Source organism: Malaclemys terrapin, chromosome 16, assembly GCF_027887155.1.
Source record: "Malaclemys terrapin pileata isolate rMalTer1 chromosome 16, rMalTer1.hap1, whole genome shotgun sequence".
NCBI lineage: Eukaryota > Metazoa > Chordata > Testudines > Emydidae > Malaclemys > Malaclemys terrapin.
The window spans coordinates 5,961,859-6,097,762 of NC_071520.1; the positions used below are offsets into that span (position 1 = coordinate 5,961,859).

Sequence of the window (135,904 nt, forward strand, 5' to 3'; positions counted from 1 at the left end):
GAAGCCTACTGTGGCCCTTGGACGTTAAGCAGAGGACCATCAAGCAGGAGTAAGGAGATGGGATAACTTCTGTATATGGCACGAGTGAGACAGTTTTAGGATCATACATCCAGTTCTGGTGTCCACGTTTCAAAAAGAGAGGTTGACAAATTGGAAAGTGTTCAGATAAGAGCCACACAAATGACTTGAAGTCGGGAAAACCTACCTTCCCCAGGGAAACTAAAGCTAAAACTATTTAGTTTCTTCAAGAGAAGGTTGAGATATGATTGGATCGCGGGCTGTAAATACCTATGTGGGGAGAAGGTCTCTGATAGAGATATTTAAGTTAGCAAACCAAGGCAGGCCAAGGTTCAAGGGCTGGAATTTAAAGATAAAACATTCAAACTGGAAATAGGTAGATTTGGAAGGATTTGAGATCGGTAAATGTCAATTTCACTGTATACACACAAATGGGTGAAAAAAACATTTCCATCAATAAGAAGAATTCACAGATAGGCAAAAGGGGGGTGGGGGAGTTCTCTGCTTGAGAACTCATCAGAATCAAAACCCGGTAATTTAGACGTCTGGGTCAGGCTTGTTGCAAATGGGCTAGTGAATGAATATTGACAACAGTTATGATTTGACATAAGGGGTATTTACTTTGTATACTTTGACATGATGCTGACAATTGGTGTTTCAATGGTTTATAAAGCTTTACTTTTTTGAAATTCAAAAGCGCTTCTGTCATGAAACAATTGTCCAATCCCTCCAATAATTCCCCACAACTGTAAAAAGTTAAATTGTTCATAAAAATGCTTCAAAATAAATATCAACATTGTCCAATGACATGTTTAAACAATCAAATTCTGCCAAGCCTAGAACTAAGTCACAAATTTTTAACTGAGAATAATTAGCCATTGCAGCAACCTACCAAGTGATGTAGTGGATTCTTCATCACCTGGAGCCTTTTTACGTCAGAACTGGCCATCTCTTTCTAAAGGGTACTCTGTATCTCAACCACCGGTCATTAGGCTTGATAGTGTTAATTAATGCTCTAATAATTCCATGTAAAAATTGTTCAAAGCACATTAAGGCTGCACAATGAAGAGCTGAAGAGGCAGGAAATGTCAGTTATGTCCATGCAGCCTTAATTCCGCCTTCTGGTGTGTATGCATTGTGATCCCGTCCTTAATTCTATGCTCACAGATGTTGTTCCTGCCGAACCCCGGCCTGTTCAGTGCACAGGATGAACTGGAAACTGAGTGGATGACGCAGCTGAATTACGTTTATTTTTATCCTGAGGCAGGAGCCCTGCCTTGAGCACTGCCCATCTGATGTGCTGAGTGATGTATCCCTGGGCGATGTGGAGCTTGTCCAATATAGTAAATTCTAGAAGTGCAGGCAAGAGGCCTCTTCTTCCTTTGTGACATGAAACTAGGGTAAGGCCAGCATCCCCTATTTTCTGTTCACACTGGCATAGCCCTGTGCCATCCCCACGCGTGGCAGTGCAGGCTTACTCCAGATGACATTCCTCTGGGGCACCAGTGCTCCTGCCTTAAAGCAAAGACTGGACTTTCGTCCGTAATAAATATAACATGGCATGTAGGAAATACAGCACTGCCCCGTGGAGGAGCCCAAGAACTGCCAGAGACCCATGGTCCATCTTGCCCAGGGCCTGTTTCCAACAGTGGCCAGAGCCCTGCAGTGGATAATGGTGGACTAACCCGCCCCAGGGAAGTTACTCACTGTACCCATCGGTGACACTCCCAGGGGTACCCAGGGTTGTGAGGCCCCTGCCCTTCCTGTGAGGACGTCTTGTCTGGCCCTGCTGGGATCAGCTCCCTGAAACCACCAGCCTCCGGTAGCACAAGAACTGCCTCCCAGGCCTCGCTCTCTCTGCACAGCGAGCGCTAGAAAGGCCCCAAGTCCTCCAAATGTTCCCTGTAGTATCCAGCCCCTGCTCCCCTTTAACACTGAGTTACCAGGACTGCTGTTCCCAACACATCAGCTTCTTAGCTAGGCCTCAGAACCCAGCTCTGCTAAACACACACGAGCGAAAACAAGAATATTAGCAAAGAACAGTCTAGAGCTAGTGAGTCAGAACATTGGAAACAGATGGTTACGTACAAAACACAATCAATAACACGCTTTCTGGAGCCTAAACGTACCTACCGGGTTTGACCCTCCTGTCTAAAGAAGCTTTTCTCACCCAAAGTTCTCTCCAATGGTTTCAGCCAGGCCTGGCCAACAGCCCTCTTTCTTGCTGTCCGTTTACCTCCTAGGTGAAGGATGCCAGGGTGTGAGGTGCTGCAGAGATCCCAACCCAGATGGGCAGGGTGCAGGATGGCCAGTGCCTCCATGTTGTTACCCAGCAGCGTTAGCACATAGACCCTATGGACGTACCTACCACAGAAAGTACCACCCCAGATGGCCGAACTGACAGCTTCTCCCATGGCCCCTTATTGGTCCAGGCTCCCTATTTAAGCCCAGGAGGGGTTCCCAGAAGTGTCTGTGCAACAAGACAGACTCCTCCGCCAGCTGTAGCTACAGATCTGCCTGCCAGTTCGCTCTTGGACAACTGACCCCAGCTCTGAGCCTTGGCTCTGACCCCTGGTTCCTGACTCGGGCTGTGCCCTTCAATGCTGTTCTTGGCCTCTGACCGTCACTGCTCTAGCCACTATGCCTGACCACCCAAGCCCCAGTTGTGAAAGTTTGCATGGGCTACACCCCTAACTCCCTCTGTGGAAATGGCCTCAGTGAGGGACTGGAAGCAGCAGGCTCACCGCCCCCCAGCACATCCCAACGGACACCAGGACCACAGGAGCAGGTTGACCATCTCCAGGCAGAAAATCATGCGCGGTGAGCTCAGGTGATGCAATTTTTGGCTGAGAATCAGCCCCTTTGGGAACAAGTGGCCCGCTGGCCCAAAGAAAACACCACAGCCAGGCATGGGTCATGGCCCTGCTTCCCAAACAAGGTCCCAGGTACCTCAGCTTGAGCATTTTGATAGAAGCAGCCAAAAATCCAGAGGGTTCCTCAATCAATGCCAACTATTTTTCCTGCTCCACCCCAGACCTGTTCCACAGAGCAGGCAAAAGTGGAAGTGTTAGACTGGCCTTCCCCTCTTGGAACAAAACACCCCAGTGATGGAGGGTTGGAACACTTCCTTGCAGGCATTCTCAACTCTTCCATGCTATTCAGCCGAAGCCACCCTGCGGAGGATCTGACCGGGCCGGGCTAGCTCGTACACCTCACCTCTCCAATGGCTCACTGCTGACGCAGAATGGAATGGGACAGCTCGGCTTTCTCCGTTTCAAGGCGGGCTCCAGGAAGAGACCAAGGACGAGCAGGTCCAGGCAGAAACACCTACAAGTCTGGATGCCTTCATCAACTTAGCTCTCTGTATTGACAACCAGTTGTGTGAGTGAAGGGAGGAGAAAAAAGGGTGTCGCAGCTGTCCTTTCGATACCCCGGCCCCTCATCTGCACCCCAGACCCCCGAGCCCAGGCGGGTCAGTCTGGCTCACTGGCATCTGACCACCAAGGAGCAGAGCGATGCTGGTGTAATAACCTATGTTTTTATGGCAGTGAGCCCAGCCCCGCTCTGGCTGCCTGCCCTTTGCAAACACTAGCCCAGAGAGACCTGACTGGAACGTGCCCTGGGCCACATAGGTCCCCAGCACACTTTCAAGTATGGATACAGTTATGCATTCTGGGTGAGTGCTGACAGATACCTTCACACTGGGCCCTTGTTGATTCTGATGCTGCTGATAACTTTATAGATACCAGTACAGCTCAAGCTGTGGAAATCCCCGAATGGCTGAAATCTACCCTGGACCTCCTAGAGATGATAGTCTGGTCACTCCTGTCCCCAGGTCTGATGGAGGAAGAGACTGCATCCCTGGAAGTCACCTTCCACGGACACCGAGCGGCACTGGGATTCAGTGCAATCCATTACCTGTATTTCCCGCTGATACGCAGTGTCTCATTTCTGGCTCTCTACAACCCCCAGGTCTTCTGGTGGTAACAAAACATCAGCTTCCCCTACAAATGTTGCCAGCAAGTCTGTCTGCTCACTGCCGGCCATGGGTCTTTGGACCTGGGTAGACCCCTCTAGCATGAGGCAGTGCTCATCTCAAGGGAATCCCGGGCACTGGTGGGGAGTCAGATGGGGCCATACTCAGGACTGACCCTCAACCTACCTGTCAATAACAAGACTAGGGGGGTGTTTTTGAGGAAAATAATGCAGCTACCCTACCCCCGCACTGGGACTACAATTGCCCCATAGATTTGCAGTCTGGAGCACAGGCCCTTTAGGGTTGAAACTACACAATGTCTGAAACAGAGCCAACCACCCTACATAGGTATTCCTTAGCTCTGACCTCTGAGCTGCTAGACCATGTAAGGTCTTCTTGGCTATCTACAAAAGTGGACCTTTTGTTGGGGGGAGGGCGGGTTGTAACTTGGTGCACATCTGGGCAGGGGATGAATGGAAGACCACCTTCCAAAGCCATTATGATCATTTAGAGAATGTAGTGATGCCGTCTGATCTTATGACCGCCCCTGCAACCTTCTAGCACTTTGTTAACCATGTGTTCTGGGACCTCTTGGACCAATATGTAGTCACCTATCGCGGCAATACACTGTCAAACTGCCTGCAGTGACTCAAGAATGTGAGAACCAACCTCAGGGCAGACTATTAGGAACCAGGGCACAAACACCAAATTGGCTGTGAATTTTATATGTGGATTTCACCCACCAGTTATCAAGTGTAAACTCCTCAGGCACTATAACAGCTAAACATGGAGTCACAGACAGTCCTCCATGGGTACTCCGGTCTATCTGGCTACCCAGGTGAGCCTACCTTTGTGACAGACGGTCCCTTACACCAAGAATCACAGAAATATTCAGGTTATTCCCAGTCCTAAAGGATCAGTCACTTAACACAGGTCAATCACACCTTAGATCTCACACCAAAAACAATGCTTGTTGCTAATCCTACAATAAACTATCTGAAGATTTATTAACTAGGGAAAGGAAACAAGAGTTATGTACAAGATTAAAGCAGGCAAACATACACACACAAATGAGTTACAGTCTTAAGTTTCAAAAGGTAAGAGAAGTTTCTATAATAAGCAAGTTCTATATGTCTGTTTGCCAGATGCTGGGAATGGGCAACGGGATGGATCGCTTGATGATTCCCTGTTCTGTTCATTCCCTCTGGGGCACCTGGCATTGGCCAATGTCGGAAGGCAGGACACTGGGCTAGACGGACCTTTGGTCTGACCCAGTCTGGCCGTTCCTATGTTGGTTGACTGAAAACCTGTTTTTCACCTCAGCTGAAACAGACTTTACGACCACAGTTTTCAGTGTATATAGATCACTCCTCGCAAATAGGCTTGGACGCCTTTCACTATGATAGTGTGAAACACCCCTCCCCCCCCCCGGCTTTTATGTGAGCCCTCCCATCACACTCTGGTGAACCAGAATGTACCTACCAGCCCCAGGATATCCCTGTAACCCCTCAGAGCCCCTCGGTGCCCCTTGCCAGGTGGCACTACGAGGTGCCTGGGCCCACCCTCCAGCTAATGTCCGGCTCGTGCCCGGAAGCAGGAGGGCTTAAAGCCCTGATCCATTTGTACGTCGGGAATGTGGATTATCTACAGACACCACTGAGCCTTTGAGTGACTCTTCCTGGCTCAGGAGGGTTGTGTGCAGGCTGACAGAGGACCATCACTTTGCCTCATCCTGCAGCTCAGCAGCATGGCCACCAGGGGGCGGCAGTGCTACATTCCTGTTACAGACCTCGGGCATCCTTCACCCCTGCTAGCGGCGAGCTGGGGCTACGTATCCTGTGGGGGCTGCACTAGCCCCAGAGCTGCCTGCTGGGCCCAGGCCTTCTGTAGTGGGAACCTGCCCTCAGCCCTGCCTTCCTCCCTCAACACAGGCCTGCTGGCAGCACTGGCCCATCGCCCCTGCCCACCCTCTGCCAGGTCTCCTGCCCAAGCTCCTGGACTCTGGCCTGGCCGGGGGGAGTCGGGAGGGTGGTTAAGTGTCTGTGTTTCTGTCCTGGGAGTGGAGATCTGCAGCAGGGTTTGGCGTGTCGCCTGAGGGGAACAGACTGGGTATGAGGGTGAGTCTCAGTTGGGTGAACCCATCCGGACTCACTCAGGCAAGAATCCAAGCCTTCGTCCCAGGGACCATAAATCCCTCTCCTCCTCCTCAACACAGCATCCCCAGTGGCTTCTCCAAACCCCCAGCAATTAGCCAGTGTCTGCCAGGGACGAGCTGGTGGTCTAGCCAGTGGGCCGTACTGAGGACTAGCCAGAGACGCCACTCTCTCTCTGGCTAAGGGCCATTCACACAGCTGCACAGTCCTGCGAGAGGCTGAGGCCCTGTGGGAACCTCCGCTCTGCAGGAATCGGATACCGGACCGACTCCACGCAGCCCCAATGTACTCCGGAGCCTGTGGGGGAGAGATGCACCAGGGCAAACTTAGCCTGAGCCCTCAGTAACCAACGTAGAAATTAACCTGCCTCTTTGTGTAAATATCTACTGAGCAATGAACACAGGGTTGCTGTATTCATGTCCCTGAGCTGGGGTGATTGGTGACTAGCGTGTGGTGGGGAACCTAGCAAATCGCAGCTTCTTTTCAAACTCTTTAAGACAGAAATACTCCCAGGAGGTGCTGGTTCTGCCTCTTGGTGCTGTCTGCGGTAAGCGCGCTCTGTGGATGCAGTGAAAGCCGGTGGCGGATTATAACTGGATGTAAATCTTGCCAGGGTCCTGTTCTCCTGACGGGAAAGTGGAGGCCTGGTGCTAAATCTGAAAACCAGGGAGATCCAGCTTGTTGGGGATTGATCCTGCTTTGAGCAGGGGGTTGGACTAGATGACCTCCTGAGGTCCCTTCCAACCCTGAGATTCTATGGTTCTATGACAATGAAGGGGTCAGGGGAGAATAGGGTGACTGGATGTCCCGATTTTATAGGGACAGTCCCAACATTGGGGCTTTTTCTTATATAGGCTCCTATTACCCCCCACCCCCATCCCGATTTGTCACACTTGCTGTCTGGTCACCCTCAGGGAGAATCACAATGAGAAAAGAAAGGCAAACTCCAGTGGCTGCTTGCCACAGAGCCCAGATCCAGAGGGCAGCGAGACAGGCCATGTCTAGGCTAACGTTCCTGGAGTTGAGACTCCCTGGATCCCATATTCATAGGGGACTAAGGACCCAGTAAACGCTGGGTCACAAATACGGCCAGCCATGGCCCAAGGGAGTTTGCCTTCCAGAGCAGAAAATAAAATGATCCAAAAAATAAAACTTCCCAGCCAGAGAGGAAACGGCCGAGCAGCTGCCTTTTGCTGACAGCAAGACACTGCCTGAGAATCACAGCACTGGTGCTCCCAGCCACTGGCACTGGAAGGGATGGGGACGCAGGCTGGCAAGGAGACAAAAAGCAAGTGTGGAACCAGGAATGAGCGAGGCGCGTGCTTCTGCTGCCCCAAAAGTCAGTGAAAAGCCCCATTGATTTTCATGGCTGCAGGAGCCTCCAGCCCTGCATGCCCGGAGTAATAGAAGGAAGGCCGGGAATGCAAGAAGTCCCCTGAAAAGGACTCTAGAAGTAAGCCCGCTGCATGACAAGAATGCAGTGGGGAGGAAGCAGCCAGTGGGACTTCAAAAGGGGCTGCTCAAAGAATGGGCAATAAGGAAAACTCTGTACTGGAAACAGGACGGCAGAAAGGCAGCCAGATACAGGGCCAGGCTGTCAGGGACAGAAGTTCATTCCCTTTTACTGAGCAGAAGCAAGGGTCAGGGCCCTGCAGGGCAGCTTCCCATTGGAGCAGAAATCAGGGACGCAGCGTCTGGGTATATTCTTAGGACAACTTGTTTATTTAATGCTATAGACACCAGTCCTGGAACAGAGATGGTCACAAATGACTCGCATCTACTTCCTTCTTTCATGAATCTCAGCCCAACATCAGTGCCCAATCCACAGGGAGCTAATCTGCCTCCAAAAGTGACTCTAGCTAGAAGGATTAAGGCAGAGAGCACACTCCCTTGCTGCCTGCCACAGCTCCCCAAACACACAACTAACGTTAACACAGCATTTCTTCAACAACTGACCAGCACTCACACTCTGGGAAAAAGAATGGGTAACATTATATGTAACAGCACCCCCTGGTGACTCCTACATTACAGCCCCCCAAAGAACAGGGAATAAGAAGGGATTTCATGATCTTCAGGGAGGAAGCAACATGGATGTTATAAAAGCAGCTACAAAACTAAACCGCCTTCTAAAATCTAGCTTTGGAATACAGACAAGGTTGGACCACCAGGAAGCCAGTCAAGAATTGGCATGATCAGGCCTAAATTTACTTACCCACAGTCCATTGCTCATGTAAAATCCTGGAGCATTTGGGATGTAGCACAGGCCTGGAATGAAGCAAACACAGCACTGACCCTGAGAGCTCTGTCTGGACACCTTAATGCCTGCTGTGATATAAGGTACAAAAATTAAGGGGAAACCTCTGCAAATGTGCTGAAGCTAATGGAGCCATCATAGAATCATAGAATATCAGGGTTGGAAGGGACCTCAGGAGGTCATCTAGTCCAACCCCCTGCTCAAAGCAGGACCAATTCCCAACTAAATCATCCCAGCCAGGGCTTTGTCAAGCTGGGCCTTAACAATCTCTAAGGAAGGAGATTCCACCACCTCCCTAGGTAACACATTCCAGGGCTTCACCGCCCTCCTAGTGAAATAGTGTTTCCTAATATCCAACCTAGACCTCCCCCACTGCAACTTGAGACCATTGCTCCTTGTTCTGTCATCTGCCACCACTGAGAACAGCCGAGCTCCATCCCCTTTGGAACCCCCCTTCAGGTTTAGAAACAGTTGAAAGCAGCTATCAAATCCCCCCTCATTCTTCTCTTCTGGAGACTAAACAATCCCAGTTCCCTCAGCCTCTCCTCATAAGTCAGCATTAAGCAGCAGCGGGTTTGTCACTGGTACAGAGAAAGTAGATTGGGTGTTTCTATTCACCTTGTCATCTACCTAAGAACAAGGAGGCACTAAATTAAATTGAAAGTCAGCACATTTAAAATGGCCCTGTTTCATGCAGTGCACAATTAACCTGTGGAACTCATTGCCACAAGATATCATTGAGTGAAAAAGTTCAGCAGGATTCAAAAAAGTATTGGGCATTGCTACTGATAAACATTTTTTATAAACAAGAGTTTTGGAAGGGATAGATGCCATCAAGCTTCCGGGCAGGAAACAGCTTCTAACTGACAGGAGTTAGGGAGAAACTTTGCCTGTGGACAGGGTAGCCCATAACTGCAGGCTCTTGCACCTTCCTCTGAAGCAGATGGTGCTGAACAGGAGACTGGGCTAGATGGACATTGGGTCTGATCCGATCTGGGAATCATTTCTCTTGAATGCTGTGGTGCCTTGTTTAGTGGTCACAGATGACTGTCATGTCTTAGAGAGTGATGCTGCTCAGAATGACGGAATCCTGCCTGAGGTTTATCAGGGGGTTTGTTGAAATTGGCAACAAGGGCTTGGGATATCATGGTCCCAAAGATGAACAGCACACAAACAAATCTATTCAGAGATTCAAAGGCCAGAAGGGACCATTGTGATCATCTAGTCTGACCTGCATAACAGGCCAGAGAACCACCCGGAAATAACTCCTCCTCGAACTACAAGGTATCCATTAGAAAAACATCCAATCTTGCTTTTAAAATGGCCAGTCATCCACCACAACCCTGGGTAAACTGTTCCAATGGTTAATCACCTCACTGTTAAAAATGAGTGCCATATTTTCAACCTGAATTTGTCTACTTTTAACTTCCAGCCATTGGATCTTGTTCTACCTTTGTCTGATTGAAGAGCCCATTATCAAATCTTTGTTCCCTTATAGGTACGTACAGAGCGTGACCAATGGTTTGTCAACATGGTGTTTTAGTCCACAGCCGAGGGTTGTACATTTTAATCCATGTGGCCCCTGCTAACATGCACCTCAATGTAGTCCCATTTCAAACAATCCTACATTAATCTGCACTGGGGAGCTTTTCATACACACCAGCAGAGTTCGTACAGGCCAGTAAGTGTGCAGCATTCTAGTGCAAATTAAAATGTACACCCCTCTAAAGCAGTGGTTCTCAACCTCTCAGGGGTCTGGGGCAGCCGCGAGCAGGTTTCAGGGGGTCTGCCAAGCAAGGCTAGCATTAGACTCGCTGGGGCCCAGAGCCATAGGCACCGACTTCCTCTCTACCCGGGGAGTACTCAATACCCCCTCCACCCCAAACCCCACCCCCACTCCACCCCTTCCCCCAAGCCTCCACCCCGCCCCGCCTCTTCCCACTCCCATTCTGCCCTCAGCCCCACCCCTTCCCCAGCCCCATCCCACCTCTTCCCACCCCCACTCCGGCCCCAGCCCCAACCCCAACCCCACCCCTTCCCCAGCTCCATCCCGCCTCTTCCTACCCCCACTCTGGCCCCAACCCCACCCCTTCCCCAGCTCCATCCCGCCTCTTCCCACCCCCACTCTGGCCCCAACCCCACCCCTTCCCCAGCCCCATCCCGCCTCTTCCCAACCCCACCCCTTCCCCAGCTCCATCCCGCCTCTTCCCACCCCCACTCTGGCCCCAACCCCACCCCTTCCCCAGCCCCATCCCATCTCTTCCTACCCCCACTCTGGCCCCACCCCCACAGTGGGGAATAAAGGAATGTCTAATCATTTTGATTTAGATACTTGCACCACCATATACTCAGAGAGAACTTGTTCCAGTTAACAGAAAGCAACGGTATGCCTTGCAGAGACACAGCAGAGAAGATATTGCCTGAGCTGCAAACTTTAGGAGCTGATGATCTCAATGGATTTTTGGATTTGGGCTTTGATGAAGCTAGTGCAAAGAGCAGATGATTTTCCTGGAGCTCAGGCACTCAGTTTTCTGTAAGGCCCCAATTTTCCTCTATGCCCAAGTCAGTGGCTAAAATTAGTTATTAGTAAATCGAGTGAGGCTCCTGCAATTCATAACTGTTGGAGTACAATTGCAAAAAGAACAATGTTCAGCCAAAACGTGATCTGTCTGGAACATCATGTCGAAGGCCCACACATTCACGGGCAGTCGATGGGTTGATCAGCATGCCAGCACCGTTATCCCCAGAGTTTGGATACTGCGGAGGAGGCCAAAGGTCAAAACGCTCCAGGAGATGCAAATATTCTGCATCATGTTTTACAACATAGAATTTACCATCTCACTCGGATTTCTGGAGGCACCTTTGCATGAGGTAGTGTCAGCACTGCACTACAGAGCACCAAGACGGACGTTCGTGCCAGCCACGGCCAACGATCAGACTGAAAAGGTGAAGTGATGCTTCCAAGACTAGCAGCCAAAGGGTGATGAATTCAAGGAACTCTGCAAAAGCCAAACAAATAGGAAGGGATGCTGGCCTAGAACCTTCCATATCCATGTTGTCAAGTGACAGCACCACCAGCAGGGTTTGCTTCTCTGAAGTCTGGGCTGCCACATTACAGACGGTCCCTGCTTCTTCCATTTGTGCTCTACTCACACAGCTAAATAACAAATTTGGAGCTTGTAATAAAACTTTACTTTGCTGCCTATTTATTTCAACAAATACAACTACAGTGCACTTGGGAAATGACTTAGCAACTATATATTTACCCAATGACAAACATCATGAATCAAATCTGGCCCCACTGAAGTCAATGTGAGTTCAGTTCAGCCAGGATGTCCACCCGAGTCTCCAGTGACTACCAAGCTCAGCATGACCCAATATTCTTTTGAAGCATCCAAATGTCATAAGAATACTGACTACTCTGCCTGTGACTGTAGCTACTGGGGGGATGTTCTTTTTCTTCCCTTGCTTGCCCAAAAAACTACTGCACCATCACAGTGAGTATCATAGAATCTCAGGGTCGGAAGGGACCTCAGGAGGTCATCTGGTCCAACCCCCTGCTCAAAGCAGGACCAATCCCCAACTAAATCCCCAAATGGTCCCCTCAAGGATTGAACTCAACCCAGGGTTTAGCAGGCCAATGCTCAAACCACTGGGTCTGGTTGGCCATGTCAGACCAGGGGAAAAGGTGTGTTTTAACATGTGTTAGCTAACACATGTTAAAATTCTAACACAGACAAGGCAAACTATTCTGTTAGCACATTAGCTGGTCAACCCCCCGTTAAACCTAAAATTTGAACAGGTGCTTGAAAACTCACCTTTTTTTCACCTAGGGAAGATGAAATCCATTGCTCTGAAGGCCAGAAGGAATCATGATGATTGTCTAGTCTAACTTGTATAGGTATACCACAGGCCAGAACATTTCACCCAATAATGTCTGCATCAAGCCAATAACCTCTGTCAGAACTATGACAGATCTTTTAGAAAGACTTCCAGTTCGGGTAATGGAGCAATTTCCTTACAGATTGCCAATGGTTAATGACCCTCCCTCTGAAAAACGTGCCCCTTATTTCTAATCTGAATTTCTCTAGCTTCAGCTTCCAACCACTGGATCTCACTGTGCCTTTTTCTGCTAGATTAAATAGCGGTCTGCTATCAGAACTGTATTCCCTACATAGGTACGGGTAGACCGTGACCAAGTCCCCTTCTCTTGGCTAAACTAAGTAGAGCCAGCAGGAGTAGAGAGGTTACTTTACCTCTGTCTTTGGCACTGGTGTGACCACTGCTGGAATCCTGTGCCCAGTTCTGGTGCCCACATTTTAAGAAGGTTATTAATACATTGGAGGGGTTCAGAGAAGAGCCACAAGAATGATTAAATGAGTAGAAAACATGACGTATAGTGAGAGGCTCAGACAGCTCCATCTATTTAGCTTAAGGAAGAGAACCGTTCAGTGATGACTGGATCACGGGCTGTAAGTAGGATGCTGGGGACCAAACATTGAACGGCGGGCTCTGCAATGGACCTGGGACAGTTATAACACGATCCAGTCGTTGGAAGTTGAAGTTAGACGCTGGCTGGAAAGAAGGCATACCTTTTGAAAGGGGAGAATAATTAACCATTGGAACAATTTATCAAGGTTTGGTGACTTCTCCCTTGCTGACGATTTTAAATCAAGACGGGCTGGTTTTTCTAAAAGCTCTGCTCTAGGAATTATTGTGGGCAGTTCTGTGGCCTGCGTTTTAGAGGAGGTCAGACTAGATGATCAGAATAGTCCCTTCCCTGAGCTTCCCGGGCAGGTTTGCCAGCCCGTGAGGCTCTTTTCGGAACCCTTTCCAACTTTTCAACATCTTTTCTGAAGTGTGGACCCCGCTTAGACATCCAAGGAGCGTGTTTGCCCTTTGTCACGTTCAGAGTCCGCTTTCCAGGGCACAGTCCCTCTTTGTATGGCTTGGCTTTGACGTCTGGAAAGCGCTGGCTGGCTCTCCTGCGATTCACCGTCTCTCACAAAGATGCAGCTAATGTGGACAGTCCATTTGCATGTTGTCTTGCCCCCCTCCCTCGATCTGCGGCTGGCAGTGACCTCCGAAATCTGTTCTCCAGCCTCATCTCCTAGACAAAGCGCTTCTTCCCCCGCTTTGAACTTGTCCCTCTCCATTACTCTCGGGTCCCGGCTGCCCTTGCTCTCCCACCCCTACGGGACTGGCAGGCCATCTCCGCTCCGCTCCTCTCCCTCACACCGCTGCTGCGAGAGCCTTCCCCTCCGCAGCAACCGACCGGCAGCCTCCCTGTCTCTCTCCCCAGCACGCTTCGGACACGGGCTGCGAACTGCCTCGCTCCGGCTGCGGCGAGGCTGGGTCATTCTGGAAGTCACCGGGCAAGCCCCGCGCACCAGCGAGGTCGGACCGTGCCCCCCTGACCCCCTCCGCCCGCTCGCTAGGAATCGCGGCCCCCAGGGGCAGCCCCGCTCCTCCCAAGCGACCCTACACTAACCAGCGGTGCCCGGGATGGTGGCGGCCGCTCCCCGCGCTCTGCCCCCGAGCCCCAGGGGGAGAAGGGCTCGGAAGGGGACAGGACCGTGGCGGGACGAGGCGCTGCAGCCCGGCCGGGCGCAGGGCGGGGAGGCCCCGGGGCGGGCAGGAGGCGGCGGCTCCGCGTCCCCCAGAGCCTGGCCCGGGATCAGGGGAACCAATGTGGAATTTCCTGGCTGGCCGGGCGCCCTCCTGCTGCTGCCGAGAGGGGCGCGGAGGAGGCGGCGGCGGGGCAGCTCCGCGCTCGCACTGCAGCTTCCGGCCGGGACCCCGCAGGCAGCCGCCGCCGGGGAGCCAGGGCGGCCGCGCTCGGGCCGGGGAGCGGAGCGCGCCGCAGCCGCCCGAGCGAAGGAGACGCCGATGGAGGCGCCCGGGGGCCCGGCCGCCGCGCTCCGGGGGCTGCCTCGTCCCGGGCGGGCTGGAGCGCTGCTGCTGCTGCTGCTGAGCTGGGGAGCTGCCCAGGAGCTGCGACCCGGCGGGAGGAACGTGTGCGGAGCCACCGGGTAGGAGCCGCCGCGGCCCCGCCGCCCCCTGCCCCGCCGCGGGAACCCGGAGAGAGCTGCCCCCTCCCGCCGGAGAGGGGCCCTGCCTTGCGCCCCCCCCCTCCCGAGAGGGGCAGCTGGGGGCGAGGGTCCCGCTGGCCCTGAGATTCCCCCCCCCCAGAGGGGCAGCTGGGGGCGAGGGTCCCGCTGGCCCTGAGATGCCCCCACCCGAGAGGGGCAGCTGGGGGCGAGGGTCCCATTGGCCCTGAGATTCCCCCCCCCGAGGGGTAGCTGGGGGCGAGGGTCCCGCTGGCCCTGAGATGCCCCCCCACCCCGAGAGGGGCAGCTGGGGGCGAGGGTCCCGCTGGCCCTGGCCTGGCCCCCCGGATTGGGGCTGCTGGGGGCGAGGGTCCCGCAGGCCCTGAGATCCCCACCCGAGAGGGGCAGCTGGTGGCGAGGGTCCCGCTGGCCCTGGCCTGGCCCCCCGGATTGGGGCTGCTGGGGGCGATCCCCAGTGCTGGGCAAAGCACTGTGTGTGTGTGGGGGGGGTACTGGTCGCTGGGGATCGGCGGCCCCTCCGGAGGAGGTTTTGGGTGGCTGGGGTCCCGCCTGTGGATGCGGAGACGGGGCAGGCTCTAGCTAACGGTCCCCGGCCGCCCGACCCGCAGGCACCTGGCCGGGCAGGCTCTGTGTGCCCCTACATCCGTGCACAGCTGCCCTCGGAACCACCTGGGTCCGGCGCGGGGGGGGGGTCACCTGAATCGCCCCCACTGCCACGCTCGGGCTGGCCGAGCCTGTAACTTTAGTCGCACGTTTCTCGGCATCCCTGCATGGAGTGCCAGCTCAGAGCTCCGCATGCCTCTGGCTTCCCCTCCCTCCTTCCAGTGAGCGCCGCTTTCGGGAGGATTAACCCCATCGTGGGCTACGGTTCTCGGGATGCGGCAGCTCCCTCTTCCCCCGGCCAAGCCCGAACCCCGCCAGCAGCCGTGCGCCGCTCGGCCCGGCCCGCGGAGCGCCCCAGGGCTGGCATTTCTGGGGAGACTCAGACACCCTCGAGGTTCCGAGGGAGAACACGCAGCCCAAGTGTAACCTAAAACCCAGTGGAAAGGAGGCGCCATCTGCTTTAGATTTAAACTCTTGCAAACAAACCCTCCTAGACAAGAGGACTTTCCAATTCTGTGGAATTTCTGCACGAGCCCCCCCCTCCACCCCCTTTCCAATGGAAGCATCTGGGTGGGTTTTTTTTGTTTTTTTGTTTTTTTTTTTAGGACAAAGTCCCTTTTGTGCGGTACTGCGGGGTGGTGGGGTCTGACACCACCCTGCTGGGGTGGGGGGCTAGTCGGGGGCTGGGGTGTCTCGTGATGAGCCAAGGCCCATGTTACCCTGTCTGTGGGAAGGAGAGCAATTGTGCGTGTGTAAAAAAAAGGGCACCAGAGCTGGTGAGGAACCCATCCTGCCCTGCCCTCTGCTGCCCGTGAGTGTACAGTATGTGGCAATTGGTGACTCCTGGCGTGGAGGAGACTGTCTCCCCTCTGGGGTCACTGGTCCACTCTTGGGGTTAGATCGCCCATGGGCTGGAGCAGTAGAGAATCAAGGAGACTTTCATTTTGGTTTGAAATGTCCCGACTCTCCTGGTCACTAGACGAGCTGCGGTGGAGCCCACGGGGGCTGGCACGCCGAGGGTTGGTGCTGTTTCCTCTCCAACTGCCTTGCCAGAGCGTCTGACTCCTCTAGCAAGGCCCAGGAACTCCAGGGAGTTGCTAGAGTCCCTGCCTCGCTCTCCAAACAGCTGCTTAGAGGCCACCACTTCCTCCCATTTGATTGTATCCCTGACGCTGCAGATTGTTTTCACAAGCCCAACTGCTCCACAGCCCTGGATTTGAAGCAGGGTCTCATTTTCAGCATGCGGCTGGAGAGGGAGGAGGGAAGGGGGGCAGAAGAACTGCCAACAAACCAGACATTCAAGCAGCAGGTTGGTTTGTGGGGCAGGAGCCGAGATCTGCTCTTTGCGGGAAGGAAAAGCCCCTTTCTTTTCTAGCCCCTGGCCTGTGCTGGGGGTGGGCTGCTGCCTGGGGACAGGGCATATATTCACCTTTTGTATCGCGGCTTGTGAGGTCAAGTGAGTCCACAAGCTACTACAGGAACAACACACACCTTTCATGGGCTCTCAAGGGGCTTGGATAATGGGCTCATTGAGCAAACCTTCCCAGCTCTAGTGCCCTCTCCTCAAATTACAGGCAGCATTTTCTAGTGAGACAGTTTATGAACCAGAACAGGCTTCAGATCCCAGCCATGTGCTCACTTAGGAGTTGGCCTTCTTGCTGCAGGGGGAATAGAGAGTTTCACATTTGCTATTTAGGGGGGAAACCCTCCAGTTTTCTGAAAAAACTACCGAGTATCCCCCCCCCCTCCCCGCCACCTCCCTTCAGCCACCTTCATTCCAAAAATGCAACAAAAGCCAGCAGAGAGACCACATCCAGCCCTTGGTGTTTTCCAGATGCACTCAAAGGGAGGGACTTGCCTGGAGCCTGCTTCCAGGTGCAGCAAGAGAACCAGTGCTTGAGAAGTAGAAACAAAATCCCTTCTCCGGGGCAGGCCAGAACTGAGGGAGCCCTGCCTGGCACCTCCCCACTCTCTGCAGGGAGGCCACGTCTCACCTGGTGCCCTGGCCACCAGAGTAAACTATATTCCGCAGGATGCCTTGAACGTGACCCTTCCCCACCTTAGCGCCTTATTCTGGTTCTGCCTCCTGGTGGGCAGGGGAGGCAGGGTGGATGGGTAGATGTCTCATTTCCTGGTCTCTACAGTGGGGATAACCACTGGAAGCTCTTCTGGGCAAGACCTGTTTATTGCAGAGCCTGTGAAGTGCCCGGTGCCAGGGGCCACAATCTCAGCTGGAGTTTCTAGGTGCTCCCTAATAGCAATAATAAATACAGTAGGTAGGTTGGGTAGGAGTGTGGGGGCGGCGGGGGGGGAGGGCAGCACCCTGGGAAAGGGACAGCTAGTAAATAGTCATTCTCCCCCACCCACCTCTGTAATGAATCCCAATATCCGGTCTGAAAGATAGGAGAGTTGATGGGGGTGTGTTGGCTAGGACAGGGTAGAGGGAAGAAGGTGGCTCCTCTTCTTCCAATCCAACCTTCTAACCCCCCTCCACGTTCTGCCCTGATCGCCCACTAACCCTCTGCCCTGCATACCCCGTACCAGTGCCTTGCCCCCATACCCAGCCATCCCCCACTCTGCTGCTGCCCCCCCCCCCGCACCTAGTCTACCTGAGAGGGACCTGATCTGTACATTTTTAAAATCTACTCATCCTAATGTCAGCGGCACTTAGAAACCCCAAGAAGGAGGCATACATTTCCTGGGAGGTTCCCACCCCTATGCACTGTGGTGGTTACTAGTAGAGTTCCTCCAGGATTGGTCTGGGTACCCATTATTCAGTGTTGTTAGTAATGATATCGGCACAAAAAGTAGGATTGTGACAATGAAATTTGCTAATGATACAAAGCTAGGCATTGTCAATGCAGAGGAGGATGGGCAGATTATACAGGAACATCTGGATGATCTTGAAGTCTGGAGTGACAGAAATGGAATGAAATTCAATAGTACAACGTGCAAGATCATCCACTTAGGGTCTAATACAAATATCTGCTACCGGCTGGGGGCTCATCCTTTGGAAGTGACAGAGGAGGAGGAGACCCGGGTGTATGGGTCGATCACAGGATGACTCTGAGCTGCCAATGTGATGCGGCTGTGAAAAAAGCAAATGCGATCCTAGGTTGTATCAGACAAGCAGGGACGGTGCTACCGTTTAGGCAAACTAGGCGGTTGTCTAGGGCGCCAAGATTTGGGGGCGTCAAAAAGCGGTGCCCCCAATTTTTTTTTACATCATTCCCACGCCCCCTTCCCGAGTGTGCGGTCGCCGATCCACTTCTCCCACCTCCCAGGCTTGCGGCGCCAATCAGCTGTTTGGCGCCACAAGCCTGGGAGGGGAGGAGAATTAGAGCGGGGTTGGCATGCTCGGGGAGGAGGCAGAGCAGAGGTGAGCTGAGGTGGGGAGCTGCCGCACGGTTCCCGGGGTGGGGGAGGAACTGCTGGGGGGGGGGGGGGCGCCTCAGGGCAGAGGGGGGGTGGAGAGTTGCCATAGGGCTGGGGGGGGGCGCAAGGTGGAAGTTTCGCCTAGGGCGCGAAAGTTCCTTGCACCGGCCCTGCAGACAAGGCATTTCAAGCAAAGATATTGAAGTATTAATGCCATTGTACGAGGCGCTGGTAAGACCTCACCTGGAACACTGTACACTTCTGGTCGTCCGTGTTCCATTCCACATTAGGTGTGTGCACCGTGAGCACAGTCCTGGAAATTTTCCCCTCAGTGGTACCCATCAGATTGGCTCTAGCGCCCTCTGGTGCCGCGCACTCATGCGCCGGTATAAGGGGTCTGGCTGACCCCACATCCTCTCATTTCCTTCTTATCGCCCGTGACTGTCGCTGGAACTGTTCTTGTTTTGACTGTACTCAGTGGTCTCTGTTTTACTCCATTTTCTCTGTTTTCGTTCTATCCCAGTTGTTTATTTCTTGCTTGGACTATTGTTAGTTTGTTATACATAGTTAGTTGGTGCTTCTAGTGGTGTTAGCAAAGTTTCATCTGTCCCCAGCACCTCATGAGGCATGCCTCAGTCTTTGGGCTTCAAGCCCTGAGCCTTCTGCATCAAGGCCTATGGGAGACCCACTCTCCAGTTGCCTAAAGTGCTTGGGTGAGACTCGTATCAGGGATCACTGTCAGATCTGCTGTCTGTTCAAGCAGTGTATAAAGAAGTGTATAATGGAGGCCAGGTTGAAGTTGCTCCTGATGGAGGTGGTGCTCTGATCCTCTTCAGAGCCGAGTCGGTCGGACTCAACACCAAGTCCCTCCGTGTCGGTGTGGAGTGCTCCTCCCACTGTGAGAGACTCTCAGCGCTGTTCCCCTTCACTGGTGCTGAGGAAGAAACGGAAGAAGCAGCTGGCCAAGAGGTGGCGTTCCCAGACTCTAAGGAAGGCCAGGCACGGGGAGTGCAGTGGAGTCTGGCCACTCCTCCGCCCTGCTCCGCGGGCAGTACCATTGATTCCGTCCTGTACGTAGGCTCCGTAGAGTCCGATCCCCATCATCAGCGCCAGAGGGACAGTGCAGCACCAATATAATCGCGGTACTGTGCACCCTGGAGGCGTTTAGTGCAGCCCGAGAGTTGCTGGCGCTTTCTGTACCGCTGTTGCCAGCAGCACAAGAGCCGTTGCTGGCAGTGCCGGTGGGCAGAAGGGAGAATGTGCCCCCTGGCCTCAAACCTCGGGCTGGAAGAGGAGGTAGTCAAAGAGTCCTCCCACAGCTTGGTCGATATATTGACCGTGGAGGCCCCGTTTAAGGTGGCTCTACCTCTCAATGAGGCCATCATGGGACCTGTTAAAGCTCTGTGGCAAACCCCATCCTCCCTGCCTCCCACTCAAAGACGGCCAAAAAGAAGTACTTTGTTCCCACCCAGGGGTATGAGTATTTGTATTCCCCTCCAGACCAGGGCTGCAAGGAGCAACGTCCCCCCCAAGACGAAGGACTCAAAGAAACTAGGCCTCTTTGGTAGAAAGTTTTATTCTGCACCGGCTTTACAGTGCCGTATCTCCAACCAGCCGGCGTTGCCAGGAAGGTACGATTTCACGGTCTGGGACTTTGTCAACATTCAAGGACTCGCTTCCCCAAGAGTCCAGGCAGGAGTTCTCCGCTCTGGTGGAGAGGAAATCTGTAGCCAGGGCTTTCTTGCAAGTCACCCTGGACACAGCAGACTCGGAGGCTAGACCCAGGGCCTCTGCAGTGGCCACGTGCAGGTGCTCTTGGCTCCAGTGCTCCGGCTTGCTGATGGAGGTCCAGCCATCCCTTCCCGATCTCCTGTTTGAAGATGCTTCGCTCTTCTCAGAGCAAACGGATGCAAAGCTCCATGGCCCGAAGGACTCTAGAGCCAGCCTCAAGTCCCTGGGTCTCTACGCTCTGGCGCCTTTGAGGAAGCACTTCAGGCCCCAGCACTCTACCCGTTTCTTGGCTCTACTGCCCCATCAGGACCTGCAAAAGAAACGGATCAGGGATTTTAGACGCAGGCAACTGGCCCCGTCTGCCTCAGCGTCCCTACCCACCCCGCCCAGATACTGAGGGGCAGCTAAGCAGAACTTTTGACGGGACGCCCAAGGGCATTATTCCAGTTGCTGTGTCACCGGATCCTGTCTCTCTGCTGTTTTCAGACCACCTGTCCTGCTTCAGCTCGGCATGGTCTCATATCACCACAGACCACTGGGTGCTGAGCACTGTGGAAAGGGGTTATACACTCCAGTGTATTTCCACTCCTCCCCTCCATCCTCTCTCCCCGTCCCTCTTCAGGGACTCGTCTCATGAGCAACTGCTAGCCCAGGAGGTGCCAGCCCTCCTCTGAGTGGGAGCCATGGAGAAGGTTCCTCAGGACTTAAGAGGGAGGGAGTTTTACTACTACTGTTTCCTAATTCCAAAGGCCCAGGGTGCTCTCCGACCTATTTTAGACCTGCAATGCCTCAACAGCTACCTCAAAAAGCTGAAGTTCCAAGTGGCCTCCTTGGCCTCCATCTTTCCCGCCCTGCATCCAGGGGACTGCTGCGCTGCCCTCGATTAGAGAGACGCTTATTTCCACATCTCACTTTTCCAAGGCTGCAGAAGGTTTCTCAGGAAACCAGACTCGCTACCAATTTGCGGTTCTCCTGTTCGGCCTGTTGGCAGCCCCACAGGTTTTTACGAAATGCATGGAGGTAGCGGCGTTCCTGAGAAGATGAGGGGTCCAAGTCTACCCAGACCTTGATGACTGGCTGGTCAAAGGCCAGTCCGAGGCCCAGGTGGAGGCTAATACACCTCTACCCCGATATAACGCGACCCGATATAACACGAATTCGGATATAACGCAGTAAAGCAGTGCTCCGGGGGGGCGGGGCTGCACACTCCAGCGGATCAAAGCAAGTTCGATATAACGTGGTTTCACCTATAACACAGTAAGATTTTTTGGCTCCCGAGGACAGCGTTATATCGAGGTAGAGGTGTATCCACCTCATACAGCCATCCCTTCAAGCACTGGGCCTGCTTATAAATGAACAGAACTCTGCCTTGGCCCTTGTGCAGAGGATAGAGTTTATTGGAGCAGTGCTCGATTCCTCCCAGGCCGGGGCCTTCCTCCCAGAAACCCGCTTCCAGACAATGGCATCATCGACAGAGCAGGTCAAGGCCCACCCGGTCACGATGGCCTGTTTTTGCCTCAGATTGTAGGTCACATGGCCGCGTGCACATACCTAGTGCAGTACACCTCAGACCCCTTCAAGTTTGCCTGGCCTCAGTGTACTCGCCAAGCCGTCACCACTTGGACTTGGTGCTCACAGCACCTGCCCCGGTCCTTGCCTCCCTTGACTGGTGGAGAGACCCTCTGTCGGTCCTCTCAGGCATCCCCTTCTCCAGGCCCCAGCCCTCATTATCCTGCATCTTGGATGTGTCAGAACTAGGATGGGGGGCTCACCTGCGGCCTGTCAGGTGTTCTTACCCCACATGGCAAACAAGTACATGCTAGTGCTCACGGACAACACGGCAGCCATGTTCTACCTCAACAGGCAAGGAGGCGCTCGCTCTTCCTCCCTGTCAGGAAGCTATCTGCTTGTGGAGGTTTTGCTTAAAGCACTTTATCCACCTCAAAGCTTTTCAGCTTCCGGGAGCCCAGAACGAGCTGGCAGATCCCCTCAGCAGATCTTTCTCCAGTCACCACGAGTGGTCTCTCAACCTCAATGTAGTAAGGGTCGTTTCCCAGTGATTGGGGACTCCCCACATAGACTTGTTTGTGACCAAACAGAACAGGAAATGTCACCAATTTTGCTTCTGCGAGGCCACAGCCCAGGCTCACTCACAAATGTTTTCCTGGTCCCTTGGACATGGCATCATTTCTACCCCTTCCCTCCCATTCCTCTCGTGTACAAGGTCCCGCTGAAGAGCAAGCGGGACAGAGCGCAAGTCATTCTCATAGCCCCAGCCTGGCCGCCCCAGCACTGGTTTGCCACACTGCTAGGTCTTTCACTAGCGACTCCGATGCTGCTCCCTCTCCTCCTGGTCCTGATCTCACAGGACCATGGTCAGATACTCCACCCAAACCTCAGTGCCCTCCACCTGACAGCTTGGAAGCTCCAGGATTAAATCCCAAGGAGCCGGCCTGTTTCGAGCAAGTCCGCCAGGTGCTACTACCTAGCAGGAACCCTTCTACCAGAGCTACATACCTCTCCAAGCGGAAGCGTTTTTCCATTTGGTCTTCCCAGCAAGGTCTCTCACCCGCCCGGCTGTCACTGCAGACCGTTCTGGAGTATTTGCTCCATCTGAAATAGCAAGGGCTGGCAATCTCATCAGTTAAAATACACCTGGCCATGTTCCATGGTGGATGGCTGATTGGTTTTTTTGCATTAGATGTCCATTCGTTTTATCAAGGGCCTAGAAAGACTATACCCTCAGATGCAGGAGCCCATTCCCCCATGGGACCTAAATCTGGTCTTCTCAAAACTCACAGGCCCCAATTTGAGCCACTGGCAACATGCCCCTTGTCTTACCTTCCTTGGACGGTGTCCTTTCTGGTGGCTATCACTTTGGCCAGGCGGGTCTCAGAGATCCAGGTCCTTACATCAGAACCCCTGTACGCAGTCTTCTTTAAGGGCAAGGTACAGCTCCGCCCTCACCCCACATTCCTTCCAAGGTGGTTTCGCAGTTTCACAATAATCAGGCTATTTTCCAGCCGGTTTTCTTCCCAAAACCGCACGCGAGGAGGGAGGAGCAATGTCTCCACACACCAGATGTTAGACGCCCCCTGGCTTTCTATATGGAGAGGACAAGACCGTTCCGCAGATCCAAGCAGCTCTTTGTGGTGGTAGCGGACAGGACGAGAAGCCTATTTCATCTCAAGAGGATTCATCCCGGATCACATCGTGCATCCGCATATGCTACAAGCAGGCGTGTGTCCTGCCACTGACTATACTGATGGCCCATTCTATGAGAGCGCAAGCTTCCTCAGCAGCGTTCCTGGTCCAGATCGCAATCCAGGACATCTGCAGAGTGGCGACTTGGTGGTCGGTACATTCGTTTTCTTCCCACTATGCCATCACCCAGCAAGCTAGAGATGACACCGAGTTTGGTCGAGCCGTGTTGCAATCAGCATGTCCATGAACTCCAATCCCAGCTCCTATGACGCTGCTTGGGAGTCACCTAATGTGGAATGGACCTCACATGAGCAAGCACTTGAAGAAGAAAAAACGGTTACTAACCTTTCTGTAACTGTTGTTCTTCAAGATGTGCTGTGCATGTCCATTCCCCGACCCACTGTCCTACCCCTCTGTCGCAGTTGGCTGGCAAGAGGGAACTGAAAGGATGTGGGGTAGGCCAGACCCCTTATACTGGCGCATGAGCACTCAGTATCAGTGCTAGACCTGACCCGATGGGTACCACCGAGGGAAAAATTTCCGGCGTCCATGCTTGCGGCGTGTGCACACCTAACATGGAATGGACATGTGCAACACATCTCGGAGAACAGCAGTGACACAAAGGTTAGTAGCTGTTTTTTCTAACTGAACCAGATGCAGAGAAGAGCTACAGGGCTGGTCAGGGTAATGAAGGAGCTGTCTTTTGAGAGGAGATGGGAAGAGCCTGGCTTGTTTAATCTCACCAAAAGAAGGCTCAGAGGGGGGCCGATTGCTCTCTCTCTAAATATGTCAGGGGGATAAACACCAGGGGGAGGGAAGAGCTATTGAAGCTAAAGGACAGTGTTGGCACAAGAACAAATGGGGATAAACCGGCCAGGGACAAATTCAGGCGGGAAATTAGAAGAAGGTTCTCACCATCAGAGGGGTGAGGATCTGGAACAGCCCCCCATAGGAGTTGTGGGGGCAAACAACTTAATTGGTTTTAAGAGAGAGCTGGACAAATGTAGGAGTGGGATTGTATGATGGGGTTGCTTATGATGGTGGGCGTCAGGGCTTAGCAGCCCTGGGGCTTGCTTCCAGTATATGCCTTACGCACACTACAGCCTTGTCCCGCCGATGGCAGTGCCCTACTACACCGACATCATAACTCCACCTCTGCCAGAGGCCTAACGCTTATGTTGGGCTAGTCTGGGCCACACAGTGTCCATGTAGACACTGCGTTCCTTACATGGGCTGTTGGCTGTCTTTCAGCTCCATGCCGGCTGCTACCCAAAGGCTCCCTGTTCAGGGAACTGAGAAGCCCAGGTACCTCCCCCCCTTCCTCCCTCCCTTTCCCCGTCTGGGAGGCGAGAAGCTGAGAGCCCAGAAGGGCAGTTGGACTCCCAGTGGGGAACTGCACGGAGCTGAGAGCCTCCCCCCCCACACACACACACACTGCCCCTTTTCAGTCGGTGGAAGCTCTCCTGGTGAGGACGTGCACCACCGGCAGAAGGAGGGTAGTGTGGACATGCCCTAACATAGGTCAACTTAGGGCTGTAGTGTAGACCTGCCCCCTAGGCCTCTACATTCCTGTCACTTGTTACTCTTTGGTGTTTAGCAGAGGTCCTGTCCACTTCTGCTCATTGGAGGGCCATAGCATCTTTATCGGCTGTATCGCGGCAGTGGCTGCTGAGTGTATGCTCTGTGAACCGAGTGTTCCTTCCCTATGTCCTGAAGTTGCTTATTGAGATCTTGGATCCTATAATGCCTTGTTGTTTTCTTTTTCTGAAAAGGAGAATAATGTTGTTTGTAAACCCCCTGTGCCTTTTCCTCAGAGTCCGGGTATTAAACCTGGCCTATCCAAATTCCACCTGGACTGGAATAGTCACATTCTGCATCCCTAAATTCCCTCTGCAGTTTTAACTAGACCATTTTCCACAGCCTTCTGAATTCCCTGCCTCCTTTTGTGAAGCGTTGCTGTGCACTATGTGCAAGGCCACATTCCCCCCCAGAGGCGGCTGTGTTTCAGTGGTGGGTGAGCGATCCCTGGATAAAATATATAGTTTGTATATTGCTTTACGTTAATGAGGTAACAGGCACTACAGAAATGTAAAATGTTCCTTCATCTACTCCTTAGGATTAGAACTTCTCCCATAACTGGGGTTTTCTGGAGCATTGTCTCTGAAGTGGGTGATTCTACTGTGGTAGGAACAAACTCTAGTTATGTACTATCATTAGAGTCCAATTTTCATTATAACAAAACGGGATGAATTTTGGGGAAATGCAGCTAATAATTGGGAGCCGGGAGGGTCATGGAAATTAATCCCAAACCTCAAATCCTCCATGAGAAGGAGACAGCTGGAGTGACTGCGTGCAGCAAGTTAAACACTATCGAGGGGGTATTGTTTTCCAAATAGAAGAGGGCATAATGAGGAGAAGTGGGATGGAAGAGTAAATTTAGTCTGACTATCAGGATAATCCTCTGCTCAGACTGGGGCAGCGCCTGCCTGGGGTTGTGATGGGGATCCTGTCAGTTGGAATATTGAAAACTGGACTGATCACAATGCTAGTACGTCCAACAGGGAGCAGTCTTGCACTAGCCAAGTGGGGTGACCTGTATGATTGAGCCCCGACACAGCCTGGTTTGGCAATCCAAGTTATAGACAACTTTTCACCTTCTCTTCTGCACACGCTCCCATGAGACCCCTGCATTCTCCTCACTGCAAGGAGTAACCTCCTGGTTATGGCTACATCTGCTCCCCTATAAGAATGGAGGGTCAAATTGGTCCACACCAGTTAGCCTTACTTCAAGACCAGGAAAACGAGCTCAAACGATAACTAAAAGTAGAATTACAAAACATCTGCATGACCATGATATAACAAGGATTAATCTGAACAGTTTCTGCAAAGGAAAATCCTGCCTCACTAATCTATTAGATTTGCAAAAATGATGTAGTTATTTAGGGCCTTGAGTGACACAGGAACTTAGGCGCAGCATGACAGTGCCTAACTTTTAGGCACCTAGAAAATCACATCACAGGAACACACTACGATTCACGAAGCCTGAGCTCCTGTACAATGAATGGGGGGAGAGAGGTGCCTTAGGGCTAGACTGCACTAGAAGCGCTACACCGATGCAGCACATGTCCAGAAATGGGTGATAAATATGATCAGAGGCTGGGAGAGACTTCTGTATGAAAGGAGAGTGAAAAGCAACTACCCTGCTGCAAGCAGAGACTGTTTGATCCTGAAAAGGAGGAAGAGCCAGAAACCCCATGAAGTCCACTCGATTCTTCACTGTTGCTGTTTATTTTTAGATTCTAGAGTGATGGGTGGCAGGATAGAACCCTAAGGGAGTGACATAAGTGATTGTGACTGCTTAGTTAGAAAGGAGATGAATAAGAGGGCACATATTAGGGATATATGAGATAATGAAAGACCTTGAGATAGTAAATCCAGACAAAGGGACGTCCAATGAAATTGAAAGGCAACAAATTTAACACTGACAACTAAATACTCTCTTACATGGTGCATTATTGACCATTGGAACTCACCCCCGCAAGATACTGCTAAGGCCAAGAGCTGAGCAGGAATCAAAAGCAGATTAACATTAATATTGGTAGTGCAGACATCCATCAAGTTCCCCAATGGCCAGTATTGCCCACTAGGGGTTTATTGCCCTTTCCGCTAAAGCAGCTGGTACCAGGGCCGGTGCAAGGAAGTTTCGTGCCCTAGACGAAACTTCCACCTTGCGCCCCCGCCCCCCGCCCTGAGGCGTCCCCCCGCAGCAGCTCCCGCCTCCCCCCCCCCGGGGAGCCGTGCGGCAGCTCCCCATCCCAGCTCGCCTCTGCTCCGCCTCCACCCTGAGCACGCCGCCCCTGCTCTAATTCTCCTCCCCTCCCAGGCTTGGGGCACCAAACAGCTGATTGGCACCACAAGCCTGGGAGGCGGGAGAAGTGGAGCGGCAACCGCGCGCTCGGGGAGGGGGCGTAGCAGAGATGAGCTGGGGTGGGGATCTGCCGCATGGCTCCCCGGGCCGAGGGGGGTGGGGAGCTGCCGTGGGGGGGGGAGCCTCAGGGTGTGGGGGGGAGCTGTCGCAGGGCTCCCCACCCCAGCTCACCTCTGCTACGCCCCCTCCCCGAGCATGCCGCCCCCGCTGGCAATGACAATAATTGCATGGAGCGGCCGCTGCGCTGGGAGAGGGAGTCTGAGCTGCACGTGTCAGCGCACCGCCGGCAGCCCAGCCCAGGAACACTGTAAAAAAAAAATTGGAGTCACCGCTTTTTGGTGCCCCCAAATCTTGGCGCCCTAGGCAACCGCCTAGTTTGCCTTAATGGTAGCACCGGCCCTGGCTGGTACTGGCGTCTGTCAGAGACAGGCCACTGGGCTAGACGAGACATTGTCTGATCCTGTCTGGCAATGTCCGTGTTCCTGTGTGTCTACCTCTGCCACTGTCCTGGCCATCCCACAAGTAACTCCTCCAGCAGCAATGGCGGCTTGAGTACACGCCTCGGATTCTGCTGCACATGGCGCTTCGACAATTGGAGCAGGAGTGAAGCTGACACAGGTCACATCAGAGTCCTGCTGCTGTGGAGATGCTGGCACCAGGGAGGCGAATCGGATAAGTAAAGTCCATGCAACGTTAATGATGAGCTATCGAGAACTGCTGTTAGGCCGGAGGTGGCTTATTCTTCGCTGCTTGTGCCTTGTATGAGGTATAAACGGCTACAGATCCGGCCCAGAAGGGGCCTTTGAGCTGCATTAAAACAAGCTGTCCAGGTTCTGACGTTTTGGTGTGAGCTGGAGAAATTCCTCCGCTGGCCATGAGGGATGCAGTGTTTCCTGGCGCTCACTCCAGGCCCTGCACTGGTGTGCTGTGTGTGTGAGGAGGCCGGGGGGGCTGCTGGTTTAGTTGCTGCATTTGAAAGAGACAGACTTAGAACTGATTGGACAGTTTCCTCTCAAAATGTTTTTAACTGAAAAAAACAGAAACAGATTTTGTTTGTTTGTTTTGGTAAAAATGTTCAGTTTCTGGTAAAATTTGGGGGGTTTAGAAACTGAAAATATTTTGATGTGTGTTTGTTGAAAAAATGAAAAATTATTCATGGAGAACTTAGAAAAAATGCATTTAAAAGTATTTCCTGTGAGAGAAAATTTCAGACCAGCTCTAGAGAGGCTCCTGGTGCCATTAGAGACTGTGTTTCTTCCCACCTCCAAACTAGGGGGAAGAGGGGAGACAGACACTTCCCAGTTGGCTCTAAATCATCACAGCAATATATTTCTGTTCTGTATTTGGGAGCGTCTCTCTGACACTTAAGGTCTGACCTTCCCCTCAGCTGCACGCAGCTGTGCATGAAAAAAGTGTTGCATCCAACATGGGGGAACTCTATATTAGACTTTGTCTTGATGGATAAAGAGGAACTGATCACAATTAAAAATTAATAGTAACTTAGATATAAGTGATAATGCGTTGACTATATTTTTAATGTGCAAACAGAATAAAGTCCAGATCAATGATGTATATACTTGGTGCTTTAAAAGGGCCAATTTCACAAAGCTGAAAACAATTATAAGCCAGATCAGCTGAGAGGAAGAATTTAATCAGAAAAACATGAATGATATTTGGGAATTGTTTAAGATCACTTTACTAGATGCCCAAGAGCCACAATCGAGGAAGAAGGCCATATTGGTTAAAAAATGGCCTGGCTAGGAGGGGAAGTGAAGGCAGGTGTGTGTGTGTGTAAACAAATGGAAGAATGGAGAAGTTGAGAATAATGAATATAGATCAGAAGTTTTTTGTAACTTTAGATCAGAAGCTAGAATTGTAGAAAATTGATAAGGGAGGCAAATGGACACACAGAGAAATTATGGCCAACAGAGTTAAGGATAATAAGAAGGAATTTTTAAAGTATATTAGGAACAAAAAGAATCCTGAAATGATATTGGTCCATTACTAGATGGAAATGGCAGAATTATCAATAAAAAGCAGAAGTGTCCATTAAATATTTCTGTTCTGTATTTGGGGAAAAAACAGATGATGTCATCCTACCATATAATAACACTCTGTTCCACAAATGTCTCAGGAGTATGTTAAACAGCAACTACTAAAATTCAACTTTTCAGATCAGTAGGTCCAGTTAACTTGCATCCAAGAGTTTTAAAACAGCTGGCTAAGGAGCTTGCTCAACTGTTAACGTTGATTTTCACTAAGTCTGGAAGCACCAGACAAGTTCCAGAAGACGGGAAGAAAGTTCAGTTGTGCCATTTTTTAAAAAGGTCACAGGATGACCCAAGTATTATAGGCCTGTTGGTCTGATGTTGATAAGATAATGGAGGGGCTGTTGCAGGACTCAAATAGTAAAGATTTCAAGGAGGATAATATAATTAATGCCAATCAACATTAGGGTTACCATATCTAATAAATAAAAAAGAGGACCCTCCACGGGCCCTGGCCCCGCCCATTTCCCCACCCCCAGCCCCGCCCCAACTCCGCCCCTTCCCCGCCCTAACTCCACCCCCCTCCCTCCCACTCCCAGCCCCGCGGAAAGGGCTGCCCGAGCACTACCGGCTTCACGGTTTGCCGGGCAGCCCCCAGACCCTGCGTCCCTGGCCGGCGCTTCCCCAGCGCAGCTGGAGCCCGGGAGGGGAAGCGCCCAGCCGGGGGCGCAGGGTCTGGAGGCTGCCCGGCAAACCGTGAAGCCGGTAGTCCTTGGGCTTCGGGCAGCCCCTATGCCTCCGGACCCTGCGCCCCCAGCCGGGCACTTCCCCTCCCGGGCTCCGGCGGCGCAGGGTCCGGAGGCATGGGGGCTGCCCGAAGCCGGTAGCGCTCGGGCAGCCCGGCTCTTAAACAGAGCCGAAGAGTCAGGGGAGGAGCAGAGCCGCCATTTTCCCAGACATGTTCGGCTTTTTGGCAATTCCCCCCGGACGGGGGTTTGAGTGCCGAAAAGCCAGACATGTCCGGGAAAAAGAGGACGTATGGTAACCCTAATCAACATGGGTTTATAGAAAATATATCTTGTCACTATCCTGGTATCTCTTTTTAATGAGATTACAAGTTTGGTTGATAAAGGTAATAGCATTGACTTAATATACTTAGACTTCTGTAAGACATTTGACTTGGTACCACATGACATTTTGATTAAAAAAACTAGAAAGCTATAAAATGAGCACAGCCCACATTAAATTGATTAAAATCAGGCTAATTGACAGGTCTCAAAATGTAATTGTAAATGGGGAATCATCATCGGATGGGTCTGTTTCTAGTGGGGTCCCGCAGCGATCGGTCCTTGGCCCTACGCTATTTAACATTTTTTATTAATAACCTAGAAGAAGACAACATAATTACTGATGAAGTTTGCAAATGACACAAAAATTGGGGTAAAAAATGGAGAGGACAGGTCACTGATACAGAGCGGTCTGGGTCACTGCCTAAGCTAGGTGCAAGCAAACAATATGCATTTGAATATGCCTACATGTAACTGCATACATCTAAGAACTAAGAATGTCGGCTGTACGTACAGGCTGGGGGACTCTATCCTGGGAAGCAGTGACTCTGAAAAAGATCTGGGGCTCTTGGCAGATAATCAGCTGAACACAAGCTCCGAGTGTGACGCTGTGACCAAAAGGGCTAATGTGATCCTGGGCTGCATAAACAAGGAAATCTCCACTATGAGTGAAGAGGTTATTTTGCCACTGTATTTGGTACTGATGCAACCACTGCTGGAATCCCGTGTTCAGTTCTGGTGTCCACAGTTTAAGAAGCAGGTTGAAATATTGGAGAGGGTCTAGAGAAGAGTCATGAGAATGATTAAAGGATTAGAAAACCTGCCTTCTAGTGACAGTCACAAGGAGCTCAATCTGTTTAGCTTAACAAAGAGAAGGTTAAGGAGTGACTTGATCGCCATCTATAAGTACCTACATGGGGAACAAGTATCAGAGGGGTAGCCGTGTTAGTCTGAATCTGTAAAAAGCAACAGAGGGTCCTGTGGCACCTTTGAGACTAACAGAAGTATTGGGAGCATAAGCTTTCGTGGGTAAGAACCTCACTTCTTCAGATGCAAGTGAAGTCTTGCATCTGAAGAAGTGAGGTTCTTACCCACAAAAGCTTATGCTCCCAATACTTCTGTTAGTCTCAAAGGTGCCACAGGACCCTCTGTTGCTTTTTACATGGGGAACAAATATTTAATAATGGGTTCTTCAACCTACCAGAGACAGGTATAACACGAGCCAATATCAGGAAGCTAAAGCTAAACAAATTCAGACTGGAAAGAAAGTGTACATTTTTAACAGTGAGAGTAATCAGCCACTGGAAAAATTCACCAAGGGTCATGGTGGATTCTCCGTCCCTGACAATTTCCAACTGTCTCTCTTTCACACACAAACACGCACAGTGTATGAGAGCTGGGACAAGGCTGCCAAATGTGTGTGACAGGAGATGTCTCGCACATGGTCTGCAGAACAGAACGTTGCCTGAGAGAGCAACAGATGAGCAACTCCCCGTGAGTCTCAGAAGGGGAACCTCCGGCTACTCCAGTCTAGCGCTTAGAAGACCAGCTGGGCTGCTTTGAAATGGCCTGACTGGAGGAAGCTGAGCTGGGACCAATGCAGAAGCTGCTTGTTCAGCTTCTAGATGCCAAGTTTGGATAGGGAGGAAACAGCAGACTGGAGTAGGGAAGTTCTGGGAGACAAGGGGCCAGGCAGAATGACGGGCTGGCTGGCTCAGCTGCTCCCTTGTACGTAGGCTTGAAGCAGTGAGAGGTCAATGTTCCTGGGGCAGTTTCTGTAACAGCAAGTGGAAGCTGCAAGTGACGTTTGGGCCACAGCAGGAGTTGGGTTTAGTCCAGTCTCATCTTGGTAACGAAGGCCTGGGTCACTGTCTGATGGGCTAACAGAAAATGACTGACCCCTCTCACTAGGTATGGACTCAGAGGGTATGTCTACATTGCAGTAAAACACCCACGGCTGGCACAGGTCAGCTGACTTGGGCTTGCAGGGTTTGGCCGGTGGGGCTATCAAAGTGCAGTGAACACATTCGGACTCAGGCTGGATCCCAGACTCTGAGACCCTGCAACGTGGGGAGGGTCTCTGAGCCTGGGCTCCAGCCCGAGCCCCAACCTCTATACTGCAAATGTATAGCTCCACAACCCAGGCCCCGGGAGCCCAAGTCAGCTGCAGGTGTGTTACTGTAGTGTAGACATACTCAGAGTGCCCTCTCCACTGCAGCTGGTCTCTGCCGCGGCTTTAACTTCAGACCTGTGTGACAGACCCTCTCCCCTCCCTGCTGGCTGACTGGAGCTGGTCAAGAAGTAGAAGGATTCTATGGATCTGAGTGAGGTGAAGACATTTGGGCTCCGGGTGTTCCTCAAAGCTCCAGTTTTTCATTATTGTGCGACTTTTTGTAGAAAAACTGTATTTCGTTTTCAAAAGGGGGATGCTGAAAACGAGATGTTTTTGTTTAGAAAGCATGTGACTGAGTTAGCCAATCAAAACAGGCTATGCAGAAAAATGGAAAGACACCTCTCCCCCTCCCCCCGTTTCATTGGGCCAGGCATCGGGCGGCGTTTCTTCTGAAGTTTCCATTGAATATTTTTCAAAATGGAGATTTCTGAAGAAATGAAACCGTCGTGGTAACTCCATTTTCAAATGGGAAATGTGGATGACAAAGATTTCCTGTGAAGACTGCGGCCCCTCTGTTGCTGGTATCCTCTCCAGCTCCTCCCGCGTCTTCCCCCAACCTAGCATCACTTCAGGCATCTGGATTGGTCCTTTGCCAGCTCACACACCGGCAGGCCCCATCTCATGCAGACACATGGTGGTTTGTTCCACTGCACCAGCTGGGGCAGATGAGGCCGAGATATGGGTGTGAGCGGCGGTAGCCTATTGAAAGCCTCATCCCTTGCTTATCCTCCGACCAGCCTCATACAATACATCGACACTGCAAAGAAAAACTCTGTGGAGCAAGTCACAGAGCCCAGGTCAACTGACGCGAGGGAGGGCGTGGAAGCTTCTTTGCTGCAGGTTTCAAAAGGAGGCTGGAGCCACTTGTCTTGGATGGTTTAGACCCAACAAATCCTGCATCTTGGTAGGAGGTCAGACTAGATGACCCTTGCGGTCCCTTCTAACCCTAGGGTTCTATGATGCGGGTTCACGGGGCTTGTGCAGTGGGGCTGAAATTAGCAGCGTGGCCATTCCCGCTTGGGCTCGAGCCTGGGGTCTGAAACCTGGGGAGAGTCTCGGAGCCTGGGCCCCAGCTCAAGCGGAAATGTGTCCACACTGCTCTTTTTAGCCCCAGAAGGGGAGCGCGCATCAGCTGACTCAGGCTTCGAGACTCCTTGCGGCTGCATTTCTTTTGTTTGGTTTGCATTGTAGCCGTCAGCACCCTGCATTGGACAACCCTCGAGGAGGAGGAGATCTGCCCCAAAGTACTCGCCAAGGGGTGGGGGGGAGCGGAGCAGCCCACGAGTGAGTGCCCCAGCCCCTGTGTCGGCCAGGACTTGCAGCCACTGGCTGCAGATATTTGCCTTCCTCTCAAACCGGCCTGCCTGCTGGGGTTTAAAGTGGAGGCCTGGGCCTTCCTGGCTCACTTCAAGCCCTTGGGGTAGGGTGGCTCTCTCAGAGCTGTGGCCCCTCACGCAGGAGAGCGAGCTCTCTCCAGAGGAAGGGGAAGCCTTTGGCAGAGGGACCGAGGCACGTGAGAATTGTAACCAGACCTTTGTGTTTTCCTTTGTGCAGCTTCTCTGGGTCTGTGTGCTGCCCAGGATGGAGGCAACAAGGAGACGAGTGTTTAATAGGTAAGCACCAGCATCCCTTCTTTAGCCACTGCTTCTTCCTCAGAGCCACCTGTCCTCCCATCCCTGAAGGGCGTTCCCAGCCCCCTTGTATCTGAGTGCGGTTCCCCCAGAGCCTGCCTTGCTCAGAGCTCTGTGTCCAGGGGGACCCACCTTTCCTTCCTTGATCAGAGCTAGCCCTGGGGGCGAGGCAGGGACCAGCAGCGAAACAGTGGATGTCTGCAGGACGCCGAGCGCACCCAGGGCAGTGGGCATATCCCAAAACTCCTGTTCACTTGTGTCAGGACTGAGATCCCCACTTTGAACTTTAGGGTACAAATGTAGGGGCCTGCGTGAAAAACTTCTAAGCTTAACTACCAGCTTAGCTCTGGTTCGGCTGCCACCATCAATGGATTCCCTCCCTGGGAAGCCTTGAAAAACCCTCACCAAATCCCTGGTGAAAACAAATCCAAAACCCCTTGGATCTTAAAACAAGGAGCAATTAACCATTCCCCTCCTTCCTCCCACCAACTCCTGGTGAATCAGTTCCAACCCCCCCCCCCCCTGGGATCTACAACAGGGAGAAATTAACCATCCCCCCTCCTTCCTCCCACCAACTCCTGGTGAATCAAGATCCAAAACCCCTTTGGATCTAAAACAAGGAAAAATCAATCAGGTTCTTAAAAAGAAGGTTTTTAATTAAAGAAAAAGGTAAAAATCATCTCTGTAAAATCAGTATGGAAATTAACCTTACAGGGTAATCAAACTTAAAGAGCTCAGAGGACTCCCCTCTAGTCTCAGGTTCAAAGTACAGCAAACAAAGATAAACACTCTAGTAAAAGGTACATTTACAAGTTGAGAAAAACAAAGGAAAACTAACACGCCTTGCCTGGCTATTTACTTACAAGTTTGAAATAGGAGAGGCTTGTTTAGAAAGATGTGGAGAACCTGGATTGATGTCTGGTCCCTCTCAGTCCCCGAGAACGAACACACTCTCAAACAAAGAACACAAACAAAAGCCTTCCCCCCCCAAGATTTGAAAGTATCTTGTCCCCTTATTGGTCCTTTAGGTCAGATGCCAGCCAGGTTACCTGAGCTTCTTAACCCTTTACAGGGAAAAGGATTTTGGAGTCTCTGGCCAGGAGGGATTTATAGTACTGTACACAGGACAGCTATTACCCTTCCCTTTATAGTTATGACACGCCCCCCAAATCACAGATAGTGTTGGATGTTCGGTTCCACACTGGCTGTGATTTCTTCCTGGAGTTCTGTGTCAATGGAGTGGTATGCCCGTTCGGTCCATCCTGGAGTGGCTGAGAAAATTGGTGCAAAGCTTGTGCACAGCTCCTTGATCTGCTGTCGCTGCAGACGTCCCAGGGTCGTGGAGAGGTTCACCTCTTCCACGCCACCATCCTTTTTTCCTTCATAGTAGACACCTTCAGGCCACTCCGCGTCATCTGTTTCCTGGGCTGTAAACTGGCAAACGTTTAATTCTCTGGAATAAAAGGGCTTAAGAGAATTAACATGGTATACCTTAGGCTTTATGTTGGAGGTGGGGGAGGCTATGAGATAGTTAACAGCTCCTAGGCGCTCCTGGACCGTGAATGGTCCTTCCCACGACGCTTCCATTTTATGGGCCTGGAGCGCCTTTAAGACCATGACTTGGTCTCCTACCTTGAAGGACCGTTCTCTGGAATGTTTATCATACCAGGCCTTTTGCTCTTCCTGAGCATCCTTTAGGTTTTCTTTAGCAAGGGCCAAAGAATGTCGGAGGGTGTTTTGTAGGTTGCTTACAAAGTCTAGAATGTTTGTTCCTGGAGAAGGCGTAAACCCCTCCCATTGCTGCTTCACCAACTGTAATGGCCCCTTAACCTCACGGCCATACACAAGTTCAAATGGTGAAAACCCTAAACTGGGATGTGGTACAGCCCTGTAGGCAAAAAGCAACTGCTGCAACACGAGGTCCCAATCATTGGAGTGTTCATTTACAAATTTACGTATCATGGCCCCCAAAGTTCCATTAAACCTCTCCACCAGGCCATTGGTTTCATGGTGGTAAGGGGTGGCAACCAAGTGATTCACCCCATGAGCTTCCCACAGGTTTTCCATGGTTCCTGCCAGGAAGTTAGTTCCCGAATCTGTAAGGATGTCGGAGGGCCAACCTACCCTGGCAAAAATGTCTGTTAATGCCTGGCACACACTTTTAGCCCTGGTGTTGCTTAAGGGTACTGCTTCCGGCCATCGGGTAGCAAAATCCATGAAAGTCAGTACGTACTGCTTTCCTCTGGGTGTCTTCTTTGGGAAAGGACCCAGAATATCCACAGCTACGCGCTGAAATGGGACCTCAATTATGGGTAGTGGCTGGAGAGGGGCTTTAACCTGGTCTTGGGGTTTTCCCACTCGTTGGCACACCTCACAAGACCGGACATAATTAGCAACGTCCTTGCCCATTCCCTCCCAGTGGAAGGACTTCCCCAACCGGTCCTTGGTTCTGTTCACCCCAGAATGGCCACTGGGATGATCATGGGCTAAGCTCAAGAGCTTTACCCGATACTTAGTGGGAACTACCAACTGTCTTTGAGGATGCCAGTCTTCCTGGTGCCCACCAGAAAGAGTCTCCTTGTATAAAAGTCCTTGTTCTACAACAAACCGGGATCGGTTAGAAGAGCTGAGAGGCGGTGGGGTGCTCCGCGCCGCCGCCCAAGCTTTCTGAAGGCTGTCATCTGCTTCCTGCTCGGCCTGGAACTGTTCCCTTGATGCTGGAGACATCAGTTCCTCCTTGGACTGTGGACTGGGGCTTGGTCCCTCTGGAAGCGATGCAGGTGCTGGGGCTGTTTCCATTGACTGTGAACCGCTGTCCGCTGGTGCACTATGTGGTATCTCAGGCTCTGGCTGAGCCTCTTGGGTAGGGTTATCTGCTACTTCTGCCAGTTCAGGCTCGCTGGTGCCCTCTGGCGTTGGAGTTGTAGACGGGTTTGCAAGGGCTGGACTCAGGGCTGGCAATGGTTCTGGTGCTGGTTGCGTTGCCAGTTCCGGTTCTGGGACTGGCTTTGGCTGGGTCTCTGGGATTGGATCCACTACGGCTGTTGCAGTCGTTGGCAGGGGATCCAGTTCCACCACCTTTGTCTGGGTCTCCGGTAACACAGACGGGGCCCTGGTGGACGGCTCAGGAACAGGGATGGGGGTGAAAGCTTGCTTAGCCTGGCTGCGGGTGACTATTCCCACCCTCTTGGCTACCTTCACATGGTTGGCCAAATCTTCCCCCAGCAGCATGGGAATGGGATAATTGTCATAGACTGCAAAAGTCCACATTCCTGACCAGCCCTTGTACTGGACATGCAACGTGGCTGTAGGCAAGGTTACAGATTGTGACACGAAGGGTTGAATTGTCACTGTAGCCTCTGGGTTGATGAGTTTGGGGTCCACTAGGGATTGGTGGATAGTTGACACTTGAGCCCCAGTGTCCCTCCAGGCAGTAACCTTCTTTCCGCCCACTCTCAAGGTTTCCCTTCGCTCCGAGGGTATGAGAGAGGCATCTGGGTTTGGGGATCTTTGGTGTGATTGGGGTGTAATGAACTGTAATCGGTTGGGGTTCTTGGGGCAGTGAGCCTTTATATGTCCCAGTTCATTACATTTAAAACATCGCCCTGCTAAGGTATCACCGGGACGATGTTGGTTGGTGGAGACTGGTGTGATGGGGTGAGAAGGCGTCTGGGGTTTCCCTTGGGATGTGGGTGGGGCCTTGGGTTGTCCCCGGTGGTAAGGTTTTGTTTCGGCTTGCCCCTTCTGATATTCGCACCAACTGCTACTAGTTTTTTTCTTTTCTGCCACCTCCACCCATTGGGCTCCAATCTCCCCCGCCTCAGTTACAGTTTTGGGCTTCCTATCTAGGATGTACCTTTCTATTTCCTCAGGAACACCCTCTAAAAACTGCTCCATTTTTACTAGGGAAAGCAGATCTTCCAGAGATTTAACATTTGCTCCTGATACCCAGGCATCACAATTTTTGTCAATGTGGTAGGCATGACGGGTAAATGACACATCCGGTTTCCACTTTAGGGCTCTGAACCGCCGACGGGCATGCTCGGGTGTTAGCCCCATTCTGAGTCTGGCCTTGTTTTTAAAAAGTTCATAACTGTTCATGTGTTCCTTAGGCATTTCAGCCGCCACCTCTGCTAAGGGTCCACTGAGCTGCGGCCTCAGCTCTACCATGTACTGGTCTGCAGTGATGCTGTATCCAAGGCAGGCCCTTTCAAAATTTTCTAAGAAGGCCTCAGTATCATCACCTGCCTTGTAGATGGGGAATTTTCTGGGATGGGAAGTGGTACCTGGAGGGGGGTTGTTAGCATTGGCTGGTGCATCCTGCTTAGCCTTTGCTACTTCCAGTTCATGCTTCCTTTCTTTTTCTCTCTCCTCCATCTCTTTTTCTTTCAGCTCCATCTCTCTCTTGTGGGCCTCCTCTTTGGCTTTTTCTTCTCTTTCTCTCTGCTCTGTCTCGAGTTTTGTTAATTGAAGCAGTCTCTGATGTTTTCTTTCATTTTCTTCTGCTTCTAGTTTGGCCAGTTCTATTTTGTTAGCTACTTCTTTGGTAGTCATTTTCCTGTTTTCTTGTGCTGGGTAACCCCCTTTGCAGTTGACAAACTGGGAAGCTCTCAGCTCTGGCTGCTGCAGAGTTAACAGTAACTTTCTAACTAGCTACTCCCGAGGATGTAAAAAGAAAAAAAAAAAACAATTCAGCTTGTAAATACCTTTTACCAGTCATTTGCTAATTGAACCCTTCTCTTAACAAAGGACCTGTAAAAAAAACTTAACACCTCTGCCTTCAGGCAAGGAGAGATAAGATATGCATCTATCTACTTCCAGCTCGGCTTTCCAAGCAGCTAGAAGGAAAAAAAAATCTCACTGGCTTTTGGGTTTAAAATGATCCCACCGCTGCCACCATGTCAGGACTGAGATCCCCACTTTGAACTTTAGGGTACAAATGTAGGGGCCTGCGTGAAAAACTTCTAAGCTTAACTACCAGCTTAGCTCTGGTTCGGCTGCCACCATCAATGGATTCCCTCCCTGGGAAGCCTTGAAAAACCCTCACCAAATCCCTGGTGAAAACAAATCCAAAACCCCTTGGATCTTAAAACAAGGAGCAATTAACCATTCCCCTCCTTCCTCCCACCAACTCCTGGTGAATCAGTTCCAACCCCCCCCCCCCTGGGATCTACAACAGGGAGAAATTAACCATCCCCCCTCCTTCCTCCCACCAACTCCTGGTGAATCAAGATCCAAAACCCCTTTGGATCTAAAACAAGGAAAAATCAATCAGGTTCTTAAAAAGAAGGTTTTTAATTAAAGAAAAAGGTAAAAATCATCTCTGTAAAATCAGTATGGAAATTAACCTTACAGGGTAATCAAACTTAAAGAGCTCAGAGGACTCCCCTCTAGTCTCAGGTTCAAAGTACAGCAAACAAAGATAAACGCTCTAGTAAAAGGTACATTTACAAGTTGAGAAAAACAAAGGAAAACTAACACGCCTTGCCTGGCTATTTACTTACAAGTTTGAAATAGGAGAGGCTTGTTTAGAAAGATGTGGAGAACCTGGATTGATGTCTGGTCCCTCTCAGTCCCCCAGAACGAACACACTCTCAAACAAAGAACACAAACAAAAGCCTTCCCCCCCCAAGATTTGAAAGTATCTTGTCCCCTTATTGGTCCTTTAGGTCAGATGCCAGCCAGGTTACCTGAGCTTCTTAACCCTTTACAGGGAAAAGGATTTTGGAGTCTCTGGCCAGGAGGGATTTATAGTACTGTACACAGGACAGCTATTACCCTTCCCTTTATAGTTATGACAACTTGGGAAAGTGGCATTGCAGCCGATGGATTGGAGCTGGGCTCCCCTCAGACAGCTAGTCACAGCTGACGTCCCTTCCCAGCACGGTGCCAGCTGCCTCCGGGAGACAGCAAAGTGCAGATGGCAGTTCCACAAGCAGTGTCTGGCTTCCCCTGCGAGAGGTGGCCCCGAGCACTAGTCCCTGCCCGTCCACCTAGATTTGGGGTCTCCTCGCTGTTACTGCTGACAGCCGTTTACATCCACTGTAAAGCCAAGCCAAGAGAGACATGTACACTCAGGGGAAGAAGCCCACAGCAGTTTGTCCTGCATGAATCATTTTGCAGTGTTCCTCATTTTGGGTCCTTGTCACACACTGGGTTCCTCATTTGGGCCTTGGCAGGAGAATGAAACTCAGCTTCTGCGCTGGCCACTTACGCTCTGTGCCAGGGTTGAGGGGTTCTTTGGGGGCAGCCCCTTCTGCCCCTCAGATGCCTCCCACGACTCTGTATCGGCCAGTGTTTGGATAGTCCTGGGAGTAGATTGATGGGTTTCAGAGTGTACTGCCCAGCTCCCGTGGAGAGATGATGTAGCTACCAGAGAGGCCTCATCTCTGAGGGGGGGAAGAGGAAGAGAAGTGAAGGAGGGGGTACCAAGACAGGGGGCTGGAAAGAAAAAGGAGGCCGCAGGTGTGGAACATGAAGAGCTTCAGTGAACGTTGCTACAGCTCCAGTGCCTGACATTCGGCCTGAGCGTGTCTGCAGTGAGTGGAAGAAGCAAGTGATGGGAATTTGGGGCTCTGTTGTGGACACTCTGTTGTGGACACTCACTCCTGTGGAAGGCAAGGCCGTAACCTAAAGCACGTCCTCGATATGGCAGGATAATAGTGGGTATTCCACGGCATGCTCTTCATTTCTGGAGGAGAGCTCTGGCCAGGGCTACTCCAGGGTAGGGTCATCGGAAGGTTCTGTTACAATCAATCGGCTATTGTCAGCGGTTCAAAGCTCCCCTGGGGACTGACGCTCGGCTTTCGGCGTCTCTGTCAAGTTCAGTTCTGCATGAGTGAGTGTGTGGGGATTGAGAGTTCTTGGAACCTGCATTCCCAGAGCGCGGCTGTGAAACTTTGGGAGGCTATTTTTGGATTCCTGTAAAACTTCCCGCAGTTCCAGCTGGCCCCAGTATCCCTGACTTCCTGTTGTGTGGTATTGCTCTGGGCTGCTCAGCGGCTGCGTGTTAGTGCTGGAGGAAAGGCTTCCTGCCTATGTGTGTTCTGTGCACAGCCTCGCTCGAATGCAACATTCACGCTGAGCATGCATCACACGACTCCAGGGAATTCAGAGGTTACGGTTCCTGCAGGAAAATTACGAGAGCCCCTTTGCATCTCCTGCATGTACGAAGGGAACAGTATAACAAACCAATACCTCAAGGTTTGCATTTAAGGCTAATGATGATACTTTGTTTAGTGACTTTTATCTGACACTCTCAAAATGCTTCCATGAGGTGGGGGATTCATTAACCTCTTAGTGTCTCCATCTGGAAGCCTCTTTCAAGGTCTCACAGCCGTCGGAGTCAATCAGGAAGGCGATCCAGGTTTCCTCAGCGCTAGGCCTGTTGTCACCACTAGTCTGGTTTATCTAATCTAGCTGTCTCTTTGAGGGCTTTCAATATCCATCACTATAGCATCTGGAAGCTTCCCAGGTAAGATGGACTGTATGGAGTCCCCTGCTCTTCTCCCTTTCCTGGGTGAGGGGGCTCTGCTGGTGACTGACAACGCTTTACCTACAGCTCTCGTGGGCTTCGGCTGGGGCTTGTGAGTTACGTTGTGCATAGCTGTTGGTCATGGGTGCAGATGTGGTTGCGGAGGTAGCTGGAACCTGGCCTTTTGCTGGCTTTGCAGGCTGTGGACAGAACCAGTGGAAGGGACTGAGCCCAAGAGAGCTGTGCTGACGGCAGCCTGGCCCATTGAGGGACTGCTGCCTTGTGTTCAGACTGCAACTCTTGCATGTCGCCCACACTCAGCCCAATGCGCAGCATGCAGCAGTAATGCAGCCTGGAGGTGACCACCGCACGGATCGATGCAGCCCGGTCCCCATGCGGGAGGAAGGGCGGAGGTGCCTAGCGAAGGCACACCCGGACTAGAGAGCACCATGGAGTCATGCTGCCCCTTTCTGAGTGCGGACCAGTGAGGTTCTACCCCTGGTCAGGGGCAGGTGGGGCTCCAGCCAGGCCACCTTGGGAGAACAGGAGCCAGGCACAGCATCGAGCACTGGACAGGATACCTGTGCTGCCCCCAGCCGGAGCTCTCCTCAGCCTCGGGCTAGCCCCGGGCAGTGCCAACACGCTGCTGCTGGCTGCCAGGACGGAGGAGGAGCTTCCTCCCAGAGCAGAAGGGTCAGAGCCAGCGCAGGCAGGGAGCGGTCTCCAGCAGAAGACACGGAGAGCCTTTTGCTGACCCTGGCTGGCTTTGCTGGACCCAGGTGGCTGAGGAGAGGTGACTGACCCACGCCCTGCCCCCGTGCCATGCCCCAGCCGAATCCGTGTGGTGTGCTGTTGCCAGGGCAAGTGATGCCTCCTGGAGGTCAGCGCCTGTGACAAAGGAGGCAGGCACCCTTCCCTCCTCACCCTGAGATGCTCCGGGGGGGGTGGGGTGGGGGGAGAACCTGGCTGAGTCATCTGGCTCCGGGCTGCCAGGCGCTGCCTTAGCTGTGTCTGCCAGAGGCTGCCTGGCATTCCCAAGGCCTGGAGGCTGGCATCCCCTCATCCCCTGACGATGACTGGCTGACGCTGCTTTTGATGACTGTGTTCATTTAGGTTTGTAACAGGATTGGCCCTTTCTACCTGTAGCTGCCATGTTCCTTCCAGAGTTTTGCAGGTGACTTCCATCCTTCCCTCTTGCAGCACCCTTGGCCTGTCGCTCGTCCAGAGCCAGGGCAGGGCCTCCCTGTCAGCTAGGCCTCTGCCCCTCCCCTCCCCAGGCAGAGCTCCTGCTAGATCCCAGAGTGTCATGGCACCCGCTTTTGCCAGCCGAGCCCTCGCTGCGGGGTTCAGTGTGGCACCCGGAGTCCTGTGAGACTGCGGTTGCCCGACTCCAGGGCAAGAAGGGGGAGCAGCCCCCTTCTCTTAGACCAGCACCACACCGAGGGTGACCAGAGGGCAAGTGTGAACAATCGGGACGGGGTGGGGGGGTCATAGATGCCTATATAAGAAAAAACCCCAAATATCGGGACTGTCCCTATAAAATTGGGACATCTGATCACCCTGACTGCCCCAGTCTGGACTCTTGCCTTCTCCCACCCTGGTGTCCTTGATCTTCCACCCAAAGCACCTTATCAGGTGGCCAGAAGGCAGCAGTCCGCGGAGCACTGAGGCACCAGTTGCTGTTCTGCCGCTGCTTCCTGGCTCCATCCAGGATCCCACCTCCACCCGGGGCCTTGCCCTGGTGCCACTGGCTGGGGAGGAGAGCGGTGGTGCTGCCTAGTGCCGACTCTCCCAGACTGCTGGAGGACTTCCTCCCTCCCCTTCTCTAGTGTAGAGTGCCAAGCCCCGGCTTTGCCTTTCCCTGCCCCGTCACTGTACCACATCTTCTCCTTTCTCTTGGCAGCCGTGTGCGAGGGGAATTTCACCTGCAAGGAGAACGAGGTGTGCGTGAGACCCAGCGAGTGCCGCTGCCGCCATGGATACTTCGGGGCCAACTGTGACACCAGTGAGTATCGGGCGTCTGTTGGAGCTGGCCTCAGCAGCTCTTACCTCAGTCCTGACCCTGTCCCGTAGCTGAGTAACACAGCCCCGCCAAGCTCGGGTTAGTGCATACGCAGTAAAGTCAGAGTGCCAAAGCTCTGCTCCTGCAGTATTGATGATAAAAGCAGCCAGGGAGCGCGGGGTTAACTCACCCCGCTGCACACGCCCTCTAAGTGTGTGATGTGGTATTGGCCCTTTTGCATGTTGTGCTCTTTCCTTTAGAAAATGCACTTGGGAAAGATGCCCGCTGACCCCTTTGCTTGGGACTTGCCCAGGCTTGGGCATTACAGGCTGCTTTTAGGGGATCTCTGCTGCAAATTGTTCCGTTTGCTCCTTGGCTGGAAGCTGACATGTTCTAGCTGGATTGCATCTTCTAAAGAGAAGCCCATGGAGTCGGTGCCTAGGCTGTAGGCCCTATAGTGGGGCTGTCCTGGAGCCAGGGGGCTTGGAAGTCTGAGCTCCTACAAGGGCCACGCTGGTGTGTGGCTGACAGCACGCTGCTCCAGCTGCTTACTTATACATGCTTCAGGAGGCTGGAGCTCCTGGGAGTCAGTCTGGGTCTGAGTGCCCAAGAGTGATCACCCCTACAAACCCGTCCCAGGAGCTGTGGGCGTAAGGGGTGGCAGGGCTGGAAGTAGCAGTTGGACAAAGCTTTCCCCTTTGGAAATCCTTGTTCCCGCTCCAGCAGGGCCGCTTCCCAAGGTGCAGGCTCACCACAGTGTTTTGCAAAGCTTCAGAACCGTATTTTTCCCCAAACCAATCTGACACTTCGCACAGCAGGCTCACCTCCTCCAGCCGCCCAGCGAAGCACTGGGTCCAGAATGCAAATCACCCAAACTCTCTTTGAAACGGACAGTGCTCTCTAAGCGAACAACGGAGCAGCAGCAACGTATTCCTCACAGGCAGAAGTGGTGCAGGCTTTCCCCCAAATTCCCTGCTCCCCGTCTCCTTCAGGCTGGCACCAGGAATGGAAAGTTTCAAGCCACAAGGGGGATTTCTGGGAAAGCAAACTGAGACGTTCTGCTGGCTGCCGAATAACGACAAGCTTCTCTCTTTCCTTGTCCGTACCCCGGATAATAGAGCACGAGAAGGAGGCGTTAGCTGACACTGTTGGCCCCCCACACCCTCCTGGGATCCTCATTTCATTTACCTGCTGCCAGGGCTTAGCAAAGTGCAAAGTCTCACAGCCTGCAGTGAGCTGCCCAGCAATTCCAGGGGAATGGTTGGGGCCGAAACATTTTTGTTCATTTAGTGTGGCCAGGAAAGTGACTAATGGTCCCGTCTTACTCCGCAGATCAGCTTCTGCTGGAGTTGCAGTCAGTCTGCTCATGCCACTGACGTAAACAGGCTTTGATTCCTCCTTACTCCGGTTATCCCTGTGGAGCCAGCCCAGCCCAGGCCAGAGAAGAGGCAGCTGGAGTCTGTTCTGGCTTAGGCATCGTCAGTAGCATTGTTAACCGTGTTCGGACTGCATGGGCTAAAGTCTGCTCCCATTCAGGATCCCGTAATTAAACAGCTGGGGCTGACCCGGGTCAGCTGACTTGGGCTTGTGAGGGTCAGGCTGTGGGGCTGTAAAATTGCTGTGTAGACATTCAGGCTTGGGCTGGAACCTCGCAAGGGGGGGGCGGGTCCCAGAGCCCAGCATTTCTAAAGAGCCTGGAGGGGCCAGTCACTGCAGGGTTCATTTATTGCTTCCTGCGGGAGAGGAGGAGTTACGTGTGAATCAGAACCCTGAACCAGCGGAAACGTCCACGTGTCTCATAACCAGCCTCTGCTGACTCACTCCTGGTGACGGCTCCAGTGCTTAATCTGTGCCAGGGCCTGGCAGTTCAGAGCCCCGGCACCGCTGGGCCTGGCAGTTCAGAGCCCCAGCGTCTCGGGGCCTGGCGGTTCAGAGCCCCGGCACCGCTGGGCCTGGCGGTTCAGAGCCCCGGCGCCGCTGGGCCTGGCGGTTCAGAGCCCCGGCGCCTCGGGGCCTGGCGGTTCAGAGCCCCGGCGCCTCGGGGCCTGGCGGTTCAGAGCCCCGGCGCCTCGGGGCCTGGCGGTTCAGAGCCCCGGCGCCTCGGGGCCTGGCGGTTCAGAGCCCCGGCGCCTCGGGGCCTGGCGGTTCAGAGCCCCGGCGCCTCGGGGCCTGGCGGTTCAGAGCCCCGGCGCCTCGGGGCCTGGCGGTTCAGAGCCCCGGCGCCGCTGGGCCTGGCGGTTCAGAGCCCCGGCGCCGCTGGGCCTGGCGGTTCAGAGCCCCGGCGCCGCTGGGCCTGGCGGTTCAGAGCCCCGGCGCCGCTGGGCCTGGCGGTTCAGAGCCCCGGCGCCGCTGGGCCTGGCGGTTCAGAGCCCCGGCGCCGCTGGGCCTGGCGGTACAGAGCCCCGGCGCCGCTGGGCTTGCCACATCAGTTATGAAAATAAAAAAATTGCTTGAGTCCCGGCCCCTCTTTCCTTACAAATGAAGCACTGGCCGGCTTCTGTAGGTAAGAAATGGTGAACGCACCAGAATTCTATCCCTGAGCCTACCCGGATTCTGCTGCCTCCTTGTCTAGGCAGGAGGCCTCCTCCCCACCCCTGAGCAGCTGGGGATCAGACTCTGTGTCAGTCATAGGGGAAGGTGTGTTTGATTGATTGACCAGGGGTTGCTTTACGTGTGCAGGATGAAGCAGCTAAGGACAAGGACAACAGTCATGCAACAGAACAAGTGTTCACCTAAATAGTAACACATTTCTACCAAGGAGAAGAGGCACTTTGCAGTGGGAAAGCGGGGAGGGGAGGGGAAGGAGAGGCCAGACTTTGCCTGTCCTGAGCTCAGCCAGACGGCTCTTGGAATTGTTGCCTCTGGAAGCTGCATCAGGGCTGGCTCCCAGCCCCTTTCCCTGGGACCTGCCCAGGCCTGCATGCTACAGGGTGCTTTTAGGGGCTTCTGCTGGAAATTGGTTGGAAGCTGACATTGTTTCCAAACGGAGACAGCTAGAGATGCTGGCACGGCTACTGCGTTCTTGTCTCCCTGGCCCTGGAATTGCATGTTCAGTGGCAGCAGCGCAGCCAGCGGGCGCTATAGGCTCCTGCGGGACCTGCTGGGTCGCTTCCCCTTCCGGGGCAGAGCAATGTGCAGACGCAGAGCCCGTGCGCCATGTGCTGGGGAGACGAGCCTGCGAATGATGCTCGGCTGCTGTTGCTGACTGTCGTGCAAGTCCTGCACTGCTCTTGGCACCGAAGCAGGGCTACACAGACCTACAGTCAGCAGATGAGTGTGCTGGGTGGGGCTCCTTTAAACTTGGGTTTGGAGGTGCAGTCCTCTAAGGAGCTGCAGCTGGTACGTAAGCTGACGGGATGATGGCAGGAGGGGCCTGGTGACCGACCCAGGGACTCCTGCCCCCTCCTCTTGGGCTCGGTGGCTGCTCAGTAAGTCCTGGTGTGTTGCTTGTTTTGCAGAATGTCCCCGCCAGTTCTGGGGTCCAGACTGCAAGGAAATGTGCAGCTGCCACCCCAATGGCCAGTGCGAGGACGTCACGGGCCAGTGCACGTGCAACCCCAATCGCTGGGGGCCCAAGTGTGAGAACGCCTGTCTCTGCAAGCACGGCAAATGTGACCAGAAGACGGGCAAGTGCACCTGTGAGCCCAACTGGTGGGGTCCCCAGTGCTCCAGCTCTTGCTACTGCAGTCTCAACTCCCAGTGCGACCAGCAGACGGGGACCTGCCTCTGCCAGCCCGGCTGGTGGGGCCGGGGCTGCAACAACCAGTGCGTCTGCAACAACTCGCCCTGCGAGCAGTTCACCGGGCGCTGCCAGTGCCGGGAGCGAATGTTTGGCCCGCGCTGCGACCGCTACTGTCAGTGCTACAAGGGGAAATGTAACCAGGTGGATGGGACCTGCGCCTGTGAGCCGGGATATCGGGGCAAGTACTGCCGGGAGCCCTGCCCAGCGGGCTTCTACGGACAAGGCTGCAGGAGGCGGTAAGTGTGCAGGGCCTTGGGCATGTTCAGGCTCCCATGCTGCACTGGGCCCTGCCCGCCCGGTTGAGGACCGCCCCTGTTTCACCTGCCTTGTGCAGTCACCACTTGCTCCAACAGCCGAGTCCTGCCCATGGTGGGGCGGGAGGGAGGGGTGAGCCCCAGGCACACGGGGGGGGGGGGGGTGTTCAAATGATTGCTCACGTTCTGGGTTGTGCTCCCTGTTGGCGTCTGTAGGTGTGGGCAGTGCAAAGGGCTGCAGCCCTGCACCATCGCGGACGGCCGCTGCCTGGCCTGTGAAGCTGGCTGGAATGGCACCAAGTGCGATCAGGCCTGCTCCTCGGGCTTCTACGGGGACGGCTGCGAGAAAATCTGCCCCCTGTGCAAAGACGGCCACACCTGCAACCACATCAATGGCAAGTGCTCGCACTGCAATCCCGGCTGGATTGGAGACAGGTGAGTGGAGGCTGCTTTGTGCGGAAACAGGCTGCACGCTCCTGTGTTCTTCCCTTGGCCAAAGCGATGTTTGTGGCACTACCTGCCTTAGACACGTGGCCCCCCTGACTCCTAACCTTTGCCTTAGCCACTAGACGATGCTGCCTTCCTCTGAACGCCATTTAAAGCCCTCTTCTGGGATTGGCTCTCCCCTCCTCCTGGGGCATCAAACATGCTGGCGCTTTGCGTAGCGCTCGGTCAACATGCCCCAGTCCTGCCACGGAGCCGCCCCGCTGGAAGCTCTGGCCAGTCACAGACTGACAACATAGCTGACAACTAGAAGCCAGTCGCAGAGCAGAGCATGGGCAGTGACCCGTGGGGACATCCTGGGGCGCTGGTCTCGGGGCATAGTGTGGGCAGTGGCTGGGGTGACGTCCCTGCGGGCCGGTCTCAGAGCACAGCATGGGCAGGGAATGGTGGGGAAAGGTATCTCAGGCAGAGCATGGTTAGTGAGGTGAAGAGAAGGAGAGTGTCCCAGGACGGTGTCGAAGGCTCTGCCAACTCCTGTCTGTGCTGTGTGGTCTCGGGAGGTGCCTCTCTGCTGCAATCACAGCTTCACCTACCAGATAGACTGTAATCCCGTAGCAAGAGTGCCAGGCCAGCACTAAAGCTGCCTCCCCCAATGGCCACGGGTCCCACCAGCGATCATGGCACCTGCATTCGCAATCTGGAGCTCTCAGAGCGTTTGCGGTGGCCTCGTGCTTTTAATCCCGGCTAGCGCCTCGCACGGGCAGCACTGTGAGCTGGGGTTGACGTACGCTGCTGCTTTCCCCAGAGAGCCCAGCATGTGGAGAGAGGCAGCAGAACCTTTCCTTTTGCTGCCTACATACCTCACAAACTGTGAGCAATACATGACCCCGAGTCCAGCACTCCCTGCACGGAGCCAAGGGTCAATTGGCTGAGGTGGAAAATGGCCTGGCAGCTCCCCACAGCTAAGCTCAGTCCTTCTGCCGGCTAAAGGCTCCTGGTGACTCCGTTCCCACAGCCCCTGTACTCGGACAGGGAGGGACCACACAAGGGCAGTGGCTTTGCAGCACTCAGATGTGTTTGTCTGGAGAGTCCAGCAGCTGCACCAGCGTGGCTATGCCAGCTCCCAGGGCGTGCTCTCCTCCGGTGCCCGCCTTGTGACCTGCTCCTATTGGCCCTTTCCTAGGTGTGAAACCAAGTGTCGCAACGGGACATACGGCGAGAATTGCGCCTTTGTGTGCAGCGACTGCTTCAACGGGGAGTGCCACTTTGAGACGGGCCGATGCCTCTGCCGGGCCGGCTCTCACGGCACCTAGTAAGTGACTCTTGTGTCTCGCGCTCTGTGCGACTGGCGTGCTGGGTGCATGGGCTGCTCCCGCCATTGCAGACCAGTCTGGATAAACACACCTGGATCTGGGCACATGGGCGGGGCTGTCTCTGACATCCCCAGGAGAGGAGGCTGCGGGGGAGAGCCCAGAGGAGTATGACACTGACCGGTGCTTAAATTGTAATGAAAGACATGCCAGGGCTCAAGCCATTTACTTTTGTGACTGACGTGGCAAACCAGAGGTGCCGGGTCTATGAACTGTCAAGACTAGAGGTGCCTTAGTCTAGAGGTGCCGGGGCTCAACCTTAGGAAGCACTGACAGTGTCCCCTAAATAATCTCTCTGGAGCCTGCAGAAGGAGGAGGGTGCCTTTTGATTGAAAGCACAACTCCCTCCAGGGGGAGTTAATTGATTGCAGTTCGTTATTGTACTAGCTGGGGTGGCAGGTGAGGGCGGCTCTGTCTGGCTCAGATCAAATGAACCTTCAATGTATCAGTGCAAAGTTATTCTTATTTCTTCATTCCTGGCTTCCGTCTGCTTGAACCCCATCAATGAAATTATCCTGCGCCTGTTTCCTGTTTTCAGTTGCAGACCGAGCACTGTCTACTTTTTCATTTTCACAAACCGCCCTTCCCAGGCTGCCCGGTGTTCATCTAGACACTAAGCAGAATTTGCTGAAGAATATACACCTCTACCCCGATATAACGCGGTCCTCGGGAGCCAAAAAATCTTACCGCGTTATAGGTGAAACCGCGTTATATTGAACTTGCTTTGATCCATCGGAACGCACAGCCCCTCCCGCTCCCCCCCCCCCGGAGCACTGCTTTACCGCGTTATATCCGAATTTGTTTTATATCGGGTCGCGTTGTATTGGGGTAGAGGTGTACCTGGGTTTTGTGTGATATGTTCTGTTTGTTTGTTGTGCTGGTTTTCACGGTGAGATCCCAAAGTAGAGGGACAAACCGAACACAATTCTTAATACAAGAGAGTAATTGCAAGTAAAGCAAGAGCTTATTTTCCAAACCCCGTCACCTGCCACCATTGCAGAGACAGCTCGGTATTGTTGCACATTCATTATCATCCTTCATACACCTTTTAAATGTATGACTCGGAAAAGGCCCGGAATACACCAGTGCCACTTTAGTTCCACCCAGTCCAGGGAAGGTGGGGCTTTTTGTGATTTTCACCAATCAAAAACCAGCCAAACACAAACCCAACAACACAAACCCACTGAGAAACTCAGCGGCAAAGCAAATAAACAAGCAGAACTCTCCGAAGGGTTTTGAAATGGAACAGAAAACACATCCTGTGTTGTTCATGTCACACGCGCGTTCATCCCTCAAACATAAACAGGCACACCTCGTTCAACACGAAAAACCTGTCGTGCTGTGAGGAAAACACAAAAAGCCCAGAATCCGCTGGTGTGCTTGGTTTGTAATTAGATCGAGCCACATTTCTGCTGACACAATGACAGTGGTGTCATGAGTCTGCCAGGTCCCACCCAAAGCACCTTGAATTGCTTAGGGAAGCCTCTCTGTAGAGCCCCTTGCTGTGGAAAATGTCCGCTGTGGTTTTTCTCAAAGTCCTTCTGGTGGTAACTGGCTGATAATATAGAGACATGCTCTTCCTGAGAGTTCAACCAAGAGTCACTGGAAAATTTTCTTGTCCAGTTAAGCAGCCGGGAGGCTGACGGTGATTGCAGAAGCAGGTGTGAACTTCCACAATGTGCTTTAGGAGAGTGCCGGTTGTTTTTTCAGTGCACGGAGTGGTTCCAGCTAAGGATGATTGATCCTGAGCATTTTCTCCTCCCCTTTGTTATATTTCCATTGTCAGCCCATGTGGTGGATATAACAGCCTTGGGAACAATTCATGGTCATCAATGTTTGCTAATAGTGATTCACTGCATGTTTTAACGGTAGGTAGTAAGTGCTCTAGCCAAGGATCCTAGGGGAGGTGTCATCCACAGGCTGAAATTATTACCTCTTGTGGTTTACCAAGCCTAAAGATTACTGGAAATTCAGGTTTCTCTTTCAATTAATTGGTAAGATCTCTGTCTTGGAGAGGCTTGGAAGAGCGTTCCCTCTTCCTGTATGAGAGCAGATAGTGTTTGGAGGGAGAAGTGTGAATTGCTGCACGTAACAGGGAGGGAGAAATCCGCCATATTCCTCGTTCTGATGGGAAGAAGGGTTTAGTTGTTATGCAAATGACACAAAAATTAGGGGAGTGGTAAATATTGAAGAGGACTGGTCAGTGATGATTGGGATCACTCGGTAAAGTGGCCACAAGCAAACAATATGCGTTTTAGGTCAACTAAATATAAATATATACATCTAGGAACAAAAAATATAGGATAAAAGATTTAGAAACCCTGCCCTATGAGGAAAGGTTATAACAATTGGGCATGTGTAGTCTGGAGAAAAGAAGACTGAGGGCAGACCAGATAACAGTCTTCAGAGCCGTTACTTACAGGATGGGGGACTCTATCCCTGGAAACAGTGACTCTGAAAGATTTGAGGATCATGGTTAAGGCTATGTTTTAGTCATGAGTATTTTTAGTAAAAGTCATGGACGGGTCACGGGCAGTAAACAGTTCACGGCCCGTGACTTGTCCATGACTTGTACTATATACCCCTAACTAAAACAGGGGCCAGGGCACCTGAGCTGTCTTCATGTCATTAATTATTAGTTCTCCTTCCCCGCTAAGTAGAGGACCTACACTTTCCTTTTGTCTTTCTCTTGCTCCTAATGTATTTAAAGAACCTCTTCTTCTTATCTTTTATGTCCTTTGCAGGTGTAACTCATTTGTATCATTGTCTTTCTGATTTTGTCCCTACATGCTTGTGCTGTTCTTTTCCTCCTTTGCAATTCATCCATGTTTCCAGTTTTTGTAGGATTCCGTTTTGATTTTCAGGTCATTAAAGAACTCCTGATGGAGCCATATTAGCCTCTTACTGTTCTTCATATCTTTCCTTTGTATTGGGATAATTTGCAGTTGTGCCTTTAGTATTGTCTCCTTGAGAAACTGCCAGCTCTCCTGAACGTCTTTATCCCATAGATTCGCTTCCCATTGGCCCTCACCTACCAGTTCTCTGAGTTTAGTTGGCTTTTTTGAAGTCCATTGTTCTTATTCTGCTGCTCTCACTCCTTCCTTTCTTTAGAATCACCTTCACATTTGCAACCAATTCCTCCCTGTTGGTCAGAGTCAGGTGTAAAGTGGCCATCCCCCTCGTTACTTCCTCCACTTTCTGGGACAAAAAATTGTCCCCCATGCATTCCAAGCACTTACTGGAAATATTGTGTTTTGCCATGTTACTTTTCCAATGGATGTCTGGGTAGTTAAAGTCCACCATTACTACCAGGTTCTTGTGTTTTGGATATTGTTATTTGTTCTAGAAATGCCTCATCCACCTCCTCTTCCAGATTTGGGGGTCTAGAGTAGACCCCTCCCATGACATCACCCCAATTTTCCCCTGCTTTTAGCTTTACCCAGAGACTTTCAACTGGTCTTCCTCTCACCTCCTTCTGGACCTCAGAACACATGTATATATTCTTGACATATAATGCAGTACCGTCTCCCTTTTTCCTTGCCTGTCCTTCTTGAAGAAGTTATACCCCCCTATACCAATATTCTAATCATGAGATTTATCCCACCAAGTCTTTGTGACATCAGTTATGTCATAATTAGCTTATGTACCCATACGTCTAGTTCTTCCTGTTTTCCCCCATACTACTTGCATTTTTATAGCAGAAATATATGATGTTGAGCAGATTCCCTCACTGATTTCCCTCTTGATGTTCCTCTGAGCCTCTTGTAATTTTCCATGTCCCCTCCCTACTGCCCGAACATTTAGCTCTCTCTTAAGGTTGTTTTTTTTAATGCTTACCTGTGACCTTTTGTCACCTGCCCCCTTTGAAAGTAATTTATGACCCACCTCAGTAGGTTGGCATGTCTGTGTGTGAAGATGCTCTTCCCCTTTTTGGTCTGGGGAATGATTAAACAATTAGAAACCCTGCCTTATAGTGATAGACTCAAAGAGCTCAATCTATTTAGCTTCACAAAGAGAAGGTTAAGGCGAGACTTGGCCACAGTCTGTAAGTACCTACGTGGGGAGCAAATATTTAATAATGGGTTCTTCAATCCAGCAGCTAAAGGTCTAACACAATCCAATGGCTGGAAATTGAAGCTAGACAAATTCAGACTGGAAATAAGGCATAGATTTTAACAGCGTAATTACCCATTGGAACAATTTACCAAGGTCGTGGTGGACTCTCCATTACTGACGATTTTTAAATCAAGACTGGATGTTTTTCTAAAAGATCTGCTCTAGCCATTATTGTGTGGAAGTTCTCTGGCCTGTATTATTATACAGGAGGTCAGACTAGATGATCACAATGGATGCTTGGAATCCACGCCAGCAGAGCCAGTGTTGATTTTGCTTTAGATTGGAGCAAGTCCAACCCAGGTGGAACCTACAATGCAAAAAGTTGGAGGTCATTTTTTTTTCAATTTTTTTGAAGGGGGTGGGTTTGTTTTGACTTATTTGAAATTTGATACCAGAAAAGGTCATCAGAAATTTATTTATTTTGGGGGTTTTGTTTACCCTCCAGCTTCCCCCGCCACCATTGTGCACATATTGTCTCTCCCTTACTTCCCCTCTGTTTTTCTCTTTTTTTCCTTCCTTTTTTTCCATTTTCCCACTGGAAAAGGGGGCAAAAGGGAGAAACAACAAACTGAGAAACCAAAAGAGTCCTGGAAAGGTTCTTTCCTTCCCTGCCAAAACTGGCGCAGGAAGTGCTTTCCAGTCAATCTAGCTGTGTGAATGACTTGCGTGTCTTGTGCTCACCGCTCTGAGTGACTTCTGTCACGCAGTGCGACTCTATCGCGCAGGCTGCTGTCTGCCCAGTGAGCAAAAAACGGCGGCCAGGTTAGATTTTCACACTGTTCCTAGAGGTTTTGTTTTTCACAGCAAATGATCGTTCTCATGTGTAAGCCTTACGTACTGCACAGATGAGTGTTGTGACCATTTGTCTTGTGTACCCAGCTCACTGCATCTCCAGCAGCACCTGTCGTGAAATCACTTGTTTGTTTCAACTCTTCGTTTTCCAGAATCCCCTTCAGTGATTGATGGAACTGCTAACTTGAGGGGAAATTTGCTGTCTGACTAATCACTGTCTGCCTCGCCGCTCTGCTTTGCTTCCTCAAAACCGCACAGCGGTGATTAACTCTGGACAGCCAGGTCGCCAGTGCTAAGTGCCTCTTGTTGGCCCTTATTAAACAGAGTTGTGTAGCTGTCTCCCTCAATGGGTCTTATCAGTCAGATTGGGAGATTTACGACTAAACTGAGAAATAGCAGCCAGGATAGAAATAATCTCTCCTTGTCATCACGGCAGCTGCCAGAGATCGGGAGCAAAAGCTACAGAACTGCCTCCAACCCCAGTAGAGGAGCGTGGGCCATCGTCTCCTCCCTGAAGTGGGGGATAGGGGCTGGTGGGAAGTTGCTGATGGCCTGGCACAGATCAGTGGGCACACATGCACGCACACCTATGCTGCAGCTTCGCAATTCTGATTCTCTTGACGTTTGAGGTGTGTGGTCCGGTTTTGGGGCTGGGGCTAAGACACTCATGGCTTCCCAGATGTCCTGCTGGGGCCCTGCATTCCCATGTGTCCCGCGGAAACCGTGCTAGCAGTGGGGGACGGCTGTGCTTACGCTTCCAAGGAGGGCTTTGATGGCTTCCTTAAGGAGCTGGAAAGCAGCTCTGTGGTTTGCTGGCTGAGTCCAGCAGGGGGCACTGGAGCATCCCTTTTACAAATTGCACCATGTGGTTCCAACCCTGGCTGCGGAAGGTCAAGGCCAGAGTCATGTGTCTGATGCATGGCCCCTGGCAGGGAGGGCTTTGCAGGGTGCCCAGATGTTCGCTGACTCAGCCTTTTGCTGCTGCTGCTTTTTTCAGTGGAAGGAAAGGGGAAAGCAGTGGTGGTTTTGTGCCAATGCCCCCTGCTGTGTCACCCACCGCAAGGGTTCAGGCCCCAAAATCATGAGATTGGCTTTAAAATCAGGCGATTTTAAAACATGTTTTTGGTTTGTTTATTTGCCTTCTGGTCTTAAGCCTGGAGGATTCACATTTTCTAGCTTTCTTCCTGATCCGCGATTACTAGAAATGTGCTTTCTGTAAGTGGAAACTTGAGAGTCTCCCATAATCACCTGACTCCAGAAGCTGGGGCTTTAAGCAAAACACCAGCTATGATGACGATCCTGTTAACAACATGAGAGTTGGTGACGCTGCCAGAGCCTTGTAGGGAAGAGCGTTGGGCTCAGTCAGGCGTGCTCCTCCTGGTGTCGTCGCATTGTGGGGGCCCCATTTCCCTAGAACCTCTCCAGCGTACTCAGACAGGTGCAGGCTGCTTAGGGAGGCATGGGACACAGCGCACACAAGCCAGGGGCGCCGATGCAAGGTTTGCGTGCACACGCTGCAGACACTTGGTTTGTGTCACAAAGCCACAAGTGTCTCCTAGCTGTACAGGTCCAGGCTACGCTCACTTTAGTGTGATGGGGTGAAAGCAACTTAGCCAGACTTTCCCTTTAACCTCTTGTGCACAGAGACGGCCGGGTCCTTTCCCCCTTTCACTGTGCTGATGGCTGGGTAGCAGGGTGGTATTGTGCTGGGTGGCGTTCCGAGCTAATCCTTCCACACCGTCTGCTCTCTTAATGAGGCAAGAGCTAGTTTTCTTGGTGCTGTTCTGCCGACTCACCTGGGATCTGACCCTCACGGGCTGGGTTTTCTTTGACGTTCCCTCACCCCCCCCCCCCCCCCCCCGGAGAGTAGGCCCTTCTAATTATAAGAGCATCTTAGACCTGTGTTTCCAGTCAGGCCCAGCTGATGTGCTGTGTGTCACATGGAGGACTCTGGTAGCTGAACGAACACCGTGACTCCAGAAGATCCATCCCATCCAGAAGCTTTGTCAGCAGTTTAAACCCCTGCCGACGGGTTAAATATAACTTTGGTCAGCAGTTACTCATTGCCCCTGGCTTACAGACTAACTTCAGAAAGGGACTTGGCTTCACTTTGCTCAGGATAGAAAACTTTGTGGTAACTTTCCCGAACAGCATGTGGGAATTTCTCTGCAGGGCACCCGGTGACGTCAGTGAGGAGTAAGCCTGCATTTATTGCTGACAGTAACGTTAAAGAAATACCAGTAATTACAAGAAGGGAAGCGAGCCGAGAACAGCTGGAGACTGTTCCACCATCACAATCCCCCTGCAACTGAAAAGCGCAGACTTAGGTAAAGGGTGACACCAAGATTACTGCAGGGGTCCCTCAGTCTCGCCTGTTGAAACAGTTCCACCGTGTTTAAATAACTAAAGAGTCCTTGGAGCAGGGGGACTAGACCCGGGGTCTCCCACCTCCCAGGTGGTGCCATAATCAACCGGCTACAGAGTCATTCACTCTCTGGCCTGGTGAATGTTTAAGTATTTATCCAGAGTGAAACCGTTTCAACAGGAGAGATGGGGGCAGCCCCACATCAGCCTATCCCATGGCCCAGTGGCAAGAGCAGAGAGACCTTTCTCCCCTCAGAAAGAGGGGGGAGTCCCAGGTAAGCGCTGTAACCATTGGGCACCACTCCTCCTCTGGCCCTTCCGTGTGAAGTAACTTGTTCTCCCCAGAAACGCCTTCGGCGCCTGCCTCCAGGAGAGGGGGCCTGGCTGTGATTGCTACCAGTGGGAGGCACCTCTCCGTAGCCCACACTTAGGCGCCAGTCTCGGGGGGGGGGGACACTTAGCACACACCCCGCCCATTGGCTAGTTTAGGCAGCTCTCTGCCTTGCCTGCTGGCTTTTGTGACTCGCAGTCTGAGGCACCTACTTCTCCCCATTCATTGTATAGGAGCCTAGGGACTGAATTCAGGCGTTGTGACTCTCAGTGGCGTTCCTGTGATTTTCTAGGTGCATAAAAATTAGGCGTTGTGATGCATGAGCCCATCCTTTCTCTTCCTGTAACCCCCTGCCTGGGGCGCAATGCACCTTCCAACTTTGCAACAAACGGAGCAGGGGTCCTACAGACAGCAGCCTCCTTCACTGCACAGCCCTGAACAATGCAGAATTCATACGCACAAGCAACCTTAGTCCTGGCATTTCTTGACTTTGCAATCTTACTAGTGTTCTGTTAACAGTTGTGTGGCATTTCCTGTTTGTTTTTTTAAAAAGCAAACTGAACAGATTCCATCATGTGGTCTCCTTTTGACACCCACATGGGTCATCAGCCGTGTAGAAACCTTTAAATCCACCACACAGATCTCTGCCACATAAGCTAATGGAGTAACTGATAGCAGTAGTAGGTTGTTATCCTCTGTGTGGACCAGCACTAGGGGGAGATGAGACGCTTTGCTAGTGAGTTTCACAGATGTTTGTTGACATCAGAGGAATGGTGAGATTTCGAATCTTGGATTCCTTTCCAGGCTCTGGAGAGGAGTTTAGACTAGTGAGCATCCCAGTTCCATTCTCCTCACCTAGGTAGTCCCAGTTTCCAATCCTCAGGCATTTCATCCCATCAATACCCTTGCCCAGCTATTCCTAGTCCTCCCCCAACACCGACAGCTCCTTGCCCAGCCAGTCCTAATTCCCACCTTTCACCTCTCAATCTAATCTGTTCCTCTACTTTCCCCCCTCCAGTAACCCACACACCTCACTTCCCCATCCCTTCTGGCTCCCAGTCCCTGTCTCCCTCCCTGGGCTCCTTGTTCAAATCTACTTCCCTTGCCTCCCCCCTTAGGTCTGGTGCTTGCCACCCCCCTGCAGATTTCAAATCCCCGCTCCAAACCATGGGGTGTGAGAGCTTCTCAAAGAATTTTTCTCACTACAATTTCAGCTGAGCAAAACAATGGATTTTTCACTAGTCTCCTTCTTGGAAATGGCTGAACCACTTAGGCTGAAATTTTCCAAAACAATTCAGCCTGAGGCAGGCACCCAGCATGAAAAATGTCAGCCCAACCAGTTAACGATTGGCACCGTTATGAGCAACTGAAAATAAGGTCTCATAACAGAAATGTCAGGCAAGTTTAATAATAGGTAATGCTACCCGCCTCGTCTATAATAACAGAGAACAGCGCTGCTTCCAACAGCTGACATCCAATCCCTGACCCAGCTGCTCTGAGTGGATGTGAAGCCTGCACGGACTCTGCGCTAATCCCTGTGTTGTGCCTGGCACATGGTGCCACATGGGCACGGAGCTGGGCCGGGGGAAGCTTTGTAAGTTTAAACGGCATGAAATGTGCTCGGGCCAGGCTAGCCAGCTGAATCCCTTTGAGGCCTGACAGCGCAGCAGCTGCCGGCAGCAGCTGCCGGCAGCAGGCTGGAACGTGCCAGCTACGCTCTGCCTGGTGGAGACAACGGGCCCTGGAGTCTTTGTGTTTTATCATTGCTGAAGGCACTAGGTTCAAGCCCAGGGACGTGGCGCTGAGAGAGGGCTGGGTTTTATGGTGGGGAAAGCAACAGGGGGCAGAGCCAGACGGTGACTCCCTCAAGCGCATCGTGTGCATCACGTGAATGAGGGCTGTCACTGCTTCAGATCATAGCATCCGGGAGCTCGTCCAGGCACAGAGAAGCGGGAACCCTTCGACCAGGGGTGGGCAAACTTTTTGGCCCGAGAGCCACATCTGGGGATGGAAATTGTATGGCGGGCCAGGAATGCTCACAAAATTGGGAGTTGGGGTGCAGGCTCTGGGGTGGGGCCAGAAATGAGGAGTTCAGCGTGCAGGAGGGGGCTCTGGGCTGGGGCAGAGGTGCAGGTGGGAGGGGGGTGAGGGCTCCAGCTGGCGGTGCGAGCTCTGGGGTGCAGGACAGTGGGACCGAGGGGTTCAGAGGGCGGGAGGGGGATCAGGGCTGGGGCAGGGGATTGGGGTGCAGGAAGGGGTCAGGGGTTCAGGCTCCGGGCGGCGCTTACCTCAAGCAGCTCCTAGAAGCAGTGGCATGTCCCCTCTCCGGCTCCTACATGGAGGCGCGGCCAGGCAGCTCTGCGCACTGCCCCATCCACAGGCACCACCCCTGCAGCTCCCATTGGTTGTGGTTGCCAACCAATGGGAGCTGCGGGGGCGGCGCTTGGGGCGGGGGCAGTGTGTGGAGCCCCCAGCTGTCTCTACGCATAGGAGACGGAGCGGGGATGTGCCGCTGCTTCCGGGAGCCATGGCACTTGTGGAGCGGGGCAAGCTCCGGATCCCACTCCCCAACAGGAGCTCGAGGGCCAGATTAAAATGTCTGAAGAGCCAGATGTGTAGTTTGGCTGTAGTTTGCCCACCCCTGCCTTAGACACTGGCAAACTTCACTGAGGAAGGCAGTCTGTGCAGAGCACATTGGCAATGGACAAGCCCAGTGCAGAGCATATGTCTGTAGGGGCCAGCGGACCCAGCATAGAGTGCACTGGGGGCAGCTCAGAGCTCGTGCCCCATTGATTGGCTTGTTGTTTGCTACCCACCGCACCTGTTGCTCTCTAGGCACCGGAATAAGTTCTCACACACACAGATCTGCACAGCAGACAGGGGGTCCCCATCCTCTCCGCATGTCACCTCCTCTGCTAAAGTGCTGGCCCCTCACCCCACCCCTGAAGAGAAGCTGCTAGCGTGGCAGGAAGGGCCATAGATTCCGGTTCTGCCAGGCTAGGGCCCAAACCATGAAGGATTTATGGCTCCGAGCTAATGTCTTCACTTTCACCAGAAGCAGCGGCAGCCTGCGCAGCAGAGAGGTAACACGTCAGGTTGCCGCCTGTAAGATGCAAACCCCAGGACATCCGGGATGATCCTGAACTCTTAGAACCGGACAGCCGGCAGCACGTTCTGAGCACCCTGACCGATTTCTCAGGACAGCTACGGCAAAAGAGGGATGATCCAGGGAAAACCTGGACCGGCGGCAGCCCTAGTGCAGCGCTGCTAGTGAGCGGGTGATTGCATCCCATGCCTGGCCACAGCTCACGTAGCGTGTGCTATGCTGATTCAGGCTGCAGGAGACACAGGAGCCAGGAGAAGCCATCTTCTCCTTGCCAAGCCCAGGTGCTAAGGAGCACGTTGGGCCACCCCAGCTGTCTGGACACTCGGGCACTGCAAACGTGACCTGGCAAATCCCCACAACACGGTGGCAGCTGCCACCTCTGCTTTTTCCTTGGCTTACTTCCTCGGCTGCGTCTGCACAGAGCTTCAGCCACCTGCTCGCAGCTGAGCCCCGGTCTGGGCTTGCAGCAGGGGAAGCTGAGAACCTGCCCCACCTGAGGCGAGAGGTATAGCGCTGAGAGTCTGTCTCCAACGCCTGGCACTTCAAAGCCCCCACCCTGAGGCTACAGGTGTGCTGCAGAGAGCAGCAGGTGACAGGGCAGAGCCCTCAGGTGAGATGAGCCACCACCTAACAGAGCCCTTTGGGCTGGTCCTCCTGCGAGACTGGAACAGAGCCACATAAGCACAGTTCTCACCATACAAGCCGGGCTCCACAGACATGGCACCAGCGGCCGGGGCACTGTGGTGATGGGCACCATCTGAGGATCTTCATAGGACAGGACCTCACAGTCAGGCTGTCAGAGCCCCAGTAACTCGTCTTGGCCCCTTCCGGGAGCGGCATGGGGCAGGGGTAGGCAGGGAATCTGCCTTAGCAGCAGTCACACTGCACCGCTGGAGATTGCGATCGACTGGGAGATCCTCTAAGATCGACCAGTCGATTGCGATCAACCGGTTGGTGACCACTGAACTAGGGAAATGCAACCTAGATGGAGCTACTATAAGGTGGGTGCAAAACTGGTTGGAAAACCATTCCCAGAGAGCAGTTATCGGTGGTTCACAGTCAAGTTGGAAGAGCATAACGAGTGGGGTCCCTCAGGGATCAGTTCTGGGTCCAGTTCTGTTCAATATCTTCATCAATGATTTAGATAATGGTGTACAGAGCACACTTATAAAATTTGCAGATGATACCAAGCTGGGAGGGTTGCAAGTGCTTTGGAGGATAGGATTAACATTCAAAATGATCTGGACAAACTGGAGAAATGGTCTGAGGTAAATAGCATGAAATTCAATAAGGACAAATGCAAAGTACTCCACTTAGGAAGGAACAATCAGTTGCCCACATAGAAAATGGGCAATGACTGCCTAGGAGGGAGTACTGCAGAAAGGGATCTGGGGTCATGGTGGATCACAAGCTAAATATGAGTCAACAGTGTAACACTGTTGCAAAAAATGCGAACATCCTTCTGGGATGTATTCAGGGCCGGCTCCAGGCACCAGCTTACTAAGCTTGGGGCGGCCGCTTCGGAGAGGGGCGGCACATCCAGGTATTCGGCGGCAATTCGGCAGACGATCCCTCACTCCCGCGCCGAGCAAAGGACCTCCCGCCAAATTGCCGCCGCAGATCACGATCGCGGCTTTTTTTGTTTTTGGTTTTTGGTTTGGCTGCTTGGGGCGGCCAAAACCCTGGAGCCGGCCCTGGATGTATTAGCAGGAGTGTTGTCAGCAAGACACGAGAAGTCATTCTTCCACTCTACTCAGCGCTGATTAGGCCTCAACTAGAGTATTGTGTCCAGTTCTGGGGGCCACATTTCAGGAAAGATGTGGACAAATTGGAGAAAGTCCAGAGAAAAGCAACAAACATGATTAAAGGTCTAAAAAATATGACCTATGAGGGAAGATTGAAAAAATGGGGTTTGTTTAATCACTATGGCCCCAACTGAGCAATCACCAAACCATGTGCAAAGGCAGGAGTATGCTGAGAATGGGTTGACTAGTCCCATTGACTTCAACGGGATTCCTTACATGCTTAATTGCATGGCTGGAGGCAGACCTAAGGGGAGGCATTGGCAAGCTCAAGAGATAACAAAGCCAACACTGGGTCTCCCCACTAGATTTTATAAGCCAAGGAGCTGTGGGTCCAGCACACATGTTGTGGCCCCAGCTCCCTGAATGCCCCCAGCGCTTTAGTGAGCACTCCAGGAACTTGGACATATGGGAACAGAACGTTCACAACCATCGATCAGGCGAGGCATTTCCAGCAGAGAGAGGGAAGTATTAATACCCTCGTACAAAGCATGGGTAAGACCTGCTCTGAAATACTCTTTACATCTCTGGTCACCTGTGTTTGAGAACAATGAATTCAAACGGAAACAGGAGCAGAGAAGATCTAGTAGGATGATGAAGGGAGTGGAGGAGACTGGAAGAGCTTAGCCTAGCAAAATGAAGGCTGAGAAGGGACCTGACTGCTCCCGAAAAATACATCAGGGGGGGTAAACACCAGGAGGAGAGAGGAGCTATTGAAGCTAAAGGTCAGTATTGGCACAAGAACAAATGGCCATAAACCAGCCAGGGCCAAATTCAGGCTGGAAATTAGAAGAAGGTTTCTGACCATCAGAGGGGTGAGGTTTTGGAACAGCCCCCAATAGGAGTTGTGGGGGCAAACAACTTACTTGGTTTAAGAGAGAGCTGGACAAAGGTAGGAGTGGGATTGTATGCTGGGATTGCTTGTGAGGGTGGGGGGCAGGGCTCAGCATGCCTTATTATGTTCCTAAAACTCATGCTTCAGGGTTGCAGCCGCAACCAGCAGGGTTCAGGAAGGGATTTCTCCCGCCCTTCTTCCCCGCCGTATTCTGGGATTGTCGTCTTTTATTTCCTTCCTCTGAAGCAGTTGTTCTCACCCAATTTACCATTGTGGGCTGCATATACAGCTCTCTGTGTTGTGTGGGCTGCATCCACACACTAGATATACTACCTGTGTATCTACAAAAGAAAGCATGTTTTGTGTTTGTTATATGACAGCACTAGGATTCAAACCGAGCTGGTGCCTTTCGTTTCAACACCGGGCTGAGCGTCTGGAAAGCGCAGCTGTGGCGCCTGGGAGCCCAGCTGGGGACTGCCCCTCCAGTCCGGGAATGCCCCCTTCACCCAACCCCACAGCGATTACCCCCCCAGCACCCAGGAACCCCCAACGCTGGGCTGGCACATCTGCCTGCCCTGCAGAGACAGGGGGCCTTGTCAAGGGCAAAACGCCCCCCGCCAGGACTGCCCTCTCCGGCAGCCAGCCCCCACCCAGGGACTGCCCCCCATGCACCAAGCCCCCCACCTAGAGTATGTCTCCCATGCACCAGTTGCACCCCCCTCCTCAGCCCCCTGCACATTCCTCCCTGCGTCCCCCGCAGCCCTAGCCCCCTGCACCCTTTCCCCTCACCACAGCCCCCTACGTCCCCCTGCCTGTGCCCCCCTTGGACCCCCTTCTACACACTCACTGGTCTCCTACCTCAGCTGCACATTGCTCATCTGGGCAGCCCATCCTGCGGCTGTGGTCCCAGTACTGGAGAGCTGTGATGCCCTAGGCTGGGGGCTGGTGCCTAGTAGAGTGAGGCAGGGATCTGTGTGAACTCCATTCTCACAGCACATTCGGTCATGATCAGCAGTGGCAGTATTGGTGCATTGGCAGGGGATAAGTAAACTGGGAGCTGTTCAGACTCCAGTGAGGAGAGATGCAGAGCCCAGCAGGAATGACAAAGTGGGCTTGGTTCTGGAGAAATGTGCGCGATCTCCCGTGAAACACATGGGTGGGAGCAGAGAGCAGCAAACAGGGAGTTGCAGACAGGGCTCGTGTGATTTGGGGCTGCACAGTGTGGTGTGGGGGGGTTGGCTGTGTGAGACTCCGGGGTGACTGCACCTGGCACTTTATCTTCAGTGCTGGCACTTGGTTACCAGAACAACCCTGAAGGCTGGAGGAAGCTCAGAAGAAAGCAAGGAAGGACCAGAAAGCTGGCGATTTGTGGGGGAAGATTAAACAGCGAGCTATGAATGAGTAGTTCCTACAGGGGCAGGATACCAGCAGGTGGCATAGCTGAGGGCACAGCGGGGGCATACAGGCTGCTCTGAGAGGGTCAGCCTATAATAGAAATGAGATGAAAGTGAGAAAGGGGCAGTTTAGGCCAAATCCCAGAGCAAACTTTGTGTCATCAGCAGGGATCCTAGAAATCCATTTGCCACAGAAAAACGCAGAATTTGCATTTTTACAGAGAACCTTTAGTTTCTACCTTTTGTGAAAAAATAAGCACATATATTAACCATTAACTAAATTTTAATGAAAGTACCAGTGTCACTTCTTCAATGTGCACAATCTCCCCCTCTTGTGGTTGATTTTTGAATGCCCATTAAATTTACGTCGCTAAACAGACTCCAATAAACTGTTTCCGGCGTATAGAGGTTACTCAATGGCATATAGGGGATTTGTGTTTTAATGCATCTCAAATTTCACTTCAGCCTCCAGGACTAACTCAGAAAGTGAGTAATGTTAATATAAAAGCAATTTTCACTTTATTTTTTGTGCATTTAAAAAAAAATCTGAAAATATAGAATACAGACAGAAGTATTTGGAATCTGGAAGAAATACAAATTGCAATTCTATTTTATTGTATTATAATGATTGGTGTCACTGGTAGGCTTCAAACTTGCTTAAAAATTGTAAATATATCAATAAAACGTGTTCAGCTGATACTCTATATATTGTGGCTAGGAAAACTAAAGTTCAGCATTTCATTTTAATCACAGAAAAACAGATTTTTATGGTTTTTTATAGGAGAATTTTGGGGTTTTTATCACGGAAAACTAGGATCCCAGGTCATCATGACCTGGCCCCCTGAGGGACGTGACGGCGTCCCAGCACGAACTGGCAGGACCAAGCATTGGGAAACACCCTGAGGGACCATGCAGTCCCAGGCCCTGAAGAGTAATGCTTTTTCTCTTATTTCTGGCTCATTGCCCACTTTGCCCTTCCCGCACCAGCGACTGGTCTAAGAGAGCTCTAGCCCAGGAGAGCCCCATCATCTCCCGCTAGAGGGAGGTACGTGGTTGCTGCAGGCTGGAGTGGCAATGGAAGCTACCTGCCAACGCCCCAGCTCCAGCCCTCAAGGGTCTGCTCCTTCCCAGGGCAGATGGTGTCCTGGCCCCTGGGACAGCGTGGGGAGCCATGGTCCCTTGGGTGCTGATGGCATCATGGACTGCTGCAGGGGCCCAGAGCACAGCTTCTGGTGGATAAATGCCAGACGTTAAGGGCTGTTGGATTGTGGCCTGTGGGCTTGGCCCACGCCAGCGATTGTGGCAGGAGCTGGGATCTCAGTCCAGGCCTGTATTCCCATTCCTCATTTACCCTGGGCCATTCCTTCATTGGCTCCCAGGATGGGTGCCACAGAAGTTAGCAGGGCTTTCTCATCTCTAACCTCCATGGCTGTGGTCCTCTGCTCCCCTGCCCCAGGCTGCTGCAGATGCTTGTGTGTCTGGCCGGTGGTGACCATACAGCTCCTCCCTCTGTCCCTTCCAGCCCACAGCTCAAGCCTGGAATGGGGAGTGGGGGAATGGCTGGGGCTCCTGGGAAGCCCTGAGCAGCTCCACTTCTTTGTTCCGCACACGTCTCTTGTCGCTTGAGCCACCAGGATACGGGAGTTTCCTCCCAGCGCAGCTCCACCCCCAGGCGGAGATCCAGGGCAGGCGTTGCGGCTCAAGGGGGCTGTGGGGAGCCCAGTGGGGGGCTCAGAACTGCTGATGTGGGACTCTCTCTCTCTCCTCTCCAGCTGTAACCTGACATGCCCAGCTGGTCAGTACGGAGTCAACTGCGCCAAGTCCTGCAGCTGCCATGATGACACATGTGACCCCCTGACTGGAGCCTGCCACATGGGTGAGTGCAGCAGTTGTGTCTGGGTGTGGAGTCGGATGGGGACGGGCAGGGCCCCTTTCTGCTATATTATCTAGAAAATAGGACTGTGGGGGGGGGGGCTTTCAGCTATCCTGGTGCTTCTCCCCCCAGGCACTCCAGCCCCCCTTACCCACTGCACCCAATCCTGTTGCTAAGAGGAGCCAGGCCCACTTGCCCCAGACATAACTGAGATGCTCCCCAACTTTTCCTGCACCCGCTGTCCAGGAGAGCCCCCCAGCTCTCTCCCCTCCCACCCTCTGGTTGGCTTGGATCAGGTAGGTTCTCACTGCACCAGACGAGCACTGCATGTGCATCTTAGAGCCACAGCCTGAGCTCCGGCACACTTCCTGTACGGGGCACGCCCTGGGGCCTTCAGTCTCTCTCCTGTGCAGACCTCAGGGCTATTGTCCAGGTTCCATAACCAGAGGATGGCTACTGTGTCCTGGGAGGCCAGGCATTGTAGGCCGCTCTCCAGATGTCAGCTTGGGCACTCTTCCACCACGTGATTTATTGTCTGCAAAGCTGCCCCACCGTCACCGTGTGGGGAGGAAACCAGGACAAGCTGGGGCATGGGTGCCGCAGCTCTGGTGGAGCCAGAGAGTCTCCTGCTGAGGATCTGCAATCAGGCGGACAAGGAAGCAGGTGCAGCGATAGATTCTTGAATGCATTGAGTGTGTTAGACTCGCTTTCCTGCTGATGCTTCGAGTCTGTTAGGACCAGCAGCAGGGAAGATGTTATCAGCTTAGGCTGCCGGGGTGTGTGCAGTGACCACAGCAACAGGAAGTTTTCATGTAGGGAACAGTCTAATTGCATTGTGTATAAACAGTATGGACTAAGCAGGGCTTTGCAGCAGCTTCTCCCCAATTGTTCCACCATTGCCCATAGATCTCAGGCCACAGTGCCCTGCTGTTCTGGTCCTGGGCACACCCTCAGACATGCACAGAGCTCTGCTGATGCCCCTCGATCCCGACCTACAGCTCTCCTGCTCGGCCCGTTCTATTCCCTCCCATGCACACAACTCTCAATACCTCTCAGTCTTGACCTGCAAAGCACCTGCTATCCTATCCCTGGATCTGCTGTGATTGAAATGACCGGTCATGCCAGACTCTGGGGGTATTGGAGCATGAACTCAGACCTACGGGGGTTCATCCTCGCTAAGCAAGGGAGTGGTGTTTTACTGACACGTGTTTAACAGCGGAGCCGTGGGACATGCTGCCGAGTGGTCAGGGCATGTGTGGACCCTGCTTGGATCCACAACTAGTGTGCATGATGCTGACTGTGCCATGGCTGTGTCTAGTTGCCTGGTGTCACCTGACCTCGACCTGCCTGTTACAAATCAGCTTTAAACACTATTTAATTGTCTAGTGAAGGGGTGACCAGAAGTGAAAGCCACGTGCATGGCTCACCTTGGCAGTTCATATACCCCCATCCTGCACCATGGAGCCCGTCCTGTCCCACCCTGCCAGCCCTGCCCAACGTTAGCAAATTGCCATGACCCTGCCCTTTCCCACCATCCTCCCTTGTGCCATGCGCTGCTCTGCTCCTCCACACCTGCTTCTGCTCCGCACAGGTGTGCACACTGGGAAGCGCCAGGAGAGAACTGGAATATTATACAGGGAGCACTGGATGACCTAGAGGACTGGAGTAGTACAAATGGGATGAAATTCAATAGTATAAAGTGCAAGTTTGTGCACATAGGGACTAGTAACAAGAATTTTTGCTGTCAACTGCGGTCTCATCAGTTGGAATCGACAGAGAACGCGAAAGAGCTGGGTGCATTCGTTCATCACAGGCTGGCTCTGAGCCACCAATGTGATGTGGCTGCGCAAAAGGCAGATGAAATTCTAGGATGTATCAAGCAGCAGAGAGTCCTGTGGCACCTTTAAGACTAACAGATGTATTGGAGCATGAGCTTTCGTGGGTGAACGCCCACTTCTTCGGATCCGACACATCTGTTAGTCTTAAAGGTGCCCCAGGGCAGGGCTCTCCGTTGCTTTTTACAGATCCAGACTAACATGGCTACCCCTCTGATATAGGATGTATCAGGCGAGGAGTTGCCCCTCGAGTCAGGGAGGTATGAACGCCATTGCACAAGGCACTGGGAAGAGCTCATCTGGAATACGGGCTACAAGCCACGTTCAAGAGAGATGAAGTCAAACTGAAGCAGAAGCAGAGCAGGGGAAGGGAACCCCTAGCACACGAGAAGAGACTACAAGAGTTTGGCTGTGTAGCCTAGCAAAACACAGGCTGTGTGGGGATCTAAGTGCTCTTGTAAATACATCGGGGGGCAAACACCAGGGGGAGGGAAGAGCTAGTGAAGCTAAAGGACAGTGTTGGCCCAAGAACAAATGGGGCTAAACTGGCCACAGGTAAATTGAGGCTGGAAACTAGAAGGTTTCTAACTATGGGAGGAGCGGGGTTCTGGGACAGCTTCCCACCAGGAGTGGGGCAAACTGACTTGGTTTTGAGATGGAGCTTGATAAGTTTACCAATGGGAGTCTATGATGTGCTGCCTGCGAGAGCAGGGGACTAGACTGCCCCCTTCCAGTCCTGTGTCCCCCAGCCTGCTCTGTCACCTGCTGGCTGAGTTTTAACCAGGGGCCTCTTTATCTGTGCCTTGTGCAGCACTTTGCCTGTCATCAGCACTGAATCCATTAGGAGTGTGATAGGCAGGAGCATCCCCTGGCAGGAGGGGGCTTCCTGGCCCCTGGCCCTCTGCACAGAGAGCTTCGGGCTGGGCTCTGGGTCAGCCCCCTTGTGCTGGATGCTGGCACCTTTAGAGGAGTCAAGCTCGCTGGGGTGCTGCTTTCTCTGCTCTGCATGCCAGGGGCTGCCAGCTGTGCCAAGCTCTGTGCCGTTCCCTTTGATTCTCTCCGGGACGTGGGATGAGGCATGCGGCCTGCCTGAGCCCCCACACATCTAGCTGTGAAATCCAGGCACCGGTGTGAGGAATGGGGGATGCCAGGAGCCAGTAGGCCATGGTTCCTCTTTCCTGGCAGCTTGGGCAGGCAAGTGTGGGGGAGTGCAGCTGACTGCTCGAGAGGCCTCACGGCTCAGGGCTGAGCTCCAGTTCCTCACGGGCTGGGTGTCCTGCTCTCACCTTTCCCAGAGTCCCCAGGTTCAGTCTAGCGACTCCATTGGCCTCGGTGTTGCCGGCCCCGGGCTGCTCTGCCAGCAAAGGCCTTACTCACCCCCTCATTCCCATCGGCAGGTTGTTCCCATCTCTGAGATAGCAGCTCTGTTTGCTGTCTCCCCCGGGGGACTCCGGTCAGTCCAGTGGCACAGCCCATCCCGTCTGGAATTTGCACAGAGCGGTTCCTTGCAAAGGGGCGGGAAGCTGGAAAATCCTCATTGTTGGTCACCTGGGCCCTCTGGCTCCAGCTCCCTGCTCTGATCTGCTTTTCTGTCTCCCTCAAGCCCCCTGTGAGTGTCCCTTTGGAGACTGAAAGAAGCCACAGTTGGACTGAGCCCTGCTGGGCCAGACGGCTCCAGATCTCACTTTCACTCGGGCACGGGGAACCCATGATGGACCCCCAGAGAATGATGAGAGAGGCCATGCTCCAAGGGGTAGTGACCGAGAAGCCTGGCTGAGCCGCCTTGCAAGCAACACTGGGGAACCCGAGACAAGAGATCAAGACGGCCATGGGTTGAGCAGCATCAGAGCCCAGTCTGAACACCATCAGAGAGAAGCATAGGAGCAGGAACAGTGCACCATTACACACAGAGTGTCAGGGATCTGCTAGCCCAGGGCGGCAGAGCCACATTCTGCCTCCCCTGCACCAGTGGCTGGGAGATTCCTCTCTTTCTGCATAGCCCCAGCTCCAACGTGAGGGCCATGGCTGGAGAATTGCTGCTCTCCGGCTCTTCCCTGCAGCTGGAAAGGCCCCTTGGGAGTGGAACTGGCTCCTGGCTGGCCCCACCTTCATCCTCCTTCCTCCCCAGCAGGCTCCACACAAAGTGTGGTGAGGCCTTCCCCAGGAATCAGGCCCACCACATCACAGCCAGGCCCGGCAGCAGCCACTGGCTTGGAGAATCTTCTGTGGCATTAGGAAGTGAAATGCATGGAACGTTCCAGCTGAAATCCTGCAGGGCCAGGAAATTCCAGTCCGTACGGTGCAGACAGCAGCGCCAGCCTCATTGCACAGCGGGAGCACCGCTCATGCCTGTGTCTCTGGTTACACAGATGGTTTAAAGTTATTCGTCTTCCTGTGGGACCCATGAAATGTGCCAGATGCTTTCTCTCCAGTGCCACCCCGTCTCCTTTCTCCCTTTTATCTCGAAACTCATTGAACCTGCTGCTTGGAGTTCCTCTCCTCCAATGCCATCTTCAATCCAGCATCCTCCCCCTGTGCACCACTGAAACTGCTCTCACCAGAATGTCCTCTCCCTGGCCAAACCCAGAGCCAGTGCTTCATCCCCCTCAACCTGCCAGCCACCTTCCATGCCATCAACCAGGCTGCTCTTCTTGGAATGGTGCGCCCCTCGGGTTTGGAGCCTCTTGCCTCTCCCAGGTCCCCTCCTCCCTTTCTCATCACTCTGTCAATGTTTCAGATGAAGGATCCTCTTCTTACCTGCCCAGGTTTCACAGAGGGTCCCCCAGAGCTCTTCGTTGTCGCCTCCCCTTCTCCCTTTAACCTTGTCTGCATAATCTCATTCAAAACCACGTGTTGACTACTGTCCTTTTGCTGACAATCCCCAGATCTTAGGGGCAGCCCTATGAACTCTCAGGGAAGATTGGGTAGGAGCAGGGAGGTGACATATAGGTTAGATGAGACCATGACTGAACACTGCATCCAGTTCTGGTGTCAAAATTCAAAAACATGTTGACTAAATGCAGAGGATTCAGAGATGAGCCACAAGAAAGATTCAAGATCTGGAAAACCTGCCTTATAGTGAGAGATGCAAGGAGATCACTGTATATACCTTAATAAAGAGCAGATTAAGAGGTGACTTATCACAGCCTACAAGTGCCTACAGGGGACGAAGATTTCTGATAGTAGATGGCTCTAAAGCCACAGCTCCAGAGAACTTTCATCCAAGAGTTTTAAAAGAGCTGGCTGAGGAGTGTGCTGTACCATAAATGTTGATTTTCAAAAGTCTCGGAATAGTGGAGAAGTTCCAGAAGACAGGAAGAAAGTGAATAGTGTGCTAATTTCTAAAAAGGTAAATGACCCATATCATTATAGGCTTCTCAGCCTGACATCAATCCTGGGCAAGACAATGGAGCGACTGCCACAGAACTCGATTAATAACTAAAGGGGAGGAATGTAATTCATGCCAATCAGCCTGGGTTTATGGAAAATAGATGCTGTCAGGGACAGTGGGTCTTGAACACTGGTACACAGGGCTCTTAAGATCCAATAAGTTCTGACCTCGTGTCCTCTTAATGACCCCCAGAACTACAAGCCCAACGCTGATGGAGAACTCCAGTTCTGGGATCTGACTGGTGGAACTCCAGCAGTCCCAATTAGTCCCCTGCTCTATTTAAACCAAGCAGAGGAATAGGAAGTTGTCTATGCAATGAGGTTTCTCCTATTTAGAATGCCCCCCACCCCCAACTACCTGCTCCTACTGCCAGACTCTGGTGTCTTGGTAACATGACCCTGCCTGTCTCACGACACCTGATTCTCTATCTACCCTCTGGCCTGTCTCGGACTCTGATCTCCTGGTGTACGCTTAGCCTGGCCCCGTCTCATGCTGCATCCGCTAGCTCAGATCACCCACATGCTGGTCGTGCCACAAGCTAACTTGAGATTTTCTTTGGAGGAGATTACAGGTTTGGTTGATATAGTGTTCACGTAATAGATTTAGGCTTCTGTAAGGTGTTTGACTCGGTGCTACATGACATTTTAATTAAAAAACTAGAGCGATATAAAATGAACCTGGCACACATTAAATGGATTAAAAACTGGCTACCTGGTAGGTCTCAAAATGTTACGGTAAACGGGGAATTGTCGCTGAATGGATGTGTTTCCAGTGGAGTGCCACAAGGATCAGTTCTTGCCTCGTTGCTATTTAGCATCTTTATCAGTGCTCTGGAAGAAAACTTAAAATCCTCATGGATAAAGTTTGCAGATGATACAAACTGGGGGAGAGAGAAATAATAAAAAGGACATGTCACTGATTCAGAGCACTGTGGATCAATTGGTAAACTGGGTGCAAGCAAACAATATGCATTTTAATATGGATAAAGGTAAATGTGCACATGTAGGAACAAAGAATGTAGGCCACACATACAGGATGAGGGATTCCAGCCTGGGAAGCAGTGACTCTGAAAAACATTTGGGGGTCGGGTGGTTAATCAGCTGAACGTGAGCTCCCAATGGATGCTGTGGTCAAAAGAGCGAATGCGATCCTGGGATGGATAAACAGGGGGCTGTCCATTAGGAGTAGAGAAGCTATTTTACCTCTCTGTTTGGTACTGGTGGGACCACTGTTGGAATACCGCGGCTGGGTTGGGTGCCCACAATCCAAAAAGGATGTTGATAATTGGAGAGGATTCTGAGAAGAGGCCCAAGAATGATTAAAGGGTTAGAAAACCTGCCTTAAAGTGATTGAACTTTGTTTAGCTTAACAAAGAGAAGGCTCAGGGGTGACTTGATGACAGTCTTTAGTTATCTACATGGGGAACAAATATTTAATAATGGGCTCTTCAATCTAGCAGAGAAAGGTCTAAGACAATCCAGTGGGTGGAAGTTGAAGCTAGATAAGTTCAGACTGGAAATAGGGTGTTCATTTTTAACGGTGACAGTAATTAACCATCGGAACCAGTTACCAAGAGTTGTGGTGGATTCTCCATCACTGACCATTCTTCAGTCAAGATTAGATTTTTTTTTTTTCTAAAAGCTCTGTTCTACAAATTATTGTGGGGCAGGTTCTGGCCTGTGTGATACAGGAGGTCAGACGAGATGATCGTAAGGGATCCTTCTGGCCTTGGAATCCATGAACAATCTGTGTGACAAAGGCAGAACAAGATGTAAGTGGTGGGAGCTGCAGCTAGAGAATTTCAGACTAGAAATAAGGGACACGTTTTTAACAGTGAGGATAATTAACCACTGAACAACTCACTCACTCAAGAGCGGTGGATTCTCCGTCACTTGGACTCTTTAACACTGGGATTCCCAAAGGGACATAAAGGCCTGAATTTCGATGGGTACTGGGCATCTAACTCTCTGAGAATCCTTTGAAAATCCCAGCCTAAATCAAGATTGGGTGCCTCTTTCTAAGAGATCTGCTCTGGGTGCGGAAATTCTCTGGTCTGTGTTAGAGGGGACGGCAGACTAGACGATCACAATGGTGTCCCTGGGTTTAAAATATCTTGTACGCTTTCGCCAATTTGCCCCACTCACATCCACTCAGAATGATGCTTTGGCCGTGTCACTCCTCTTTTTGCATCCCTCCATTGGTTCCCCCTTCTCCACCGTATCAAACACCAACTGCTGGGCTCAGCGTGGGGCAGAGGTGCAGCCCCAGGGCTCAGCGTGGGGCAGAGGGGCAGCTCAGGAACTGTCACCCCCAAAGGGGAGATTTGGGGAGAGATTTTATCATGGTCTCTGCTTGGTGGGGGTGCTGGTGATTGGACTCAGTGAGGGCGTCTGAGCGGCCTGTGTTGAGGCATTTGGCGGGGAGGGGCAGGAAACAGGGGAGGTGCCTTCCCTCCCTCTTTCCCCACTCCGACTGGCCAGCCCATAGGATCTGGGTCATGACTGGGATGGACTCCTGGCTCTCCACCCATCCCCAGGGTAGTGCGTTAATGGAGTGCCTGGTGTGTCTTTCAGAGGCCAATCAGCGGATGGGGGTGATCGCAGCGGGGGCCCTGCTGGCTTTGCTGCTCATCCTCCTCCTCTCGCTGCTCTGCTGCTGCTGTGTCTGTCGCAAGAAGGAGGAAGCTCAGGGGTAAGTGTCTGTGTGCCTTTGCCTCAACCGTGAGAGCCCAGCGTGCGGCCTTCCTGGAGCCGCTGCCGTCCATCCCGGAGCTACCGGGCTCCCAGCCACCGGGCCGGTCCAATGAAGCAACATGTTCTCTTCAGCTGGAATCTGCCATGGCGTTTTTCAGGTTTGGGATGGAAAAATTTGAGAAAAAAATTTAAAAATTTCTTTCGAGTTTTGGAAACCATCCATAGCCTGAAAACTCCCCCAGGAGACACTTTCCTAGAATCTCCCCCAGGAAAGGCTAACCTAGATTAATCCCCCCCGGGAGAGAGATCCTAGAATGTCCTCTCCCCCACCCCGGCAAAGGTCACGCACTCCTTACAAACCGAGCAGCAGCTAGCTCTGAGGATGGCTTAAGGTATGTCCACACTGGAGCTGGAGGTGCCATTCCCCGCACAGTAGCCATGGCAGAGCCAGCAGTGGGAGGGGCGAGCTGTCCTGAGTACACAGCTAGGATCTTAGACAGGATCGCACCCGGCCAGCTAGCCCCCCCACCCCCTCCCCGTCGCTCATCCAGGTGCGGCTATCCTCTGCTTTTAGTGCTGGCTCGGTCAGGAAAGAGGTGGCCAAATTGGAGAGACTCCGGAGGAGAGCGACAAAAACGTCCCAAAGTTTACAAAACCTGACGCAGGTGGAAAGGTTAAAAAAAGGGGCATGTTTAGTAGAAGAAGACTGAGGTGGGGAGGCTGACAACAGTCTTCAAATATGTTGCGGGCTGCTATAAAGAGGATGATGATGGATTGTTGTCTATGTCCCCTGATGGCAGGACGAGAAGTAATGGGCTTCATCTGCAGCGAGGGAGATTTAGGTTAGATATTAGGAAATCTTGTCTAACTAAAGGGATCATTAAGCTCTGGACTAGGTTTCCAAGGGAGGTTGTGGAATCCCTGTCCTTGAAGGTTTATAAGACCAGGTTGGACAAACACCTGTCAGGGATGTTCTAGGTTTACTCGGTCCTGCCTCCGCGCTGGACAAGGTGACCCCTCGAGGTTCCTGCCAGGCCTGTGTTTGGGATTCTATGTCTGTTGCAGTGTAGATGCTCCCTTAGACTGCCCCTTGGGTGCAGCTGCGGAGCAAAGGGCAGGGAGGTACACTGGGGAAGCTGAGCTCTCAAGGATCTGTTACTACTACGCACGGGCTGAGTTCACTGAAGCCAGGGAGGGCAGGCGTAGAGTTTCCAGCAGTAACAATGGGCTGTTGTTGCCTCTGTGTCCCTGCGGAGCGGCTGCTGGGCCAGCTGTACCCATGGCCCCATTAGCAAGCGTCCCGATCCCTCTCCTTGTGCAGCGTGCCTGGGCCCCAAAGTGCCAGGCTCTGACAGGCCCGTTTAAATCCCCACCCTGAACGTCACCTCCCTGCAGGTCAGCATTTATCTTCCTGCCTGAAAAGGAAAAGTGGCAAAGAGCTGGTCCTGCTGGAGTGCGGTCTGGGAGCCTGCCCGGCCACCATGTCCTCACTGCGGTACCCATGCCCCGAGTGGGGAGCAGGTTCTGAGCCCCCTGCTCTACTGCCCTGGCCCCTGGCATTTCCATGGGAAAACTGCACTCAGCGTGGCCATATCAATGCTTGTGTGCGAATGACCTCAGCCTCTGCTCCTCCCACCATCCCCTAGATGGGTCATAGACCCTTCCAGCACGGGCCCAGCCGTGCACTGGGGAGTGCCAATCAGCCTCTTGCCACTGACCCCCAGGGGAAGCCTGACCCCCTCATGCCTGCAGGAGCTCAAAGGAGATTGCAGCCACTGAGGTCAGGCTCTGCCAGAGCCCCGTGAGCCTGCGTTACCTTCCGTCCCTAGTCACAGCTCTTGGCTCAGTCTCTCATTTTATTTACACGGTAGATCATCGAGCGCTTCTGAGTGCCACTCGGGATACACGTGGGCGTGTGCTCCTCAGCGTACACCAGACAGGCAGGGACGTGGCAGAAACGGCATGTGTCCGACTCTTCCAGAGCATGTTCCGAGCTGGACGGTCTGGTGGTCAAAGCGCAGCAGTGGGGATCAGGGGCTGCGGGGGCTGAGCCTGGGCCCAACACTGACTCTGTGACCTTAGAGGGGTCTCGTCCAGTGGTGGAGTGGTAAAAAAAAAAAAAAAAAAAAAAAAAAGTGGGTAAATGAACCTAAACTAAACTCCACTTTCCAAGAACAGAAGCGGATAAGCTGTTTACCCAGATCTATGCTACTGGTCTCATCGCTGCTCCGTCTCTCAGCATCGCCGTCTGCAGACTGGGGCGAAGTCCCTGCAGGGCATGATAAGGCACCATGCAATAGTGGTTGTGGCTTTGAGATCCTCCCTATACAAGTGCTCTCAGCCTCTGTCTCATGCCCCTAGGTCAAGGGGACATTTTGGGGCAGGAAGGGGAAAATGCAGCATTGCCAGCAGAGGGAAGATCCCTTTAACCAGACCAAGGTGTTCCCCGACCTGGATGGAAATGGTGCCTTGCCCATCATCCAAGGAACCAAGGAGGTGAATGTGCTCTTTCCTTAGCTATCCCACAAAGCAGCCACCGGTAGAGGGCACAGAATCAATGAGAAATCTACGCGATGGGCACTGCGCTGCGTGATTGCCAAATGCTTGGAGATCTGTCAAGTGGCCAGTTCACACAGGGAGACAAGAGCTGGCATAGGAGCTCATTAATCTGGCGGACAAGGCAGAATGGGATCCGCCGGCTGGGAGCGAATGCTAGGCAAATTCAGACTAGAAACACGGCACCGATTTTTAACAGTGAGGGGAAGTAGCCTCTGGGAGATTGGGACATGGGGGATTGTCTATAACTGGGAGCCCTTCAGTCAGGACTGGGGGTCTCTTTCTAAAGATCTGCTCTGGTTCAACTAGAGGTTATTGGGCTAGACTCCCTGGGTGGGCTCTCTGCCCTGTAAACCCAGGAGGTCAGACTAGAGCAGGATGGGCACTTCTGGCCTTGGAATCTGCAAATCCATGACAAAAACCCAACTCGAATGGGAGCACTCCAGCCCCTCACCCCCCTCCTCCTTCCCTTCTGCTCAGCCCGGTCTCTAGCCACCCCTCCCCCTCCCCTCCTCTGCTGCTCGGCCAGGCCCCAGTCGGTGCACTCCCACCCATTTCTACAGCAAAGCTGGTTAAGATCAATGTACAATGTTTCCACCGCAGGGGAGTGCATTTTCCCTCATTCTCTGCAACGACTGAACTACTTTTGCAGACACTTTCCAAACATTTTCGACCTCAGACACAGGCTGAGCCTGGAAAATTGCAACCAAAAAGGCGAAGATTTCTGAAAACTCTGGGTAATTGCAAACAGGTTTTTAGTAATGGCCACTCGGAGCAGCCTTCACTCCCCTGGCTGGGGCCCAATCCCCAGGGCATTGCCATCTGCCAGTGCAGCCGTCCTCTAGTGCAGGGGGACGGGGGGGTGGGGGGGTGCAGCCACCTCTGGGCAGAAAGTCCATCTAACAATGCACTGCAAAGAGGCCTTGGGAGTCAGAGAGAGCACTGCCAAGCAGAAGCTCAGGGAAATGTAGGTCAGAAGAACATAATTACCTTCCTAGAATTTGGACATGACACCAGGGTCAAACTCGTGCTGTTACAAGTGCCATGAAATCTTTGATGCCCACAAGGGATCAGGTCTGAACCTCCCCAGCAGAGTGACACTGACTTGGAGAAAAGTGTACGACCTGCTGAGTAACAGTGCCATTACGCCCTCAGCTTCCTCTAGGGGCTTCCCAACCAAGTACTGGCCTCCTGACTTGATAGCTGCCCGAGTACACACGCATGGCAGCACGGGTAGGGCTCTGGCAGCTTCCAGCTGCTCCCCGAGTTCCTGCTGAGTGATCAGATCTGCCACTGCAGGGACCAAGGAAACTATGGGTAACACTGAGTGGAAACATGGGTGGAAGCCAAAGTTGGCGAAGAACCGGGCTGTGTTTGGTTGAAGTGTGCCCCAAATTGTTATAGGCAAATTCTACAAAAGGCAGCAGGGAGACCCAGTCATCCTGTTGACAGTTTAAGAAGCAACAGTGGTACTCATGGCAGCGTGAGGCACCTGCAACCCAGGCAAAAGCAGAAGGTCCCAAGGAAGCTAGAGAGCCCCCTGAAAGCCAGGTCCAGTCCAGTCCACAAGGGCCTTCTGTTGGCCTGCTTGACAGCTGCTCTGTCCTGCTCCCCAATGGGGGTCTGATGGAAGGACAGCCCTGCTGCCTGGCTCCAGCTCCGCTCCTGGTGGCTCCAGCACCTGCACTCCCCTTCTCATTCCCAGCTACAGCAGTTCCCACTTTGACCCGCCCAGTCTCCCCGCTGGGTGAGGGAACGGGATTGCCTCGCAGCCAGGGAGCACAAGGAGCCCAGGGCCAGCTGGAGCCAGGTAGCAGGGCCGCCTTTACAGCGGAGCCCCCAGCTGGAACAAGAAGGAACAGCTGATTCCTGGTGGGCCAAACAGAAGGCCTTTGCCGGTGGCTATGGTACCTGTGCTCCCCTGCCAGACGGCCCCTTTCCCTCCCCTGCAGAGCATTCTCTGAGCCAGCAGGTGCCAGTGCTGGGCTCGGGCAGGAGACGGGGGTGCTCAGAGGTGGGTCAGTGCAGGAGACTTGCAGTCCAGAACTGGCAGGGGAGTGCAGGGGCTGGAGGTGCTAGGAGTTCAAGGTGGACTCGGGGGGGGGGGGGGGGGGGTCAGAGCTGAGTAGCAGAGCTGCCTGGACATTGGAGCCCCCAGCTGGAGGCACAGGGAAAGGATGGGCTCTAGGGGGAGTCACTCGCTACTTCTCTGGGCTTCTCCCAGCTCCGCCACTACCCCCATCTTCCTCCCAGGCCCAAGTAGGGGCCCCAGAATTGAACTTTTCAGGAGGCATCTATGGGACAAACGCTACAACTGGGAGGTCCTGCGCCGGGATCTGATTTGCCCATTCCGTCTGTCCATAGTGTGTGGATGGTATGCTGATGAGATAAGAAGTGCTATGCTTAGGAGCTTAAAAAACTCATGCCAAAAGTGCGCAATAAATTGCCTCGATCTGACACAATGGCAGTTGGAAATCCATGGAGCCAGAAGACATGTTCTAAAAGAGATGGACTGTCTCTGAGGTGGTTGGTACTGTGCAGGAAGGAACAAAATGTGCAATCTTGATCAACCACTGTGCACCACCGAGAATGAGTCAGATCCATAGTGAAGTCCAGAGAGACAGTGGACCAGGGCTAGGACAGGTTAGGCAGTGTCTGGAGAAGGTTGAGTGGCTTCACATGTGTGTTTCTGATTCAGGAGCAAAGATCACAAAAGCTAATGTATTTCTTGACAGAGTGCTTACCCAGCCACCACAAGGTCCATGAAACTAAGCTCCACGTTTTAGTTTGGCCAAAGTGACCATTGAGAGGTGCATCATGGCAAAGTTTCAGGACTTTGCGTCAAGGTAGATGATCAGGGACATAAATGTGTTCCCCATGGTAGAGGAAATGTGAGCCGGGCTGGGTATTTGCATTGTCCAAAGCCTGGTCAATCTGGGTAGCAAATGGATCATGAGGCAGCCAGGACCAAATGATGAACATTAGGCTCTTTGCCACTGTTCCACTGACAAAAATGTGATGGTTTAAGAACCTCCAAAGAGGTTCTGTGTGAGATTTGACGTAGTCATCCTTGAGGGACAAGGCATCCACCTTTCCATTTCTAGCACCCAGGCAGTAAGTCATGACAAACTCAAATTGGGCAAAAAATAGTGACCAACAGATCTGACGCTGATTTACGTTTTGAGCCATACAGAAATATTCCAAGTTCTTGTGGCCAGTAGGGACCTGAACCAGGCTCCTTCCAGGAGGTGGCGCCCCTCTTCAGTGGTTGCCTTGGTCACCAATAGCTTCGTATCCCAAATGTTGTCGTTCCTTTCTGCCAGGGTTAACTTTTGTGAATAAAAGGCATGTGGGTGGAGCTGATTATGTGACCCATTTGTTGCAACAGTATGGCTCCAATGGTGAAATTTGATGTATTGGCCTCCAGAGTAAATGGTTGGGTGGGATCTGTATGGACAAGGATGGACGCCATGGTGAAAGCTCTCGTTAGTTGGTCAAAGGTGAATTGAGCCTCAGGAGACCAGACAGATCGTTCTCTCTTCTGGAAGAGTGCCCTCAGAGGGGCTACCAGGTGGGAAAAAGTTGGCAAAACCGAGGAATCATTATACCTATTGCATGTCCCTTGGAGCTGCCACTTGGAGATGGCAGATACCTTACATGGATCCATAGTCAGCCCTTCAGGCAAAATGGTGTATCCTAAGAACTTGATTGTGCTCTGGTCAAATTCAAACTTCTCTAGTTAAGCATTCTGGTGGAGCCCTTCCAAGAGCTGGGTCACACATGGTCATGAAGGACCTGGGTCTCAGAGAAGATATCATCAAGGAAGATCACAATGATCTGGTCCAACATGTCTCTAAGAATATCCTCGATTAAATGTTGGAACATCGCAAGGACAATGCACAATCCAAAGGGCATGACCAAGTACTCAAAATGTGCGAACTGGGTGTGGAAGGCAGTCGTCCACTCATCCTATTCCTGAATACAGACAAGGTTATAAGCTCCATGGAGGTCCAGCTTGGTAAAGATCTTAGCAGAGCGAAGTGTCTCGAGAGCAGTAGAAGGGTATCGATTCCAGATGGTGACCTCATTCAAGGCTAGATAGTCCATGCAGTAGCGGCTTCGGAATCGACTAGTGCTTCTTGACTGGCCAGCATGGCAGGGTGCCGTAGACAACGTGGAATCTGGGGAGGTGTTGGCTGCTGGTTGGACACTGCAAAAGCCCTGGTGGACAGATGTGGTTCTCTGCATGGCCAAATGAGGGGAGGAAAACTGTCTCAGCTTAGATCCCTCTGTTGGAGCTGGGGCATTTCCTGATCGAGGTCAGGCCTTACATGGACAGAATGAAGCAAAATGCTCAGGTTGTCCATAAAACAGACAGAGGTCTTCAGCCTGGCATTGAGCCTACTCCCCTTTGGAGAGGTGGGTCTGAGCCATATTGACCAGCATGGGTTTGGACTGCAGTGTGGGCACAGGAGATTGACTGGTCAGGGCCATCAAAACTGGCATGGCTCATCCATTTTTCTTGGTGGCGTTTGGGTAGGTGGTTGTTAGCTTTCATGCACAGATCAGTAAAAATGACTAGGCCAGCCATAGGCTCTATCCTGCTGCTGTGAGGGAGCAAAGAGGGAAGTAGCAGCTCCTTTCCAACCGAAATAGCTGTGGAAAAAATCTCCCTGCAGTGTGGCTGCATCTCATACTGTCGACTGCTGCAGGAAGCCTCCATTTGGCAGTAGTGCCAATTAAATTCCAAAACCGTACATCTGGTTTGGAGAACGTGTGGTCTGCATCTAATTACTGTGCAGATAAAAGAAGCCACTTCACAAACACAGACTCATTGTCAGAAGTATTTCTTGGGCAAAGTCTCGAAATAGTTTCCTTCGTCCATGGTTTGTTGGGCTCTCCGGCTCTTTGCGGCTGTGCTGGCGCATTGCAGGATGGGGTTAGCTCTGGAAAGCACAGCCTGCTGCTTCCCCAGTGCAGAGCTCCAGGAGGAAATGGCAGCACCCCTGCTAGCAGCAGTGGAATGGCAGAATCTCTTCACAGTGAGTGGGGCGAGTTCAGGTTGTGGCTAATTCTAAACTTTGGCAGGTTTGCCCCATGTTCTGTGCAAAATCCTAGATCAGTGGTCCCCAGACTTTTTATCTTGTGCCCGCCTTACCTCTGTCCGCCCCCCACCATCCCACCAGCCAGGAGCGGGAGACACAAACAGGGGTAAGGGGGCCCAGCCTGGGGGCAGGAGCAGCTGATGCCGGTAGATAGGGTCCCACGCACAGGGCCGGCAGATGCAGCCAAGAGCAGAGCGCCAAGAGCGTGGGGTCGGCAGCCAGGGCCCTGGGCACGGATCCCTGGGTGCAGGGCTGGCAGCCAATCCCTGGGACCAGAGCCAGGAGAGGGTCCAACCACACCACTGCAAACACCCCACAAACGTTCCTCCTCATCCCCAAGAGCAGCGCACGCCACAGATTGGGGACCTCTGTCCCAGATGAATATGGAGTGTCACTGTTTAGCACCCTCTAATGACAGCATAGTGGCATGACAACATATCACAAGGCAATCAGCTGTGGGCTCCTGTAGTTGATGAAAGTGTGGGAGGACTAGAGGGAACTCTAGTGAGCACACAGCCCATCTTCTGTGCTTCCCTTTCTAGGTGTCTCCTTGACTTTTCAGCCTGGTCACATCACAGCATTATTATGGTTATTTATTTATACTCCCATAGCACCTAGAAGGCCCAGTCATGGAGCAGGGCTCCACTGTGCTAGATGCAGTACAAACACAGAACTAACTTTGAGTTCATGCTCTCATTTCCTCTTCATGGGTAATGGAGAGGAGGAATATTAACAAAGTCTTTGTTCTTTGATGTTTCACAATGGCTCATTTGGTTTCTGCGCTTCTTGGTGGGCAGGACCTAAGACCTTGTGTAGGAAGCCAGCATTGTACATTGATTAACGCTTCTTTCCTGTTTGATGGGGGGAGGGATAGCTCAGTGGTTTGAGCATTGGTCTGCTAAACCGAGGTTGTGAGTTCAATCCTTGAGGGTGCCATTTAGGGATCTGGGGGCATAAAAAAAAATAGTTGGGGATTGGTCCTGCTTGGAGCAGGGGGGTGGACTAGATGACCTCCTGAGGTCCCTTCCAATCCTGATATTCTATGATGACTTACAAAATTGTAGAGGATTACAATGCAAACATGTAATGTCACATCATAACACAGGGTATAGATGATATACATGAGATTAATACACATAAAGCCTAAACACCAAGCACATGTGTACAGGCAAGTCTCATCTTACACTGGGGTTACATTCTGCTGTCAGCACGTAAAGCAAAAATCACATATAGTCAAAATTACATGGAGTGTAATGGCAGGTGGAATCACCCGCACTAAAGGTACAGTATTTAAAATGTTATTTTTCTCTTTTTTGTTTTTGCCGACCACGCAAAGCTGAATTCGCACATGTTAAATGCACGTAAGATGAGACTTGCCCGTATAACTCTAATACGTATTTTAACAACACTAACACGCAGGTGAGCCTGAGTGGTTCCAGCTGTGTCTTTGTCATTGTTCAGTTGAGGCCTAGGGGCCTTGGCGTGAGTTGGCACCTGCTCTGCCAGCATCACAATCCGCTCGAAAACATGATTCCTAAAGACTCAGAAACCAGACGCAAAGAAACAGAACCAACATTTATTATTTTTAAAAATGTCATTATTTGGGGGGCCCAACTCGTGATTTTTTGAACCCTTGTGGTCAGTGATGCCGATGGATGCAGCAAGCAGTCCTCCTGGAATTGCCAGGCTCCTTCTGGTTCCTGACCTGCTTTGAAGATCATGCCGGCTCTGCCCAGCACTGGTTCATAAACTACAGAGTCAGAGGGACCGTTGTGATCACCTAGTCTGACCTCCCGCATAACACAGGCTGTGGGAGATTTTCACACATGAGCCATTCTTTTTAGGTGGCAAATCTGAGGAACTGTCCCAGATTGAGGGGTCAATGGAGGAGGTTTTGGAACAAATCGATAAATGAATAAGTCCCTAGGATCAGAAGGTATTCACCCAGGAATTCTGAAGGAACTCAGATATGAAATTGCAGGACTAACAACTGTGGTATGTAACCTATTGCTTAAATCAGCCTCTGTACCAGATGACTGGAGGATAGCTAATGTAACACCAGTTTTTAAAAAAGGCTCCAGAGGCAATCCTGGCGGTTACAGACCAGTAAACCTAACTTCAGTACCAGGCAAATTGATTGAAACTATAACAAAGACCAGAATTATGATTTGTAGCGGAAGAGTCCCATCTTTAAAAAAGGGAAGAAGGAGGATCAGGGGAACTACAGGCCAGTCAGCCTCACCTCAGTCCCTGGAAAAATCATGGAGCAGGTCCTCAAGGAATCAATTATGAAACATTTAGAGGAGAGGAAAGTGATCAGGAACAGTCAGCATGGATTCACGAAGGGGAAGTCGTGCCTGACTAACCTAATTGCCTTCTATGATGAGATAACTGGCTCTGTGGATAAGGGGAAAGCAGTGGATGTGTTATTCCTTGACTTTAGCAAAGCTTTTGATACGGTCTCCCACAGTATTCTTGCCGCCAAGTTAAAGAAGTATGGGCTGGATGAATGGCCTGTAAGGTGGATAGAAAGCTGGCTAGATCGTCAGGCTCAACGGGTAGTGATCAATGGTTCCATGTCTAGTTGGCAGCCGGTTTCAAGCGGAGTGCCCCAAGGGTCGGTCCTGGGGCCGGTTTTGTTTAATATCTTTATTAATGATCTGGAGGATGGCGTGGACTGCACTCTCAGCAAGTTTGCAGATGACACTAAACTAGGAGGCGTGGTAGATACACTAGAGGGTAGGGATCGGATACAGAGGGACCTAGACAAATTAGAGGATTGGGCCGAAAAAAACCTGATGAGGTTCAACAAGGACAAGTGCAGAGTCCTGCACTTAGGATGGAAGAATCCCATGCACTGCTACAGACTAGGGACCGAATGGCTAGGTAGCAGTTCTGCAGAAAAGGACCTAGGGGTCACAGTGGACAAGAAGCTGGATATGAGTCAACAGTGTGCTCTTGTTGCCAAGAAGGCTAACGGCATTTTGGGCTGTATAAGTAGGGGCATTGCCAGCAGATCGAGGAACGTGATCGTTCCCCTTTATTCGACATTGGTGAGGCCTCATCTGGAATACTGTGTCCAGTTTTGGGCCCCACACTACAAGAAGGATGTGGAAAAATTGGAAAGAGTCCAGCGTAGGGCAACAAAAATGATTAGGGGTCTGGAGCACATGACTTATGAGGAGAGGCTGAGGGAACTGGGATTGTTTAGTCTCCAGAAGAGAAGAATGAGGGGGGATTTGATAGCAGCCTTCAACTACCTGAAGGGGGGTTCCAAAGAGGATGGAGCTCGGCTGTTCTCAGTGGTGGCAGATGACAGAACAAGGAGCAATGGTCTCAAGTTGCAGTGGGGGAGGTCCAGGTTGGATATCAGGAAAAACTATTTCACTAGGAGGGTGGTGAAACACTGGAATGCGTTACCTAGGGAGGTGGTGGAGTCTCCTTCCTTGGAGGTTTTTAAGGCCCGGCTTGACAAAGCCCTGGCTGGGATGATTTAGCTGGGAATTGGTCCTGCTTTGAGCAGGGGGTTGGACTAGATGACCTCTTGAGGTCCCTTCCAACTCTGATATTCTATGATTCTATGAGTCAGTGCATGGCTTTTATTATGCCCCAGCCTTTGTTAACCTGAGTAAAGATTCCACAGACACTCCAGCAAAAACATACTGGTTTAGATAAAACACTGAAACAAGTTTATTAACTGGAGAAAGATGGATTATAAGTAATAAAACCATAAATGTCAGAATTGGTTACAAAAGAAATTAAAGTTAAACACACACACTACACCTCTACCTCGATATAATGCTGTCCTCGGGAGCCAAAAAATCTTACCACATTATAGGTGAAACTGTGTTATATCGAACTTGCTTTGATCCACTGAGTGCGCAGCCCCACCCCGCAGGAGCACTGCTTTACCGCGTTATATCCGAATTCGTGTTATATCGGGTCGCGATATGTAGAGGTGTATTTTCTAAACTTTAACAAGCTAAATAAGATTTGAAACCAAAAAATTGTTTCTCACCCAAAAGCTTTCAGCAGTCCATACTAACTAGAAAACCTTCCAGCTAGGACCACTATCCCCACTTCAGTGATGGCTCTTTGTCTTTCTAACAATCTTGCTGCCATCAGTAGAGGTGGGAGAGGAGAAGTGACCAGAACCATTTCCCCCACTCTTTTTATATTCTGTGCTAGAAAAACCCTTGCTAAGTCATGGGGTTAGGCCGTTCCATTCCGTACATGCTCTGCAAACTGTCCTACAGGTGAATTGTAAATACTTGTTTACATCCTTCCAGTCAGAGAATAGCCACTTGTCTAATATAGTGAGATGTTACTGAAAACCCAAGTCACCATATCTGAGGGTCTACCAATCCCAATCCCAAAGGATCAGACATTTACCCCCAGATCAATATGTATCTCAGAGCTTACCCAAATATCATGCTGTCAGCCAATCCTTAGGAAACTAACTAAAGATTTATTAATAAAAGAAGGAAGAGTGTATTGAATAGTTAAAGAATCATATACATATAGATGATTTTCAGTGTTCATAGATCAGGTTCATAGCAGTGATAGAACAGTCTGCTGGTTTGCAAAAGTCTCTCTGGTAACTTCCGAAAGATTGGAAGGGCCTCAGTCCATAGTTCAAAATACTCTATTTAGTTGTAAATCCACAATCCAGAGAATTGGAGTAGGAATGAGGCAAAATGGAGATGTCTCGGATGTCTTTTATATCCTCTGCTATGTGCATGGAAATTTACTGTTCCAAAGCCCACAGCCCCTGCATACAGAAAGTTACTGACAAAGATGGAGTCCGAGGTCACATGTCCACATCACATGCGCTTACATATTTTGCTGAATCACAGGGTTAGCCATTGGCTCCTTTCTGTCTGAGGCATCCTCAGGAAGCGCTATCTAGAGAGTTGATTCTTCTTAATGGCCCATCAAGCTTAAATAGTCCATTCACAAAAGGGCTGGCGAGACTGGATACCTTGTGGGTGTCACCCCAAGAGTAAACACATTTGAGATACAAATACATAGCCAATACTCATAACTTCAGATATAGTGAAGATACATGGATTTAACCAGGATACTCATACTTGACGGAGTGTAACTTTTCCATTGACACCTTACGTGATATACTTTGTATCATAATTTAGTGCAATTGGACGACAGTGATAGCAACAATGATATACATGGTCATTTTCAATCATACAACATCAGACACAAGATTCATGGTAAAACACTGCTTCTTCCCTCAATTTGGAAGCAAGTTCATTATCTGTAGTGTTTTTACTGTTGCATTTGTTAGATTTGCTGTTCACTCAGCTTGGACACCAAACCTAGACTGGTTGGCTTCACTTTGTGGGTCTCCTGCAGAAGTCCCATACTGTTGTGTTTGGATTGCAAATACTGTAGGGGAACCCCTGCCTGCCCACCCACCTGCCCAGAATACCCCCCCCCTAAAATCTGTATTTTAGAACATTTTTGTTAGTGACACAGATCTGAGATCTTGGAAGCATGGACCGGTATACTGAGATGTGCACTGTGGGCACTAGGCTTATTCATACACATGTATCTCTATAAGTGTTCTCTGTGTCTTTGGGAACTAGGAATTGTATTCTACCTCCGTGGGGAAGGGTTACAGAGCTTCATGGAGGAGCTAAAACCAGTGGGGGGGATGCGTTATTAGTGCAAATGCCCAGACAGGTGAACAACTCCAGAGAAGGCCCACCCCAGCACCAGGGGGAATTGCATAGACTGGCTCAGATCCAGCAGACGAAGAACAGGCTTTTGGTATAAGTGGGGTGCGTGACCTGACTCAAGTCCCTCATTTGGTTCCTCAAATTGACATGAGATTGCAAGCCTGGTGAACAGGTTGGAAGGCCTGGAACCTGCCAGGGTCTCCATGTGGAAGATTGGTGACCCCTGGGAAGCTGGCATTCATGTAGACTGTGTATTGTGCTATGATAGGTTTCCTTTGTAATGTTTTTGTCCTAAATAAAAGGACTGTGCTCTGGGAAAGCTGGTTGCTGATTGGTAACCCTGTTATAGACCCAGGGAGAGAAGACAATAGCAGGCACTGGACACACCTGCTTGGATAGTCACCGTGAATTGCATGGGGACTGCAGCCTAAAACCCCAATCTGGAGGATGAAGCACATGGGTCCTTACCCATAGGGAGATGACAGGTGGAGGCCTGAGATGTAAAGGGGGGCCCAAGAGCCAAGATATGGAGTCTAGTGGTTCCATGGTGGTGTTTGCTAAAATGCTGATGGATCTGTTCTTGCCCCGATTCGTTGCCAAAGAATGGCCACTTGACAGGTGATTGCCAGTCAACTTTGATGGCTAGAGATGTCGACTTGTCCTTCATCTTTGAGAAACTGGTTTACCCCCACCCCCGACTTGTCTGATAAACGCATTATAATGTTGGCTTATGTTCATAATGCTTAATATGCATTTTGTACACACATTACACAACAAGATTGATGATCAGTGTGTCATTCGTTTTTAAATGATACTTCACAAGACATATTTTGCACAAAGATTATGACAATCTTGGGTGTGAATACAGGGGTGCTTTCGGTACCAGCGAGGACACAGCATGCAGAGGAGGGAGACAGTAAAGGGGATGCACTGGCATACAGGTGTAGTCTCAGAAGCTGCAGGTGGTCCCAATGAAAGCACTGCCAAGGGGTGGGCTTTGCGGTCCCAGCCAAAGCACTGCCAGGTGTTAAGGAGAGGTCTGAAAGAGGACATGAATTAGACATCCACTAAGAGCGTGAATGCCTTCGGGAGTTCCCCCCATGTTCAAGGGGTGGAATGGGAGAGCACACGTGTTTGTGGGAGAAGCAGCTCTCCAGGATGGCACAGCTGGGGCAGAGTCAGTGCAGTAATAAGAAATTCAGTTGTACCTTTGAATGGGATTTGTGAGCCCAGCCTGGATTGGAGCATAGAGGCTGAAGGCCTCATGTGAGGTCAGGAACGGTGGATAATGAGAGAGGACGTGGTGGCAGAGAGGAACAAGTGGGAAGAGATTTCCTAGAACCCCCAGCAGGCTGTTCTCTGAGGATACAGGTGCCAGCACCATTAGCAAGCTTTATAGAGGCCAGTAAATTACTGAGCTTCAGGTACCCGGCAGGTCAGAATCGCACTTGAGACTAAATTTACCGCCCAAGGGCAGGGCTGAGCCACTGGGAGCGCAGATGCCGACACGCACGTCTCACTGTCCAGCCCTGGGCTGCTCACGGCCAAGATCGTAAACCCATGTCTAGTCTGGCACCTCGCTGGCGATGGTTCCCCCTGGGGACCCTGCACCAGGATGAGGTGGTGCTGTGCCCACATTCCCATTCTGTGCTAGTACGGACCCTGCTCAGCTCAGCTCTCTGGGGACCTAGGGCCGTGTCGGGATAAATGAAGCCACCTTCACCATGCACTTTGCTTTGGGGCTCCCAGCATTGGCTCTAGGCCCAGGCTTGGCCCGTCTAAAACGTCTCCAGCATGTGGCTGTTGTGCTCCCTATACATACCCCTGCACCCGCTCCTGCTCTGCCAGCTCTCTGACTGACGCACAGTATTTTCTTGCAGTGGGAACCAGGACCCAGCAGCAAGCAAGAAATCGCCAGGGCGCTTGTGTGGCCGGTTCAGTCGAATTAGCATGAAACTCCCCCGAATTCCTCTGCATCGCCAGAAACTGCCTAAAGTTGTCGGTAAGGTGGTAGGGCTCATTAACTGCTCTGGTGTGTGTTTTCCAGCCCCTAACCCAGCTGTGGAAGGAGCAGAAGGCTCCAACCTAGACAACCCACTATCCCCCAAGGCTAGCAGCAAGCAAATCAACAGCTAAGGGGCCCTCGGCAATCAACAACCAAGTATCAATCCCAACTCCATTGCCTGCTGCTCAGAGTATGCTCACCCTGTGTGGCACAGGAAACTTCACGGTCCTGCTGCAAGGAGCTATTGGCCCCCCGACTCCAGCTGCTATGGGAGCCAAGTGTGGAATGTGTGCCCTGCTAAAACTAGATTATGCTGTATTTGCTGTTGTGATGTCTGAATGCATGGTATGTATATGTTGAAGGAGGTGTAATGTGTGTTTGTTGTGTTGCGTTGCAATGGATAAACTGATGGGGTTGTATGTGGTGCTGGATGTAAAGTATGCATGTGCTATGTTGTGTTGTGCTGTGTGCCATTGTGTGTGTTCCGGAGTATTCCCCTTCTGTACTCCGTGCAAAGTCCCTTTGCCTCCGTTTCAGTCTGAAGAAGAGAGTGCAGGGCCGTGTGTGGCAATGAGAGCAGAGAGTTTTGCAATGGGGTTGCAGGGCCATGTGGAGCAGTGAGTTTTGCAGTGGGATTGCAGGGCCATGTGGAGCAGTGAGTTTTGCAGTTGGGTTGCAGGGCCATGTGGAGCAGTGAGTTTTGCAGTTGGGTTGCAGGGCCATGTGGAGCAGTGAGCTTTGCAGTTGGGTTGCAGGGCCATGTGGAGCAGTGAATTTTGCAGTGGGTGGCAGGGCCATGTGGAGCAGTGAGCTTTGCAGTTGGGTTGCAGGGCCATGTGGAGCAGTGAATTTTGCAGTGGGTGGCAGGGCTGTGTGGAGCAGTGATCTTTGCAGTGGGTGGCAGGGTCATGTGTAGCAGTGAGCTTTGCAGTGGGATTGCAGGGCCATGTGTAGCAATGAGTTTTGCATGGGTGGCAGGGCCGTGTGTAGCAGTGAGTTTTGCAGTGGGGTTGCAGGGCCATGTGTAGCAATGAGTTTTGCAGTGGGTGGCAGGGCCATGTGTAGCAGTGAGTTTTGCAGTGGGTGGCAGGGCTGTGTGTAGCAATGTGAGGAGTTTTCAACAAGTCTTTAATTTCTTTGTGGAAGTTGCTTGCTGATGCCTTAGCTGTTCTCTGTCCTGGCTCATGTTTGTGCTGGGGGGTTAAAACCTTCCTGCTGTCACAGTGTGGTGGTTCATTTCTGAATCTCCTGTTGCTTCCATCGTGTGTCATGTGTGATGTGGCCGGAGACACAAAGAGGTGCAAATTGTCCGTTGGAATGTGCTGTTGGTTGACAATAGTGAGGTCTCGTTTAGAATTTAAATTCTCCAAATACAGCCTGGGCTGTCAGCGAAACACCTTGTTCATGTTAAAGATGAAGATCCTGCTCAACACTACCCAGCCACACAGAGGGTGGGGGGGGGAGAAGCCCTGCTCTGGGTGTCCATGCAGAGCTTACCCCACCAAAATCTGGAGCAGGAGAGCTGGCAGGATCTGCACACCCAAAATCCAGTGTGCAAGAATCATGACATGAGCTTAAATATCACAGGATTTTTTAAAATAAATGTTTATTTGCCTTCTGGGGGTTGAGTCCTGAAGGGTCCCGTTTTTCTCCACAGCCCAGACAGCTTTCACATTATACCTTGCTGATGGAACATGCGTATAATGAGCGATGCAGAGTTGATGCACGCAGACGCTATCATGGCTGCCAAGTTTTGGGCGGCTTCATGTGACACTTAGTGCAGAGCTTTGCATTGCTCCTTGTACCCATGTTCTAGTAGCAAGGTGTAATGTGAAAGCTGCCATGGCTGTGGAGAACCTGTGACCTTAACCTTTGTTAATGCAAGGTGAGATTCTCCTGTAATCACCTGACTCCAGGAGCTAGGGCTTTTAGAAAAACACCGACTATTATGAGATTTGCAATAAAACTGTGATAGCTGGCAGCATTGCTAAAGGCACCCAGAACCTCCAGTTACTCCAGTACCCCCAGGAACTGCCATCACACATTGCAGGAACTCCAGCACCCATCCAACTGCCCACGAGATACCTCCACCTGCAAACCCATGCACTCACCTACCGCAGCCTCTCCCAGACGCCCCAGCACCAACCCATCTATCCCCCTGAGACTCTCTCCAGAACCCACTCACCTGCTCCAACCACAGCTGCCACTATCTGTGCAACTCACTGCCATGTTCCTGTCACTGCCTGGAAGTTTATGGTCACATGCAAATTATTTGGAAGTCTGCCAAAGAGCTCCCTGAATAATTTGCATGAAGTGTCCCACGGAGCTGCCCGCAGCTTGGCTGCTAGGATAGAGTCTGGGCAACACCAGGCGGTTCGCACACATCCCAGTGGTGTTTGCGCAGGGGGTGGGAATGCCTTTGCGGACCTTTGCACTGCTTCTGGTACCCATGTTCCATCCACGATCTGTCCCTGGAGCCTCCTTTAAAGGGGCATATTTCTTGTCATCCCATGCTGTACAGTGGAGCTAGAGTGAGGCGGGGGGGATAGGTTGGCTGGGAGTCTTACCTGCAATGCATTTGGGTTGGGTTGTAATAACTGAGTGATTGCCCCTGTGCTGTGGTTGGGGTGTAACTTCCTCCCCCAGCCCCACACTGAAGAAGAGCCGAGCCGCCCCATTCCCATCCCAGCCTCAGTTTCCCCAAAGCCCGGGGCACTAAGGTGCCAGCTCTCAATAAGAGCCCACGGCACGTGAGCCTTGCTGCTCCCCTCCACTGCGGGCGGCAGCGCCGATCGCTGCTCTCCTGAGGTGCTGCTTTCTCGTGGCGGAGCTGTAGCTCTAGGACTGTGGCTGGGAGCCAAGAGAACCGAAGCGGGAGGACCATTACCCCGAAACAATAACAAACGCTGGGTTTATGGGAGCGAGTGAAGCAGGCCTTTCTGGAAGAGCGGCGGCTCCGGTGGGGAAGGATGAATGGAGCTGTGTGCGCTTCCTGGAGCAGGCTGCAAATCAGACGTTTGTGTAAACAGGGAGACGGAGGGAGAACTCCTCTTGGGCCCTGGCTCTGTGAAAGGCTGCGCCTTACGGCTGAGCTCCCGAACGTCACTCGCCCATTCAGCAGGTATTGCCCCGGGCTGACTGGCACGGCTCCTCCCGACCCGTCAAGGGCAGAGTCCCCACTATCTCTTCGACTGGCTTTAATTAGCTGAGCGGCAATGCACCGTTACAGGAAGGCTTCTTTGCCCAGGAGCATGGCTGGCTCCTCAGGGCCTGCCGAGCAAAAGGCCAAGGAGCCATGCTCGGCTGTCACACACGGTACTCCCGCTAAGGCGAGGGGAAGGCAGGCAGCCGCAGAGACTGTTTGTGTTGCCAGGGGGCTGTTAGTTCATTGGAATGAAATGCTTTGGTCACAGGCTGCTCTGTTTGCCTTGGCTCGCAGCCCTTGCCATGTGGTCTTACTATTATCCTGGCTTCAGAGTGGGCTGGAGGCCGATCCCCCCGCAGCTCCTCAGCGGGATGAAGGGGAAGTGCCAGGAGTAGAAGTGCAGCCTGTCGGGAGGAAGGGGCAAACGCCCTCCCATTTGGGAGTCTGGCTTCAGCCCCTCGAGGAACAAGCACAAATCCGGTCCGAGGTTTGGGAGCTCCGGGAGAGGCTGGGTGCTAAACCAGCCCCGTCGCCCGACCCCCACTGGGATTTTGAACACAGCCCAAGCAATGCCCGTTCGTGGGCCTGCAGCGTCCAGTTGTGCCTCTTGCCAGATCCAGCTTGGTGCTGTTCTTCATCCCCGTGAGCGGAGAAGGGCAGAGCCTGGGTCAGTCAGGGACAGGCCGTGGGTCAGATCCGAGCTGGCTGAAGCCATTGGCACCTATGCGCAGGAGTGCAAGGCACTCCCATTGTGGTGCAGTAGTGTTTTACACCTATTCTGCACTGGCGTGAATGAGCCCACAGGGGGCAGCAGGAAAAAAGCAGAGGGATTCTAGCAGGGCAGGACCCAGTGAACAGGAGCAGCGAACGGGAGGTTGCGAGTTAGTTCTCCAGGTGAAGGAGGCACATGGAGTGAGTTTGTTGTCTGCAAGTCTGCTTGCCGTGGGGCTGCTTGATTGAAGTTTATAGTGTGGTCTGTCTGGGGGGCCGTGTGCTCAGCCTAGGGTCACCAGACAGCAAGCGTGAAAAATCGGGATGGGGTGAGGGGTAATAGGAGCCTATATAAGAAAAAGACCCCAAAATCGGGACTGTCCCTATAAAATTGGGACATCTGGTCACCCTAGCTGAGCCTAGCAGCCCACTAGGCTCCGCTGAGAGCTTCCTGACCAGGCTCTAACCTGCTTCCTTTGATCCCCTTTAGGATCCCAGACGAAGGAGGGGGGCTAACTCAGGGAGAACAAGGGTTTTTAAAGCCAGCTCCTAAGCGACCAGAGAAGCTAGCAGAGAGGAGCAGCAAACAGTGGAGTTTTGCGGGGGCATTTAGAGAGGGAACATAAGAGCCAAATATGCCTAACAAACATTCTCTAAACTTAGGCCAATAGTCCCGGCCCCCCAAAGAAACACACACACAGAAACAAAAAAACACAAAAACAAAAAGAAACCCTGCAGGCGTAAAGAGAATGCAGGCAGAAGTCCAGCAGCAGAGTGGGGGCTATGCAGGTTATTGCACCGAATGCAGCATGTAGGATTTCCTGCCTTGTGGGCTGGTGGCGTATGTGTGTATTCAGGGTAAGCAGCTCTTGGCCCTCAAGAGACACAGTATGGGCTCTGGAGACCAGAGTGGCTACACTGGAGATGCTAAGGGAGGCAAAGAGGTACATAGAGGAGACTTTCCGGGACACAGCACCCCCAGTCTGACAGCCTCTGTGCTGTAGAGGAGGATGAAAGTCTCAGGGAAAGAGAACATTAAGCTGGAGCAGAGGGAAGTGATCCCATAGTTGGGCTCCTCCTTCCAGATGATGTCATGGTTTCCTCTCACACTGAGAACACCTCTCTGAGGGAGGGGACCCCAATTATTAGGAAGAGACAGGTAATAGTAATGGGGGATTTCATCATTAGAAATACAGATATATGGGATTGTGATGACCAGGAGAACCACCTGGTGAATTGCCTACCGGGTGCAAAGGTTGCAGATCTCTCAAGACATCTAGACAGACATATGTGAGGTATTGGGGAGGAGCTGGTGGTTGTGGTACATGTAGGTACCAATGAAATAAGGAAAGGTAGGAGAGAGGTCCTGGAGACCAAATGTAGATTGCTAGGTAAGAGATTAAAGTCCAGGACCTCCATGGTAGCATTCTCTGAAATTCTTCTGGTTCCATGTGCAGGGCCAGATAGACAGGCAGAACTGCAGGGTCTCAATGTGTGGATGAGATGAGGGTGTACAGAGGAGGGCATTAGGTTAATTAGGAACTGGGGACCTTTTGGGAAAGGAGGATGGGCGCCTCTGAAACCAAAATGGAATCAGATTGCTGGCATGTCAAATTAAAAAGGTCATAGAGGTTTTAAACTAAGGGCTGGGTGAAAGCCGAGAATGTGGAGGAGCACACGGTTCAGAGAGAGACATCCCTTAGGGGAGGATCTATTAACAAATTCTCTATATCCTAGTACTGTAAGAAGGCGAGGATAGATGTTGATAAAGTACTGGTAGGAACTGAAGAGAAACAGTCAAACAAAAAAAAGTCCTATTGAATTACATCACATGAAGACAAACAACTAAATATTGACAAATTTTGTAAGTTCTTGTATGCAAATGCAAGAAGTCTAAATACTAAGATGGGTGAACTTGAGTGCCTGGTATTAAATGAGGATATTGATATAATAGACATCACAGAAACTTGGGTGGAACAATTATAATCAATGAGACATGGTAATACCAGGGTACAAAATATACAGGAATGAGAGTAGATCCTGCTGGTGCGTGAATGGCACTGTATGTGAAAGAAAGCACAGAATCAAATATAGTAAAAATCTTAAATGAATCAAACAGTACCATAGAATTGCTATGGACAGAAATTCTATGCTTGAATAATAAGAGGATAGCAGTAGGACTATACTACTGACCACCTGACCAGGATGGTGATGGTGATTGTGAAATGCTCAGAGACATTAGAGAGACTACAGAACCAGAAAACCCAATAATAATGGGGGATTTCAGCTATCCTCTTATTGACTGGGTATACGTCACCTCAGCACAAGCTGCAGAGATAAAATTTCTAGTCACCATTCATGACTGTTTATTGAACCAGCTAGTCCGACTCCTGGACCCCACAAGGGGATAGGCAATTCTTGATTTGGTCCAAGACGTGAATATATATGAACCACTCGGTAACAGCAACCATAATGTAATTACATGTAACATCCTTGAAAGTAGCATTTAACTTCAAACAGGGGAACTACACCAAAATGAGGAGGCGAGTTAAACGGAAATTAAAAGGAACAGTCACGCAAGTGAAATGCCTGCAAGTTGCATGGGAACTTTTTAAAATACCATAATAGAGGCTCAATATATACCCCAAATAAAAAAGACAGTAAGGGGACCAAAAAAAAAAAATGCCACCACAGCTAAACAAAGTAAAATAGGCAGTTAGAGACCAAAAGATATCTTAAAAATTGGAAGTCAAATCCCACTGAGGAAAATAGAAAGGCGCATAAACTCTGGCAAGTCAGTGTAAACGTATAATTGGACAGGCCAAAAAAGAATGCGAAGAGCAACTAGCAAAAGACACAAAAACTAACAGCATCAGAAGCTGGAAGTTTGCCAAACAATCAGTGGGGCCACTGGATGACTGAGGTGCTAACGGAGCACTCAAAGAAGACAAGGCCACTGTGGAGAAGCTAAATGAATAATTTGCATCTACTGTCACTGCAGAGGACCTGGGGGAGATTCCAACACCTGAGCCATTCCTTTAGATGACCAATCTGAGGAACTGTCCCAGATTGAGGTGCCAATAGAGGAGGTTTTGGAACAAATTGATAAATTAAACAGTAATAAGTCACCAGAACCAGGTGATATTCACTCAAGAATTCTAAAGGAACTCAGATATGAAATTGCAGAACCACTAACTGTGGCGTGTAACCTATCACTTAAATCAGCCTCTGTACCAGATGACTGGAGGATAGCTAATGTAATGCTGATTTTTAAAATAGGCTCCAGGGGTGATCCTGGCAATTACAAGCCAATGAGTACTAACTAAAGTACCAGACAAATTGATTGAAACTATAGTAAAGAACAGAATTATCAGACACATAGATGAACGCAGTATGTTGGGGAAGCATCAGCACAGTTTTTGTAAAGGAAATCATGCCTCACCAATCTATTCCAATTCTTTGAGGCTGTCAACAAACATGTAGACAACAGTGATACAGTGAATGTAGTGTACTTAGACTTTCAGAAAGCCTTTGACGAGGTCCCTCACCAAAGGCTCTTAAGCAAAGTAAGCTGTCATGGGATAAGAGGGAAGGTTCGCTCATAGATCAGTGTATAAACAATAGGGGGGAAAGGATAGGAATAAACAGTCACTTTTCACAAAGGAGAGAGGCAAATAGAGGGATCCCTAAAGGAGCTGTACTGGGGCCAATGCTGTTCATCATATTTGTAAATGATCTGGAAAAGGGACAAAATTTGCAGATGATGCAAAATTACTCAAGATAATTAAGTCCGAAGCAGACTATGAAGGGATCTTCCAAAACTGGGTGACTGGGCAAAAAAATGGCAGATGAAATTCAGTGTTGATAAATGCAAAGTAATGCACATTGGAACTTATACGCAACTATACATACAAAGTGATGGGGTCTAAATTAGCTGTTAGCACTCAAGAAAGAGATCTTGGAGTCACTGTGGATAGTTCTCTGAAATCATCCACTCAATGTGCAGCAAGAATGAAAAAAGCGAACAGAATGTTAGGAACCATTAGGGAAGGGAGAGATAATAAGACAGAATATATCATAATGCCACTATATAAATCCGTGGTATGCCCACATCTTGAATACTGCGTGCAGTTCTGGTCACCCCATCTCAAAAAAGACATATTAGAATTGAACAAGTACAGAGAAGGGAAACAAAAAATGATTAGGGGTATGGAACAGCTTCCATATGAGGAGAGATTAAAAACTGGGACTGTTCTGACTCCCCTCTGCACGTGCAATTCCAGAATTGTCTGGTAGGGGGTTCTTACCCCTTCCTCTGGACAGCTGGGTGTGGCCACTTTCGAAGATAGGACACTGGGCAAGGTGGAACCTTGCTGTGACCTGGGCTGTACAGGGCCTGTGTTCCTATGACAGCCCGTGACAGACATTAGCATTTCAGTGCAGGATCACAGATGAAAAAGCTGTGCAAGACCATCCAGTCTGCCTGCTGGGGGGGGAGGATAGCTCAGTGGTTTAAGCATTGGCCTGCTAGACCCAGGGTTGTGAGTTCAATCCTTGAGGGGGCCATTTAGGGATCTAGGGCAAATATCTGTCTGGGTATTGGTCCTGCTCTGAGCAGGGGGTTGGACTAGATGACCTCCTGAGGTCCCTTCCAACCCTGATATTCTATGAGTCTATTCTATGTTCTGTATAGAAATTAAAGATGGAAAAGAATTCCTCAGGCCAGAAGGGTCCCTACTGGCCTTCTCTAGAGTCTTGTCCAGGGTAATTTGAAGGTCCCATGCGAATGCATCAGTTCAGGTGGAGTTCCTGGTGCAGGTCAGTGCTGGGAGTGCACAGGGGCACCTTGCAGGGGCCTTAGAATTAAAACAAACACAAACACTATTCAAACCCCAGGAAATGCAGTGACAGGTGCATGTCTGAACACAAGGCACCCAGCCTAATTCTGCCCTCTGCCCCAGGGGGATTGTCTGGTGACACGTACTACAAGTGCAGTTGTAACCCCGCCTTGCCTGGGTTTCCAGTATTTGTGTGTTTTTCCTGTTCTTGGAAGGTAACGTGCTCACCCTACTTGTCTGTGCCAGCAACCACAGCCAAGTTGGTGTGTGAGAATTTCCTCAGGGTTTGTTTGTTTTTTAATGGTCCTCAGTCCCGCTGAAAATAGCCCTTCTCGGCTTCTCCTGCAGCCTCAGAACGCAGTGGTCCATGGAGGTCCAAAGGTAGGCAATGCTTGTGGGTCTGCTGGCCAAGCACGGTCCCTTGTGGCATGCAGTCCTTGTGCTGCAGATCTCCTGTCTGCAAATGGGAGTCTTAGTGCTGCAAATCTCTGTAGGTCCTGACGATCAGGGCTCCTGTCTTGCAGTTTAGTTTGGAAAAGAGAAGACTGAGAGGGGACATGATAGCAGTTTTCAGGTATCTAAAAGGGTGTCATAAGGAGGAGGGAGAAAATGTTCACCTTAGCCTCTGAGGCTAGGACAAGAAGCAGTGGGCTTAAACTGCAGCAAGGGAGGTTTAGGTTGGACATTAGGAAAAAGTTCCTAACTGTCAGGGTGGTTAAACACTGGAATAAATTGCCTAGGGAGGTTGTGGAATCTCCATCTCTGGAGATATTTAAGAGTAGGTTAGATAAATGTCTATCAGGGATGGTCTAGACAGTATTTGGTCCTGCCAAGAGGGCAGGGGACTGGACTCGATGACCTCTCGAGGTCCCTTCCAGTCCTAGAATCTATAAATCTATGAAGCTGAGGAGGACGTGCAAGAAGCAATTTCCTGCCCCTTGACCTTTAAATGTTCCATGCAAGTCCCCTGCTCTCTACAGGGTCTGTGTGTGTGTCTAGGGGAATGCCCAGGTTACAGAGGGGAGGAGGATCTGAGGTATGTGCGGGGATACAGGAAGGAGGAGGAGTTTAGGGTGTGTACAGGAGGGAGAGGGAACTGGGGCATACACCGCAGTTGCTCTATATTGCTTTAGGTGATATAAAGCAGTGCGCACCCACTGAAGTGGCCTTATGCTATGGCTGCATTGTACTGCTCCAGAGTGGGGTGAGCAACCAGAACGTACCAGTGAGTCTGGCCCTGGAAGTTACAATAAATACGACCTGAGGTTGACACTTCATATAATCACATCATTAAAAATAAACCCTGGGGACATTCTCTGGGAGTTTCTTGTTTCATGGATGAAATTTTACAATAAAAGAACCCAAGGAAATTCCCAGAAAAAAAAATACGTTAAGAGGAGTTAAGGCTGCGAGTCCCTGTCAGTAAGACAGGGTAATATACAGTGCAGGGATATTGTGATAATCCTCAAAACAAGCCTTATAAACCCAGGAAAATAAAAACTCCAAATGTTTTAAGATAAGCAAGGCACAGTGAGGGCCAGTCACTGGTCAGAAAGGGTAAGTATTTGCTGAAGAAAATTTTGAATAGAAACTAGAAAGTGAGAGACGGAGCAGAACTGTTTACAAAGTGAAATGCACTTTGGGTTTGTCTAGACTGGGTTTGTCCAGCAAGACGCGTGCGAATGTGCTTTTAAACACCGCTCAGCACTTAGTGAAGACAAGAGAGTGATGTATAAAAATGTGTTACGTGGTTGTGGTCAATCCGGGGGGGTCTCCTCAATAACACCCAACCCTAATTACAACCTCAGCAAATACTCAGTGCTGAGAGATGTGCAGAGTCCGGGTTCCAGTGGGCTCCATGTTTGTGGGGGGAGCATGACGTCATCGCTAAGAATCGTGCCATGCTGCGGAGGGGACCAATGCGTGGTGTGTAGCGGGTTTCCTTCGCTGGCGAAGTTCTGTGGGAAGAGGTGGTGTGTCGCTGCTGGTGGAAATGTACCATGAGCCCATTAGGGTCTGTCCCACGGCTTACCGTTCCCTTGCTTCTACAGGGGTCACTGGGGGATGTTGCACTTACTGAACCTTCATCCTGGCTGTACAAAGTGTTTGTTTATGTGACTTCCTAGGGTTTCGACACGGCGACTGTAGGAGGGTTTGGGGGGAGACATGGAAGGGGGACAAGGAAACCTGTTTCATCCCCTGTGGTGTAGAGATATGGCGATCGGAGGAATGTCTGAGGTGCAGGGGAAGGTGACAGGGTGGTGGTTGGTCTCTACCCTCTTTAACTCCCAAAGAATGGTGCCTGAGCCTGCCAAGTGCCACAATGGCTCCACAAAGGTAGCCACAGGTCCTCAGAGCACAGGAGCCTCACCTAAAGCTTCACAGCCCCCGCACAGGGGCCTGTAGTCCAATATCTAGGGAACCCCAGCTGCAACTCCTCATCAAAATGTCTCCTTGCAGCTCGACAGGGCACCACAGTGTAGCTGAACCAAGCCGTGATCTAAACCCCTTTGGCTTAGGGAAAGGTGGCCTGAGCTGGAGAGCGCGAGTTCAAATCCCGCCTCTTCCTTGCTGCTGGAATCTCTGGAGGAGCATGCCAAATGTTCAGGCCATGAGCCCAGCTGTGTAAGATCCCGACCCTCTGGAACCACAGCGGCCTTTCCCCCCATGCGGTCCCTTCAAGAGAAGCACCACCAGGGCCAGTCTCAGAAACCTCAGAGCTGCTGATTTGAGAAAACTCGCCTCGTTCAGTCTAGACCAGGCCGCCAGCAGCTGGTGCCAGAAGAAAGGTTCCTGGGGCCTCCGTGCGCATCTGCTCTGCCGTGCGGTCTTTTGTTACATACAAATAGCACCAGCCCCGAGACACACTCCTCAGCACGTGTTTATTTCACAAATAGGCATCACGCCTCAGGCTAGTTGGGGCCTGTCTTGGCTTGGCGCTCCTCTCGCCTCTGCAGCTGCTCGCAAACGCTCCCTCTCACCGGCCGGGCTTCATTTCCCTGTTTGAAATCTCTGGACGTTTAAACAACGACGAAGGGATGATTTCTTTCTGTCACTTTCTGGGACTGAACGGGGGAAAGGAATGATCTGAGAACAGCCGGGAGCTAAGAATACTCCGCTCTGCGAGCCAGCTGCTGCTCAACACTAGCCCTCTGGAGTCCATCCCAGCCTTCCTCGCCGTGGGCCGGCACTGCTTGGAGGAGACTGGCTTCGTATGGGCAGCGTCCTCCATCTTTGAGGGTGTTCCGGTTGTGAGTAAGTCTCTGTTCACCCAGCCACTGGGAAAGCTGCTTTGCATCCCGGAGTCATCGCTGCTAAGCTGATCCAACGGGGCTCTCTGGGACTTTGCCACAGACGCAGCCTCATCCCCCAGGAGGCAGGGCCATGCTACTGCTGGCTTTTCCGTGTGCCGCAAGGAATGTGACGCGTGGACAGAAGCTGGGCTGCCCTGGGCTCAGAGGGAGCCTCCTGCGTGCCACATGGAACCATGCATCAGAAGAGCAGCTGGAGCAGGGATCTGCCTTTGCCTTCGTTTCCAGTCCTGATGCGGGGCTGGCCTGGCCTCCGCGCAGCCTCCTCACAGGCTATGTAGGAGTTCAGTTGGGATGGCGCCTCCTGGCCCGCACACGTATGACTCCATGAGCAGCAAGGGAAATCCAGCAAACCTTTCCTCTCACTGCCCTGCCTGTGCCACACAAAACCTGCCCTGCCTAGGAAATCAGCAGCAATACTTGGCATTAAAATACAGGAAGTATTCAACATCCTATGCGCTTTCCGCCCCCCTGCATACGCCTCTCTGTACACACTGACGTCCTCTCCCCAGACCTGCACTGCCCTCCCACCTCCAGACTCAACCCCGGGCCTGCCTCTTCACGTGGAAATGTGCCAAGCGCAGCTTTGTGTTCTTGCTCCTCTGGCATGTCCCACCTGAAGATCTGAAAGTGCTCTGTAAACACTCATTCAGTCTCACAACCCTCCCTCCCACGCCCACATGAGACTGCAAAGTTAGAAATATATAGCGATTATGTCACCTGCCACTAAAATGCAGCCGCCGCAGGAGCGGGACTCGGCAGCTATGTTACACTACACAGCCGTTTAGGAGAGGAAATGAAGGCGAATACCACAGTCCAATTGCTACTACAGGGAAAATGTACAGAGGCCGGGTGGAATTGTCTGAGTAGGAGTTTGGCCAGGACGTTGGGCATAGCACCCTGGCTCTTACGGGAGTCTGAATGGGGTCACAGCCTTTCTTCTCTAGATTTTGCAAACTTATGCCTGCAATTTTTGTGCCCAAAAACTGAGAGTGCAAAAAGGGAGGCCAGGGTGAAAGTTGAACCCCATCAAAGTCAGTGGGAGTTTTGCCAATGCTTTAATGGGACCAGCAGTTCTGAAATCTGCCCAAAGTGTCGTGGGACCTTTAAAGAGAAAACCTTCTAGCAGGTTAGCGCTCCCTAGCGGCATTGTCCCCCCGTGTTTGCCACCTGGATGATATTCAGGTGAAACCTCTAGCACCTCCTGGGAACTACGGCAGGAAAGACCATATATCACAGCAGGCCCCTTGCCTCGGGTGAGTGGGGAACCTCAGTGCTGCTGTTCTCTTTGAGCCTAAGCGGGAATTCAGTCTGTGTTTAGTGACTGAACCTCCAGCAGCGTGGAAGGAGCCCATAGGAAGTGGCCAGCTTTCTCCCAGCCACTGTCAGCCTATGATTTATCTGCAAGTCACCCCGCGCCAGATGTGCGAGCCAAACAGCGACAGGAAACGCTGTTCCCTGGGGGAGCCTCCTGTTCTGGAGCTGGCACTGCACAGCCTGCCGGCTCACTCCCAAGGCGGGGCCCAGTGTGTCAAGGAGCCAGCTACTCACAGGTTGCACTCTGGTGAGCTGTTTCCACAGCCATTCCCTCTTCATTGAGCCTGGCTCTCAGGCACTCTTCAGCCGCTTCAGAACACCTGCAGTTGGCAATGACGGGAGACAGTAGGCGCGTGGGGAGTTCCTCCTGACCCCCATCAGTTAGGGCTAGGTTATTTTTTATCATAGTTCATCTTATTTGTCTCCTTTCAAACAATCCCCATCATTTTAATCCCTCCTTATCTGGAACTTTTTCCATGCCTCTAATCATTCCTGTGTCTGAACCACCTCGATTTCCGCAATATCCTTTTAGAGCCGCGTGGACTGGAACTGGGCACAGTGTTCCATAGGAGATCGGACCATCGAATATCTACACTGGCATGCCGAGATTTTCAGTTTTATTCTCCATGCCAGTCCTTACGCACCGAAACATTTTGTTTGTTTTCTTGGTCGCTCTTGCAAATGGAGCAGAGATCTCCACAACAATGCTCAGGTCTTCTTTATTTGGCGCTGGTGTGGCCAGTTTTGGTGCCCACAATTCAAGAAGGCGGTTGATAAATTGGAGAGGGTTCAGAGAAGAGCCATGAGAATGATTAAAGGATTAGAAAACCTGTCGTATAGCGATAGCCTCAAAGAACTCAATCTCTTTTGCTTAACAAAGAAAAGATTAAGGGCCGACTTGATTACAGTCTATCAGTACCTACATGGGGACCAAATATTTAATAATGGGCTCTCCAGTCTAGCAGAGAAAGGTCTAATGTTATCCAATTACTGGAAGTTGAAGCTGAACAAATTCAGACTGGAAATAAGGTGTAAAATTTTAACTGTGAGAGCAGTTAACCATTGGAACAATTTACCAAGGGCTGTGGTGGATTCTCCATCACAGTCAATGTTCAAATCAAGATTGGATGTTTTTCTAAATGTTTTGCTCTAGGAATTACTTTGGGGCAGTTCTCTGGCCTGTGTCATACAGTAGGTCAAACTAGATGACCACAATGGTCCCTTCTGGCCTTGGAATCTGTGAATCAAAGACCCAGTGAGGTGTATGATTGGTTTGAATTATTTCTCTGGATGTAAATTACCTTGCATTTCAATACATCTTTGGTAAAAATAGTCAAATGAATAAAATATTGTTCTGGTTTGAATTATATAAAAAGGAAACAACTTCAACATTTTGAAAATTTTCACATTGTTTCTCTTCTTTTTGATCAGCTCTAGCCATTGTCCATACGCCAGTAAATCATTAACACTGGGCCTGTGTCTGGCTCCAACCCAGTGGTGTCCAGTGTAGCTCAGTACCAAAAGTACATTCTGCAGATAGTTACAGCTTGTTCTTCCCTCACTATTCCAAGCGGGGGGGAAGGGTATGCATTTTCATAGCACAGAATCATAGAATCTCAGGAGATCATCTAGTCCAACCCCCTATTCAAAACAGGACCACTTCCCAGACAGATTTTTGCCCCAAATCCCTAAATTGCTCCCTAAAGGATTGAGCTCACAACCCTGGGTTTAGCAGGCCAATGCTCAAACCACTGAACTATCCCTCCTCCCTGAAGCATAATATACAGGGCTTCACTATATATAATGCAGAGAGCAGTCGATATATAAATTCATTAACATCATTAATATCCACAATTGTTCTCTCTACTAATGACTAACCTAAATGATGTGTAATCTGCAAATTTTGCCACCACCCTTCTTCCCCTCCCCATTTCCAGACCATTAACAAATCTATTAAATAAAACAGGGCCTAGTATGGAGCCTTGCGACACCTCCGCTTAACCACTGCGGTTGAAAATTGACTGTTTATTCCTACTCTTTGCTCTCTGTCATTAGACTAGTTTCTATCCATGACGATATTTCACCTTGCAACTCATGACAACTTAGTTGTCTTAAAACTTTCACATGAGAGACTTTCTCAAAGGCTTTTTGAAAGCACAAATAATTATGTCTCCCTTTACCAGCTATTTTTAGTGACACATTCAAAACATTGTAATAGACTGGAGAGGTATGAGTTTCCATTTTAGAAGCCACCCTGGTTAGTTCAGATCATACCATGATCATCGAGATGTTTTACTATTTTATTTTTAATTATTATTTCAACCAGTTTCCCTGGTATGTAGCCCCTATTGGAAGTGCTAGGATGGCTCTGGATGGGCACTCTCTGGAAACTGAACTGGCTCTCTGGGAGTGGGAGTCTCTCTCTCCCCCAAGGTTGTACAAGGAAGATTGGCGTGCACGTGGGAGGTGATGTGAGAGCGCTGCTCTAAACTCTCCGCTCTCTCCCGTTGCAGTGGCTCACCATGACCTGGAGAACACCATGAACTGCAGTTTCATTGAGCCACCATCGGTAGTGGAACAACCATCTCCCTCCTGGTCCTCCCGGGGCTCCTTCTCCTCCTTTGACACCACCGACGAGGGACCAGTGTACTGTGTACCCCATGAGGGTGAGTGGACGTTGGGCAGGGTGGGCAGAGCCAGGAGCCTGATAGTGCTGCTGGATAGGATGATCCCCGTTGCCACTGCTAATCAATCTGGGCTCTCCAGCTCTGGGTTGTTCCCCTGGCACGGCAACCCCTGTGATACAGGGGGGTTACATGCCTTCACAAGTGGGGAGTGATACAGAATGTCTGTCAGTGCACACTGGGATTGGCACCAGCCCACCCATCCGCCGAAAGACAGCCCTGCCCAACAGATGGGAGCTCAGCAGAGATGCTGCCCCGCCTGCCCCCACTTGCACTCCTTCCTCCTCTGGCTAGTTGACGTCTCAGAGGCACGCTGCCAAGGCTCATCCTGGAGGTTCCTCTGCTCTTGAAGTTGTCCAGAGTGTGTGCAATGCTTTGTGTGGTTCTCCCAAGCCAATGGGATGATTCTTTCTCCTTCAAAAATAAAGCAACCAAACCAACACCCCGACAATGCCAAAGCTGCTCTAAAATAAAAGCCATGGTTATTTTAGCAACCAAAAGAACAAATGTCTCTGCTCAGAATGGACCCTGTTCCTGCAGATCCTCATTCTGGGACACTGGGCCCAGGACTCCTGGATGCCGCATCAACCTTTAGGAGGGCCAAGCATTTCACCTCGTGGCAATCCATGTCTCAGCAGGCTCTTGTCCCAGAAGCATGGGCCTTGGACCTTCTTGGACCTTAGTTGTAGGTTGTCAGCCTCCAGCATGTGGCCTTGTTATTGTACTGAGGGGTTTTGAGCTGTGTTCTGGCTGCTCCATTGCCCTAGGTTGTCTGACCAACCCCTTCAAGAGAGCCAACCCCAACATACAAACGAGGCTGCTCTGCTCTGAGGGGGTGTCTGGTGGGGATGGTATGGCAGGCCCATGTGAGGGGGTGGGTATGAGGCCTATGGGACAATGGATGTGTGTGGGTATATAACAGGACTATGGGAAGGGGTACAAGGTCCATAGGGCAGTGAATAGCAGGGACAGAAGGCCCATGGGGGTAGTATAAAGCATTGCCTGATTATAACTTGTGTCCCAACCCTTTCCTCCCGTCCCTTCGCTGTGGGGCCCTCATGCCCCATCCTGTCTCCTGTGCACCATGGCACAGTGTAATGTATCTGTGCTTTCTCTTTTGCAGAGGGTGTGGGTGAAAGCAAAGAGAGAGGCCCTGCCTGCAGCCTGGTGGAGAAGCTGGCACCCCCAATCAGCGCAGAGGAGGCTGGAGAGTATACCTTCTTGAAAGAGACGGGCTCCGTCAAGGCCTTCCAAGCAGACAGCAGCGAAACACCCCTGCTCAAATCCTCCGACAGCGAAAGGTCGTCCTGTGGCTCTGGCTCCACCAGCGGAGCCCTCTATGCCAAAATTGCCCGCCTCTCCAAGCAGTCCAAGGACGAAGATGAAAATACAGTGGACACCAAAAGCCCTGGAGTGAATGGTAAATCCCCCTCCCCGGAGAGAACCAAGCCCCCTCCCCCTGATCCCTCCACAAAGCCGAAAGTGTCCTGGATCCATGGGAAGTACAACTCCAACCAGTCCAACTCGCTCCCCGCTCCCAGCAGGTCGCCCGAGAGAGCGGCCATGCAGCCTGATTGCTCTGAGCACCCTCAGGCCAAGAGGAAGAGAAGCCCGAGTGAGACCTCGGCCGGCCTCCATGGGAAAGCCGATGACAAGGGCAGCGCGAGGAGCAAAGAGAAAGCGCAGAAACATCTGAAAGAGCTGAGCTTCCCAGAGGGCAAAGCCTCTTTCTCTGGGGAGCCCCAGTCACCATCCAAGCCCAAGCAGAAGACCAAGGCCAGTTCGGAGCAGATGGAGAACATCAATGGGGCCGTCCAAAATGCTCTGAAAAAAATGGGAACCTACCACCCAGACAGGAAAGGAGGGGAAGGCAGAGAAGCCCCCCGGAGTCCCAGTCACAGCAAGCTACGCTCCGAGGCCGTCCACCCCCATTTGTCTTCGGAGGCAGCCACTTTACTGGCCGCTCAACTGAAGGAAAAGACTCAAAGCCTCAACAAGGGCGATGGCAGTGCCCGGCAAAATGGGGTGAGCCCTTTGCAGCCCCAGAGGGAGAAACCCACCCCTCCGCAGAAAGCCAAGCGCTCCGTGGCCACCAGCAGCAGCCAGAAATCCAGCAAGCCGGCGCTGCCAACCTCCCCCAACCTGCAGAAACTGATCAGCCCCGTGTCGGAGACCACGGTCAATGAGGCCAAAAGGGCAGAGAAGCAAAATTCCAGCAGCAGCCAGGAACACGTGCCCCTGAGTGACCAGACCGGCAAAAAAACACCCATTAAAAAGCCCCCTAGGAAGAAGAGCAGAGAAGCCACCTTGGAGCAGCCCAAAGCAGCCATAATGCCCCCTCAGACAGTTCAGTAGAGGAGTCCCGTGGGCCCCAGGTGCCGGCCTGGTACTGCACCAGACAAGCGTTGGCAGGCAGAGGAAGCCGCTCTGCTCTCAGCAAGTCTGCAGGAAGGGTCAGTGGAAATGGAGGTCTGAACTGGGAAGTGGGCTCTGGAGACGCCTCCGAGCCATCTCTGTCCTGCACTGGGGCCTCGGACTCTTTGCCCATCACAGACGCCCACCTCCCAAGCTGCGCTGTGCCCTCTGCCATGTATCTTCTCCTCACGGGGGCCGGAGCAGCTTGCGTCCCCCGTTTCTATTGCAGGGAGAAGGACCGCATGGAGCTCCCCTGATGTGGAAGGGTTGGCAGGGTGGCATTGACCTGCCCTGAGTTCTGAGGGGGGGCTGCATGAGACTCTGAGCAGGGCCTTTGCCCTTTTGTAGCAGTATTATTGGTTGCATAAGCAGTGCTTGTTTACTAGAAATCCCCATGTTGTATTCTGCAGTAACGGATTAGCTTGCTTCCTGTATCCTAATCCGGTCTGTCGCATTCACATTGGCAAATGGCAGCCAGAGGCCAAGGCTCTTGCTCCGTGTATTAGAGGGGCAGACAAGGCCAATGCCAGTCTTCCCTTGTTGCTAGCCATGTGCCCAGGGCCCCTGTGTGGTCCATCCTGAAGTCCATCCTGTGTGGTCCATCCTGGCAGAAAGGAGCCGGCTGCGGATCCTGCGTGATCCAGAGTGGTGGAGCACTGGGACCAACGGTGCTCACTGTCTTGGGTTTAGTTTGTGTTTCTTCCTTGCCATGTAGCTTTTTATCTTCTGAAGATGTAAACTCCCCCGGGCATCACCTTCCTCTGCAGGGACGCTGCTTCGGTCAGCGTGGGGTCGAGCTGGTTTCGACTGATGCCCCCTCTGGTGTCTGAGGATGTTGCTGCTGGTGGTGGCTGTGAAGAAAGTACTATTTATGGCCTGACGCCATTCAAAGAGGCTGTCCCGGTTAAGGGGGTCCATTCCACTGGAGCTGTGTGGCGTGATTGGTACTACAGAATTTGGCACATCTGCAGAAAGCTTTCCTAATAAAAGTGTATTTCTTCTCTACCTTTGGTGCTTTCTCCTCCCGTGCCCTCTGCCGATCACTGCCTGCTGCGTGGCTGCATTAAGGCTCCCACCGGGCTCCTTTTGTTTTATTTTAATGCTTAGCGGTGTGAGCACCCTGCCCCTGGACCCAGCCCTCCTCCCTCTGGAGGGGACGTGGAGTTCCTTGCAGATTACAGGGGGGAGCCATGCACCTGCAGAAGAGACCTTCAAATCCAAACATCTCAATGACACAAACCAAGTCCCTGCCTGGCACCCCAGTGCAGGGCACACTGTATTAAATGGCTGCCCTCTCCCACCCCCAAGGTGGCTGCTTTTCAGCAAGGCCCAGTTATGGGATTGGTATAAGCTATTTGCATTATCATTCATGTGCTCTGTCACCTCAGCATCAGGGCCTCTGAGCTAGTTGGATTGAACCTGAAGCTGCTTCTCGGCCCACTCAGCCCACGGCCTAGCCACCGATAAGTCCATTATGTACAAAACAAGCCCCATACCGAAAAGAGGAAGCCAATAAAAGGGAAATGGAGCTGGCCCTATATTGCCAGCCTAAAGCTTTCAAAGTCATGAGCTGAACCCCAAAAATTCATGTGAGCCAGAATTTTCAAATGAGCTAAGCAGGTAGGTGCCCAAATCTCTCGAGTGGTTACAGACAGTATAGCCATGTCTGACAAAGCCCCTCTTTGGGGGTCCCAGCAGGGATGGAATCCTGGACCTCTGGATGTAAAATCATTAAACTAACTCTGCTGAACCCTCACTTACAACTAGAAACTGTCTAACTGCAAGAAAAACCAGAAGGCTGAGCAGTCTAGGGGGACATGCTAGGACTCTCGCTCAGGCTGAGGTGGGAGCGAAGGAACTGAGGGTATTTTGCCTGTGCACCCCTATAATAGCCTCGGTGTCTGCCGTGAGGAGGCATAGGGCGCCTACATGAGCCAAACAGGCACTGCTAGCTAGACTGCACCAATCAAGGGCTCAAGAGGCACAGGCACGCCTGAAGTGGAGCACCCATAGAGACACGCCTTGAAGAAGAACCAGCTGTTAGCGTGGAGACAGTCGCAAAGTCAGAAACCGCTATATGCAGTATAGCCACTAGAGGGTGACACAGCCACACTGTTAGCGGGGGTTGCACAAGCACATAATTTGGCACGTTCCTTCTGAAAGGCAGTGTGGCAAAGTAGATGAGATGTGGGTCTGTTCTGTTAGAGGCCTGTGTTCCATTTTCATCGCTACCATTAGTGACATTGGGCAAGCGCTCATTTTTGTAGCTGGGAAAATAGATGAGCTATTGTTCTCTCCCCTCAGACAGCAATATGAGGCCTTGGTTAATAAGAAGCAGGGCAGATATATTCTCAACTGGCAGTGGAAGAATTAGGGCTACCACTCATGATCTCCTGACTTGTATCTCACCACATCTGCCCCTAGGCAACCAGGCATTCACTCATGCTGTGTTTCCCCCCATATTATTGATGGTAGGAGCTTTTCATGAGAGCTCCTGCAGCAGGGGCCAGAATCACAACACTGCAAGAGTTAGCAACGCTGTGACGCCCTCCTGAGGTGCAATGGGACGGTTTTGTAGCCCTTGTATAAGAGCAGCAGGGAAGGGAACCAGATGAGCCACAAAGGTGTGAGCTGGGCTAGGTCGGTGGGCTTGCCTTAGCTTCTGTGGGCCTTTCACAATTTCACCAAGGCAGAAGAGCTTGAAGTAGCCCCCAAGACCCTTGGATAACTGGGGAGGCAGTGGACACAAACTGTGCCCTCCATCTACAAGAGACTCCTAGGCTGGCTCCCTCAGCAGGCCCCTTTCAAACTGGTTGAATTCACCCCTGGCACCGGAGGACAGTGAGGCTAGCCAGGAGGCCCACAGGACCAGATTGGTAAAGATATAAAGTGCCTGAGGATGCTTTTGGACACCTAATGGGATTTGCAGAAGTGCCCAAGCACCTAGTTCGCATTGCTTTCCACAGGAGTTATGCTAGGTAATAATGGCCATCTCACAGCCTAGCAACAGCTCTAGGAGCCTAAATCCCTTGAAACATCCCGCCCTGACTGCTCGCTCCACAAAGAGGACTGCGGCGTTGCAAGGCCCAGTTCCTAGGCACCCTGCACAACACCAAGTAAGGCACCCAGGCATTGTAGGGGGCGAGTGAGGTGCCCAAGAGAGAGCTTCACAGGAGCGGGCAAGCTGAGCAGGGAGCCGCTTGCGCGAGCCTGTAGGAAATGTAAAGGAGAGGGGCAGAGCCTGGGGTCCAGATTCACAGAGATATTTAGGGTGTGTCTACACTGCAATTAGAAACCCAGGGCTGGCCCATGCCAGCTGACACGGGCTTGCAGGGCTGTTGAATTGCAGTGTAGATGTCTGGGCTTGAGCTGGAGTCCAGGCTCCTGGGAGAGGGCTACACCGCAGTTAAACGGCCCAGCAGCCCTTGAGACCGCGTCAGCTGGCACGGGTCGGCTGCGGGTGTCTAATTGCAGTGTAGACGTACCCTTAGGCACATGGCAGGCCGGAGGGAAGCCACGATCGCTGCTGCGGATGCTCCGCCTCAATCCCTCTCGGTGCCAAAGCCAGGTCAGCCTGTCCCCAGCGTAGCAGACCAAACCCAGCCCCAGAAAGCGTGCGAGCGCCACCTAAGTAGCACAGTGATCGTTAGGGCACTGGCATGGCGGGCTTGCGCCTGCCTACGTTCTCACCCCCAAACGGCTCGGAGACCCCGTGTGCGGTTTAGTTACAGCGTTCGCTCCCACCACCTCTACAGCCTATGCAGTGTTCTAGCTACCGTGCCACAGAGTGCCAGGGACAAGGCAGGGCGGGGAGCACGTGGCTGTGGTTGTTCCTCTCTTTCACATCCTACTTGTGCCTTTGGTACCTCTGGGCTAATGAGTTCATTCACCTTTTACCTCTCTCCAGCCAATGCCGAGCTCTCAATGGGGCGCAGTTCCCGTTGTGAGGTGGGCACGGGGGTCCGATCTGTGTGCCGGCTCAGCTACTGCTGCCCAACTCTGTCACACACCTCCCCCCTCGCCTGACACTCTCCCTCGCTTACCGGATGTGACACCCTATGGGAGTCTCGCTCCAGCCCTAGGGTGATCAGCTCGGTCGGCCACTCATGCCCACCCACAGAACTCGCACGTGATGGCTAGGCTGCCCCCACAGCTCTGGTTTGGCCCATGGGGGGCGGGGGTTGCTCTCCCTATCCTCTCCCTTTGTATCAGGCAGTGGATTGAGGACCCTCCACTCACCTCCCTGATTGCTGGGGTTTTCCTTCCCACCAGGCTCCATTTCCTCCTCTTGGGTTGTCTGTTTCCCCACCGCCACCTTCTCCCGGTATTGCCACTCACGCAATTGCATCGGGATCCTTGGTGCTTCTATTAAAGCCCTGCCCTGCTTCTAGAGCCCCGGCTTCCACTACAAACAAGACTGACCAGCCAGCCCTCGCGGGTGCAGAGACAAGCTGGAAAACACAACCCCTAAAGCCGAGGTTCTCAAATGTTTTTTTGCTGGGACGCCCTTTGAAAATATTTCAGGGAGTGATGCCCCCCCCATACCAAGCCACCCTTACTCCTTCACTGCTGCTGACGGCGGCGCTGCCTTCAGAACTGGGCGCCTGGCCAGCAGCGACCGCTCTCCGGCCCCCCAGCTCTGACGGCAGCACAGAAGTAAGGGTGGCAATACCACAACTCCCCTACAATAGGCTTGCGCCCCCCCCCCCATTTGGGTAGGGACCCCCAGTTCGAGAAACGCTGCCCTAAAGGTTCAAAGACCAGCCAGAAAATGTACTTATCCCACAATGTTATTGTTTTAAATCTTGTGATTTTTAAGCCAGGCTCATGATTTTGGGGGGGGGGGGGGGGGCTGACTTGGAGTTGGTAATGCTGCCTTAAACCAGAGCTTTGGAGTGTCCTTGCTCTCTCTCAGCCTGGCTGGCTCGGTGGGACTCCTGGTTCTGCCTCTCCTCCCCTCACCCTACTCTGCCTCTCACTGCCTCCCCCAAGAGCCCCTGTCTGCTCTGGCCTGAGAGCATGCAGTGGGTAGCATAGGCCAGGGAAAGCTGCGCCTCCCCAAACAGCCAGGGCCGCTCAGAGGATTCAGGGGGCCTGGGGCAAAGCAGGGGAGGTGCAGCGCTTGTACTCACCCGGCGGCGGTCCGGGTCTTCGGCAGCATTTCGGCGGCGGGGGGCCCTTCAGTCGCTCCGCGTCTTCGGCAGCACTGAAGGGCCCCCCGCCTCCGAAATGCCGCCGAAGACCCGGACCGCCGCCGGGCCAGGGCTCGCAGCTGGGGCGTTGCTCGCAAGGCCCAGGGCTGGGGGCTCTGCGGCTGGGGCCACACTGTGCCACCCACCCGGCCACCCAGAGCTGGCGTTGGGGACACTCCAGCCATGCTGCCCACCTGGCACTCCGGGGCTGGGACCGTGGGGGTGGGGGCAGTGGCCACAGGGGAGGTGTGTGCTTTGGGCTGTGGCAGGGGAGGAGGTGGAAAGGGAGGAGAAGGGTGGGCCCTCAGAGGGGGATGGGCTGGGGGCTAGCCTCCCCCAATGTTCACCCGCGGGCCATGGCTGAGAGAGAGGCTCTGGGCTCCCATTTGCTTAGCCCCCACCTCAGCAATTATTGTTTTTAAAAGGTGCCTTAGGGACAGGGACAGGCCAGCAAACAAGGTGGCGGCTTAATCTTGCTTTCTGCAAAAGGGTTGGTATAAATTCAGAACACATAAGATTAAAAAAAGAGCAAACCAGCCTGAATCCACATAAATAAACCCTGGATGCAGTGTCGCCAATTCTCATGATTTTGTCATGAGTGTCATGATAATTATTTATTTCCTTAAAGCCCCAGCTCCTGGAGTCATGTGGAAGTGGGATGATTTCAGCCTTTGTTCTTTTTTTAAAAAAAGTAAGCTTCTAGCCCTCGTGACTGTGGAGAAAGCGTCAAAAATGTGACCCCAGCACATCCTAAAGTCTCAAAAATCAGAGGGGAAATAACAAGAACAGCAACCCTATTATTTTTACATAATCTCATGATTTTAAAGCCAAGCTCATGATTTTGGGTGAGCCTGACTCATGATTTTTGACCAGTTGGAGTTAGCAATACTGTAGATATGAGTAGCCTCGAGCGGAGACGCATTGAAAAGTATGAAAAGGAGAAAGGTGGTGAAGGCTGCTGGTAGATCCCCTATTTTGATAGGGTTCTACCAACAAAGGAATATAATTAAATGGAAGTTGGTCTGTATCACACCCAGACACTTCATATCGTTACAGCATACTCGATGGGTATAAAGTTCTCATGATTTTAATGTTGTGGTTCGTAGGCTTTAATAAACAAAGTCAATAATAATTTAGCACGGGACCCAGCTCTCTTCCAGAGCAGGCAGCTTGATTTTAGATCTATTAATAGCAGAATATTTGTAACTATCTTTGCAGAAGGGTCACTTATGGTGGGAAGTTTAAGAATAAGTGAGCTCAAGATTTTAGAACAGTCTTGTAATGGTATATGTTACAAGAAGTTTTGTCAAGTTTGGGTTTTCTTAAGTATCGAGATCATTCCTTGATCATTAGCTACTAATGATAAAGGTCAAACATTTAAAAACATTCACTGGGCTGCATATAAAACAGTAATTTGAAGGTAATTGATTAGTCTAGCATCCTGGGGGGAGGGGACAGAAAAATCAAAATTAACATTTTAAGGAGACTGAAAAAACCTGAAAACTTTGCATAAAAGAATGGACGTGCATTTAAACCCCTCTCCTTCCACAAAGAATCAGCACATGCCATATGTACAGAAAAACCTGAAGAGGTCTTTAGGTGAAATAGAAGTATTATGAAGGGGAGATAAGGCTTATAGATAAAGAAAACAGAAGGAAAAGAGTCAAATAAACACACACACAAAGTAAAATTTAAAACCAGAGAGATTGTTGAAGAAAGCAGGAGGTTTTATACAAATCTTTACATCTCCATCAATAAAGAGCCTATGGGGAAGAGTATGGAATATATTAATCAGGCCAACATACCAAAGTTAACTCAGGACCAGCTGATAGACCAGTAGAGGAAGAGGAGGTTCTGGAAATGACTGAACCAATGCCAACAGGAAAATCCTCAGGACCGGATGGGATCCCAAGAGAGTTTTGTAAGACAACATTAGATATCACTGCAAACAAACTAGCCACTTTATTTAATGATTTTGTTAGAGAGGAGATTCCCCAATCAATGAAAGAGGTGGAGAAGGTAGCAATACCAAAACCACAAAAGGATAAGCTACTGTGTGGCTTGTACAGTCCAATCCCATGTCTTAATGTAGACATGGCATTTTTTTCAAAGACTGCTGACAGAAGACTAGAAGCTGTCCTTCCTCAGCTAAAGCAAATGGATGATATACATAATAGACAGCATATATGTAACAGACAACTGGCTAATAACATTCGACGAATCATAGGAATAAGTCATAATAAGCAGAATAAAAGAGGTCTATTGCTGTCCTTAGACAGCGAGAAAGCCTTTCCTAAATTAGACTGGCCTGTCCTAAAAACACCGCTGTCAGAGATGGGTTTTGGTTAGAATACAAATTTAAAGGGGCACACGCCAAAGAATTTCAGTTACAAAGAGGAACCAGACAAGGGAAGCTGGTACAAAAAAATACATATCAGCATAACAGCATGGCAGAAGTTACAGTTAATAAAACAGAACACAACATTGTGCCGTATGCAAATATGATACTGGAGGCTACCAATCCAGTACAATGATTTACATCCGGAAAGAAGTTAATGAATTCAGTGAGATGCCAGGCTATGAAACGAATTTCATTAAATATAACATTAAATATAGGGCTGGAGGAATCTATGATCAAAACACATTTGAGTCTGTGTGTCCTTAGTGGTCAATATTTCTCCTAACCTCAGCTGGCTCTATGAAATTAATGTTCATCCTGTTATTTAAAAGTGAAAAAGGAGTTGTTGGACTGCAAAAAACGACGTTTGGCTTGGCTTGGCTGCGTAGCAGTGGTAAAAACGAATTGGTTGCCAAAAAGTCATTTTCTTTTTCAGGTCCTACCAAAAAGAACTCTAGAGGAAATTCAAACAAGAATTATTAAATTTGTTTGAGACAATATGTCCCCTAAAGTAAATAAGAAAACTCTCATGTGACCCATTCGGGGAGGGGGAATGGCAGTATCAAGATTACTAGCATATTATTGGGCAGCTCAGAGCAGATTGCCAACAGCCTGGCAGCATGGTGACCCCATAAACATTAGGTGAAAATCAAACAACGGGATTTAAAATATACTGATTTTTTACCTACAAGATTTAGACCAACACGAAGGAGTCAGAACAACACTTTGGGTATGGAATCTGACCCAGGTGAAAGGTAGTGCCCTCCCCTCTCCACTTGCAACTATCTAAATCAATACAGAATTGCAACCTGGATTGCCTCGTCCATGATATGATGCGGGGGAGGAGACAGTGCATGAACACGTCAGACAGGTGTTCTGTAATGATGACAGAATACACGTTTGGTTTTTAAAGGCTCATTTGGGGTTGTTAGTGACAGCACTAAGACAGGAGCATGATGCCTGGAGTAATTCAACAGGCATCAGTAAAAGAGAGAGACCCTTGGCCATTCACGACAGTAGAAGGCCACCTAAAGAAGAGACACTGGCAGCCCGAGGACAGCAAATAATGAACTCTGCTGCTCCCCGCCACTTTTCTCTGAGAGGTATGGAGGCTCTGTCTGCTTCCTTGGGGCTCCCCAATGGTACAGACAGGGCCGGCTCCAGGGTTTTGGCTGCCCCAAGCAGCCAAACAAACAAAAACAAAACAAAAAAGCTGCAATCGCGATCTGCGGCGGCAATTCGGCAGGAGGTCCTTCGCTCCGAGCAGGAGTGAGGGACCATCCGCCGAATTGCCGCCAAACAGCTGGACATGCCGTCCCTCTCTGAAGTGGCCGTCCCAAGCACCTGCTTGGTAAGCTGGTGCCTGGAGCCAGCCCTGGGTACAGAAAAGGCCCCCAAAGTCCACAAGCAATCTCCTGCAATCCTAAAGGTGGCTCTTGACTTTCATCAAGCCATTGATTTGATGTTGGGCCTCCAAAGAAAGTGTTTCCTCCATTGCTGTGTTCAAAAGTTGTGTGGGCTCCATCAGCCAGTCACCCAAAGCACCCGGCTAAGATGGTTTACAGTTATTCCTTCCTACGTTCATCACCATAGTAACTTGTCACCTCATCAGAGTCCCCGGAGTTCATCCTACTGTCATATTTTAGCCTAAACAAATGATAAAAACCAATAATAAATTTTTTTTCCACAAGCTTTTCCATTGGTGCTTGTATTTTCCAATATCTCCACACAAAAATGTTATTGGTCAAACTAACACCTATTACCCACTTAACTTTCTATAAATGGTTTCAATACAAGAGCTACAGGTGAATTTTCATTTAGTCATTGACATACTTAGCCAAGTATCACGAAAGAGTGCAATGCATTTTTACAAGCACTAAATTGTTGAGCCTCGTGCATGTCAGTATTATTAGCCCATTTTACAGCTAAGGAAATCGGTGAAGAAAGGAGGCTGCTTAAGGTTACAAGCAGACGCTCTGGAAGGCACCTGTCTTACCGTATGTCTGGCTCTGCATTCTGGGGCTCTGCAATGGTGGAGTTTGCTTCAGACCTGGGCTCTACAGCTGGTCCCCAAACCTGCTTTCACCCCTTGAAAAATGTCAAATGAAAATTTTTCATTTGAAATTTTTTGTTGAAAATGTTTCACTTTTACCTGGGGCAATTTCAGAATGAAACAAAATGACTTTTTCACTTGGTTTCAATTCAAATAACAAGTTTCACTTTGATTCAGTTGTTATATTCAGAAAAAATGTATTCATTTTTGTCCACGCCGCCTCCCTTTATTCCACTCAGCAACAAACTCAATCTCTTCAGAGTACGTGTGGGGGGGAGGGTGCGGGGGTCACTTTTTCCTATTGCTGCGCTGTAGCCTTTCAAGTTGGAGATGTTTTGAAAAGTTACAGAGTGCAAACAATTCCAATTTGAAATTAAACAAAATGAAAATCGTTCTCCATTTTTGGGTGGGAACATTTTGCCTACTGTAATTCCTACAAAACTAGGCTGTTAATTCTGAGGCCTTGCTTACGGTTTAAGGGGCCATTCCCCTACCTCATGCTTCTTTCTTTGCATCACCCGGGCTGTGATACAAAGGGAGTTGAAACCACCCACAAGACTCCTGCTGGGGATTCTTCTGACATGGGGAGTCCCTAGGGTGACCAGACAGCAAGTGTGAAACATTGGGACGGGGATGGGGGGGTAATAGGAGCCTATATAAGAAAAAGACCCCAAAATCAGGACTGTCCCTATAAAATCGGGATATCTGGTCACCCTAGGAATCCCCGATGGACATAGGGCAACCATAGCCAGCTCCTACCCCATCCTCCGTACAGGGGGAAATACTGGAGGCAGGTGGAGAAGATGCTGTTCTCTGTCTATGCCTGGCTGGCGTTTGGTCCCCCGGGACTGTCATAGTCACAAGGCAAAATGGGCTTTTGACCCTTTTAGTCCCTCTCGAGCGCATCGCTCTTGTGACAGGTTTCTTTATCTTCACTCCTCTCTGGGTGGAACCAGACGGTTTTACGGATCCTAGATTGGTTTTCTGGTCTGCGGTCTCTCTGGATACCAACCATGATAACATGACAGGCCCAATCGTGTTTGGCACCAGGATGCCCTCTTCCTCTGGGAGCCTGTGACCACGGGGGCTGGAACAATTTTTTATAGTGGGGGTGCTGAGAGCCATTTAATCAAACTGCAAACCCTGTATATAATGGAAACCACTTCAAGCCGGGGGGTGCTGCCGCACCCCCAGCACTCCTAGTTCCAGCACCTATGCCTGTGACCAGCATCCACAAAAGCAGCATCCTCATATTCTTTCCTTGCAAGTTTTAGCTAAATTCCACTCAGCGCAGACAGCCCCTTCTCCTGGCCTGAACAAGAGATGCAGCCCCTGCCACGCCCTGCCAGTGTCGCTCTGTCAGAAACTCACCTGCAGCTGCTGCCCATTCACCCCCCCCCCCAGCCCACACACACACACGTCTTCTCAAGGCCTGGGATCCTTTAATGGTTTAGTATTCCCTCTAATCCTATACTTGGACCTGAGAAGAATACACCTTGCTAGCCTGGCTCCAGCCAGCCATCCAGGTGGGCATTTCCCAGTTAAAAGATTCCCCATTGTTCCCTTATGGTACTTTACGTCTCAGCAGGAGTGGTGGTGGGGGCAGGGAGGAGAGAGAGATAATATCAAACAGGTAAACTGAGGTGCCTATGATATTCATAACAATAATACAGAGATCTCCCTCATTCTCCATAGGCAAAGGGAACAAGTTAGAGCAACCCCAAGGCTGTTCAGAACAGAGAATCAGGGAGTTGTAATTGGCTCCCTGACAGCGTCTCACACACACATACACTTGGCTGCACATAGTGGAAGCTGGGCACAGCAGACGATCTGGTTCTATGAATCAACATTAACTATTTCACTTCTGAGTTTCTTAGCAGAAACATCCAGCTAATGTGTTTTCCCTCCGATCCCAAACTGCCTCCTACACTGTGCCGATTGAGTCCTTTTCATAGTTAATTCAACAAAAACTCTGTTGTTTAGTTCACTTCAAGCTGCCACAGGATTTCCAGTCTGCTGCACGGAGGAGCTGCAAACACCAGGAGAACCTGCCACCTGGCTGTGGAGTGCAGGGGCCTTGGATATCACTGAGCCACTGTCTGTATGAGATTGGAAGGGGTGTGTGGGCAGACTTGCTGGCTGAGGCTCAGTCCAGGTCAGACAAGATGTTGGTAGGACGAGGCGCTACCTGGACATTTGGTAAGAGTTAGAGAAGCCACCCGTTGACGTGCATCCACCTTTTGTGCCATTGGCTCACGTCCTGTGGCTCATGTTAGACCCAAGGGCTGCTTATGACTGAACACAGATAACTGCAATGCCTGGAATGCCTTGTCTCCTTTCTGCTTGGTGAGAAGGGTAGCTCATCTTCTTTCAAATGTAGAGGTATCTCTACAATTACAATTACCCAGGCCTTTGTCATCTTATGATTAGACTCCTACAACGCAAACACCATGAAACCACCCAGAAGCCAAAGTTAAGTGTAGAAATTGGCAACCCCATTACGCAGCTGTGATCCAGGCAGAGAGCACATTACCCTGTGCTCCAGAATCTGGACTGGCTGCCTAGTGCCTTCTGGTTGGGATTTAAAGAGTTGGTTTTACGCTATAAAATCCTAAGTGGTTTGGCCCTGATTACCAGAGATCCTAGTTTTCCATGATAAAAAAGCCCAAAATTCCCTAAGTAAAAAACATAAAAATCCACATTTTTCTGAAGTTAAAATGAAATGCTGAACTTAGTTTCCCGTGCCTTCCAGAGCTGGATGGCCAGAGAGCAGCGGTTCCTGGCTGGGTGCCCAGCTCTGAAGGCAGCACCGCCACCAGCAGCAGTGGAGAAGTAATGGTGGCAATACCATACCATGCCACCTTTACTTCTGTGCTGCTGCTGCTGGCGACGGCGCTGCCTTCAGAGCTGGGCACCCAGCCAGCAGCCACCACTCTCTGCTCTGCCTTCAGAGCTGGGCGCCCGGAGTAAAAACTAATGATTCTCTGTAAAAATGCACATTCTGTACTTTTCTGCATTTTTTAGGACCCCTGCTGATTACTTGAAAGACCTGCCTCTCTCTGGAGCTGTTCAACCCCAGATGCAATCAGCACAGATGCTTAAGCTGTAACCCCCTCAGTCGGACAGAGCCCAGACTTTTTAACTTTCCAGGTACATTGCAAAGCCCACCTTTGTTCTGAGGCTTTGGAGAGGGGGAGGTTTGACACTTAGATGTTGCTATATAATTACGGGTGACCAGGACTGTGGTCTCTAGGTTTTATATATGGGCAGCTCACTTATCTTTTTTGTTTCATTTGTTTGTTAATTGGTATATTTTGTGACTATTAATGCTGTAGGGGTTAAGCTTTGTAAAGTATTTAGAATCTGGGATTGGCGTTCAAAATAATAAATCAATAAATACATGAGCTGTTTCTCAGGAAATGCAGTAAGAGGTTTTTGTTTGATGAACTGAGGAAGCATTTGTGGAACAGACACACGGCACCCAGGCGGTTCTCAGGAATCACATGACGATGCAATGCTTTAAGCAGCACTCTTCACAGGGGCTGATGTTCATGAAATCGTCTTTTCTATTGTCCACAAGTATTCGGACAACGCCATTTAATTCATGAAAATGGTCAGCAATCACAAAGGCTTCGGGTGTTGGCACAGTCCATATAGACAATGCAGAAGTCACTATTTATTTTTCTTCTGTTTTAAAAGTTCTAATAATCCAATAAGGAAAAGGAAACAATACTATGTGTCTTAGATGACAATTCATACCCCACCTGTAATGGACCGATCAAAGTAAAACACCTGTGGACTGAAAGTTGTTTGCATGCACTGTTCTGCCAACTCTTATAGTGAATAGATTAATACAAATCAGGGTCTATAACCAGATACCAAAGGCAGGATTCTTTGCAGCCCTGTAAAATATAGTGTAGAAAAGCTATTTTGCCTAATATTTGCATTGATCTGCATTTGCCTCTCATACACCAACTTGAGCTGCTGCGAAAGACACACGCTAAGGCAGAGAATGAGTGTCCGTGTCCCCACTCCTGATTTATATTTGCGTCTGTGCTCTCCTGGCTACAGCACAACATATAAAGCTCCTCTGCTTGTTTAGTCTGCATGGAAGCGCAAATCACAGCACTATGTCATCTCTCCTCTAGCGTCTGGATTTCATTAGGAGCCACATGACCAGTTGAGCTGCTGCTCACGCCTGGACCTCTCGCTCTCTAGAGTGTAAATATTCTGCACAGGATACAGGGGCAACAGAGCCTCACACACAACCCTGCCTGTGAGGCAGCGGTGAATGGACTCCTTGTCCTCGAGTGAAAATCAGCGGTGGCTCCCCGACTCCAGCTCCACTGCCGGCTGGATTTAGCTCCCAGACCTGCAAGAGCGAGTTCTGTACCTGGCAAAGGAGCAGAAGTGCAAAGGGACCGAGGCATCGGAGGCTCTGCTCTTCGGGGGGTGGGCAGGACTGGTAAGCCAATGGAGCTCTGCCAATTTACATCGATAGAGAGTTGGGCCCACTGTGCTCACTGTTGTATTCTCAAAGAAGCAGGGAGTCTCAGGTTTCAGGGAAATGTTTGCATTTAACTCTTACGTCCACGGCATAACGGCTGAAACCAGACACAGAGACTCCCTACGCTCCGTGAGCCTGATTCCCAGGGACCCTGCGGCCCTTTTCTGCCACTCTGGCAGTGTAAAGAAGCCTTAAAATGGGTGTGAACAACCCCCTGAGCATTCCCCCAGTAGTGGTGAGCTGGGGTAGAGCTCAACACGCCTGGTCCCAGCCTCTGGCATGGGGGGGTGAGCTGGGGATGTGCTGGGGTGTGACCAGTGGCTAGTCTCTACTCTCACGGACCAAAGGACTAGGGAAAGAAGAATGTAAGTTGGAGCAGCCCCTGAGGTTGCTCTAACTTACATTGGGGGCTGGGCAGACACCCGCACAGCCCAAGAAAACAGGGAACATAAAGGTGGCTTGAACTCACTCTAACACCACCCCCACCTCCTTTGTCCCTCCTCAAGCACAGGGCTGGGGTAACTGAGAATAAGGCCTAGTGTAACTTCATGTTGTTCTAGCGTATTTCCTCCCACCTCTGCACTCTCTGTTAGAGACAGGCAGCCTCCTCAAGATGGCAGTATGCCACATTCCTTATTTTGAGGTGGGTGGGGAGCTGACTTACCCATCATTAAATCAAACAGGTCTTTTCATAACTCTTCTACTCGTAGCAGTGGCCCAAACACAAGGATCTCCTATGTCCAGACCTCAAAACCCAGCTCCTGAATCAGAACTTAAATGAGTTCTATCCTGGCCGTGCATTCTTGTCTCCTTCCATGGAGTCATTGTCTGGATTAAAGTCAGAAATCACTTGTTGAACTCTTTTCAAGTGGATGTTGTGAAGGCCAAGACTATAACAGGGTTCAAAAAAGAACTAGATAAGTTCACGGAGGATAGGTCCATCAATGGCTATTAGCCAGGATGGGCAGGGATGGTGTCCTTAGCCTCTGTTTGCCAGACGCTGGAAATGGGTGATAGGGGATGGATCACTTGATCCTTACCTGTTCTGCTCATTCCCTCTGGGGCACCTGGCATTGGCCACTGTCGGTAGACAGGATACTGGGCTAGATGGACCTTTGGTCTGACCCAGTCTGGCCGTTCTTATGTTCTTTTGAGGGAGGCCTCAGATGCAGGTCCAGATGGTGTTCAGCTCGGAGGCTCAGCTTTGTGACTCAAAGCATGAACTCATTATCTGACAAATTTCTGATGAAACATTGCTCATTTTTGTAGGTCGAGTTCAGCCTTCCCAGGCCTGTGGTACTGGCAATATGGGACATGATCTTCAATTCGTTAATCATCTAGGTCCGCAATCAGCATCTTGTTTAATCTTTTCTATGTACACTTGATGCTGTTAAAGCACATTGTCCATAGACAGACAACTGCCCACCGATAAATTCTCTGCAGTTTGGCGGTGAAGCACAGAGACGTCACAAGACAGAAATAGGGTTGCAAGAGTTTCATCTTGGGCTCTATACACAGTTGATCAGGGCCATTAGGATTTCTGGCAACTTTTCCAGTTCTTTGGAGGCTTGTTTCAAGAACGACGAAAAGACTTTATCTTTTAATTATTCTGGGACATTTGGGGGAAGCTCTTATGTGTTTAAATCCAGTTTGTAAAGAATTTTTCAATGAAATTGCTCAAACCACTTCAAAGGGGTATCCATAACATGCAGACTGCCTCATGTGTCCTTCCAAAGGCGGGTGATGGAATCTCTGTGATTAGACTCGAGGTAGGCTGGGTCATAATCAATCATGATCATATTGTTGAATAAATCCAACCAACCCATATCTAGTTTTATCCACAGCCTGTGTAGTAACATTTCTTCTCAGTTGTTCAACAGCCAAGACAATGTTTGGGCAAATAACTTACTGCACAAAATGTGTTAAAATTGAACTATACCCGGGTGAGTCTCATGGGCAGTACTCTCTTAATCTTGGAGTTTGGGACAATGATGCAGTTTCTCAATATAGTATTGCTACCACTTTTGACCTGAGTGGCTATTCTTGCTCCCAGGTGTAAGCTTCTTTCAGCCAGTACCCCCTCCCAGAACTAGTCTGGAGGCTTCTCCCAGGCTTCCAGGCAGCTACTTGGCTTCCTTTCTCTGCTTCTGCGCCTGGCTGTCCCTGTGTGTCTCTCCGTGTGCGCTCTCAGTTTCTGGTTGTACTTCAGCTTGTCTATACCCTCACACACACACAACTGGTCAAACAATATCCACTGGGACCCTCCACCCTTATGGTGTTAGTTTCTAGGCAGACTCCATTATGCCTTGGGCTCATTAACTGTCTCTTGTAGCTATTGTAAATGAAGGGCATGTCTACACTCGGCAGTTTCAATGAAGTTTTAATCCAACCCGTTACAGCAAAGTTTAACTCACCCCAGAATAATATCCAGGGTAGAGAGTTCATTGCAGCTGTATGAAATGGAATAAGATTATCTTGTATTAGATTTGGCAGTGTGATAAAGTTAATTGAAGAGACTGTCTTGCTAAGACCCAGTCTTTAGTTACTCCATAATGTTTCCAAAACTGCTATACATACTGACACTGTCTTTCACACATAGTCTTCTGTTATTGGGCCAGACAGAGTATCTGGAAGCAGAAAGCATGACAAAGCACCAACAATATTGCTTTTTCCTGGGATATGTTCAATAGTATAACCACATATATGAAATAGTCACCCCAGATGCTGGATTCCATGGTAGATTTGCTAGGATTCAAGATGTGAATTAGGGGCTTATGATCAGCCACTAAAACAAATGTACATCCCCAAACATACATATTAAAATGTTATATGGCTCACACACAGCCAAGAACTTCCTGTTCAGTTTGGGAATAACATTGTTCCATAGTAGTTAGCGAAAAAATGAATTATGCCACAGATTTCTTAGAGCCATTATTTTGCATTGGGAGCAACACTGCACCTAAACCACTTGATGATCAACACTGGTGCAAGACCTGGATCTTTCATTAAAACATGTTTTAATATCTGAAGAGCGCTGTCTGTTTCACCCCAACTCTCATATTTTGGGGCAGTTCTCTGTCCTGCGTTGTACAGGAGGTCAGACTAGCTGATCACAATGGTCCCTTCTAGCCTTGTAATTTAGGAATCTATACAGCACCTTTTCTGATCCGTCATCAGTTTTGAAATCGTCACATAGTTTGACAAACACTTCATTAAAAAAAAATCACAATTTCCCGTGAAGGAATGCAATTGTCCCACTTTTTTCTAGTCTTGGGGATCTAGGAATAACTTCCATTTTCTTTGGGCCAAACTCAATACCATTCGCTGTTACTAGATGTCTTAATATGTGTATTTCATTAACTCCAAACAGTTATTTCTATAACATTTCAGTCCCCTTTATTGGAATCAATTACAAACTTTTCTTAACAGACAATTCATTGTGTTATGCACTGTTGTTGTAGCCATGTGGGTCCCAGGCTATTAGAGAGACAAGGTAGGTGAGGTGATATCTTTTATTGAACTAACTTCTGTTGGGGAGAGAGACACTCTTTCGAGCTTACGCAGAGCTACTCTTCCTCCTCCTCCTCCTTTTCTTCTTGTTTCCCTGACCTGAAGAAGAGCTCTGTGTAGCTTGAAAGCTTCTCCCTCTCACCAAGAGAAGTTGGTTCAATACAAGATGTTACCTCACCTACTTTGTCTCTCTAAGTCATTGTCTTCTAAGACAGCTTGCACCTTCCTACTTCCCTTTCGGGGCTGCTTTAGGGCAGAATTTCTGTGTCCAATCACTTTGATTATTTCCTTTCTTTCTGCAAAGAAAGCAGGGCTTTCAAGCATACCAGGTTTTATGGAATGTTCCCCATTTGAGCTGAATAAGGCTCCCTGTGCTGCTGTTCCACTAAGTCAGACAATGTTGAGAACAGGAGAGAGAACAGCTTCCCGACCCAGATGCCTTGTAGCCCCACGATGGTGCACTGGCTAAAAGAATTGGGGAATCTGCCTGTATAGCTATGAATCCTGGTTGAGACCGTGAAGTTGTTATCATGAAAATTGCTCTATCAGTGAATACCTCTATGTAAAGGTGGAATCCACCACGGGCTGGCAGGGCCTGTAGCACATAACCACCATACTAGGTACAATGCAGAGTAGTCAACCATAATCACTGTACTCTGACTATACAATGGGAAAGCTAAGGAGATTGGTTGAAGCCAGGGGCGGCTCCAGGCACCAGCGCAGCAAGTTCGCGCCTGGGGCGGCAAGCCACGGGGCCGGCCTGCCGGTCGCTGTGAGGGCGGCAGTCAGGCGGCCTTCGGCGGCATGCCTGCGAGAGGTCCGCCGGTCCCGCGGTTTCGGCGGCAATTCGGCAGCAGGTACGCTGAAGCTGCGGGACTGGCAGATCACCCGCAGAAACGCTGCCGAATCCGCGTGACCACAGACCGCCCGCAGGCATGCCGCTGAAGGCCGCCTGACAGCCGTGTTTGGGGCAGCAAAAAACATAGAGCCGCCCCTCTTTGAAGCCAGCAGACTCAGGAATCCAGCAGCTGGTCCCCTCACAGCAGTTTGATGAGTGACCAAAAGGGGGCATCCAACTACTGTAGATCTGTGACAGACCTATCTCTGCTCAGGATTCTCAGCCATGACCCTCTCCTGGAGTCAGGTGCCTAAGCCCGGTCAGCCCTTCCTCAAGGGAAAATAAACTGAGTAGGAGCTGTCACTTCCTCCTACCCCAGGGAATATTTTACCTCTGTATTTGGCACTGGTATAACCACTCCTGGAATACTCTGTCCAGTTCTGATGTCCACATTTCAAGAAGGATGTTGATAAATTTGAGAGGGTTCAGAGAAGAGCCATGAGAATGATGAAAGGAATAGAAAACCTGCCTTCTAGTGACAGACTCAAGGAGCTCAATCTATTCATTTTAACAAAGAAAAGGTAAAGGGGTGACTTGATTACAGTCTATTAGTACATACGTGGGGAACAAATATTTAATAATGGGCCCTTCAATCTAGCACTGAAAGGTCTAACACGATCCAATGGCTGGAAATTGAAGCTAGACAAATTCAAACTGGAAATAAGGCATACAATTTTAACAGTGAAGGTCATTAACCACTGGAACAATTTATCAAGGGTCACAGCAGATTCTCCATCACTGACCGTTTTTAAATCAAGATTGGATGTTTTTCTCATAGATCTGCTCTAGGAATTATTTTGGAGAAGTTCTCAGGCCTGTGTTATACAGGAGGTCAGACTAGATGTTCAAAATGACCCCTTCTGGCTTTGGACTCTATGAATCTAAGCCCCCGGCCTGATTCGGGCAGAGTGGGGACTTGAACATGGGTTTCCCATATCCAGCATCAGTGCTGTAACTATTGAGAATAAGGGGAGTACCACCACTTCTGGTTTCATGCTGTAGAGGTACCGGTGCAGTAGGTGTTCTGTTTGGCAGCCTCTGAGCACACCTACAGGACTGGGGCCCATGGATGGGGGAACCCCCAGCTCATGAATCATCCTACGGGTTAGATCCCCAACAGCTCGGCAGTGTCAGGACCAAAGTGGTTGTGTGCCTGCCCAGCAGAAGACATTGATGGTCTTTGGGGACTTTACCCGTGGAAACTAAGGTGTCTAAGGATTTTAGGTGCCTACAGGGTTAGGCAGCAGCTGAGCGGTGGTTTTGTGAATGCCAGGGATGCCTAGATGCTGGACTTAAGCATCTAAAGGGGCAGTTAGGTACCTAAGTCCATTTGTGAATCCAGCCCCATGTCTCTAACGTGCCTAATTCTTAGTTATTTGCAGTTTTGCTGTAGCCGTTTCGGTCCCAGGAGCTTAGAGAGACAAGGTGGGAGAGGTATTATTGGTTATTGGACCAACTTGTGTTGATGAGAGAGACAAGCTTTCGAGCCACACAGAGCTCTTCTTCAGGTCTCGGCGAAGACCTCGGTGTAAGCTTGAAGTCTCTCTCACCAGCAGAAGTTGGTCCAATAACAGACCCCCATCTTGTCTCTCTAATTCTTACGTACTCAGCCACATTGCTTTTCCAACTAAATGCCTTATCCTGTCTCTCACTACAGCCAACCAATCCCCTCCTACAGCCAGGGATAGAGCCCAGGACGCCTGATCTCCAATATTTCACTGCTGTCTAGCAAACATTTTGTAATGCACTCGCAAAACATGTGTCAAGTCCCCCTCTAGTGGCTGACTGACACAGAGGATAGCAGTTACTCACAGTTCAGGGGGTAGATGTTGATCCTAGAGCTCTGAAAGTTCTGATGATGGCCAGTGTGGGTGGCTGCATGTGGGAGAATTTGTTTTTCCAATTTTCTTTTTAAAAACTAATTTATTTAATCCAATCAGAAAATATCCTGCAAAATGGGCTTGTGAGTTAAAAACCATTGTGTCTGTCAGTTGTGGTATGACACACAACAAAACATGGGTGCTCCACACTTTGGTCATTTGTCACACATTTTGATTGCTAGCATCACAACTGAGTAGGTTTGGAAGTTGAGAGGCACACTGCCAACTCTAACAGAGGATTCCTTGATTTTTATAGCATATACACCTCTACCTCGCTATAACACGACCCGATATAACCCCGGGCCCTTTAAATCACCGTTGGAGCCCTGCCGCCCCTACCCCGATATAATGGGGTTTCAGCTATAACGCGGTAGGGATTTTTAGCTCCCCACGATCACGTTATAGCGGGGTAGAGGTGTACATCTGACGTACCCCACCACACCTTTATCTTTTGAACCTGTAGACAGTCTTCAGCAAGAGCTGATAGTATCATTTACAATGGTAAAATCCGTATTTTGGGCATATGCTGAAACTTTTTTTTTATTCAAATGATTGTTGGCTGTCCAGTAAAATTGCATTCTGTAAATACTCCTATCTGCAGATACAGCAGAGAGAATGCTACATTCTGCTCAGTCATTGCAACTGCTTTTCCTAGATTAAACCCTGCTGCAAGAATCTTTCATGCAATGTTTTGCATACACATATCCCCATAAGAAGATGTCAAATAATTTCCAATTGAAATGTGCCAGACTAACACAGTTATTAGTTAATTCCCATTATGTATTTACATACTAGTCAATTGATTCCTCAAGCCATTTGCATTCTCAATCTGAATTTCCCCTGCTCATGGATGCATAAATTTTCAGCCTAGAAGAGACCACAAAGATCATGTAGTTTGACCTCCTGCAGGAGAGAAAGGTATTTTTGAACAGGCAAAAGTGGCCATAGATGCTTATCTTATCCCCACAGAACTGTTATTATCAAAACTGGCCATACGTAGGGATGTAGTGGATTCTCCACCCCCTAAAGTCTTTATGTTATGATTGGGAGTCTCTAAGGATAGGTCTTCACTGCAAAGTTAGCTCAGGTGATCTGCACCAGAGTCTGCACACTGGATTAGCTTAGCCGGGGCGTGAGCAGCCACGCTCCAGTTACTGTGTCCTCACTGTTCATGTGCTCTCCCATGTATGTCACTAGGAATTCTGGGCTCCGGTGAGCTGATTCTAGGATTCTTTTCCACTGAATTGTGGGAGAAGTTGTCTTACCTTCTAGGCACCTGAGAGAATTGTGGGAAGGGGCCCCGGAGAACTTCCAGCGCTAGAGAGGATGCTAGAACTACACTGCACAGCTGACAGAGAGACACACAGAAACCTGCCCTCCCACACAGTACCCTCTGACGTAGGGAAAGAGACCTTGGCTTGGGAGCCAGAAGATCATGTCATCAAGTCTCTTTTTCCATTGACAACTGTTAATATTTCTATGCATTGCACAAGCACATACTATGACCCAAGGCCTCAAGTCTCTGTCCTAGGGGGAGACAGCTACCATTCACCCCATGGTGCAGATGGAGATGACTGAGAAGTTGCACATGGTCATTTCTGGTAGGGCTGGGACTTGAACCCACATCTCTAATATGGCAGACCCAACTCTCATCCATGAAGCTTTTGAAATTAACCTGCCCCAGTTGACATGCCCTATGTCAGGAGCGTCCAACCTTTCCAGCCAGCAGCCAGACCTATGTTCATTACAGGTTGTTAATACAAAACTCTGGCACAGCGAACATTTCAAGGCACAATATCCAAGCCCAGTACCGCCCCCTTAGTTCTGCTGAGCAGGGCCTTGTTTTGCAAGTGATGCCATGTCAAGCAGTGGGACGATTCACACTGGCGGCACTACTGAGTGTAAGAGCCACATGGCCCAGCTCCTCGGCTGTCCCCTGTATATGCTGGTGGTAGCCGACATGGAAGGACCTCAGAGAAGCTGGTGGCAAAGCCCTGATCTTGGTACTAAGCCAGTCCTACTCCTTGGGATACCCTGATCTATTTGGGCTGACTATAGCCTCCCAGGAGCTGCCCAGAGGAATTGCCAGAGTGCGCCTTCCCTGTCCCCATGCAAGGGACTGGTGGAGGAGCTAGCTATGCCAGCTCATCCCAGCTGGGGGTTCCCCCACACTGGGGAGGTTCAGGCAGACTATGGTCCTTGGTGCACCCCGAGAGACTATTCTGCTGCTATTATTCATTGACGCATCGTTCCTTTTACTGCAATAAAACCTCCATTTTCTATATACTTGAAGCTGCCCCATGATTGCCAGCTGCCCCACAGACTGCCCCAATCCCAGGGAGCTGTGCCCCAGAGTTCATGGGGCCCGCCTTGGCGTGTGTTGAGCCAGCCTAGCACCCCTTTCTTGGACCATGTCACATCATTTGAGCCACCAACAGTCCTCGACCAGGGCTGTCTAGTGTGGTGCTTGGGCCAGCCCAGAGAGTTTACCTTGGACCATGCATTGAACCACTGCTGCTTGTAGCACCCAGTCCCCTCTGTCCGAGAGCCCCCTCAAACCCCAACTTGTGACCGCATCTTGTGCTACTAGAAACCCTCCCCGGTCCGTACCATGCTAAACATCACTATGGCCCCCTAGGCCCTCCCATTTCGGACCATGCCTTGTGCAAATGGAGCCCCTTGGGTTCCCCACATTTGGGACCATACCCATGATCATGGTACCCAGGCATGCTGCCTGCCAGCTTTCTCAATGCTTCCACTCACGTTGCATTCTGGGTAAACTCAGGGACAGGGGCTGGGCAGCCCCTTTGCAGAGATAGTATTAAAACAGTGGTTTTCAACCTTTTTTCATTTGCGGACCCCTAACAAATTTCAAATGGAGATGTAGATCCCTTTGGAAATCTTAGACATAGTCTACGGACCCCCAGGGGTCCATGAACCCCAGGTTGAAAATCACTGTATTAAAAGACCCAACTGACTTTTAGTTCTCTGGGCTTGTCTCCTAGACCTTGTGGCAACCGACCTGCATGTACCCCATGTGTAACGCTTCCCTCTTCCCACCCCACCACCCTGCAGTGGGGTCACACACGTACAGTCCCTGTAAGTACACACTGTACCCCAGGGTACATGGGCTGCTTTTCATGGGCCCTTTCTACATGCAGGAAATTTACAGGGGGTAACATCATACCTATAGTCCCACTGGTGCAACCCTGTAGTGGAGGCTGGCTGTACAGACCCAGTGTGGGGCTGACACTGGTAACCAGGGGCGGCTCCAGGCACCAGCGCACCAAGCGCATGCCTGGGGCAGCAAGCCACAGGGGGGCGGCCTGCCGGTCGCTGTGAGGGCGGCAGTCAGGGAGCCTTTGGCGGCGTTTCTGCAGGAGGTCCGCCGGTCCCACGGCTTTGCGGCGGCAGGTACGCCGAAGGCGCGGGACCGGCGGGCCTCCCGCAGGCATGCCGCTAAAGACCACCTGACTGCCGTGCTTGGGGCGGCAAAACACATAGAGCCGCCCCTGCTGGTAACACACCACAATCGGGGTTTCATCAGTTCAGAACCTCCGCACTGAGTCAATTCCTTCCTGCACCAAGGGCCCATGCCACACATTCAGGCCCCAGTCGCGAAGGCAGAGTTTACTTCATTTAGCTACCCAAACGTATCCTGCTCCTCGCCAAGCTAAATATCTGTGGGCACCGCCAGTTCCCACAGTAAGCTCAGCCTTTCCAAGATCCAGCCACTGAGCCCGGGAGAATGCAGAGTCCGGAGCCTGCCAGGCTAATTAGAAGAGCATGGGACGCACATCTGGTAGCTATTGAGGGAGAAAAGCATTGGGAACAGAGGAAGCAAAGATTTCCTGCAGCTCAAAGCAGGCGAGAGGAATGTCCCACTTCAGAAAGAGGCCCCAGGGCACTGGCCTGTCCCATACACAGAGGCCCCACCATGCTGACCTTTCCCTCCACTGGCCCCTGGGGCACTAACCTGGCAACGAGGCACAAGCAACGCGGCCTCTCTCCTCACCAGAGCCCCTAGGACCAGCAGCCCTTCCTGCCTCTTTCCTTGCACCATATGGGTCTTCAGGAACCAGCTTCTCCTGCCTAAGATGCCGGCCCCAGCATGCAGGGGTCCCCCTTCCCACATTCAGACTCTGACACTCCCCCCATATGCACCCAGAGGACCTCAAGCCCCATCCCCACCCCACTGCGAGCTTAGGCACTTGAGTCTCCATACTGCAGAAACATCACCAATGCCAGTCACTGTGCCCCTAAAACATCCCTCTTTTTAGACTGCGCGATCAATGAGCCCAATTCAGCCCGGTGAGATCACCTACACCTGGACACAGTGGGGTAAATGCTGCTAATCGGAATGGGAGCATTTGTTAGGCCTCTTTGCACTCCTTTGTAAACAAGCACCCCGGATGCCAGACCCAGGGTTGCTTGGAGGAAAGTCATGTACAAACACATGCCCATCTTGTCCCTTTGCCTTGTGAACTTCCATTCCCTGCGACGCTTCTCCGTGCTTCCACTTGCGCTCCAGGGCCCCTTTGCCAGGGTTGGGGAGAGCTGCACGGGCAGCTGTGAGGAGCCTGGGTGCCTCCACCTGCCCTGGGCAGAGGGCTGCCCTCATCTCCACCTCAGGCAGGGGCTCCCCCCCGCCCACACACACACTTTTGGGAAGGTTCCAGTGCCCTTGCCCTGGGCTGGGGCTACCTGGGGCCGGCCTGCAGCCAGGGACTCTGGGAGGCTGGAGCCAGTGCTCATGCCGCCCGCCCACCCAGCGCTATGGAGCTGGGGGCCGTGTTGCCTTCCCGCCGCTCCATGGCTCAGGCTGGGAGCCACGTTGCCTGCCCGCCCGCTTGCCAGGTGCTTCGGGGCTGGGGTTGGAGGCTGGCGGCGGGGGCCTCTGGGCTCCGGTGGGGGAAAGGCAGGACGGGTGGGACCCTAGGAAGAAGGGGCTGGCCGGCCGGCTGGCCAGGGGCTAGACTTCCCAAGCCTGCGGTTCACCCGCCGCCCGTGAGCCGCTGTATTTTCAACCGTTTTGATCTGTTATCGCTGAAACTGCGGAAGTGGGAACACGGCAGCATCTTTAGCTGGACACCGGAACTTTTAACATGAGATTTCCCCATGTATTGTGGTAATAATGCAGATCTATAGACCCACATAAAAAAAGTCCCGGCAGATTAAATTATTTTTCTGGCAACTGGCAAATCCATAAAAAAACCAGCCAGGCTGGTCAAATCCCGGCCAGGTAGTAACCCTAGTTTCAGCGCAAAGAGCCATGGGATACGTCCCCAGATGTAGGGCTACATATTTCAGCTTCCCAAAAAGAAGATCCTGCCGGAGGAGGGGGTACCTGTGGTGGGGGTACTCCCTGTGATGGTGGCAAGGCACCTGCCCAGGACATAGCAACAACCTCAGTCAGTGCCTCCCTGCAGGATCCCCTCCAGGGGCTGGGAGCTCGGGCCTGGGTGGGCAAGATCGGGCAGCTATGGCTTACTGGGGTATGGACCAATCAGCTGCAGATGCAGAGGCAGGACCAATCGGGAAGCAGACCAATCAGGGCTCTCTCTGAGCGACAGCTTGTCTGCTCTGCAAAAACCCCAGACATTTCCTGTTATTTTTAAAATCCCCTGGACAGAGAAAGACAGTTTAAAAAAGAGGCTACATCCGGGAAAACCCCAGGTGTATGGTAACCCTACCCAGATGCACACACGTGGGCGAGTGAGGAAATAGTGAGGATGCTGTAATGTGGGAGGGCCTTGCAGTGAGGACTCACATCCCAGACTAGGTTAAGCCAATACTCCGATCTGGGTGCCAATCCCCCGGGCTAACTGTACCCGTGAAGCAGGCAGGAAGCTGTTGGGGACAGGCTGGAAAAAGAAGGGGCTGGATTGCAGGCAAGAGAAGCTGGGGCCAGGGCAAATATGTATCTCGGGGAATCTTTGACGCTGCAGCAGTGACATATCAGGGCATGAGCTAGTGCAAACCTGAGGGCTACCCTAGCCTGTGCTAGGTCCAAACTATGCCCCCACAGTTACTGACCTGGATAAGGGGGGGCCAAAGCCACTCTCCTTCCCTGGGCTGAAATGGCACAATCGCCAAAGCTAAACCCTGGGTCACAGACCTGAACATTAGATCCCTAGTGCTGAGGTGCATTCCGTTTACATTTCTCAGCAACATCCTCGACATCAGCAATCCTTGTAGATATCTGTACTGAAATCAGATCTGACCTACTAAAATCCTCAGCTCTATGGCTGGTAACTGAGAACACAAATCTGAAACATTAAACAAAAAGGGATTCGATTGTAGTGTTCTCTGGATTCAGGTTATGTCCATTTTCATTAGGCAGGAAAAGCAAATGTTCAAGACACAGCCTCAAAGGATTGCTTCTGTGCTCTCCGATTGTTTTTGTTTGTTGGCTGTCATAGTGTGACAGATGATTTGGTATCTGTCAATTGATGCTTCATTTCACACAGAGAAGGGACATTGATCAGAGGAATTATTAAAAGAAATATAATTATTTAAGAGTTATTACAAGAAATATGATTTCTGGCACCTTAAGAGGCCAAAATACAAAAGAAAAGGTAAGTCAGGTCACCGTGCAGGTAGGCAGAGGCCTGGTGTATACACAAGAGTTGCTCTGGTGTAGCTAACTTTTCCTATGCACAAATTTTCTCCCATCGATGCCTTTCTGGACATCATTGATAGAAGTGACTTTCCTTCTCAACCAGAACAATCCTGTTGCTGAGAGGCAGTGTGGACACATTCCACTAGCAGTTTAACGAAACTAACCCAAGTAGTTCTCCCACCACTATCCCCAGTGCACCACTTGTCATGAGACTAGCCTAGAGATGTCAGTATGTACCAAGCTAGCTAATAGAGAACCTACCAGTAGATGGCACTGAAGACAACACAGAATTTATTTTCTAATCTAGCTAGGGTTACCATACGTCCTCTTTTTCCCGGACATGTCCAGCTTTTCGGCACTCAAACCCCCGTCCGGGGGGAATTGTCAAAAAGCCGAACATGTCCGGGAAAATGGCGGCTCTGCTCCTCCCCTGACTCTTCGGCTCTGTTTAAGAGCCGAGCTGCCCAAGCGCTACGGTCTTCCGGCAGCCCCCTTGCCTCCGGACCCCAGCCGCTGGCCGGGCACTTCCCCTCCCGGGCTCCGGCGATGCAGGGTCCGGAGGCATGGGGGCTGCCCAAAGCCGGTAGCGCTGGGGCAACTCGACTCTTAAACAGAGCCGAAGAGTCAGGGGAGGAGCAGAGCCTCCAGCCGCAGCGGCTCTGCTCCTCCCCGACTCTTCGGCTCTGTTTAAGAGCCGGGCATGGGGGCTGCCCGAAGCCGGTAGCGCTCAGGCAGCCCTTTCCCCGTGGCTGGGAGTGGGAGGGAGGAGGGGGCGGAGTTAGGGTGGGGGAAGGGTGGAGTTGGGGCGGGGCTGGGGAAATGGGCGGGGCCATGGCCCGTGGAGGGTCCTCTTTTTTTATTTAATAGATATGGTAACCCTAATCTAGGCCCAGAAAAATTACTATATTTCAAGTTCCCAAATAGAGGACAGTGGGGAGTGGCGAAGAGATAGTGTTGCCAATTCTGGTTGGACATATTCCTGGAGGTTTCATCATGACATAATATTTAATTGAATATTAATCTTTAATTCCTGGAGACTCCAGAACAATCCTAGGGTTGGCAACCCTAGGG

General features: G+C 51.2%; 1 protein-coding gene across 2 annotated transcripts; it reads left to right on the top strand.

Annotated features, from left to right (window-relative positions):
- The first annotated feature begins 13,891 nt into the window (after positions 1-13,891).
- On the top strand, positions 13,892-108,778 carry SCARF2 (scavenger receptor class F member 2). 2 transcript variants are annotated; one of them, XM_054006296.1, is made up of 11 exons: positions 13,892-14,433; positions 34,096-34,154; positions 43,550-43,651; positions 47,107-47,626; positions 47,861-48,079; positions 49,272-49,400; positions 65,971-66,074; positions 73,871-73,988; positions 89,228-89,349; positions 105,188-105,340; positions 106,482-108,778. In XM_054006296.1, the coding sequence occupies exons 1-11, from the start codon at positions 13,907-13,909 to the stop codon at positions 107,711-107,713; spliced, it is 3,285 nt and encodes a 1,094-aa protein (XP_053862271.1). In that variant the 5' UTR covers positions 13,892-13,906; the 3' UTR covers positions 107,714-108,778. The 2 variants fall into 2 exon arrangements, with proteins under 2 accessions (XP_053862271.1, XP_053862273.1); XM_054006298.1 differs by lacking the exon at positions 105,188-105,340.
- Positions 108,779-135,904: the final 27,126 nt, after the last annotated feature.

What these genes read in the sequence shown, in the direction of transcription:
- SCARF2 (XM_054006296.1), top strand. Translation starts at nt 13,907, where the DNA reads ATGGTGGCGGCCGCTCCCCGCGCTCTGCCCCCGAGCCCCAGGGGGAGA. An exon ending in GCCGGCTCTCACGGCACCTA is followed by an intron (nt 49,401 to 65,970) that starts GTAAGTGACTCT and finishes TCTCCTCTCCAG; the next exon opens with CTGTAACCTGACATGCCCAG. An exon ending in GACTGGAGCCTGCCACATGG is followed by an intron (nt 66,075 to 73,870) that starts GTGAGTGCAGCA and finishes TGTGTCTTTCAG; the next exon opens with AGGCCAATCAGCGGATGGGG.